This window comes from Bufo bufo, chromosome 4 (genome assembly GCF_905171765.1).
Source record: "Bufo bufo chromosome 4, aBufBuf1.1, whole genome shotgun sequence".
NCBI classification, from domain to species: domain Eukaryota; kingdom Metazoa; phylum Chordata; class Amphibia; order Anura; family Bufonidae; genus Bufo; species Bufo bufo.
The window spans coordinates 620,242,563-620,359,097 of NC_053392.1; the positions used below are offsets into that span (position 1 = coordinate 620,242,563).

The following is a 116,535-nucleotide window of genomic DNA, read 5'->3' on the forward strand; positions in this document are numbered from 1 at the left end:
GTTGCACCCTCCCCATTAAGGTGCATCCCGTCCCTACTGTAGAGCCTGTAACCGACAGAGAAGTCGTCCCAGTTCTCCATGAACCCAAACTCTTCCTTCCTGCACCAGCTTCTGAGCCACTTATTTAACTCCCTAAGCTCCCGTTGTCTCTCTTGTGATGCTCGTGGCACTCGTAGTATTTCTGAAAACACTACCTTGAAGGTCCTGGACTTGAGCTTCTCTCCCAGTTCCCTAAAATAATTTTTACGGACCTTCCATCTCCCCCTGACTTTGTCATTCGTGCCAATGTACAGATGTTCGAGAATGTGCAATGTTGAAATCCAGCAAGTTACAACATAGCGAATTAAGAGGTGTAGCCAGCATCTTACGCAGGCCACTGTACTTTTTTAAAAATCCATGCAGGGAGCATGTGTTATTTCCTCCAGGTTTTGGGCCTAAATATACTCAGTCACACAAAGTATGGAACGGTTTGCAAATCTGGTTTCTGGAAGTTAGACATGGAGGCACAGTGTGATATGTTTCCCTTTCCACAAACACACTGACAGTTGACTTTGGAAATAATGCAGTATCTGCGCCACTAACAGGCCTAATGTCTTTTTGGTGCTAAAATATGTAGAGTCAGAAAAAAACTGTCTAGTATAAAAGACAAGTTGACAAAACTACTATGCTGTTATAGGGTGATGAGGAGGTAGAGACAGCAATAATGAGCAGAGCCAATGTACAGTCAAAACATTCAAGAGAACTGCCAGGGGCAGATCTGCTTCTGCTATGGTTAGCTGAGGAGCAGATGGTGCTGCTGCTCTTGGTGCAAGCTCAAAAGCTTCAGATCTAGGGCAAGATCTAGTGGTGGTGGCTCTGTGTGGGTATGAAAAAACCATTGCAGTGTGCAAACTCTGCAGTGAAAAAAATAAGACGTGGCTGTTCAAGCACAAATTTAGAAGTACAGCTCTTCTTCAGCAGACGAGGCTTCATCACCTGCTCACATGGAAAAATTGAACTGGCCATCAATGTAAGCAAGAATGTCCACCTGCCCACATTCTAGTAGCCAGGACACCTCTATAAGTAGTACAGTGTTGTTGCCATCATCATCGCCAACATCGTCAGCTACTGGTTCTCCTGCTCTGTCTACTCCTCCTCGTCCTCTTCTTAGGGGCTCATTCTGACGGCCGTACGTTTTGTTCCGCACCTGCGGAATGGGTGCTGACCCATTCATTTCAATGGGGCCGCAAAAGATCCGGACAGCACACTGTGTGCTGTCTGCATCCATTGTTCCATCCGTGGCCCCGCAAGAAACATAGAGCATGTCCTATTCTTGTCCACAATTGCAGACAAGAATAGGCATTTTCTATGAGAGGACCTCCATGTGCGGATTGCAAATTGCGGAACTCACACGGCCCAGTATGCGTGTTATGTGGATATGCAATTTGCGGACGGCAAAACACATACAGCCGTCTGAATGAGCCCTTATTGTCAGTCCTCCATAACGGAATAAGTGGGCAGGAAAAAAAAATGCACTCCCAGTAATCCGCTTGTGTGCCAACTGAACTTCCACCTGGCCAAGCTGCTGGTGGTGCAGTTACCGTACCAGTGGTGCAGTGGATTCCACTGCTTATAAGGCAATTGATGGTGTGTGGTCAGCCTGGATGGTGGATACCTAGCCTCCATTATTTCTCAAAAAAGACAATGCCTTATACTCTCATGTGACAGAGAAGATGGCCGCTCCTTGGAATTATGTTTGAAAGGCAAGGTGCACTCCACCATCAACACGTGGAGCAGCAATTATGGCCAGGTGTCATTCATGGCCCACCCAGTTAATGCTTTGCATAGCAGTGGTGATGCTGCACCATAGCAATGAGGCCAGGTGCTATTGACACCTCCATGGTTGTGCCTATCTGGTTCCCATAGCAAGCAATTATCCTCCTCCTCAATGTCCTCTTCAATGGACATCTTCCTGTCCCCAACAGAAACAGGGCAGTGCGTTGCTTCCACTCCTCTTTCATATTTGCAAACCGTAGCGTTGCCATACTGTCTTACAACTGGTGAGCCTGGCCAAGAGAAGCCACAATGATGGACCTTCCATTCCCTCCCGCTCCAGTACAACTATTTCTTCTAGCTTGAGGCAAAAGCAGGTGTAGCTACTGGGATAATTTTTGGGGAATAAATACAGGGCTGAGAACCTCATTCAGTGTCGGAGCTTGGAGCTACATGACCTGCTGGCTGAGGAGAGTTTTATTGTGTGTTTAGCAAGTACCTAGGTGAGGTGACGATTTTGTTTAGTTAGCGCCCAGACGAGCAAGGACCTTTGTTTTGCTGTTTATGTTCTATTTCGATGCCATGGATTTACTCAAGTGACTGTATAAGGCCTCTTGCACACGACCGTATGGCCTTTTCAGTATTTTGCGGTCTGAAAAAAAAACTGATCCACAAAAAATATGGATGACGTCCGTGTGCATTCTGTTTTTGCAGAACGGAACAGGTGACCCGTGATGGAACAGTACTATCCTTGTTCGTTATGTTCTATCTTTCAACGGAACGTAAAAATGGAAATACGGAAACGGAAGGCATACGCTGCCTCTAATGCCACCAGATGTAAGGCAGCTCTCCTATAAATCAATGTTCGACCCTTTAAATAGGCCTTGAGACATAACTCGGATAATAAATAAGCCAGCACCTCAGAAATGTGAGAGAGGCCGTAGGACCTTTGATGATGTCACAGTCATGTGATTAGATACATGGGAGGGATAGAAATGTTAGTGGTTGTAGGACCTTTGATGATGTCACAGTCATGTGATTGGATACATGGGAGGGATAAAAATGTTAGTGGTTGTAGGACCTTTGATGATGTCACAGTCATGCGGATCCATTGAAATGAAGGGTTCCGTATACAGAACGGAAAAAAAAACGGAAAAAAAAACTTTTGTGTGCAAGAAGCCTTACGTGGATGCAAAATAAACAGTAGACGTTTAAAATGCTGAATCCTGAAGTCTCTCATTCCTGACACCACCTACAAGTACAGGTCCAGACATCTCGTAAAAAAAAGAAAAGCTCTACTGTGATTGGTTGCTTCAGGCAAAAAAGACAGTTTTCTTTAAGACAGTTTGATAAATCTGCCAGAAGAAAGCAAAGCAAGACCTGTAGTGTATGGAGGGTTAGGTCAAGTAATTCTCACTACAGTAGTGTCTAAACTCCATGCACTATAGGAACTTGTGATCAGTAATGGTCAGTTCGCAGTGTTCGCCAGCGAACACATGCGGGCTGCCATCTTTAGTAAGGTAGAGGTACTCACCCGTCCGGCGATGCACAGGTAAGCCCTTACCTGTGCCGGTCTGAAATCAAATGCAGTCACCGGCAGCAGGCAGTTCCGAGAACAGCCCGATGAAGGCCCCCGGCGGCTGTTCTGCATTTGATTTCAGACCGGCTCCCAGCACAGGCGCAGGTAAGGGCTTACCTGTGCATCGCCGGACGGGTGAGTCAAGATGGCAGCTGGCGAACACTGCGAACTGACCATCACTGCTTGTGATGTCAGAGGGTCACATGACATGGGAAGCCTAGATCCCAAATTTACCATGTGACTGACAGTAAACACCATGATTAGGCTTAGTCATTATTATTTTTATATTACTAATCTTTATGACCACAGCACGTGGGATGTTGATATTACCCTGCTGCTACTTCAAACCCACCTGACTTCCCATAGCACTTCAGGTGACCCTGTGACATCACAAGGTCCCTGCGGCTTGTAGGGGGAAATTTATCAAGACAGTCACTTTCTGCGCTGGTCTTGATATCGTCTGTGCCACCCAGTCCAAGCCAGTCATATAGTGCCAGTAATTTCCGGCAATATTAATTGCCAGTATTTTCCTATGAGGGCTGTTACTAATGAGTGCTTTAATCAGTCCATGGGACTGATATGCAAATGAGCTCCTAGAAAGCGCTGCCTCTAATGCCACCAGATGTAAGGCAGCTCTCCTATAAATCAATGTTCGACCCTTTAAATAGGCCTTGAGACATAACTCGGATAATAAATAAGCCAGCACCTCAGAAATATGAGAGAGGCCGTAGGACCTTTGATGATGTCACAGTCATGTGATTAGATACATGGGAGGGATAGAAATGTTAGTGGTTGTAGGACCTTTGATGATGTCACAGTCATGTGATTGGATTCATGGGAGGGATAAAAATGTTAGTGGCTGTAGGACCTTTGATGATGTCACAGTCATGTGATTAGATACATGGGAGGGATAGAAATGTTAGTGGTTGTAGGACCTTTGATGTCACAGTCATGTGATTAGTTCCATGGGAGGGATAGAAATGTTAGTGGTTGTAGGACCTTTGATGATGTCACAGTCATGTGATTAGTTCCATGGGAGGGATAGAAATGTTAGTGGCTGTAGGACCTTTGATGATGTCACAATCATGTGATTAGTTACATGGGAGGGATAGAAATGTTATTGGTTGTAGGACCTTTGATGATGTCACAGTCATGTGAGCAGTTACATGGGAGGGACAGAAATGTTAGTGGTTGTAGGACCTTTGATGATGTCACAGTCATGTGATCAGTTACATGGGAGGGATGTAAATGTTAGTGGTTGTAGGACCTTTGATGTCACAGTCATGTGATTAGTTACATGGGAGGGACAGAAATGTTAGAGGCTGTAGGACCTTTGATGATGTCACAGTCATGTGATCATTTACATCACACACGACCATTACAGGACTGTGCTTTTTGCTTGAATTCAGTGGAAGAGAGAAAAGCCAGGGTTTACACATAGGACTGTATGGTAAAGGGGCTGCAGGAATGTTTTTACATGGGACTGTTTGTCGGAAGCGGCTGTAGGGATTTTACATAGGACTGTATTTTGGATGAGAGAGTGAAGGGATGTTTTTACATGGGACTGTATGTTGGAGGGGGTGAGGCTTTTAGATCTCCCAGACTGCAGAGTCAGTGATGGGAATTCCAGCTGTAGTTAGTGAGTCGGATCATTAGATTCATCTCAGTAACAAGAGGCGACTCTTCCCGCTCCCAAACATCTATTTATTTAAAGGGGTATTCTCATATTGAACACTGGGGTATATCGCTAGTCCCATAGAAATGAATGGGAAGTGCACTGCGCAAGCGCAGCCACCGCTCCATTAACTTCTATGAGGATGATGGAAATAGCTGAGCCAGCGCTCGGCTATTTTTAGTAGTTCTATAGAAATGAATGGAGGGCAGCCGCACGTGCCCACTTTATGGGGTCAATTCTAAATATAGGTGCAGGTGCCAGAGGTTGGACCGGCACCTATCAGAGATTGGAGGCATATCCTAGCGATATGGGAATAAACCTTTAATACGAGACAGACGGCCCTTCCCTCCACCCTTGTAAGGTGTGTATTATGTATGTATTGTGTATGTATTGTGTGTATTATGTGTGTATTATGTATGTATTGTGTGTGCATTATGTATGTATTGAGTATTATGTATGTATTATGTATGTATTGTGTGTATTATGTATGTATTATGTATGTATTGTGTGTATTATGTATGTATTGTGTGTGCATTATTTATGTATTGTGTGTATTATGTATGTATTATGTGTATTATGTATGTATTGAGTATTATGTATGTATTGTGTGTGCATTATGTATGTATTGAGTATTATGTATGTATTATGTGTGTATTATGTATTGTGTGTGCATTATGTATGTATTGTGTGTATTATGTGTGTATTATGTATGTATTGAGTATTATGTATGTATTGTGTGTTGTGTGTGTATTATGTATATATTGTGTGTCAGTGCCGACTGTCTACATATAAAGAAGCCATGGTCTATTCTCCTGGATCAGCCGGTTCAGATCTGGAGAACATACAGTTTATCCACATTTAGTACATATTAGTTTTACGGTTATAACACGTGTAGTTGTTGGGCTAACAATGTGGTTTTTGCTGTGTTTTTTTTTTTTTTTACTGTGGTCAATGCAGGTTTATTTTTGTCTGCTATTCATATAGCATTACCCTAAAATATTCCATCCCCTTTGATATATTACACATTTTTATGCCTGTTTATCCCCCTTTTTCTGTTATAATATAATTAGTTTTCTTTACTTTTTTGTTACATATGGGTTATTCTTTTAAATATTGATATTAAAGGCTATGTTTTAGATGGTGGTAGTCTGTGATATTTACATCTTTTATGAGGTAATTGGGTCAGGACGAGGGTTCAGACAGTGATTGACCTAATTTATATTTTACACCCTTACAACCAAGCTCCATAAATGTAAGGCTTTAGTCCGGAGTGTCGTCCATATACAGTGTGGAATTAAAGCACCTGTTCCTGTAATCTAGCAAGAGCAAGCAGGGTCCCCAGATGTCAATGACGGCCAGGAACCCCGAAGAGAAGACAGAAGGCTTGTATTACCCCCTCTGCCTTTTCCTTTCCTCACTGCAGAGCTCAGTGAACAGATGTGGCTATGCTGCTTCCTCTGTTGGCTCCCATGTTCGCAGGGTATCTCTGTCATAAGAGAGCTGCAGGGTCTTAGCACGCCCTGGTCAGCACTGCCTGTGTGCAATGCCTCCACATGGGGTTGTTTTCCCCTTTGACTGGGGCTGGATACACTGCTTGTCATGCAGGAGCACACAGCATTGCACTGATTTATAATGCTATGTCTCTGCATGACCTTACTGCTACAGAATCATACTGACAGCTTTATGTCAGTATGATTCTGTAGAAGTCGTGGATGAAGCATGGACTATGCCATCACAGATATACCATAGACGTGTGAATGAGGCCTTATATTGGGCTGAAAGATGAGAATGGGCTGCTGCATGTGGTTCACTGCAGTGTGTGTCCTCTGTAATGTGGTATATAGCAGGGGGCGACTCAATGACTGATATATCATATTATGATCAGCGATCTTGTATATATGACACCAAAAAAGTCATCTCCATTGTACGCTCTCAGTAGTCCTCTATAATTCCCAATTCCTGAATCAGTTTTCTTCATGAAAGATGTTCTTCCGTATGCAATTTTGCTCTCAGTCCTCCTTCTTTCCCTCAGGTTTCTTAGGTTCAGGATTCTTCTTTTGAAAGACAATGGTCTTTTCCATCAATGACCCACCAAGGATAGAGAAGGACAGAGACCACATGGCTGCAAGGATATTAGACCTCACCCTGGAGATCATCTCCTTGATAACTGGAGAGGTGAGAGTCTCACATGACATCTCTCTTATCTCTAGTAATAAACCAGGGAAATGTCTGGAAAGGTGAAGGATTCTTAGAATCTCTGTAGTGATTGGCGTCTCCCCATACACAGGATTACACAGTAGTGAAGAGGTCGTCTGGTGAGTGTGTGACACCCCGTGTGTCAGGAGGATGGAGCAGGACCCAGAGCCCCATCACCGAGCCTCCACCTCATTCCCTGATACCTGAGCAGAAGATCCTAGAACTTACCACCAGGATCACTGAGCTGCTGAGCGGAGAGGTGAGCGCTGCTGGGAATGCTGGGACATTATACAATAATGCCAAGGGAGGGGTCTGGTAATGACTGTGTCCTTGTGTTGTCAGGTTCCTATAAGGTGTCAGGATGTCGCTGTCTATTTCTCCATGGAGGAGTGGGAGTATTTAGAAGAACACAAGGATCTGTACAAGGACGTCATGATGGAGAATCACCAGTCCCTCACATCACCGGGTAAGAGGAGACCTTCCATGACCGTAGAGAACAGTTCTGAGAGTCAGATTCCCCCATCATCTGATCATCACATATAGACAATGTATTCAGTCACTGTGTGTATTTCCTATTGGTTAATGAAGAGGGTCCGGCGTCCGGAGAACATAATAAAACTTCAGGCTTAATGATATATCCAAAAAATATTACACAGACACGATCACTTACTTGTTTCAGGCCAACTATGGGGCCCCCTAGTCCCATCATATCCATACACAGTGCATGTAATAGTATAAAACAAGATTGCAGAAAATTGTGATTTCCCATAGACATAGGTGCACAAAGTACAACTCAGAGGACCACATATTGTGCATAAGTTTATACAGGTACCACCCCAAGCTGTCATGTGACCTCTATGGACCAGATAACTACACTGAACAAAAATATAAACGCAACACTTTCGGTTTTGCTCCCATTTTGCATGAGCTGAACTCAAAGATCTGAAACATTTTCTACATACACAAAAGACCCTTTACTCTCAAATGTTGTTCACAAATCTGTCTAAATGTGTTAGTGAGCACTTCTCCTTTGCCGAGATTTACGGATGTGTAAATGGAGCCTCTTTTTTTTAACCGCATTAACTATGTTTCTGGCTAAACCACTCAAAGGACTCGCAGCGCCACTTTAGTGCATATGTCGGTGGGAGGAAGAAGAAGGGTTCTAACATGACCCTGAGAGGAAGTTGGGGGGGCTTGCCCTGACAGACAGCCTGGATGAGCCAATCAGTGCTGCAGCAGGCAGGGAGTTGCCCGAGCAGTACTCTAATCTGTGCTGGGCTGTGAATGAGGGTGGTTGGGTCTTACAGTGTCTGCCAGGAAAACGATCTTAGGGAGTCAAGGAGAGTGAAAAAACAATCAGGGACGGTCAGAAATCAATGAAGCTTATTGCCAGGGAGAGTGAAGGGAAAGTTTAGAATTGCAAAGAAGAATTGTGTGTTGTGTACAATAGAGAGAAGCAGGGCAGCTGAGAGACAGGGAAACAGGAGACAGGACCTATGGCTGTGCCTGCTATCAGAAGTGCAGGTGCACATCAAAAGCAACTACCTACAAGCAAATACTTTTCATTTTGTTTCCCCATCTTCACAGAAATCCTTTTTAGTTTTTTTAAGGGGGTGGTCAAAATCTAATTAAGCAGTGTGTGTATATATATATATATACACTCACCTAAAGAATTATTAGTGCCCCCATACTAATACGGTGTTGGACCCCCTTTTGCCTTCAGAACTGCCTTAATTCTACGTGGCATTGATTCAACAAGGTGCTGATAGCATTCTTTAGAAATGTTGGCCCATATTGATAGGATAGCATCTTGCAGTTGATGGAGATTTGAGGAATGCACATCCAGGGCACGAAGCTCCCGTTCCACCACATCCCAAAGATGCTCTATTGGGTTGAGATCTGGTGACTGTGGGGGCCATTTTAGTACAGTGAACTCATTGTCATGTTCAAAAAACCAATTTGACATGATTCGAGCTTTGTGACATGGTGCATTATCCTGCTGGAAGTAGCCATCAGAGGATGGATACATGTTCTCATTCTGTTTACGCCAAATTCGGACTCTACCATTTGAATGTCTCAACAGAAATCGAGACTCATCAGACCAGGCAACATTTTCCCAGTCTTCAACAGTCCAATTTTGGTGAGCTCGTGCAAATTGTAGCCTCTTTTTCCTATTTGTAGTGGAGATGAGTGGTACCCGGTGGGGTCTTCTGCTGTTGTAGCCCATCTGCCTCAAGGTTGTGCGTGTTGTGGCTTCACAAATGCTTTGCTGCATACCTCGGTTGTAACGAGTGGTTATTTCAGTCAACGTTGCTCTTCTATCAGCTTGAATCAGTCGGCCCATTCTCCTCTGACCTCTAGCATCCACAAGGCATTTTTGCCCACAGGACTGCCGCATACTGGATGTTTTTCCCTTTTCACACCATTGTTTGTAAACCCTAGAAATGGTTGTGCGTTAAAATCCCAGTAACTGAGCAGATTGTGAAATACTCAGACCGGCCCGTCTGGCACCAACAACCATGCCACGCTCAAAATTGCTTAAATCACCTTTCTTTCCCATTCTGACATTCAGTTTGGAGTTCAGGAGATTGTCTTGACCAGGACCACCCCCCTAAATGCATTGAAGCAACTGCCATGCAATTGGTTGACTAGATAATTGCATTAATGAGAAATAGAACAGGTGTTCCTAATAATTCTTTAGGTGAGTGTATATATATATATATATATATATATATATATATATACAAACACACGTGATTACTGCAGCAATCTACCTGTGTGTGTTAAGTTGAAACAGAATCATGCCTCAATTGTCCATTCTCCATTTACATATTTTCAGTTTCCACACAGTCGCAACTTAATTTTATCTTTTTTTTTTTTGGGAGACGCTTTCAATTTAATTAAGCAGCATATATATGTGATTACTGCAGCAATACCCATGGTGTGGCAGCAATCTACCTGTGTGTGTTAAGTTAAAATGGACCGTCATGCCTCAATTGTCCATTCTCCAGTTACGTATTTTCAGTTTCCACATGGTCAAAATTAATTTTTTTGGCCTTGTTAAATGTAATTAATTAACAAGAGCAAAATAAAACGTTGGCAGGCAAACACAATCATAGGCACCACTGCTGTATTAAACCACATGAAGCGGCATCACCACATCCTTTGGGCAAAGTCAGCCATGGACAGCCAGCCACTGAGGCAGGAGTTTCCTCCTTTTCCCAGGCCGCATCTACGAGCAGTACAGTGTCTTTCACATCATCATCATTCCTTTCTGATTCTTCTGCTCAGACTGCTCATCCTCCTCCTCTCCATCGCCAGCAATCGATACTGGAATGCGTGGCTAGGAAACAACTCTACGCGCCCAGCAATCCGAGTGGCCGAGATACTGGCGATGTAGTTGCTGCCGTACCACTTAGCGGATTCTGCTGACTTTAGGATCATGCCGTGCCACTTGGCAACCATCATGTTCTCTCAAGCCAATTTTATTTTATTTTTTATCTCATAGCAATGTGTGTGTTTAAACATCATCTGCCCCCGATCAGGGACAATTTTTTAAAGCTTTGGAAAATTAAAATGCATGAGACATGTGCCGGCGTGATGTGTTTTTAAACGCACTGTTCTTTAAAGCAGTGAAATATACATTTACCCACAGATATATCTGTCAGTGACATCATTTTCTATTGCTGTCATAGCGTGTCAAAGCTTGGGGAGGGAAGGAGGGGGAATCATAAAAAATAAAAGAAATGAGATAACAAGGTTTCCTACAAATCTTAAGTCCCAGGACGCTAGAGGAGCAACTTTGTTCATTGTACATAGTAGCCCATATATCACGTCACCAGGTAGAGGTTGTGGCTCCTATGTAGACTGTGCCCGGTCTTATTACAATTGTATATACCTAATGTAATGTCTGTACAGATAAGACTGACACATTATCCCAGAATGCTGACCTACTGAATTGTTAGGCCACCCAATAGCCAGTCCACCCCTGGGGGAGAGGTCCACCACTTCTAAGCAGCCCAAAATCTAAAATCCACTCCTGCCTGTAGGAATGTGTTCACTTCAGGCTACCATGCTGCATTTGCTTCAACTCAAATCTATGATTATTTTATTTTTATTTTGTTGTATGGTCTGGATAGAATCTCTATCTCTACAAATGATTATATTCTGGGACCTCTACAAAGCAAAAAAAAACTCATGAGGACTATGGGGAAAAATTACTAGGACTATTGCTTTACACGCAATGTCTGCTGGCGTAAAATCCACCAAAATTCTTAATAGGTGAATTTCTCTTAATAATTGTGGCACACCTAGGGAGGTCTGTGCACGATAAACTGAAATCTAGCTTCAATGGCTATGTACACTTTTGGGCGAATTTTTTTTAATTATTGCATTGTACTTATTTTGAGATAAAGTAATTTTTCTTATTGGTCTTTATTACAAATATAAAGCCCTTTTTTCTGTATAGAGCTGAGATGCAGTGGGATCAGATTTTTCTCTCTGCTCCATCAGCCAGCTAATCTGACGGCTCCTTATCTCTGTTCTCTGACATTATAAACACTCACAGCTCAGGTATTTAAACATTTTCACCCCTATGGTGTTTTCTGTGGGTTTAATTTTTATGAGTGAATGTGATTTACATTTGAAACCACAAGTTTACATACACTATATAAAAAGACACATGTATGTTTTTCTCAATATGGGACATGAAATCAGAATAAACCTTTCCTGTTTTTGGTCAATTAGGATTACCATAATTATTATTATTTGCCAAATCCCAGAATCATGAGAGAGAAAGAATGTTGTAAGGCATTTTTATAACTTTTTACAAAGTCAAAAGTTTACATACATTTCATTAATATTTGGTACCATTGCCCTTAAACTGTATGACTTGGGTCAAATGTTTTGGATATCCTTCCACAAGCTGCTCACAATAGTTGGTCGGAATTTGGGCCCATTCCTCCTGACAAAACTCCCTGTCCAAGGGAGAGGCAAAGATGGTGACCCCTAACTCACCTTGCGGCTGGCACCTGACTGCCCTGACGTCCCGAGACGGGTTTCTGACCCGTACGCCGATCACGTTCCTAAACCCTGGCTTTCCCTAAGATGAGCCCTACGTAGTGAATAGGGCGGTGGGAACACTAGTCCGCACCACTAACACTAAAGGGAAACACTAGGGAGAAGACAGACAATACTGACAAAACATAAGGTCCCAGGTGGGCGACAACAAACAACCAACAGGGATCCGGAGGGTAATGCTCTGGTACGACAACCAAGGATAACAGCAACTCAGCTCCAGTGGGTCAGTATAGAAGTCCAGGCAGGAAGCTCTATATCTGGCAACCAGAGAAGTGGGAGAGGAGAATATAAGGAGGTTGGGAGTGCTGGACAAAAAACAGCTGAGGAGAAGAAGCTACGGATCCCTGAGTGAGACAAAAAGGATTGCAAGGCAAACCCAGAAAGCTAGCATTAAGTAACAGCACTATCTTTAGACATAGAGCGCGCAGCCACCTGCTGCGACTTCCTGACCCCGGGTATAACGGAGTCAGACGTGGCTCTTGACACCCTCGTGACATCATTATGGCCAAAAAGTTTCGGCAGACTTCAAGACATGTCTCTAAAAATGTAGGTCTTTGTTCCTGTGTGCATTTGCAAACATTAATCTGGCTTTTTTATGTTTCTTTTGGAGTAATGGCTTCTTACTGGCAGAGTGGCCTTTTAGCCCATGTTGATACAGTACTCGTTTCACTGTGGATATTGACACAATCTTACCAGCTTCCGCCATCATCTTCACAAGGTCTTTTGCTCTTGGGTTGATATGTACATGTCGGACCAAAGCACGTTAATCTCTGGGCCACAGAAACCGTCTCCTTCCTGAGCGGTATGGTGGCCGGACATTCCCATCTTGCTTGTACTTGCGTATAATTGTTTGTACAGATGAACGAGGCACCTTCAGGTATCTTGAAATTGCACCCAAGTTTGAGCCAGACTTGTCCACAATTCTCTTCCTGATATCTTGGCTAATTTCTTTAGACTTTCCCATGATGCTACACAAAGAATCAGTGTGTTTCAGGTCTGCATTTAAATACATCCACAGGTATGTCTCTAATTAACTCAGATGTTGCCAACAAACCTAACAGAAGCTTCCAAACACATGACATCATCATATGGGCAGTCCAGAATTGTTTAAAGGCAAAGTAATCTTAGTGTATGTAAACTTTTGACATTGCAGAAAGTAATAAAATTGCCTTAAAACATTCTCTCTCTCTCTCTCTCATTATTCTATCATTTGGCAAAAAATAATAATTCTGGTAATCCTAATTGACCAAAAACAGGAAAGGTTTATTCAGATTTCATGTAAGATATTGAGAAAAACACGCATATGTGTCTTTTTATATAGTGTATGTAAACTTCTGGTTTGAACTGTAATTACTGAAGTTGTGCATTAGGTTCTCATCTGTGCTAGTTATTTCCTTCGTTATGCTTTGCTAGAGGAGCAGAACAACGAAAATAACGGAAGTGCCGGATTTGGTACATAACCGAGACGAACTAACATGACCAGACTCTATTGACTACAATGAAGTCCATTCAGTTTCTGTTCAGGATCCTGTTTCTTTTTATTTAATTTTTTATTTTACCGGACAAAAAAGTCCTGCATGCAGCATATTTTAACTTTTTTTTTTTTAAACGAAATCTGTGATGGAGCCTCCAACACAGATGTGAAAAACCCATTAATGGTTTTCTTCTATCTCCTATATACAGTGTACTTGTTTCCTGGCTTACTATTGTATCATTAAAGCTTAATTTAACTTACTCTAAATAAAGATTTTTTATAAAATATTTGTTTTATTTTTTTCCAGGTGAAGATAGGATGAGCCACTCCCATGGACATCTCCGTTTATCTCCCTATCATGAAGTAGAAGATAATAATACCACAGAAGATAATTCAATAACTCCTAATGTACCCTTAGTCCTTGACAATGGAGATCTGTCCACCGATACCGCAGGTCTCAAGAAACCTTTATCAAATCTGGTTGGCAAAACAAGAACGAAACAGAAACACGGGAAAATATTTCCATGTGAGAAACATTTAAAAAAGAAATCTAATCTTTTCTTGCATCAGAGAAATCATAAAGCTAAAAGGCCATTTTCATGCTCTGAATGTGGAAAATGTTTTACTAGGAAATTCCTTCTAGTTGCACATCAGACAAGTCACACAGGGGAGAAGCCATATTCATGTCCTGAATGTGGAAAATGTTTTAGTCGGAAATCATATCTTGTGAACCATGTAAGAATCCACTTAGGGGAGATGCTATTTTCATGTACAGAATGTGGGAAATGTTTTAGTCAGAAAGCAAATCTTGTGAACCATCTAAGAGTCCACCTCGCTGAGAAGCCATTTTCATGTTTAGATTGTTGGAAATGTTTTAGTAAGAGTTCATTTCTTTTTTACCATTGGATCACTCACAACAGAGAGAAGACCCTTCCATGTTCAGAATTTGGAACAGGTTTTGCCCATAACTTGGCTCTTCTCAATCATCCGATAAACCCCAAAAAAGAGAAGCCATTTCTGTGTTCAGAATGTGGGAAATGTTTTAGTCACAAAATGGATTTTGTTAGACATCAGAGAACTCACACAGGGGAGAAGCCATTTTTATGTCCTGAATGTGACAAGTGTTTTAGTCGGAAATCATCTCTTGTGGAACATGTAAAAATTCACACAGGAGAGAGGCCATATTTATGCTCAGAATGTGGGAAGTGTTTTAGTCAAAAATCAGACCTTGAGAGACACCAGAGAACTCACACAGGAGAGAAGCCATTTTTATGTCCTGAATGTGGGAAAGCTTTCCGTCAGAAATCAAATCTTGGGGAACATCTAAAATTTCACACGGGGGAGAAGCCATTTTCATGCTCAGAATGTGGAAAACGTTATACCCTTAAATCAAATCTAGTTTATCATCTGAGAACTCACAAAAGAGAGAAGCCATTTTTATGCTCAGAATGTGGGAAATATTTTAGTCAAAAATTGGATCTTGATAGACATCGGAGAACTCACACAGGAGAGAAACCATTTTTATGTCCTGAGTGCGGGAAATGTTTTAGTTGGAAATCATCTCTTGCAGAGCATCTAAGAATTCACACAGGAGAGAAGCCGTTTTCATGCTCAGAATGTGGGAAATGTTTTAGCCTGAGATCGGGTCTTGCTACACATCAGAAAACTCACACAGGGGAGAAGCCGTTTTCATGCTCAGAATGTGGGAAATGTTTTAGCCTGAGATCAGGTCTTGTTAGACATCAGAGAACTCACACAGGAGAGAAACCATTGTAATGATCAAAAAGAGAAACCATTGTAATGATCAGATAGAGAAACCATTGTAGTGATCAGATAGAGAAACTATTGTAATGACCAGATTGTAGGGAATATGGCAGGTGTGGAGCTTCATTGTAGGACCTGTGCCTAATGATGTATTTTGTTGTATACAAAACATTATATGACACACACCCTTTATCTGTTTTCTATCTCTTTTATACAGCGTACGTTTTACTATTGTCTCAATAAAGCTTAATTGCTGAACCCATCAGAACCCCTAATACAAATTAAGAAGGTCGGGCATCTGCACGTTCCTCTTCATTCATTACTATGGGACCTGTCAGAAATAGCCGAGTGTAATTCTCAGCTATCTCCATTATTGCAGTGTATGGTTAACCCCTAAATGACCAAACTCATTTTCATTTTCATTTTTTTTCTCTCTGTCTTCCAAGAGCCATAACTTTTTCAATTTTCCTATCACATAACCATATGAGGGCTTATTTTTTGCAGGGCAAGTTTTTATTTTTTCTTGGCACAATTTTTTTATATTACCATATTTTTCGCCCTATAAGACGCAACGGTCCATAAGACGCACCTAGGTTTTTGAGGAGGAATATAAGAAAATATATATTTTGAACCAAAAGGTGTGCTTTTGGTGGGTTTTGAACTAATTGTGGTCTGTAGATGGCGCACTGTTATGGGGGATCTGTGGATGGCGCACTGTTATGGGGGATCTGTGGGTGACGCACTGTTATGGGGGATCTGTGGGTGACGCACTGTTATGCTTCAATTACTATGCTTTCCCTTTAAGTGCAAGGATATGGTGTTTTATACAATAAATTAGGGGTGGGCGATATAGACGATATAGGTGATATGCGATATAAATTTGTGCCACGATATGGATTTTGAGCATATCGCCTATATCGCCGGACCGCGATATGATCGCGCTCTCTGCGCGCACCATCTTCTCCTGAGCTGGCACACTGGGCACAGTGGAGAAGGAGAGAGTCCCTCCCTCCCCACTGTGCGCGGCTGCCGCTGACCACCAGTGACAAAAGAGGAGGAGGGGAGGGACTGACTGTAAATCATTGAGTTTTCACGATCTCAGTGAGCGCGTGAAAACTCAAATCCGATGGTATATTCTAACCCCCAGGCGTTCCCATGGTGACAGGGACGCTTGCCTGGGGGTTAGACTATACAGGGCCACGCCGCTGACAGTAGAACATTTAAAAACTAATCAGTAACTTTAACTTTATTAATTGGTGATCTCTTTACTGTATACCTTACTAGGTCTTAGCTCCGGTAACAGCGGGCGGGCGGCGCTCACTCACTGACGTCACGCGCCTGCTCCTCCCAGTAGGCGGCGCAGGCGCGTGACGTCAGTGAGTGAGCGCCGCCCCCCGCACTGCCTGCTGTTATCGGAGCTAAGACCTAGTAAGGTATACAGTAAAGAGATCACCAATTAATAAAGTTAAAGTTACTGATTAGTTTTTAAATGTATTCCTGTGAGCGTCGGGGGGGGGGGGGGGGGGATCTGTGGATGGCACCGTTTAGGGGAGGGGGGGGATCTGTGGATGGCACCGTTTAGGGGAGGGGGGGGGATCTGTGGATGGCACCGTTTAGGGGAGGGGGGATCTGTGGATGGCACCGTTTAGGGGAGGGGGGGGATCTGTGGATGGCACCGTTTAGGGGAGGGGGGGGATCTGTGGATGGCACCGTTTAGGGGAGGGGGGGATCTGTGGATGGCACCGTTTAGGGGGGGGGGAAATCTGTGGATGGCACTGTTTAGGGGAGGGGGGATCTGTGGATGGCACCGTTTAGGGGAGGGGGGATCTGTGGATGGCACCATTTAGGGGAAGGGGGATCTGTGGATGGCACCGTTTAGGGGAGGGGGGATCTGTGGATGGCACTGTTTAGGGGAGGGGGGATCTGTGGATGGCACCGTTTAGGGGAGGGGGGGGATCTGTGGATGGCACCGTTTAGGGGAGGGGGGGGATCTGGGGATGGCACCATTTAGGGGAGGGGGATCAGCTCCCTGCTGCTGTGTGCACAAAGCACAGGGCAGCAGGGAGAGTGTAAAGTCCTATTCACCCTAATAGAGATCTATTAGGGTGAATATGACAAGGGTTCTACGTTCTAGCCCTTAAGGAGACTAATAGTTATTAAATAAAAAGTAAAAAAAAGTTTAAACACGCCCCCCCAAATATAGAAAACAATATATCGCAATATATATCGCATATCGCACATGCTTAAAATTATATCGCAATATAGATTTTAGGCCATATCGCCCACCCCTACAATAAATCATAACTACTGGTGTCCCTAGGACTATGTTACACCTATTAATCCTGCACCTACCTAATTACCTAAGACTTAACTTTTATTTATTATCCTACTAATAATACTTATATTAATAACTAAATCTTTAAAACTTCCAGTACATCGCACTGTTATGGGGGATCTGTGGGTGACGCACTGTTATGGGGGATCTTTGGGTGACACTTATGGGGGATCTGTGGGTGGCTCTTATTGGGGTCTCTGGATGGCACTGTTATGGGGATCTGTGTATGACAGTTATGGGGGGGATCTGTGGATGACACATATATAGCATCTTATGCTATGTGTCATCCACAGATCCCCTCCATAAGTGTCCCTGTAGTGAATGACCCTCAATACAGGGGGTGGGGGTCGCATCTGCTTTTATAATGACAGCGGGGCCCGTGCAGTGACTGTATAATCGTATCTCTAATACTTAATTGTTATGGGTATATAATCGCATAATCAGCGCCTGTATACTTACAACTACAAGCGCTCGGTAGGTAGCAGAGAGGAGGGAGGAGGCAGGCTGGGAGGACGGTCGCTGGCAGCGTGAGTCACTACGTCATGCGCCCACGCCGCCTGCTTCATTCATAAAGTGGGCGGCGCAGGCGCGTGACGTAGTGACTCACGCTGCCAGCGCCTGTCCTCCCGGCCTGCCTCCTCCCTCCTCTCTGCTACCTACCGAGCGCTTGTAGTTGTAAGTATACAGGCGCTGATTATGCGATTATATACCCATAACAATTAAAGAGGACCTTTCATCAGAATCAAGTATGTAAACTGAATATACATACATGGAGAGCGGCGCCCAGGGATCCCCCTGCACTTACTATTATCCCCGGGCGCCGCTCCGTTCTCCGGTTATAGGCTCCGGTAAAGTCATAGTTAGGCTCCACCCATTTGAGCCTGCCGCGGTCTCCTTCTCCTATGCTGTAGCGCTGGCCAATCGCAGCGCTCAGCTCTTAGCCATGCTATGAGCTGAGCGCTGCGATTGGCCAGCGCTACAACATAGGAGAAAGAGACGCCGGCAGGCTCAAATGGGTGGAGCCTAACTATGACTTTACCGGAGCCTATAACCGGAGAACGGAGCGGCGCCCGGGGATAATAGTAAGTGCAGGGGGATCCCTGGGCGCCGCTCTCCATGTATGTATATTCAGTTTACATACTTGATTCTGATGAAAGGTCCTCTTTAAGTATTAGAGATACGATTATACAGTGAGCGGGGCCCGTGTAGTAGAATACAGTCACTGCACGGGCCCCGCTGTCATTATAAAAGCAGATGCCGGCCCCCATCCCCTCCTCCCTCACAGCTGGTACACCCGGCGCGCTGCATTGCGGCGGGTGTATCATTGAAAATTCAGCAAAATCAGCAGCATTCGCCCCATAAGACGCACTGCTATTTTCCCCCCACTTTTGGGGGGGGGGGGAAGTGCGTCTTATAGGGCGAAAAATACGGTACCTTCTACTGGAAAGTGGGAAAATATTTTTTGTTGGGTGAAACTGAAAAAAAAAAACACAATTCAACCATGTTTTTTTTCAGGTTTTGTATTTACTATGTTCATTGTGCACTGCAAATGATATGACAAACTTAGGCCTCATGCACACAAATGTATTTTCTTTCCGTGTCCGTTCCATTTTTTTTTCTGACCGTATACGGAACAATTCATTTCAATGGGTCTGCAAAAAAAACGGAAGTTACTTCTGTGTACATTCTGTTTCCTTATGGCCTTATGGCACACAAACGTTTTTGTTTCCGTTCCGTTTTTTGAGTTCTGTATACGAAACTATTTCAATGGATCCACAAAAAAAACGGAAGGTACTCCTTCCGTATTTCCGTTCCGTTCAAAGATAGAACATGTCCTATTATTGTCTGCATAACGGACAAGGATAGTACTGTTCTATCAGGGGCCAGCTGTTCCGTTCCGCAAAAAACAGAATGCACACGAACGTCATCCGTATCTTTTGCAGATCTGTTTTTTGAGGACTGCAAAATACTGAAAAAGCTATACGGTCGTGTGCAAGAGGCCTATGTCTGTATTTCCTTTCCGCAAATGTCCTATTAGTGTCCGCATTACGGACAAGGATAGTACTGTTTTATTAGGGGCAAGCTGTTCCGTTCCGCAAAATACGGAATGCACACAGATGTCATCCATATTTTTTGCGGATCCGTTTTTTTCAGACCGCAAAATACATACGGTCATGTGCATGAGGCCTTATTCTGTTTGTCAGTATGATTAAGGCAATACCAAATTTATATCTTGTAGTTATTATTACATGTTACTACTAGTGTGGGGACATTGAGGTGCACAATGGGCACACTATTGGTGGTGGCAGCCAAATGTCTGCAAAACAGAAGATGTCAATGGACGTTATATATATCTAGTGCTGTATCTTCCTGTATGGCCAGGCAGCAGGCTGACAGTAGGACTGGCTCAGTGCTGTTGTCTGTGTCTCACCTCCTCAGTTCCATCCTTTATATCTTAATTGGAGATAACTGGTGGAGGAGGCCAAAACATTGCAGCTGGCACTGGCCACTGCAGCGGGCAGCTTCTGTGGAGATATTTTGTCTCCTGAGGCAGTATATTGTTCTCCACTTTGGTATTTGGTGCTGTTGTGGCGGTATATTGTGCTGCATTGTGATATTTGGTGCTGGTGAGGAAGTATATTGTGCTGCACTGTGGTATTAGGCAGCTGAACAAAATACCACAGTGCAGCACAATACGCTTACGCACTATGGTATTGCTGGCACTGCCTCCTTGAGCTGACCCCACCTTCTGTCAGTCTGGGTCCACCTACAACATGGGGCCACTTTTTTTCCCCAGGACAATTTTAAAATAAATTTCCGCCACTTCGGGGCCATAGGGTGGATTATTACATGGGCAGGGCACTATAGAGACATGTATTATACTGGAGGCAATATGGGGGCACTGTAGGGTGTTTTAGGGCATTACTGGTGGCAATATAAGAGAATAATGTGGATAATAGTTACAATAGGGGGCATTATTATTGTTGGAGGTGTTATTAATCCAGTGAGTTTGGACCCACTAACCAACTAATTGGTTTGGATTTGGGCTAAACCCTAAGGGCGTTTTTCCGGCACTCCCCTGGTATTCACCCTTTAACCCCTGTACAGGGATCTGGACTTCACTGCATGGGAACAACCAGACCACTACCTCCTGGGATAGTCCCAGTATAGTTGGCAGCTGACCTACTGGGGTCAGGGATCCTGGTGTAAGCACTAGGGTTGCTGCATGGGAACAACCAGACCACTACCTCCTGGGATAGTCCCAGTATTGTTTGCAGTAGATCTACTGGGGTAAGGGATCCTGGTAAAAGCACTAGGAGCTCAGGATAAGGAGAAACACACCAAAACAGGCACTGAACAGTAGACTTGATTGCTGGCAGGGTGGTAGTGCAGACAGGGCAGGATGGGTGTTTGTCAGCCCTTGTCTGTATTTCTGAAAACTGAGTTAACCCAAAATACAAACAAAACTGAAAGTACAGGATCACACATGCAGGGTGGGTCAGGACTCGAGACACGCTGGATACAGAGGCAGGCGATAACGCAGGCAAATCGCAGACAAATTGCTGAAGCACCAGATTTCAATACATCTCTGCTGGTCACCAAGAAACCAAGGTTAGGCACCCTCTGCCTGAGTAGCGCAGTATCTGCACCCACAGGGTACAGTAGGACTGTGGTGGGCAGGGACTGTGGGCCTAACAGTACCACCATTTACACCCCCTCTTCTTCAGGCTAGACGTTTGCAAAAAAGAAGAGCATCAGTATTCTCCTATAGGTTCGCAAGAGCTTTCCAGTCCACCAAAACATGAGTTTGCCCCTGACTTTCTTCTTTCCAAGAATGTCTTTGACTTAGGAATCCTCAAAACTGACTTGAGAAGTTTGAGTAGAACTTGTAGAATATTGATTAAAGACCACTGGTTTTAGAAGAGAAACATGAAAAGAATTGGGAATATGCCTGAAGCTTAACTGATAGCACACAGGGTTTATCTTTTTGATTACTTCAAATGGTCGTATGGCACTACTTACAGATTAATGTCCTTTGAGCAAAGCCATACCTTGTCACTAGGAGAAAACTGAGGAGGATTTTTGCATTTCCAATCTGCAGTCACCGGTAGTTTGGGTGGCTCCTTGGTCACAGGGCTGGTGACCCATGGTCTGTGCTTCAGCATCCCCATCTCAGCATCTTCTTCTGGTCACTCAGTAGCACTGTTCCCTAACTGCAGAACACTAGGGGCTCTGACTGCTCTCCTTATATACAATTTCTAGCTAGACTAGAACCTTCTAGTGGAAGGGGTGGAGTGGAGAAACTCAGCACAAACAATTACAAAGTTACCACTCCAGTCTGTCATGGACTTACATTAGAGCTTCAATGATACTCAATGGCAATGACACAGCAGTTTTACCAGACAAAAACAAGTTTCCAGACATAACAACATAGCTAAAACCAGACATTCAAAAGGCCAGTCTGTCTGGTTTTGGTGGTAAACAATTCTGTATTTTTCCCTCCAAAACAAGCTCTTCTTTAAACCCTATGGCAGCTGTGGAAAATTACCAGCTTCTCATTCAAAGTCCCAAAAGTCTCTCAGTACTCATTAACATTTTCTACAGAGCCTCGCAAATACAGTGATAATAAACAGGATATATATAACAACATACATATAAAATGCAGTTACACAGCATTAAAAAGTGAACGTTAACCCGTTCAACTGAAATAAAGTAAGAAGTTTATAACTTTGCATAGGGGAAACAGGGGCAAATGTCCAAACTTCACAGTACCTCTGCTCTACAAATCTGCAACCTTTTTTATCCGAATTTTTTTTTTCCCAATGCGCTTTTGTTATCCTGCAAAATTTCAGAAAAATTCTCTACTGATATGTCAGCTGCAGGCACTTCAGAGGTTGAAGAGATATGTACTGGAATATTGGGCTGGTAACCATATACAATGAGAAATTAAGTTAGCCCAGTTTTCCTGATGAACATTAGTGAAATAGCATAAAAAGTTGGTAAGAATTTGATTGACCAACTCTTTGTGCCCATTAGACTAGGGGTGGTAAGCCGAAGAGGTCTAGGGATACATCCAGGTGTTTGCGCACAACTTTTCAGAACTTTGAAGTGAATTGGACACCTCTGTCGGACACAATATACTGTGGTAAACCATGAAGGCTGTATTAGAAACATAGAATGTGTCGGCAGATAAGAACCATTTGGCCCATCTAGTCTGCCCAATATACTGAATACTATGGATAGCCCCTGGCCCTATCTTGTATGAAGGATGGCCTTATGCCTATCCCATGCATGCTTAAACTCCTTCACTGTATTTGCAGCTACCACTTCTGCAGGAAGGCTATTCCATGCATCCACTACTCTCTCAGTAAAGTAATACTTCCTGATATTACTTTTAAACCTTTGCCCCTCTAATTTAAAACGATGCCCTCTTGTAGCAGTTTTTCTTCTTTTAAATATTCTTTCCTCTTTTACCTTGTTGATTCCCTTTATGTATTTAAAAGTTTCTATCATATCCCCTCTGTCTCGTCTTTCTTCCAAGCTATACATATTAAGGTCCTTTAATCTTTCCTGGTAAGTTTTATCCTGCAATCCATGTACCAGTAGCTCTTCTCTGAACTCTCTCCAAAGTATCAATATCCTTCTGGAGATATGGTCTGCAGTACTGCGCACAATACTCCAGATGAGGTCTCACTAGTGCTCTGTAGAGCGGCATGAGCACCTCCCTCTTTCTACTGGTAATGCCTCTCCCTATACACCCAAGCATTCTGCTAGCATTTCCTGCTGCTCTATGGCATTGTCTGCCTACCTTTTAAGTCTTCTGAAATAATGACCCCTAAATCCCTTTCCTCAGATACTGAGGTTAGGACTGCATCACTGATTTTGTATTCTGCTCTTGGGTTTTTATGCCCCAGGTGCATTATCTTGCAATTATCAACATTAAATTTTAGCTGCCAGATTTTTGACCATTCCTCTAGTTTTCCTAAATCCTTTTCCATTTGGTTTATCCCTCCAGGAACATCAACCCTGTTACAAATCTTTGTGTCATCAGCAAAAAGACACACCTTACCATCGAGGCCTTCTGCAATTTCGCTGATAAAGATATTAAACAATATGGGTCCCAGAACAGATCCCTGAGGTGCCCCACTGGTAAGAAGACCTTGGTCTGAATATACTCCATTGACTACAACCCTCTGTTGTCTGTCCCTCAGCCACTGCCTAATCCATTCAACAATATGGGAATCCAAGCCCAAAGACTGCAATTTATTGATAAGCCTTCTATGTGGGACAGTATCAAAAGCCTTACTAAAGTCTAGATAAGCGACGTCTACTGCACCTCCTCCATCTATTATTTTAGTCACCCAATCAAAAAAATTAATAAGATTAGTTTGACATGATCTCCCTGAAGTAAACCCATGCTGTTTTTCATATTTCAATCCATGGGATTTTAGATGTTCCACTATCCTCTCCTTAAGTATGGTTTCCATTAATTTCCCCACTATTGATGTCAGGCTTACTGGCCTATAGTTGCCCGACTCCTCCCTACTACCCTTCTTGTGAATGGGCACAACATTTGCTAATTTCCAATCTTCTGGGACGACTCCTGTTGCCAGTGATTGGTTAAATAAATCTGCTAATGGTTTTGCTAGTTCACTGCTGAGCTCTTTTAATAGCTTTGGGTGTATCCCATCAGGCCCCTGTGACTTAGGCTACTTTCACACGAGCGTTCGGGTGTCCGCTCGTGCGCTCCGTTTGAAGGGGCTCACGAGCGGCCCCGAACGCATCTGTCTGGCCCTAATGCATTCTCAGTGGAGGCGGATCCACTGAGAATGCATCCGCCTGCCAGCGCTCAGCCTCCGCTCCGCTCAGTGAGCGGACACCTGAACGCTGCTTGCAGCGTTCGGGTGTCCGCCTGGCCATGCGGAGGCGAGCGGATCCGTCCAGACTTATAATGGAAGTCAATGGGGACGGATCCGCTTGAAGATGACACCATATGGCTCAATCTTCAAGCGGATCCGTTCCCCATTGACTTTCAATGTAAAGTCTGAACGGATCCGCTCAGGCTACTTTCTGACTTAGAAAATTTTCTAAGTAATAATGCAGACGGATCCGTTCTGAACGGATGCAAACGTCTGCATTATCGGAGCGGATCCGTCTGATGAAACATCAGACGGATCCGCTCCGAACGCTCGTGTGAAAGTAGCCTTATTTGTATTCATTTTAGACAGTTGACTTAGAACCTCTTCCTCTGTAAAGACACATGCATCAAAAGATTCATTAGTCTTCCTTCCTAACTGAGGTCCTATTCCTTCATTTTCCTTTGTAAAAACTGAACAGAAGTATTCATTGAGGCAGTCAGCTAGTTCTTTATCTTCTTCCATATACCTTCCTTCTTTTGTTTTTAATTTGGTAATTCCTTGTTTTAGTTTCTGAAGAATGCCTTATCGCCTTTTTTCCCTGACTGAGCTATTTTCTCTTCTGCCTGTGCTTTAGAAGCTCTTATAACTTGTTTGGCCTCTCTCTGCCTAATCTTATAAATTTGCCTGTAATCCTCTTTTATTTTTTTATAATTCCTAAATGCTATCTTTTTGTTTTTAATAATTTTGGCCACTTCTGCTGAGTACCACAGTGGTCTCTTCCTTTTTTTGCTTTTACTGACAAGCCTAATGCAATTTTCTGTTGCCTTCAATAGTGCCACTTTTAAGTAGTCCCATTTCTCCTGGACTCCAATGAAACTGTTCCAATCTGATAGGGACTCGTATACCACTAATCAAATTTTCGAAAAGTCAGTTTTTTTAAAATCTAAAACTTTTGTTTTTGTGTGGTGTGACTCAGTCACTGTACTTATAGTAAACCACACTGACTGGTGATCACTAGATCCCAAGCTTTCCCCTACAGTAATATCATATACCAAATTCCCAATTGTGAATACTAAATCTAAAATGGCCTCCTTCCGGGTTGGCTCCTCAACTACTCGCTGTAGAGATAAATAATCCCAGTAGGGAATTTAGAATATCTGTACTCCTGGTAGAACTTGCTATTTTGGTTTTCCAGTTTACATCTGGAAGATTGAAGTCTCCCATAATGATAACTTCCCCCTTCAATGTCATTTTAGCTATTTCTTCAACAAGTAGATCATCTAATTCTTTGACTTGGCTAGGTGGTCTATATATCACACCTACACGAGTTACCTTATGATTATCAAGCTGCAAGGTAACCCAAACTGACTCTAAATTGTTCTCGCTAACTTGTATAAAATTAGATTTTATGCTATCTTTCACATACAGGGCCACCCCTCCCCCTTCTTGCCTTCTCTGTCTTTCCTGTATAGAGAGAACCCTGGTATTGATATATCCCAGTCATTACTCCCCTTGAACCACGTCTCAGTAACAGCCACTACATCTATATTCTCAGATGCCATTATAGCCTCAAGTTCATTGATCTTATTCCCTAAACTGCGAGCATTTGTAGACAAGAATCTGTATTATCGTGAGATCTGAGGTTCAGGAAAAAATAGACTTACCAAGACTAAGGTGCAAAAAGAATTAATGAGACTATGATAAAAGATATATGTATACAAAAATCAAGTAAAGTTACAATCACCGAAAGTCATCAAAACAAATGAGCGAGCTCCATATAGAGCAGTGCCAAACATGGCACTTGGCCGACACCCATATCATACAAAGAGAGGTGATGGTAACAGGCCAATCTTACCCTGATGATGTCTTCAATGGAGATGAGCTCTTTGTTCTACAGTTAAGTGTTTTCTAGTCTCCTGGCCACCCCTGGTTCATTTCAACCCGTCTCAAAATACAAAAAAAATTAATGTATGTATGCATCGGCTATTACACCATGGTCTGGCTTAGTTTCAAAGCAAATTCCATAGAGGTATCTACAGAATAAGTGATCTATTCTACATACATCTATCAATGCTATTCATTAAATACTGTCCCTAATTGTTTAACATGAAACCAATGTGGCATTGGCCTTACTAAAAATCCAGTCTCTGTGACTTTGTCTAGCACAGTCTCTTACCCCTCCTTCCTGCATGTTGATGTATTGCAGGTGTATTCACATGCAGGTTTTAGAGCCTCTTTCCAGTGGTTGTAGGACAGTCCATAACCTTGTATGTGGGAGGGGTTTTGACAATGATAGCTCCTCCCCTCACTGGTCTGTAGGTCATTGTATAATGTAATCAGCCCTGCTGGGTGGTTGGTGTACCGCAGGAAGTCTTGGGTACAGGGGTGTAGCCAAAGGCTCATGGGCCCTGGTGCAAGAGTTCAGATCGGGCCCCCCTTCCGTCAGTGCTTTGTGGCCAGGGGCAGGGGAGCACATAGCCTTCGTGCTGCCTGAGAAAAAAAATTTAAATGGCACCCCCACCCCCATGCCAAATTCTTGACCCAACCCCTTCCCTTCAGCCAGAGGATTAACTTGACCAGCATGCACCAGTGTCTTCTTATGCAGCACAAGAGTCTATGGGGCCCCTCAGGCTCCAGGGCCCGGTAGCTACTGCTACCTCTGCACCCCCTATAGCAGTGATGGCGAACCTTTTACAGACTGAGTGCCCAAACTGTAACCCAAAACCCACATATTTATCGCAAAGTGCCAACACGGCAATTTAACCTGAATACTACAGTCCAATACAGTATATCTTCCATGTACTTTATCATTTAGCTATAATATCCCGCCTACATTCAATGCACTGTCTGTGCTGTTCATAGTGTGCCCTGCGCTGATGAATGGCAGGAAAAGTCTAAGGCATACTGGTACACCATAAACTATTTCCAGAGCGTGGGTGTCCACAGAGAGGGCTCTGAGTGCCGCCTCTGGCACCCGTGCCATAGGTTCGCCATCACTGCCCTATAGCTACGCCCCTGCTTGGGTAGATGATTGCCTTTGTGGTCCACTCCCGGACAACAGTAGTGCAGGCAGCAAGACCTTGTTTAGCATGGCAGACCGGTGGTTAAAGTCGTTTCTTGTTGGGTGGCAGGAAGGCCACCGAAAGCTGTGTCTTACCACACCTGGTGGTTTTAATTTGGGCAGCCCCTGAACACTGCTGAGGTTGTCAGTCCTCGCTCTGCTCAACTATGGGTGGCATCTTAGGCTGCTTTCACTTTCCCTTTCCGCTATTGAGATCTGTCATAGAATCAATAGGGAAAACGCTTCCGTTTTGTCCCCATTCATTGTATATGGGGACAAAACTGAATGCATTCCGTTCCGTTTGGTTTCGCTCCCATTGCGAGCAGAATAACGCTACAAGCAGAGTTTTTCTGTTCCCTATGTGGTGCAGAGCAAGATGGATCCGTCCTGACACACAATGCAAGTCAACGGGGAGGGATCCGTTTTCTCTGACACGATAGAAAACGGATCCGTCCCCCATTGACTTACAATGGTTTTAGAGACTGATCCGTCTTGGCCATGTTAAAGATAATACAACCGGATAAGTTCAGAACGGATGCAGATGGTTGTATTATCATGACGGAAGCGTTTTTGCTGATCCGGTTGCTGATGACTGATCCAGAAAAAATGCTGCTGTGAAAGTAGCCTTACACCAGTTTGGTAATTGACCCCATTAGGTATTTCTTTGTCCATAACGACCGGCCCTATACAAATATTACATGATCACGTCAGGTGAATGCTGTAAAAAAATAAATACAATACTAGAACAGCCATTTTACCATACCTCCCAACTTTTTAAAATCGCAAAGAGGGACAGTATGTGCGGCGTGAATAACGGCAGTTCTAACTTCGCTCAAAGCAGCAGCTGGGGATTGGTTAGGTGAGTGTAAGTTACTGTAATTTTTTTACAGCATGTGGAGCCCCGGGGATAATTTTTTTCCTTGCACTTCAATATCCATTTAAATATTAGCACATAAATGATCAGATTATAGATATTTTAAGGTCCAAATTGCACCAAATAATGAAGTTCTGGTCTAATAGTAGAAACCATACAGAGCAATTTAGGAAATTTATTAATGCACATTAATGCATTAATTCCCCAGGTCAAAAAGAGAGACATTTAAGGATCAAAGAGGGACTTGGGTCAAAAAGAGGGACACTTGGGAGGCGTGATTTAACATTCACCTGCCCCCAAAACATCATGATATCAAACAATAAAAAAAAATCGGTACCCCAAAATGATATCAATGAAAAATCACGTTAGTGGCTGCAGGACCTTTGATGATGTCACAGTCATGTGACCAGTTGCCTAGGAGAGATGTAAATATTAGCGGCTGTAGGACCTTTGATGATGTCACAGTCATGTGATCAGTTACATGGGGGGGGGGGAGAGAATATTTAGAGGCTGTAGGACCTTTGATGATGTCACAGTCATGTGATCAGTTACGACCATTACAGGACTGTGCTTTAGGTGTGAAGAGAGAAGCGTGAGGGTTTACACATGGGACTGTATGGTAAAGGGGCTAAAGGGATGGAAGAAAGTGTGTTACATGGGACTGTTTGTCGAGGCGGGGTAGAAGGGATGCTTTTTTACATGGGACTGTACGTTGGAGGGAGAGAGGCTTTGAGAACTGCTAGGCTGCAATTCCAGCTCTTGTTAATCAGTCGGATCGTTAGATTTATCTCAGTAGCAAGATCCGGCTCGTCCCGCTCCCAAACATCTATTTCTATAATATGAGACAGTCGGCCCTCCCCCCCCCCCCCCCCCCCTTGTAGGGTGTGTTGTGTGTTGTGTGTGTATTATGTGAGTGTAACGTGTGTGTCGGTGCTGTCTACATGTACGGGCTGTTCCACACAAACTTGTCCAGTCCGTAAATCGCCCTCCGTGTGTGAGCTTGATCCTCTGTTCTGGACTTGCAGGAGCGCATGGCATTATATTGATTTATAATGCTGTGTGTTTCAGCTTGACCTTACTGATAGAGGTTCATACTGACAGCTTTATGTCACTATAGGACATATTTATTAAGACTGGCGTTTTAGATGCTGGTCTTAAAAAAATCCCTAATCTGGCGCCTGCCTCTTCATAACTACGGCGGATCCTCCGCTAGTTCTCAATGTAACGGCTTTCTAGCTGTCTTACATTTAGACCTTTTTCTACACCGGAAACAGGCATAGCAAATGGTAAATCAGACGGGCCTCCTGGCCCATCCCCGCCCGCGCCACGCCCACAATTTTAGACCTGGAATGAGCGGTGAGAAGTCGAAGATTGCGGAGCAACTAACCGTTGCGCTACCATCTGCGCCTGAAATAGGCCTAATATAGTCGTATTTCAGTATAGAAAATGACCCCCTATGATCCTGTAGAAATTAGGTGAAGCAGAGACACACAGCATTATAAATCAGTAGAATGCTGTGCGCTCCTGCAAGTTCACAACTGAGGATCACGCTCACATACGGAGTGATTTCCATACTGTACACTTTTGTGTGAAACAGCCATAAAGGAGCGATGGTCTGTTCTCCTGGAGCAGCCGGGTCAGGTCTGGGGTATTTTGGGTTTCCGGGACCAGATACAGTTTGGCCACTTTTAGTGCTAAAATGTGTTTAGTTGTTCAACAATTTATTTATATTTTTTGGTGGTCAATGTAGGTTTCTTTTTTTTATCATTTTCTAAGCATAATTGTATTTTTTTTATTATTTAGATTTATAGTTTAAAAAAAAATTGTGAGAAATGATTTAAAAAAAAAGTTTTGGTTATTTTTTCTGATAATCATATAGCGTTACCCTAAAATATTCTATTCATTTTTATATATTGCACATCTATTGTAAGGTAATTTGCTCAGACCAAACATTGTGACAGTGATTGCTGGCCTTTTGGGGACCAGAACTTTGTGAGTATTTTTTTAACATCATTTTTACATAATTTATATTTACCACCCTTACAACCAAGCTCGATGTATGTACAGCGTGGAATTAAAGGGGTTGTCCACCTTATTTATATTGATGACCTATCCTCAGGAGAGGTCATCAGTATCACATTGGCAGGGGTCCGACACCCAGCACCCCCGCCAATCAGCTGTTTGAAAAGAAAACAGTGCTCATATTTTCATTGTTAACCTGCTCGCTGTCGCATCCGCAGTGGTGAGCAGGTGTAATAACTGTATATCTAAGCCATCCCATTCACTTCTATGAGACGTGAATACTACAGAAGTGAATGGGGACGGAGGAGCTGTAATTACGCTGCGATAGAGAACAGTTAAACAGTGAAGAGAAGGCAGCGCTCGTAGTCCCTTCAAAGTGCTGCTTTCCCTTCATACAGCTGATTGGTGGGGGTGCCGGGTGTCAGATTGCCGCCGATCTGATATTGATGACCTATCCTGAGGATAGGTCATCAATATTAAAAAAGCAGACAACCCCTTTAGGCCTCCTGCACACGACCATAGGTGTCCCGTTGCCGTATAGTGCGGACTGCATTTGCGGATCCGCAATACACGGGCACTGTTTTGTGTGCATTCCGCATCATGGATGCGGACCCATTCACTTCAATGGGTCTGCAAATCCGGAGATGCGGAATGGTGCGGAACGGAACCCAACGGAAGCACTATGGAGAGCTTCCGTGGGGTTTCGTTCCGTACTTCCGTTCCGCAAAAAGATACAGTCGTGGCCAAAAGTTTTGAGAATGACACAAATATTCGTTTTCACAAAGTTTGCTGCTAAACTGCTTTTAGATCTTTGTTTCAGTAGTTTCTGTGATGTGGTGAAATATAATTACACGCACTTCATACGTTTCAAAGGCTTTTATCGACAATTACATGACATTTATGCAAAGAGTCAGTATTTGCAGTGTTGGCCCTTCTTTTTCAGGACCTCTGCAATCCGACTGGGCATGCTCTCAATCAACTTCTGGGCCAATTCCTGACTGATACAACCCATTCTTTCATAATCACTTCTTGGAGTTTGTCAGAATTAGTGGGTTTTTGTTTGTCCACCCGCCTCTTGAGGATTGACCACAAGTTCTCAATGGGATTAAGATCTGGGGAGTTTCCAGGCCATGGACCCAAAATGTCAAAGTTTTGGTCCCCGAGCCACTTAGTTATCACTTTTGCCTTATGGCACGGTGCTCCATCGTGCTGGAAAATGCATTGTTCTTCACCAAACTGTTGTTGGATTGTTGGAAGAAGTTGCTGTTGGAGGGTGTTTTAGTACCATTCTTTATTCATGGCTGTGTTTTTGGGCAAAATTGTGAGTGAGCCCACTCCCTTGGATGAGAAGCAACCCCACACATGAATGGTCTCAGGATGCTTTACTGTTGGCATGACACAGGACTGATGGTAGCGCTCACCTTTTCTTCTCCGGACAAGCCTTTTTCCAGATGCCCCAAACAATCGGAAAGAGGCTTCATCGGAGAATATGACTTTGCCCCAGTCCTCAGCAGTCCATTAACCAAACTTTCTGCAGAAGATCAATCTGTCCCTGATGGGTTTTTTTGGAGAGAAGTGGCTTCTTTGCTGCCCTTCTTGACACCAGGCCATCTTCCAAAAGTCTTTGCCTCACTGTGCGTGCAGATGCGCTCACACTGCCTGCTGCCATTCCTGAGCAAGCTTTGCACTGGTGGCACTCTGATCCCGCAGCTGAATCCTCTTTAGGAGACGATCCTGGCGCTTGCTGGACTTTCTTGGACGCCCTGAAGCGTTCTTAACAAGAATTGAACCTCTTTCCTTGAAGTTCTTGATGATCCTATAAATTGTTGATTGAGGTGCAATCTTAGTAGCCACAATATCCTTGCCTGTGAAGCCATTTTGATGCAACGCAATGATGGCTGCACGCGTTTCTTTGCAGGTCACCATGGTTAACAATGGAAGAACAATGATTTCAAGCATCACCCTCCTTTTAACATGTCAAGTCTGCCATTTTAACCCAATCAGCCTGACATAATGATCTCCAGCCATGTGCTCGTCAACATTCTCACCTGAGTTAACAAGACGATTACTGAAATGATCTCAGCAGGTCCTTTAATGACAGCAATGAAATGCAGTGGAAAGGTTTTTTTGGGATTAAGTTAATTTTCATGGCAAAGAAGGACTATGCAATTCATCTGATCACTCTTCATAACATTCTGGAGTATATGCAAATTGCTATTATAAAAACTTAAGCAGCAACTTTTCCAATTTCCAATATTTATCTAATTCTCAAAACTTTTGGCCACGACTGTAGAACATGTCCTAGCTTTTTGCAGAACGGCCGGATCGCGGACCCATTAAAGTTAATAGGTCCGTGATCCTCTGCGGCTGCCCCACGGTCCTGTATTGGTGCATTGCGGCCCGCATTTTGCGGGCCACAGCACGGCCACTGGGCGCACACGTTCATGTGCAGGAGGCCTTAAAGCTCCTGATCCTGCAATCTAGCAGGAGCAGGTCGGGTCCCCAGATGTTGGTGACGGCCCTGGGAACCCGAGAAGAAGACAGAAGCCATGTATTACCGCCTCTGCATTTTCTTTTCTCGTGTGCTATTCAGTGACAGAGAAAAGTGGCTATGCTGCTTCCTCTGTTGGATCGGGTGATCTCCAGGTGTTTCTGGCATAGGAGAGCTGCAGGGTCTTAGCACACCCTGGTCAGCTCTGCCTGTGTGCAGTGCCTACACAGTTTTCCCCAGTAACAGGGGCTTTGGATGCACCAGTTATAGTGGAAATGGTGCAAAAAAAACAACGTATCAGTGATCAATGAATAAAAAAAAACAAAGTAAAAAAACACTCATGCTAAACTATAGACATAATATGGGAACTCATGTTAATAATTTATTTTGGTGTCAGCTTGCATATTTAAAAAAATTAAGAGCTATAGTATGAAAATAAATAGCTAAAAACATATTAATAAAAAGCACAATGTGACATCTTAAAAATGTCACAAAAATAATTTTAGTAGTGCAACAAATAAAGTTACAACTGATAAACTACTGCATGTGGTAAATCACAAAAAGTGTCCAGTCATGACGGCCTATTCAGGCCTGGTTATTAACCCCTTACTGACATTTGAGGTACAATAACATCACAGCGGGAAGTGACTTCATGCAAATTGACATAATAGTACGTCATGGACGGGCACGGAAGCTGTGCTTGCTCGATCAGTACAGGGGCCCGGCCGTATCCGCCGGCATCTCTGAAAATGCAATGCTGGCGGATTAACCCCTTATATGCCACTGTCAATGCTGATGCTGTATGGTACTGAATTGAACTGTCAGTATTACATAGACAGTTGCCTATGAGACCTATGCATGGCAGATCTCGAGGCCTTTGCAAGGCCTGGGGTGCCCTGTAATCGTAGCGGGGGCAATGGGAGAGACAGAGGGAGCTTCCTCCCCGCTACAATGACAGGGCACCCCAGGCCTTGCAAAGGCCTCGAGATCTGCCATGCATAGGTCTCATAGGAAACTGTCAGTGTAATACTGACAGTTTAATTGAGTACAGTGCCATACAGCATCTGTTCTAATGCATTGTAAAAGGGATCAGATGCTCATAAGTTGAAGCCCCATTGTGGGACAAAATAAAAAGTTAATTTTTTTTTTATTATAATAAAAACTTAAAGTTTCCAGTAAAATAAGTGCCCCTTTCCCCTCACAAGCCATTTATTAACATTTTTTTTTTTTAAATAGACATATTAGGTATTGCCGTGTCTGTGTTCTATAAATTTATCACATGAGCTACCTTATCAGGTTAAGGCCTCATGCACACGACCGTATTTTTTCACGGTCCGCAAAACGGGGTTCCGTTGGTCCGTGATCCGTGACCGTTTTTTCATCCGTGGGTCTTCCTTGATTTTTGGAGGATCCACGGACATGAAAAAAAAGACATTTTGGTGTCCGCCTGGCCGTGCGGAGCCAAACGGATCCGTCCTGAATTACAATGCAAGTCAATGGGGACGGATCCGTTTGACGTTGACACAATATGGTGCAATTTCAAAGTGATCCGTCCCCCATTGACTTTCAATGTAAAGTCAGGAGTTAATATACCATAGGATCGGAGTTTTCTCCAATCCGATGGTATATTTTAACTTGAAGCGTCCCCATCACCATGGGAACGCCTCTATGTTAGAATATACCATCGGATTTGAGTTACATCGTGAAACTCAGATCCGACAGTATATTCTAACACAGAGGCGTCCCCATAGTGATGGGGACGCTTCTAGTTAGAATATACTGAGAACTGTGTACATGACTGCCCCCTGGCAGCACCCGATCTTTTACAGGGGGCTGTGATCAGCACAATTAACCCTTCAGGTGCCGCACCTGAAGGGGTTAATTGTGCGTATCATAGCCCCCTGTAAGAGATCAGGGGCTGCCAGGCAGCAGGGGCAGACCCCCCTCCCTCCCCAGTTTGAATATCATTGGTGGCCAGTGTGCGGCCCCCCCTGCCCCCCCCTCTATTGTAATATCATTGGTGGCCAGTGTGCGGCCTCCGTCGGCCCCCCTCCCCCCTCTATTGTAATTTCATTGGTGGCCAGTGTGCGGCCTCCCCTCTCCCCCCCCCGCCCGATCATTGGTGGCAGCGGAGAGTTCTGATCGGAGTCCTAGTTTAATCGCTGGGGCTCCGATCGGTAACCATGGCAACCAGGACGCTACTGCAGGCCTGGTTGCCATGGTTACTTAGCAATATTACAATACTAGAAGCATCATACTTACCTGCTGCGCTGTCTGTGTCCGGCCGGGAGCTCCTCCTACTGGTAAGTGACAGGTCTGTGCGGCGCATTGCTTAATGATCTGTCACTTACCAGTAGGAGGAGCTCCCATGGTTACCGATCGGAGCCCCAGAGCGATTAAACTGCTGCCTTGCTGCCCCTGATCTCTTATAGGGGGCTATGATATGCACAATTAACCCCTCAGGTGCAGCACCTGAGGGGTTAATTGTGCGGATCACAGCCCCCTGTAAGAGATCGGGTGCTGCCAGGCAGCAGGGGGCAGTCATGTACACAGTTCGTAGTATATTGAAAGTCAATGGGTCCGCGAAAAAAACGGAAAACAGCACAACGGCCACGGATGCACACAACGGTCGTGTGCATGAGGCCTAACGCTGTAAAAAAAAACTGCCAAAACAGACATTTTTGGTCACCTTACCTCAAAAAAGCATTACATCGAGAGATCAAAAAGTACTACGTACCCCAAAATGGTACGAACGAAAGCATCAACTCATCAAGCGAAAACAAGTCCTAACACAAGACAATCACCAGGAAAATAAATAAAATATGGCTGTCAGAAAATGGCAACACAAAAACATTACTTAAAAAAAATATATATATCATATTATTGTGTAAAACTGAAACAAATAAAAATAAAATAGGCATATTGGGTATTGCTGCGTCGGTAAAGACCTGATCTGTAAAAATATCACATGATATATCCCATCAGTTAAACGTCGTAAAAAAAACTAAGAATGAAAATTGCACCAGAGCAGCCATCTTTGGTCACATTCCCTCACAAAATGAGTAATATTGAGCAATCAAAATTGTACGTACCCCAAAATAGTATAAAAAAAAAATCCCACAAAAAATTAGCCCTCTCAAAAATCTGGCTTTCAGAAAATGGCGACGCAAAAACAATTGCAGAATAAAGATAACGTCATTTGTCCTGAACCGTCTACGCCGCAATAACAAAATCTTAAAAGCAGTGACAAAGTTGCTGCCGTTTCTTCATCCTGCTTCTCAAAAAGAAAAAGAAAAAGCAATCAAAAAGTTGTATATACCCCAAAATAGAACCAATGATGATAGCAGCTCATCCCACAAAAAAAAGGCCCCCGCACAATTCTATCGAAAGAAAAATAAACGTATGGTTGTCAGAAGATGGCTGCACTGGTGCCTAGAGGCTGTTCAATACCAACGTGGTGACGGTAAAAGAGTCCATCAAAATCTGCGCTGCAAAGCCCTCTACATCCACATTTATGGCAATTTAGTACCCAGTAGAATCAGCCTAACAATTTAAAGGGTGCGTCATGTCTCAGATGGCCCAAGCTGGGCACTGAAATGCCACATCTCTGGAAAACTTGCTCAAATAATTTCGGCAAAACACCTATGGTTCAAAATACTCAGTCCACCCCTTGATAAATACCATGAGGGGGTCACTTCTCGGGGGTTCCTTTCACCCCAGAGCCTCTACAGTTGTCAGCAGGAGATATGTAAATCGTGGCGATTAGGCCTCAAATGTGCATGGAGTCCTTTTACTCCCAAACCATGTGGTATGTCTAGGCAAAAGATTAGGGCCACGTGTAGGGTGTGTAGAAAGCCAGGAACTACAGCATAATATTACAAGGCCTGACTTTTCACACTGGCACACAATGGGCACAACCAATTGGGCACTGAAGTGGCATATCCGTGTAAAAATTGCAATTTTCACTGTGCACCATCTGCTGTGAACCTCTCATGCAGGTTATAATTAGGGAAGAGCGAATTGAAACATCCGAAGTCGATTCGCATAAAACTTCGTTTCAATTACTTCATAGTGGTACCTTGGAACTGAACCCGAGTTCGGGAAAATGTTTTTTTACAGTAGAAATCAATTTATGAAGTTATTACGGGAAGTTATTCGGATCACCGGAGCCAATACATTCTAATAGTCTTATGGGAATCGACTTCGGATGTTTCATCCGAAGTCAATTCGCTTCCCCCTAGTTATATACTATCGGTTCGTGAAAACCATGGACACAATGGATGGCATCTGTGTTTGGTCCGTGGTTTTTCACTCATTGTTTCTAGAAGATGGTTTTGTAGCCAATTTGTAGCTTAGAAGTGTCTGTGAAACACAGAAGACACATGGACTGAAAATCACAGAACCACAGATCAAAAGTGGATGGATCACGGACAGTGTCACGGATGAAGCATGGACTGTGTGGACTGTGCCACTGACGACTGACTTGTTTACTTCATGTAAGATGTTCTTCCAGATGTGATTTTGCTCTCAGTCCTCCTTGTTTCCCTCAGGTTTCTTAGGTACAGGACTCTTCTTATGATAGACAATAGACCATTCCATCAATGACCCACCAAGGATGGAGAAGGACAGAGACCACATGGCTGCGAGGATATTAGACCTCACCCTGGAGATCATCTCCTTGATAACTGGAGAGGTGAGAGTCTCACATGACATCACTCTTATGTCTAGTAATAAACCAGGGAAATGTCTGGAAAGGTGAAAGATTCTTAGAATCTCTGTAGTGATCGGCGTCTCCCCATACACAGGATTACACTGTAGTGAAGAAGTCGTCTGGTGAGTGTGTGACACCCCGTGTGTCAGGAGGATGGAGCAGGACCCAGAGCCCCATCACCGAGCCTCCACCTCATTCCCTGATACCTGAGCAGAAGATCCTAGAACTTACCACCAGGATCACTGAGCTGCTGAGCGGAGAGGTGAGCGCTGCTGGGAATGCTGGGACATTATACAATAACGCCAAGGGAGGGGTCTGGTAATGACTGTGTCCTTGTGTTGTCAGGTTCCTATAAGGTGTCAGAATGTTGCTGTCTATTTCTCCATGGAGGAGTGGGAGTATTTAGAAGAACACAAGGATCTGTACAAGGACGTCATGATGGAGAATCACCAGTCCCTTACATCACCGGGTAAGAGGAGCCCTTCCATAATTGTAGAGGAGAGAACAGGTTTGAGAGTCAGATTCCCCACCATCTGATCATCACATATAGACAATGTATTCAGTCACTGTGTGTATTTCCTATAGATTAATGAAGAGGGTCCGGCGTCCGGAGAACATAATGAAACTTCAGGCTTTATGATATATCCAAATAAGATCTAAACAAAGACATGATCACTTACTTGTTTCAGGCCAACAATGGGCCCTTAGTCACAGCAGATCCATACATGTAATAGTATAAAACAAGATTGTAGCCAATTGCGATTTCCCAACAAAGTCATGTGGTAGACATAGATTAACAAAGTAGAACTCAAAGGACCATATATTAGGCATAATTATATCCAGGTACCACCCTGAGCTGTCATGTGACTTGATACTCTATGGATCAGATAACAATATATTCACAAATGGAAAGTTAGATATTGATATTGAACATACATCATACAAATACGTTCCTCGGCATTGAAATTGTAACACCATAAAGGAAAAGATGTGACATCATAGGATTAATAGACATGTTAATGATATGCAAGTGATAAAAAATGGAAACAAAACATCTTAAATTAAGTCCGTATCGAAGAGGAGCACTACATGCAGAAATAAACTTACACGCCCTGGTATGCTATCAATGAGGTAGTCTGATGAATGTTCTGCCATGCTGAATGCACTTGGGCACACAAATCATCAAGATCCACTACTAGCAGCTCCCTCTGCAACTGCCGACCAATGATGTCCCAAATATGCTCAATGGGAGACAAGTCCGGAGAGGCTGCAGGCCATGGTAGCACGTTTAGGCTACTTTCATACATGCGTCAGAGCAGGGGCGGACACAGACAGCAGAGGGCCCCTGTGCAAAGAATGTGCCTGGGCCCCCCCTCCTTTCAAGCCAAATTCTCAACATAACCTATTTCGTCCTAACATTACTTATAGCAATACAAAACATACAGGTTAAGGCTACTTTCACACCTGCAGCACTACGCTCCGGACACCTGAACCCGCAGAGAATGCATGGAATTGGCCGGACACAAACTCAGGCATGCAGTGATTCTGGCAGGCTGTTCTCTGCTGGAAGAGCCTGCCAGAATCACTAACTCAGATGTGAAGGTAGCCCAATACAGGTCCACATACCTCTTACATCCAGGGACATCTTCGTTGATGTAGATGTTCTCTGTCCTCATCTTCTCGTTTCAGACCAGACCGCCATGATGATTTCTTTCAGTCATCTCTTCTCTCTGCAGAGTTTGACAGACAGACATCTTAGTTTCCTAGTTTTCCATCATCCTCCCACCTAATCAACACCCCTCTAATACTGTGCCCGCTGTGCTCCCTATAGAAGTTACACTCAGATAGTTCCCCTTAAATAATTACTGGCACACAGTGTCCTAAAAAATAACTGCGCCCAGGAAACATTGTCCCTGGCACTAATAGTGTAAACATAATGTTCCCCAAAAATAAGTGTGCTAAGCTGATACCGTGCCAGGGTGCCCATCAAAGTAACAGTGCTCCCCAAAATCCCACCAATAGAAATAATTATTTACCAGACAACATGTAGTAGTAATAGTGCCCCTACAGTAATAATGACCCCACTGTGTCCCAGAAGTAATAATGCTCCCATAGTGTTCATACTAATATTCAAGTTCCTCATAGTCCCTCAACTGTAATAAAGCCCACCATAATGTCCCCAGTGGTAATAATTCTCTTTATAATGTGTAACAGTAGAAAAATGCCCCCTTATAATGTGCGCCAGTACATAAAAGTGCTCTGTTGTGTGGCAGTATAAAAAAAATACCTCCTCTTAGTGCCCCCTGTAGAGTCAATATCCCCATAGTACCCTCATACTGTGTGCCAATGCCCCCTACTGTTTGCCCAAAAAACCCTCTTAGTGCCCCCAGTTAAGCCAAGGTCCCCATAGTGCCCTATAATGTGTGCCAGTATAAAATACTGCTATATCGTGTGCCTCCCCTTGTCCCCATGGTGCCTGACAATGTGCCAGTATAAAATGCCCCCATAATGTGTGCCAGTATATAAAATAGGGTCACCAGTAGATGCTCCCATACTGCTCCCCCCTTCTCCATAGTGCCCATGTGTGCTAGCATATAAGATAGGGCCCCCATAGTGCTACTCCCCCTCCATAGTGCCCCCATGTCTGCCAATATATAAGATAGAGCCCCAGAAGATGCCCCCATAGTGCTTCTCTCCCCCCTTCTCCACAGTGCCCCCATGTGTGCCAGTATATAACATAAGGTCCCCATAGTGCTCCTCCCCCTCCATAGTGCCCCCCTTGTGTGCCAGTATATAAAATAGGGCCCCAATAGTACTCCCCCCTCCACAGTGCCCCCCATGTGTGTTAGTATTTAAAATAGGGCCCCCCATAGTTCTCCTCCCCCTCCATAGTGCCCCCTTGTGTGGCAGTATATAAAATAGGGCCCCAATCGTACTCTCCCCCCTCCACAGTGCCCCCCATGTGTGTTAGTATTTAAAATAGGGCCCCCCATAGTTCTCCTCCCCCTCCATAGTGCCCCCCATGTGTGGCAGTATATAAAATAGGGCCCCAATCGTACTCCCCCCTCCACAGTGCCCCCCATGTGTGTTAGTATTTAAAATAGGGCCCCCCATAGTTCTCCTCCCCCTCCATAGTGCCCCCCATGTGTGGCAGTATATAAAATAGGGCCCCAATCGTACTCCCCCCTCCACAGTGCCCCCCATGTGTGTTAGTATTTAAAATAGGGCCCCCCATAGTTCTCCTCCCCCTCCACAGTGCCCCCCATGTGTGTTAGTATTTAAAATAGGGCCCCCATAGTGCTCCTCCTCCATAGTGCCCCCCATGTGTGCCAGTACATGAGATAGGGCCCCCAGTAGATGCCCCCATGAGTGCCATATAGTGCCCCTAGTAAAGTGTAAATAAAAATAAAAAATAAACTCACATACTTACCTCCTTGCCGCTTTCAGCGATGCGATGCAGGCATCTTCCGGCCTGTGTCCCACGCTGTATGGCTCAGGTGGCGTGATGATGTCATCGAGCCACCTGCGCCGCCCTCTGATTGGTTGCAGGCCTAGTGCCTGTAGCCTATTAGAGGACTGGGGAAGGGAGACGCCCCTGCCCCGTCGCAGCATCCATCCGTATCGCTGTCCTAAGGACAGCGAAACAGATGATTAGAGATGAGCGCTTCCACAATGGAAGCGCTCATCTCCCTCTGCTGCCGGTAGGAAGGGGCCCCCTCCTGCTCTGGGCCCCTGTGCAGCCGCATCGGCTGCACATGCGGTATGTCCGCCCCTGCGTCAGAGGATTTAGGCAATCCGGACACAAACGGATGGATTTGTCAGACGGGTCCGGATGCGGATCCGTCTGACAAATTTATTGAAATACCGGATCTGTCTCTCCGGTGTTATCCGGAAAAACGGATCCGGTTTTTATTTTTTCACAGATTTAAAGGTCTGCGCGTGCCTCAATGCAGCAGTTTTAAATTTTAATGGAAATTAATGCAGAATCCGGCATTTCGGCAAGTGTTCAGGATTTTTGGCCAGAGAGAAAAATGCAGCATGCTGCGGTATTTTCTCCGGCCAAAAAATGTAAGAGGGACTGAACTGATGCATACTAAACGGAATGCTCTCCATTCAGAATGCATTAGGATAAAACTGATCAGTTCTTTTCCGGTATTGAGTTCCGTCCTAGGGGCGAAGAACGCTAGTGTGAAAGTACCCTAAGGCCCCTTGAAGACGAGTGTGTCCGGATTAGGTCCAGATGCCTTGCGTCTGAGATCAAGGAAAATTGTGCGACTGTGTATGCAATTTCAGTCAGTTTTGATTGCGATTGCGTTGCTCTGTTTTTTCTGCGCGAGTGCAATGCGTTTTGCACGCACGTGAGAAAAAACTGATTGTGGTACCCAGACCCGAACCCGGACTTCTTCACTGAAGTTCGGGTTTGGGTTAGGTCTTTTATTCATTTTATTATTATATGGTTATAAAGGAAAATAATAGCATTCTTATTACAGAATGCTTACTAAAATGTGGCATGAGGGGTTAAAAAATAATAATAATTAACTCACCTCATCAACTTGTTCACGCCGCCGGCATCTTCTAGCTTTATTCAGCAGGACCTGCGCTGACGTCACCATGGGGTGAGCGCGATTACGTCATCATCAAAGGTCCTTTGGCAGGTCCTAAAAGAAGAAGAAAAAAGACGATGCCGGCTGCGCGAACAAGTGGATGACGTGAGTTATTTTTATTTTTTACCCGCTCAAGCCACATTCTACTAAGCATTCTGTATTCAGAATGCTATTATTTCCGCTTATAACCATGTTATAAGGGAAAATAATACAGTAAATTGACTTTAATGGGGTTGCTCATCCCTATCATCTCCTAGCAACCATGAGTGGAAATCACAGCGCATTCGCACTTGCTTGTGATTTTTACGCATCCTTATTCACTTCTATGGGGCCTGTGTTGCGTGAAAAACGCTGAATATAGAACATGCTGCGATTTTCACACAACGCACAAGTGATGCGTGAAAATCACCGCTCATCTGAAGTGAATAGGTCCAGATTCAGTGCGGGTGCAATGCGTTCACCTCACGCATTGCACCTGCATGGAATTCCGCCCTTAGGCCACATAGGCTGCTGACAGTAGCACGAGCAACATGCAGCCTGGCATTGACTTTAGACAAATGAACAACTCAGTGTATTGATTTTATGTATAATACTGTCGGTACGATGCCATGCTGTCTGGACCTGTAGGGAAGAATACAAAACACCTTTTGGCAGGATTCAAATGAGCATCCTCCTACTAACAAAGTAGTGGTAACGACGAGGTTTCCTGGACGGGACACTAGGGCCTCATGGTAATGCCTGACACGTCAGACGTATCGGCACCGGTGCACAGCAGACGTCTAGGTGCTTTTCAACTGGAGAACCAGAAGATGAACAAAATATATAATCTCACATATTAATTATTGTAATAATTGCTTTCCGTATAATGTAGGCATCGTAGAGAGTTTAAATATCCCCCCCCCCCCGACAGCCAGCATTCCCGTGTAATGCGAATCTGTCATTCCTGGACCCCTACATCGGTCATATGGGGTATCCATTAGTGTGGACGGGAAGCCATGTTTTATTAATATTTTATGCTTGCCAACCAAGGGATAGAGGTGGAGCACACCCCCATAATGAAAGCCTTCCCAGAAGACTGGGCTGAGAATGGGTGGGGGAGAGTGGGATCATTGACACAATATGGGGATCCGATCAGTATTGGGTTGTGTTCCACATCCTCCTGTCCCTGGAACCAGAGTGGACTCTTATCACACAATGTGTTAAGTAGTGAGAACCTTTCTGTTTTTATGCCTTTATTTTTATAACAGTTTTGCGCACGTTTTGTATGTCTCATTTCTTTTAATTTTTGTAACTAAGTACTGTACCTTTTTAGTATAGTAAAGCACATCTTTAATGGTTTTGCCTCGTGCCCTGAACAAGCCCAGTAACCTCCATATTTAAGTATATGAGGGTGGCGTGTGCTACTGTGAGCCTGCTTGCGAGTGGGCGCTGTGGGATTTTGTATGAGCCACTAATTAATTGGTATATTAATTTAAATGTAATAGATGGTGGCAGCGTGTTGGGTTGCATAAAAGGCCGATGTCGGGGTGGCATCGATGTTCAATCTGAGGCCTGTGTGTAGGGGGCGTGAGAGGTTGAGTGCGGGAATTAGATCGACCCTTGGCAGTCGCACCCGGATCACACGACAGGGGGTTACACAGCGCCGGCTGTAAGCAGCCTTCTTTCTTCCAGTAAGCAGCAGCATCGGCCATGAACAGCCTCCTCCTCGTCTGTAGCGGCTTCACTTAATGTTGGAGTTCTGTCTGATTTGCCTGCAGGGCAGACAGTATCAGTAGATGGCACACTATGGCTATTGTAGAAAGTCACCATACATGGATATCCGTCACAGATATATACACAAGATGCGTTTTGGAGTTAGCGTCACTCCTTCCTCAGTGGCCATCATTAATTACACTTGTCTTGTTCATTTTATACATTTTCAAAAGTATCTCATAAAATGTGGAATGGATTGCCAGAAAGAATGTAGCCAAACCTTGGAATGGATTGCCAGTATGGTTAATCACGCAGTAAATGTAGGTATAAGGATATACAGGGTCTAATTGTAATATTTGTAATAAATGCCTAGGCAATTTATACCTAAAGCTTACTCCTGATATCTTCTATATCATATTTGTCAGGAATTTCAGTGTATAGCAGTATACTAGCGCATCTCAATAAATTAGTATATCATCCAAATGTTAATTTCTTTCAGTATCTCAATTCAAAAAGTTTAACTCATATGTTCTATAGATTGATTCCACACAGAGTGATCTATTTCAAGCGTTTATTTCTTTTAATGTTGATGATTATGATTTGCAGCTAATGAAAACCCAAAAGTCAGGATCTCAGAAAATTAGAATATTGTGAAAAAGTTCCTTATTGTCGACTCATGGGGTCACACTCTAATCAGCTAATCAACACAAAACACCTGCAAAGGTTTCCTAAGCCTTTAAATGGTCCCTCGGTCTGTTTCAGTAGGCTACACAATCATGGGGCAGACTGCTACATTGACAGTTGTCCAGAAGACAGTCATTGACACCCTCCACAAGGAGGATAAGCTAGAAAAGGTCATTACTAAAGAAGCTGGCTGTTCACAGAGTGCTGTATCCAAACATATGATGGAAAGTGGAAGGAAAAAGTGTGGTAGAAAAAGGTGCACAAGCATTAGGGATAACCACAGTGTCAACTAGTATATATACCTACATTTACTGTGTGATTCTGGCAATCCATTCCAAGTTTTAGCTTTCTGGCAATCCATTCCAAGGTTTGGCTACATTCTCTCTGGCAATCCATTCCACATTTTATGAGATACTTTTGAAAATGTATAAAATCCACAAGACAAGTGTAATTAATGATGATTCATTTCCAGGTGGATCCTGCAGACCAGGAGAGGGTAAGGCGCAGGGCGCAATAAACATATGGAATTATACTCCTATTATATGTATTTATATGGAAAGAGATGACACAAGACATGCAGTACAGATGGCGATTACTAGTGTGGTGACGTTCAGACTGAACTACAGAGGTGGATACAGCACAGATCGCTAAACATCAGTTGGGACCTGTATACTACTAATGACTTTCATCAATTAACCACTATTTTTTAAGTCCCTACTTGGATTGCGCTGATATATCATTTTTAGATCATTATTTTAACCACAAGGGCCCCGCGGCAGAATTCCAATTATATATATTTATTTGTTAGTGTGCACACACGCCCTATACAAAGGAGGATTGCCGGACTGAGCATTAATTATACAGCATTTTTTCATCTATTTATTTTATTTTAAATTGTATTTGTTGATATACTTTGTGTTTTTAAATTTATGTGTTTGTTTCCATTAAGCTTAATAAAATTTATGTCAATCTGAATAAATTAGCTATAGTTAAATAGATTTCCACGGCTATTTGTATAAACTGTTTGAGAGAGTGTGAGTGCCAATAGTTAACACTATATTTGCTAAATAAAAACATAATTTTTTTGGGGTGGAAAATATGAACATTTGTTTCGTTTTCCAGGGGAAGATGGGATGAGTGACTCCCATGGATATCTCCATTCTTCACCCTATCATGAAGCAGAAGATAACAATACCACACAAGCTAATTCAATAACTCCTAATTTACCCTCAGTCCTTCACAGTGGACATCTATCCACCGATACCGCTGGTCACAAGAAAACTTCATCTAGTCAATCACTGGTTGTCAAAACAAGAACTAAACAGAAACGTGGAAAAATATTTCTGTGTGAGAAACGTATGAAAAATAAATCAAATCTTTCTTTGCATGAGAGAAATTGCAGAGATAAAAAGCCATTTTCATGCTCAGAATGTGGAAAATCTTTTGCCAGGAAATTTATTCTAGTCGGACATCAGAGAATCCACACAGGGGAGAAGCCGTATGCATGTTCAGAATGTGGGAAATGTTTTAGTCAGAAATCATATCTTGTGAACCATCTAAGAATCCACCTAGGGGAGAGGCCATTTTCATGTACAGAATGCAGCAAAAGTTTTAGTCAAAAAGCAAATCTTGCGAGCCATCTAAGAATCCACCTAGGGGAGAAGCCATTTTCATGTACAGAATGTGGGAAATGTTTTAGTCGGAAATCATCTCTTCTTTATCATTGGAGCACTCACAAAAGAGAGAGTCCATTTCCATATTCAGAATTTGGAACAGAATTTGCCCATAACTTAGCTCTTCTTAGTCATCGAAGAACTCTCAAAAAAGAGAAGCCATATTCATGCTCAGAATGTGGGAAATGTTTTACTCAAAAATCAGATCTTGATAGACATCAGAGAACTCACACAGGGGAAAAACCATTTTTATGTCCTGAATGTGACAAGTGTTTTAGTCGGAAATCATCTCTTGTGGAGCATCTAAGAATTCACACAGGAGAGAAACCATTTTCATGCTCAGAATGTGTCAAAAGTTTTTGTCAAAAATCTGATCTTGATAGACATCAGAGAACTCACACTGGAGAGAAACCATTTTTATGTCCTGAATGTGGTAAATGTTTCCGGCAGAAATCAAATCTTGGGGAACACCTAAAAATTCACACAGGGGAGAAGTCATTTTCCTGTCCTCAATGTAGGAAGTGTTTTTGTCAGAAAACAAATCTTGAGGAACATCTAAGACTTCACACAGGAGAGAAGCCATTTTCATGTTCAGAATGTGGGAAATGTTTTAACCGTCAATCAAGTTTCATTCGGCATCAAAGAACTCACACAGGGGAGAAGCAGTTTTCATGCTTAGAATGTGGAACTAGTTTTACCCTTAAATCAGCTCTGCTTTATCATCAAAGAACTCACAAACGAGAGAAGCCATTTTCATGCTCAGAATGTGGGAAATGTTTTAGTCAAAAATCAGATCTTGATAGACATCAGAGAACTCACACAAGGGAGAAACCATTTTTATGTCCTGAATGTGGTAAATGTTTCCGTCAGATATCAAATCTTGAGGAACACCTAAAAATTCACACAGGGGAGAAGCTATTTTCCTGTTCTCAATGTGGGAAGTGTTTTAGTCAGAAATCAAATCTTGAGGAACATCTAAGACTTCACACAGGAGAGAAGCAGTTTTCATGCTTAGAATGTGGAACCAGTTTTACTCTTAAATCAGCTCTGCTTTATCATCAGAGAACTCACAAACGAGAGAAGCCATTTTCATGCTCAGAATGTGGGAGATGTTTTAGTCAAAAGTCAGATCTTGATAGACATCAAAAAACTCACACAGGAGAGAAGCCATTTTTTTGTCCTGAATGTAAGAAGTGTTTTAGTCGGAAATCTTCTCTTGCGGAGCATCTAAGAATTCACACAGGGGAGAAGCCGTTTTCATGCTCAGAATGTGGGAAGTGTTTTAGCCTGAGATCAGGTCTTGTTAGACATGAAGGATCGCACACAGGAGAGAAACCATTGTAATGTTCAGATTTGTAGGAAATATGGCAGGTGTGGAGCTTCATTGTAGGACCTGCTGCCTAATGATACCTGCTGCCTAATGATGTCTTTTGATGTATACATAATGTTATATTACACAAACCACTTATTTGTTTTGTTAAATACAGTGTATTTTGTTTCCTGGTTTACTATTGTCTCAATAAAGTTTAACCCCTTAGTGACCACCCATACGCCTTTTTATGGCGGTCACTAAGCGGCCTAGTCTAAGCGCTGCGCGGGTCTCGCGTGCAGCGGGGAGTAGAAACCCCGCTATCACATGAGAGCCGCGGCCCTGCTCTAACAGTCCGGACTGGCAAAAGTGCCGATCCGGGCTTTTTAACACTTTACATGCTGCGGGCAATGGTACCCGCCGCATGTAAAGTGCTCTCTCCCATCAGCAATCTGCAAATGCGATCGCGGGGTGCTGATGTGTGTGAAGGCTGCCTGGGGTCTGATGTAGGCCCTAGACCAGACTTGTGTAATTTCTAGCAGTTATGGGTCTTGGGAAGTGGCAATGCAAAAACTTTTTTTTTCTTTAAAAAAGGGGTTTTATTGCAAAAAAGTAGTAAAACGTAAAAAAAAACTATATGTATTCGGTATCACTGTAATTGTACTGACCCAGAGAATAAAGATATTATGTTATTTATACCAAAAAATTAACGCCGCAAAATTTATAATGTAAAAACGCAGTGGCAGTATTGCTGTTTTTCCCATCTCCCTCCCAGAAAGAGTTAATAAAAGTTAATCATAAAGTTATGTGTACCCCAATATGGCGCCATTAAAAACTACAACTTGTCCCGCAAAATACAAGCCCTCATAAAGCTATATAGATGGGGAAAAAAAAAAGTTATAGCTCTTGGAACGCGACAATGAAAAAAGGAAGAAAAACGCTTGGTCAGTAAGGTCCAAAACAGGCTGGTCACTAAGAGGTTAATACAAATGAAGCTGCAAATCAGACGTGTGCGCTTTTCACTCCATTCATTTCTATGAGACCTGCCAAAAATAGCCAAGTGCAATTCTCAGATATCTTCAGTATTGAAGTGTATGGTTAACCTCCCAATGACTGAACCAATTTTAATTTTTTTTCTCTCCGCCTCCCAAAAGCCATCAGGTTTTAAATTTTCCATTCACAGTCACATGATGACTTATTTTTTGCAGGACAAGTTGTATTTATAATGGCGCCATTTAATTTAAGCTATTTGGATAACAGTCTTTCCAAGTCTCTTTTCAGATCAAACTAAAAGACATTCTGAAGTGGAACAATGTGTCTCCAGCCTAGAGAACGGCCTACAGGAGCGTTCTGCACAAGTGGAGGACCGAGACCACCAAATCAAAGATCTCACTGTTGAACTTGATGACTTGGAAAATCGCAGCCTTCAAAATAAATTGGAGATCAGAGGTGTGTCTGAGGAGGTTAATGATTTGCTTCACTTCACCACTCTCTACAGCGGTATCCCTGCCAGATCTTTCCTCTGTGCTAAAAATGGATCAGGTGCACAGATTCCAACTCCAGACCACGTCCAGTCATCTTCAAACTCCTGAACTTTCATGAAAAGTTGAAAATACTGGAGGCATATAGAAAACTGTCATCCTTGGAATACAAGGCTGCACTCTTAATTTTTCAAGGCTGCAAACGTTGCCGCAAAACATGTGTTTCCAGCTGCAGTACTCGGCTTATCTCCGGGTCCTTATCAACAACAAGGCCCAGATTTCTGATGACTCTGAGTAGGATATGGCAGAGCTACAGTATTCCTCCAGAGCTTCCTCTTCATGTATCTGAACTGCCTGAGTGTCCTTAAATATGACTGTACTTATGTTTTGACTTTTGCTCTTTGCCTTTAACATTGTTTGCAGGTTATAGGTGTCGAAGGCTGAATAAGTATCCATTGTATAATTGTCCCTTTTGAAAATTATTTGCCTGGTTTCTCTAGTTCAAGACCAAACTACAAACACCACACATGTAGTACAAAAATCATCTTTATTGTGTCGTATCCAAAAGGACATACAATACATAAATATAGAGAATAATAAGTAAAAAGCAGTGCAGATCAATGCTGTGAGCATGATAGCCCCGCCGAGCTCTAGGCCCGCATGGATTAGTCTCACTTAAAAATATATGGTTAGTAGTATTGAATATTAAATTAGTAATACAAAGATATGAGTTGAGTCACTCACCAACACCAGTGCCATGTTAACTAAGGCTACTTTCACACTAGCCTTTTTTTGCTGATCCGTCATGGATCTTCAAAAACGCTTCCGTTACAATAATACAACTGCATGCATCCGTCATGAACGGATCCGGTTGTGTTATGTCTTCTATAGCCATGACAGATCCGTCTTGAGCACAATTGAAAGTCAATGGAGGACGGATCAGTTTTCTATTGTGCCAGATTGTGTCAGAGATCCGTTTGGCTCCGCTTACGTCAGGTGTACAGCAAAACGCTGCAGGCAGCCTCCAGTGCGGAATGGCGACTGAACGGAGGGAAACTGATGCATTCTGAGCGGATCCTTTTCCATTCAGAATGCATTAGGGCAAAACTGATCCGTTTTGGACCGTTTGTGAGAGCCCTGAACGGATCTCACAAACGGAAAGCCCAAACGCCAGTGTGAAAGTAGCGTAACAAACAAAAACAACCATAAAGCAAAAAATCATATTCCAAACCACAGACACAATTTGCTTCATAAATGATCCCCTTGGAACGACAATTGATAAAACCTTTTATGGGGTATCTTTTAGATGTCACATTACTGGTGAATGTGCGACCCTGAATAATGTATGCACAGGCTATGCAGCCACTACAATGATAACAACCACATATCGGGTGAAGCCGACCATTACTCTTTTTCGGTGTACTATAGTGACTGTGGACAAAACGGTCCCGTATGTTACGTCCCTTGCGATATGTGATCTGTGGGGCTTCTGAGATGGCACTCCTAATGTCTGGGTCAAGTTTCAAAATACCCCAGTGTTTGGAAATAATCTTTTTAACTTCGTCTGTTCCGCCATCAAAGGTGGCTATCAAGCGGATTGACTCCTTCTCTTTTTGATCCTTATTAGGATGCAGGAGTTCCATGCGGCCACTTTTTTAATCCTCAAGATATAATCTGGGTACCCTTTCTCCCGGAATCTTACACGAAGATCCCCTACTTGTTCTTTAAAGTACCCAAGTGTGGAACTATTTATTTTCATCCTCAAATATTGGCCCGTGGGGATCCCCTGTTTTAGTGGTCTAGAATGGTAGCTTTCCCAATTAAGTAAAGATTGGTAGCTGTGGGTTTCCTAAAAGTTTTTGTTTGGATCTCCCCCTAGGGCCCCTTTCAATCAATACATCCAGAAAGTGAAGTAGGTTACTCGCAATTTCGGAGGTGAATCTCGGGCCTATATTGTTCTTATTTAGGGCTGTCGTCTATGAATCTTGCCCACATACCAATATCTATTGTATGTGGGCCGGGGAGATCGGTAAACACTATACTCTTCTCCCACCAGCCCAGGAACAAATTTGCATACGATAGAGCACATGGACTCCCCATCGCGGTGCCCCTGAGCTGGTGGTAGAAGGTACCGTCAAAAAGGAAGTAGTTACATGTGAGAGTAAATTCCAATAGTCTTAGGATAAAAGAGCTGTGCGCCTGAAACTGACAGCCTCTAGTCACCAGAAATGATTCGACTGCTTTTATCCCAGGGTGATGCAGGATTGAAGAATAAATAGCCTCAACATCGATGGACCCAAGCATTGAGTCTTCTTCAAGATAAACACCCTCCAATCTACCCAATAGGTCACCCGTATCCCTAATATAGAAGGGTAATGATTTAACGAAAGGTGCCAGAATGGTGTCAATGTAGATCCCAATGTTCTGACTGAGGCTGTTGACTCCCGACACTATAGGACGCCCCTTCAGGGGTGTAACCCCTTTATGGATTTTTGGTAGGCTGTAGAAAGTAGCCACTGTGGGGTGTTTACAGTTCAAGAAGTCAAATTCCTCCTCGGAAATCAAATCATTAAGTCTAGCTTCACGTAGAATTTTAACTAATTGCGATTGGTATAGTCCTGTGAGATTAGATTGAAGCCTTTCATAGGTTTCTTTGTCTCGTAGGAGACTCATGAACATCGTTCTATATTGTGCGGTGTCCATTATCACGATGTTGCCTCCTTTATCTGAGGGCTTAATTGTTATCTCCCTGTCCTTTTCTAAATTTAGCAGGGCCCTAAATTCTGCTTTTGTGCAGTTGAATCTCTTTTTCTTCAGTGTTAGCTCCTTTATTTCACATGTAACCTGGTTCACAAACACATCAATGCACGAAGGATCTCCTGTAGGTGGCATTTTGGAGCTTTTGTTTTTAAGCGTTGCGAAAAGGGCCCCTACCCTCCTGCGGGGTACTATCCTCTAAGTTATTGCTGCTGTCTTAAAGTGAGCTGTTCAAAAGGACACGCCCCTAATCTGGTTAGGCCACGCCCACTCCCAGTCCTCAGCCGACTGAGATTAAAAAAACTAAGTTAAAAATCAACTTCTTGGTTGTGCTAAGTCACTCCCTGATCTGATTAGGCCACGCCCCCAACTCAACTTCTGTCAGCTGCAGAGGTGGGAGGGAGGGTGAGTTTCTCCCTGCAGCTCACACTCAGACAGTACAGTGCTGCTGTCTTAGAGTGACCTGTTAAAAAGGACCCGGCCTCGATCCAGTAAAGGCCATTGTTAAGGAGGTGGGCCCCTGTGGAGGTCACTGTCAAGGGGGTGGTATGCTGGGAAAGTCATTGTTAAAGGGGAAGGCTGCTTTAAAGGTCAAAGTTAAGGGGGTGGGCTGCTGTGGAGGTCCAATTTTAAGGTATGGGGCACTGTGGGGGGGGGGGGGGGGGGTCAGTGTTAAGGGACGTGGTGCTGTAGATGTCACTGTTATAGTGGATAGTGTTGATATATCCTTCAGCTACTTATATATAATATAAAAGGATCCATAAATGAGAGGGTTGGGGACATCGGGTAGGAAATTACCCACTAGAGTGATCTAGAAGGGAGGATCCTGAGTCACTAATGAATGTTGATATGGAGACATCCTGGATACCACATTTTGTCCATTTAATTGAGATAAGAACCCCTCTGATGGTGGTGTTTTGACTCCTGGGTCCCCTTCTGTGGCTTATATTGCTGCCCTCCACTTCCAGGCACTCCTAATATCGTTATAAAATGACCTATCGAAAAGGCACACCATTTTCCATTCGAGGTGGCCAGTGGATTTCGGCACAGTATTGTCCGTGTAGCCTAGCTAATTCTAGGTCCCTTGAAAAAACAGTATTCTAGGCACTGGAGAAACGCGTCGGGACTTCTATCTAAGTTGGGGATCCAAGTAAGGTTAGGCACAATTGATAGGGCTAGAGAGAGGGGCATTGAGGGCTTAGCCACCGAGAAGTGGGGTCGCCCCTTTCGGTAGGTAGGGGTAGTGAAGGGACAAGCAGGGAAAGGAGACCTGACTTCACCATGGACCCCACTTCTCTTCAAAAAGCCTGAAAGCCCCTGAAGAAAATTGAATGTATGCCTACTATGCTCCATTCAGTGGTGAATTAACTTGATTAGTACAACCGTGAGTAAAGAAAGGCCGGACATATGTTCTAGCTACACCGTGACTTTATTTATCTAAATAACATATATAGAGCATGACAAGTGCCAGAATTAAGAGTGTAACTATAGTGCTATTGATGTGGTGATTTACGGTTTATTTTAGAAAGAATTTAATAAAAGGTATATTTTAATGAGGGGTGACTTTTGTTCTGTGATAGTATTTGAAACCTCTAACCATCCTACACAGTCCAGCAGCACGATGTGTGACAGTATCGTTCCGGTTGGGGAGCACTGGCCGCTGAGCTGAATGATGGAGCGGGGAGCGGACGGCTTCCTGCTCCACCATTACAGTCAGCTGAGGGCGGGACATACCTCAGCCGTAGTGATGGACGAACCTCTGCCGGGACGGTTCGCAAACGCGCTCGTGCGATCAAATGTTCGCAAACCGCAAGTTCGCGGCGGGTCCCATTAATTTTAAAGGCAGGCGAACCTGAAAAACCTTCAGCTGATATTTGCAGCCAAGAAATAATTACTAGAAGTGCACAAATAGTCCCACAACATGGACAGTGACATACCAGATGTATTTTTAGAATTTGCGATCTCCATTCATTATTTTTTTCAATGCGAAATATCGGCAATATAATTTTCGCGCACGCGCAGGCGCACACCAGTTAGAATTATTTTTTCCAATACTGTTTGACACTGTGTGTAGCGGAGGGAACGCAGCAGAACCGCAAACAAATGCTGCAGTACCCAAATGCACTATATAGAAAGTATATTGGTATATAACGCCCCGCTTCTATCAGTTTTTTTGGGGGGGCGACTGGTATATCACACCAGTTATAATTATTTTTTCTAATTGCGTTTGTCCCTCTGTGTAGCTGCGGTATCGCAGCAGAACCGCTCACAACTGCTGCACAATACAAATGCACTATAATATGCTTTCTATGTTAGAAAGTATATTATAAGTGTATCACACCCCTCTGTACTGCACATCTACCAATAGTACACCTATACCAGTCCTTAAAAGGACTTTTGTGGCCCTATTAGCTAGCGTTTGGTGTCCCTAACAGCCTGTCCCTGCTCCACACAGCAACCTCTCCCTACACTGACATAAGACTGAATGTAAAATAGCGGCCAGATCGGGTCTATTTATAAGGTAGGGGGTGTGTCCATGTGCTGAAACGTCTCAATTGGCTGTCCTGTACCACCTGATGGATGTGTCACGGGTCAAAGTTCTTCACAATGTAAAAGAATATGGCCGGCGCGAATATCGCCATATGTTCGCATGTTCAGCAAATCGCGAACGAGCAAAGTTTGCCGCGAACCGACCGCCGGGTGAACCGCAAGGCCATCACTACTCAGCCGTTCTGGCACCACAGGACAGCCAGCGAAATCTGGGACTGTCCCGCCGAATCCAGGAGGGTTGGGATGTTTGCAAACATTCCTAATCTGTCAAAATAAGCATAATCCAAGAACACAGCAACTTTTTGGACGGTCAAGGAGGGACACTTATGGTTCATTTTGTGAAAGATCAATTTTTCCTGCATATCTATGCGCCTCAATAGTTTTTTCTTACAAAATGGCACAAAAATAATCTGTATATAGAAATTTCTAAAATCCCAGCTGCAACAAATAATTAAATAATATACAAAGAGGAACCAGACAAACACTTTCTGGGTAAATATTGCAAATGTAATAATGCAAATCTATACCTCAGATCAAAAAGAGCGACAGAGGGACTTCGGTCAAAAAGAGGGACACTTGGGAGGTCTGCAGCAATAGAGACAGATGATGGTAGAGACAGATGATGGGGGTAGGAAAGGGGGGCGCTGAGTTTTAAGTACCAAACTAGACCACATCCTTAAAGAGTTAAAATGGGAGAGGCTCCTATTAAATAAATAGATGTTTGAGACCAGGAAGAGCCGGATCTTGTTACTGAGATGAACCAAATGATCGTGCTCACTAAAAAGGGAGTGTAAAAGCCTCACTCCCTCCGACATACAGTCCCATGAAAAAAACACCCCTTCAGCCCCCTCCAGTTGTCCCAAGTAAAACACTTTCCTCGAAATCCATCCCTGATCACATGACTGTGACATCATGAAAGGTCCTACAGCCACTAGCATGTAAATGATCACGTGACTGTGACATCATCAAAGGTCCTATAGCTACTAACATGTAACTGATCACATGAATGTGATGTCATCAAAGGTCCTACAGCCTCTAGGCTTTATAGGTGTGGTGCGTGTCGCTTCCAGTAAGGTTGACGGAGGGTTAACATCATATTCCTTACCTGGCTGACAAAGAAAGAGAGGACATGGCTGCGAGGATATTAGACCTCACCCTGGAGATCATCTCCTTGATAACTGGAGAGGTGAGAGTTTCACATGACATCACTCTTATCTCTAGTAATAAAACAGGGAAATGTCTGGAAAGGTGAAGGATTCTTAGAATATATATAGTGATCGGCGTCTCCCCATACACAGGATTACACAGTAGTGAAGAAGTCGTCTGGTGAGTGTGTGACACCCCGTGTGTCAGGAGGATGGAGCAGGACCCAGAGCCCCATCACCGAGCCTCCACCTCATTCCCTGATACATGAGCAGAAGATCCTAGAACTTACCACCAGGATCACTGAGCTGCTGAGCGGAGAGGTGAGCGCTGCTGGGAATGCTGGGACATTATACAATAACGCCAAGGGAGGGGTCTGGTAACGACTGTGTCCTTGTGTTGTCAGGTTCCTATAAGGTGTCAGGATGTCGCTGTCTATATTTCCATGGAGGAGTGGGAGTATTTAGAAGAACACAAGGATCTGTACAAGGACGTCATGATGGAGAATCACCAGTCCCTCATATCACCAGGTAAGAGGAGACCTTCCATGACTGTAGAGGAGAGAACAGTATTGAGAGTCCCCTTGATTCACCTTGTGGTAGGCATAAGGTACCACCTAAAGAGCACACATATTGTGTATAAACATATACAAGTACCGTCCCGAGCTGTCACGTGACCTCTACAAACAATAAACTGAAAGCAAGTTTGCACTTTATGGATACAATAATTATGTAGATTTTAGCTCTGGTGCCCAGACAACAGAATATGTGTGCACCCGGGTGGTTCCTACTAAGACTGGCATGTGAGACAATGGTCTTTAGTTTATGACCTCTATAGTGTATCGGTAAGGAATAAATAGATGTCAATAGATAATTTTGGATAGAACCTAGTCTTCGATTGAGACCATGTGGATTGGGAATAGTTGAAACGACCATCCAGAATTTCTCATAATTAATTTTTGTCTGTAGACCCTTCACATGTCGAGGAGCTCATTCTTTCAGTACCCTTAATGGAGAAAGACAAAATGTCCTCATCATGAATTTGTGTAAAATGTGCAGACATTTTTCTCCTTCCATATTTAGGACATCAGAGAGATGTCATCTTTTATACGTATTTTTAAACTCCCCATCGTGTATCCTACATGTTGCAGGTTGCGTGCTGAGCTGGTGATTAGCTCCATGACCACAGGATGTTGTAGTTATTGTATTGTTTTCTGTCATTAGACATAGATTTAACCCCTTAAGGACCCTGGGATTTTCCATTTTTGCGTTTTCGTTTTTCACTCCCCGTCTTCCCATAGTCTTAACTTTTTTAATTTTCCGTTCACAAAGCCTTATGAGGGCTTATTTTTTGCGGGACAAGTTGTACTTTCTAATGGCACCATTTACAGTTGCATACCATGTAGTAGGGAGCGGGAAAAATATTCCAAATAGGGTAGAATTGGGAAAAAATGCAATTCTGATAAAGGCTTTAATTTTTTTACACTGTACACTATGCGGTAAAATTGACCTGGTATCTTCATTCTCCAGGTCAGTACGGTTCCAATGATACCTAGACTTGTGAAATTTTTCTTGCTTTTTAATACTGAAAAAAAAATGTAAACTGAGGAAATCTTTTTTTTTTCATAACCATATTCTGACCCTTATAACTTTTTTGTAGCTATGTGTACGGGGCTGTATGAGGGCTCAATTTTTTGTGGGATGATCTGTTCTTTTCATTGATACCAATTTTAAGTGTGTGCGACTTTTTGATCACTTTTTATAAAAAAATTATTGGGCAGTTGAAGTGACAAAAAATGGCAAATTGGCATTTTTATTTTTTTTCCCGCTACGCCATTTGCCGTATGCCATTAATATTGTTATATTTTAATAGTATGGGCATTTTTGCACGCGGCGATGCCCATGATGTTTTTTTTTTATTGGTTAAGTATTTTTATTTTAAGGAAAGGGGGGTGATTTTAACTTTTTTTTTTTGTAAAAACTTTTTTTTTTACTTTTTTAAGTCACCTTGGGTGACAATACCTGGCAATCATTCGATTGCCCATAGTATTCAGTGATGGCTAAATAGCCATCATTGAAGACTTAATTTGCACTATATCAATACAAGGCTGCCACCTAGTGGCCTGTATTGATATATACATCTAATTGACTCTAAAGCCTGCTTGAGGCTTTGGTCAATTAGCACAAGGTAACAAGTCCCCCGATCTCAGCCGGGGAACGCTGTTACCGGACCGGAAGTGTACGACTTCCAGTTCCGGTCTGCGCAGATGCGGTGGTCACATTTGACCGCGGCATCTGAAAGGTATGATGTATGCAATCAGCCTTATGACTGATCGCATACATGTGCCGCGGGTCTCCGCTATTTAATATAGCAGAGACCCTGCGGTAAGGCGCCCGCTGCACGCGCGAGCGGGCGCCATGTTTAGGGATCGGACCCATGACATACAGCTACGTCATATGTTCTTAAAGGGTTAAAGGGAATGTATCCTCAAAAACGTAATGTTATATTAAAGGGAACCTGTCACCATGAAGTGGGATTCATCATAACCTTTAGTTTATTAATTAAAATCTCTGCTCTTTCTGAGCTCAGCGGCCAAGCGGGAGGGCAGCCTCCCCTGTATAAGTATGTATATATAGATGGCTGTCAATCATTGATAGGACTGCCCACTTGACTATTCAGCTAAGAAAGAGCAGAAATTTGAATTATTAAAATTCAAGTTACATTGAAACGTTTCCCATCGTATGACACTAGTGGAACATGAAGAGAGAACACCAGGAAAACTAATATTGACAAAGAGTAAACTGCTGGTGGTGCTTGATATCACAATCTAAAGGGCCCATTGGGTTTTTTCCTTGTAGAGTCAATGGTCAGCCCACCCCTGGGAGGGATGTCCACCAGCCTAGACTCTAAAATCCACCCCCGGCTTTAAGAATAGGTTTGATGATTGGTCTCTCTCTGTATTCAGGCTACCATGCAGCATTTGCTCCCACTCCTATCTATTATATACTGTGCAATTTTTGTGGACTTTCTTGAATGTTTTTAAACTTTAAACTGTTGTATGGTCTGGATAGAATCTCTATCTCTATAAGGGTTTATTTTCTGGGACTTCTACAGAGAAAGATCTCATGAACAGTATGGGAAAAAAATACTAAGACTAGCGCTTCATACACTGGTCTAAGGAAAGTCTGCTAGCATAAAACCAACCATAATTCTTAAATTTTGCCCAAAATGGGTCTTGGAAAAATTGACCCCCCCCCCCCCCCCCCCCCCCCATGGTGTTTTCTATGGTCTTTCTTCCTTTTATTTATTTTTACCAGTATATATGAAATTGTACAATATCTGGTTTTCTTACATTTCCTACATCCTCTGTTTCCTGGCTTGATATTGTCTCAATAAAGCTTCAATGCTTAAAGCTTCAATGCTTAATAAAAAAAGGTGTATTAGGTTATCTGGGAAAAATAGGAATTTTTGTTTTGTTTTCCAGGTGAAGACGGGATGAGCGACTCCCATCAACATCTCCATTTATCTCCTTATCATGAAGCAGAAGATAACAATAACACACAAGCTAATTCAATTACTCCTAATGTACCCTCAGTCCTTTATAGCGGAGATCTATCCACTGATACCACTGCTCACACTAAACCTTCATCTAATCAATCACTGATTGGCAAACAAATAACTGGACATAAATGGGAGGAAATATTTTCATATGGGAAACAGTTTAAAAAGAAATCTAATCTTTCTTTGCATGAGAGAAATCACAGAGATAAAGGGTCATTTTCATGCTCAGAATGTGGAAAATCATTTACAAGGAAATTCAATCTACTTGGACATCAAATAATTCACACAGGAGAGAAGCCGTATTCATGTTCGGAATGTGGGAAATGTTTTAGTCGGAAAGCAGATTTCGATAGACATCATAGAACTCACACTGGAGAGAAACCTTTTCTATGTTCAGAATGTGGGAAAAGTTTTATTCAAAAATCTGATTTTGATAGACATCAGAGAACTCACACAGGGGAAAAGCCATATTCATGCTCAGAATGTGGGAAATGTTTTAGTCAGAACTCGCATCTTGTGGAACATCTACGAGTCCACACAAGAGAGAAGCCATTTTCATGTTCTGAATGTGGAACACGTTTTAGCCATAAATCAGCTATGATGCATCATCAGCGAACTCACAAAAGAGAGAAGACATTTCTATGCTCAGAATGTGGAGCATGTTTTGCAGATAACATAGCTCTTCACGATCATCAGATTTCACAGTATGGAAAATGTTTTAGTCAAAAATCAGATCTTGATAGGCATCAGAGAACTCACACAGGGGATAAACCATTTTCCTGTTCTGAATGTGAGAAGTGTTTTAGTCGGAAATCATCTCTTGTGGAACATCTAAGAATTCACACAGGAGAGAAGCCATTTTCATGCTCAGAATGTGGGAAATGTTTTAGTCAAAAACTGTATTTTGATATACACCAGAGAACTCACACAGGGGAGAAACCGTTTTCATGCTCAGAATGTGGCAAATGTTTTAGTCTAAAATTATATCTTGTTCGACATCAGAGAACTCACACAGGGGAGAAGCCATTTTCATGTTCTGAATGTGAGAAGTGTTTTAGTCGGAAATCATCTCTTGTGGAACATCTAAGAGTTCACACAGGAGTGAAGCCGTTTATATGTTCAGAGTGTGGGAAGTGTTTTAGTCAAAAATTATATCTTCATAGACATCAGAAAACTCACACAAAGGAGAAGCCATTTTCATGCTCAGAATGTGGAAAATGTTTCATTCAAAAGTCCGATCTTGATAGACATCAGAGAACTCACACAGGAGATAACCCATTTTTATGTCCTGAATGTGGGAAAAGTTTTAGCCAGAAATCAAATCTTGTGGAACATCTAAGAATTCACACGGGAGAGAAGCCGTTTTCATGCTCAGATTGTGGAACATGTTTTACCCATAAATCAGCTCTGCTTCATCATCGGAGAACTCACACAGGAGAGAAGCCATTTCTATGTTCAGAATGTGGGAAATGTTTTAGTAAAAAATCCGGTCTTGATAGACATCAGAAAACTCACAAAGGTGAGAAACCATTGTAATGTTCGGATTGTAAGAAATGTGGCAGGTGTGGAGCTTCAGGTCCCTTTCCCACGCATGATCTGGATTGTATCCGGATCTGTTCAGGAAAAAACTGATGGTTTTGACCGCACATTCAGTCAGTTTTGTCTATGATTGTGTTGAGTGTTTCAGTTTTATTTCACGCGGATCAGTTTTTAATGCGTTTTTTACGCACATAAAAAAAAACCCTGAAGAATAATGATCTATATCTCCTAGCAATCATCAGTGAAAAATGCATTGCATCTGGATGCAATGCGTTTTTCACGGAAGCCCCCTTCACTTCTACGGGGCTAGGGCTGCATGAAAAAAATGCTGAATATAGAACATGCTGCGATTTTCAGGTATCGCAGAGATGATGTGTGAAAAACAACGCTCACGTACACAGACCTATAGAAATGAATGGGTCAGGATTCATGCATTGCACCTGCACGGAAAACTCGCTCGTTTGGCGTTATTGTGGGAACAGCTGCCTAAAGGGGGCTGCACACGATACGGATTATGTGCATATCTTTGCTTGGATTTCGTGCAGAAAAACCGCAGTGTAATGCAGTACCAGCAAAGTGAAGGAGATTTGACCAATCTCATGGTTGCTTTTTTTTTTCTTAGTAGCAGAAATTGACTTGTTGAGCGGATTTTTAAACCTGCAGCATGCCATTCCGCACCTTCTGTAGAGTGGGATTTCCCCCTAGACTCTGATGGAGACTCCGCACCAAAAACTGCATTCCAAGCTGCACAAAGAATGCACCAAAGCCGCGATAAATAGGGCGGACTTATGTGCGGTTTTTGGTGCAGATTTCTTGTGGATTTTCTGATGTATGCATTACACTTTATTACACAAACCTTATACACTATACTATACTATGCAATATAACAAATAATACGAGTCACACGTCCTCTGATCATCAACTCATCTGTACCAGCCGCATCTTATTTCTAAAGGATCCTTGTTGATGACACTCAGACCAACAGTAGACATTTTGGCGGTCATTTATTAAGACTGGTCTTGATCCCCTTGCGCTGGCGGTGGATGTGCTAAAGTTATGTAGAGGCGCAGGCCTCTACATAGCTTTGGGGCTTGGTGCTGCTGGCCGTGTCACATGCTTTAAACTACGCCAGATCCCTTGCTGGTGTAGGTTAAGATAATTTTCGATGCCATAAACTGGCGTGGTAAATGGTGAATGAGGCAGACCGGCCGGCCCTCTTCCCTGTCCCCTCGGAAAAGTTGCAAATTCGGCCGCAAAACCCCTTTACCCTAAAATGTGGTGTGATACAAATAATAAATGCCCCTCCTATGTATGCATCATAGTAGGAACATATCCAGAACATAGGGGGTAACTAGTACATCAGTTGGGGTCCCCATTGATCAAGAGAACGGGAGCCTCATACACTGCAGGGCCCCCAAAATGAACAAGGCTGCAGAATGGGTCGGGGCGTGCCAGAAATAGCCGACAACAGTTCTTAGCTACCTCCAGTATTGCAGTGTATGGTTAACTCTTTAATCACCAAGCCAATTCCCATGTTTTGGAAAATATACTCTTTTTGGGGGGGAAGGAGGGATTGAAAAATGAAAAAGAAAATGCAATATTTTTGTGTTTATGGCATTGATTGTGCACTAGAAATGACATGACTACCGGCTTATTTATTGGTATGATTATGCCGACACCAAAGGTGTTTAGTTTTTATGTTTTACTACTTTAAAAAAATAAATCCTTTAAAAGATATGATTTGCTTCGTCACTTACTAACAACCATAACTTTTTATATTTCAGTCTACAGAGCTGTTTGAGAGCATGATATTTGTGGGGCGAGCTGTAGTTTTTATTGGTACCATTTTGGGGCACACGTGGCCTTTTGATCACTTTTTATTAAACTTTTTGGGGGATTGAGGTGACCAAAGATCTACATTTACAGTGGTCAGCTCGGGAGGAGGTGATGCTGCTGCTGCTCTTGGAGCAGTCTCAAAAGCTGTGAGACCAAGGGCCAACTTGGGTGGTTGTAATGGAGGCGGCAGTAATATTGTGACTGTCGCTGGTGGTGGCTCTGTGTGGGTAACTCCCATGTGAGAATTTTTCTCTAGGGGGCCAGCTGGCAAAACCATCACAGTGTGCAAGCTCTGCAGGCAGAAAATAAGATGTCTATTCAAGTACAAATGTACTCAGAATTGAGAAAGCTCGTTGGAAGAACGATTGAAACGTTTTCAAGAAATCTACAGTAAGTCCAGTTGCCTTCATTTATTCTTAACAGATATACCATGACCTGGATAAATGAGAACCTTCACAGACAAGTACAAATGTAGAAACTACAGTTTTCCTTCTGCACATGAGGTGGAATCACCTGTTCACGTGGAAAAATTGAACTGTCCACCTTATTCCTGTCATCATTCTAGTAGCCAGGCCACCTCCACAAGTGGTACAGTGTTGTGGCCCTCTTCATTGTCAACATCATCAGCTAATGCTTCTTCTGCTCCATCTATTTCTCCTCATCTTCTACTCCATCGAAAGTCATCCATAACAGAATGTGTGTGCAGGAAACAACAATACTCGCCCAGTAATCCACTTGTGTGCCACTGGACTCCTCCCAGCTGGACAAATTTGTGCCAATGCAGTCGCTACTGCACCTCTTAGTTGACTCCACTACTTTTAAGCACCCGATGGCGTGGGATCCTTGTCATGTACTCTCACAGGGCAGGGAAGTGGACCGCTCATTGGAATTGTTGCTGTATGACAATGGGACACTACGTCTTTCAATGCAGACTGGGACAATGTTTTGCAAGGTAAGGGCAATGCTGCAGTGACCTGGCCACTTTGTGTCACATGACAGGTAGGGGGGGGGGGGGGGGGAGTCATTGCTGCGGCTAGTCATTGGCTGCAGTGACGTCAATGCGAATATTGACACAGCAGTGGCTGGGTATATGTGATACAGTGGTCTGGCTTTAATAAGAGCCTGCTTCAGTGAGCCAGACATACAGGAGTATGCTGAATATCAGGATCCAAAGTTGCCCTACTGCTGACACTGAGGCAGGCGAATTGAAAGGAAGGCCAATCATTATGGCTGTACAGTTTTTTATGTGAACATCACTCGTCAAGGATGGTAGTGGACTGCTGCATGCAGCTGGCTGGACTGTTTGACTTCACCCTAAAGTGTACCTCCAATTACATTTTTTTTTGCTATTTAATTACTATTCTCAGGCTGAACAACTTTCCCTATTACCTATCTACCTGTTACCAGCTGTTCCCCCATTGTACCATCAACCAGAAGGTTTCTATTTGTTCAATCAGTACTCATCGTCAAGTACACCTAAAAGTTTAGATACCAGCCTAAAAGTTAGGGCTCGTTCACACGACCGTGCCATTTTTTGCGGTCCGCAAAAAATGGATACCCCCCGTGTACCTTCCGCAATTTGCAGAACGGAACAGGAGGTCCATTATAGAAATGCCTATTCTTGTCCGCGGACAAGAATAGGGCAGGACTCATAATTTTTACAGGGCCACGGAACAGAGAAACGGATGCGGACAGCACACAGAGTGCTAGACATGTTTGAGTGTGTGTCTGTGCAGTCCATGCTCTTATGTTACTACCTCAGCCACATGACGAGGGCATCAACATGAATATTAAGAATAAAAAACCTTATTGTCCAGAGTCCACTGTTTTTTGGCGCTGCAGGATCTATAGCAGTAGGCCACCTTCACCACAAACAAGTTCAAATATTTAGATCTGCGCTGCCGATATCCCGAACCAGAAATCCAAAGCAGCTGGGAAGACCAAGTTCCTCATCTCCACACGAGCACACAGACGATCACTGCAAGCTGGCCACGTTGCCTCTCTCTCCTGGTTTCCTCCTCCTGTAATCCCTCTCAGAAACAAACCAGACAAGATCCCTTGAAAATTTGCCGGGACTGACTCAAAATATTAGGGATAGTCCACGCAAATTGATGACTGTTGGGAACTCTGCCATTCTATTGGGCAGACAGGCTACCTCACTGTCTCGCAGACATTTTAATTACATAAACATGCTTACCAACATTGCAGTTGGTAAATTACAGACAAGTAGGTCTTATCCCAAAACCTACTTGGACTGTCCATTTACAGGCAGACCTTACCCCAACCTGTTTTCAGGCCCGAGACAAGCCAAATTTGCAGGGACTGTTTCTGAAAATTCAGGACTGATGGCAACTATGCATAAATCTTACAAAACCGTATGATTTTTCTTTTTTATAAACAAATAATAAAACAAATAAAACATACATCCCCTTTAAGGTGTAAGAGGTGTATTTCACACTTGGACATTCATGGCCTATCCATAGCATGTAAATTGTTAATACCCCTTTAAGTGCAACCATGTACTAAAACTCCCTTTAGTGTCATATTATCTTCACAGATTGATATGAGGACATCGCCATACAGATCTTGACAATGTTATGTAGCGTGGGTTTATTTCAAGTGTTCATCAGTACAATGTTTAATCCTCATTTGGATTTTCCAGTACAGCAGTCTTGTATTGAAGTCACGATTTCATGCAATATGTCTTCTCTATTTTCTCTTGTAACCTAAAATACAAGCGTACAAACAGTAAATCAATAAACTTCAAACTAAATCTCAATATAATATATAAATTATAATACAATAATTACATAACCAATTAAACGCCAAACATACAGTGGTGCTTGAAAGTTTGTGAACCCTTCAAAATGTTCTGTATTTCTGCATAAAGTTGACCTAAGGGTACTTTCACACTTGCGTTGTTGGATTCCGGCAGGCAGTTCCGTCGCTGGAACACTTGGGGCCGGATCCGGCATTAATGCATTTCAATAGAAAATAATGCTGGATTCGGCAGTCCGGCAAGTGTTCCGGAATTTTGGACGGAGAAAATACTGCAGCATGCTGCGGTATTTTCTCCGTCCAAAAACCGTACAGTGACTGAACTGAAGACATCCTGATTGCTCTCCATTCAGAATGCATGGGGATAAGACTGATCAGTTTTTTTTTCGGTATTGAGCCCCTAGGACGGAACTCAATACCGGAAAAGTTTAACGCAAGTGTGAAAGTACCCTAAAACGACATCAGATTTTCACACGTCCTACAGATAGATAGAGATAACCACATCAAAAACAAATAGTCAGACCTTAGATTTGCCCATTTATTTATTGAGGAACATGATCCAATATCACACGTCTGTGAGAGTCAAAAGTATGTGAACCTCTAGGATTATGTCACATCTGTGACAGGTCTCAGAAGGTCTGAAAGATTATCTACCCATTAGTGATCTGACAGCCTCTTTCGGTTTCACTTTGTCTGTGTGTTGCTGGTATGTCCACAACTCCTGTTCAGGTGTGGATCATGTGACCTTTAACTCGCCCTATTTAGTCTGACTTTTCCCATCACTCCTTGCTTGGGATAGCTTCATTTGGTCTTGGAAGAGCTGGAGTGTGGTTCGTGTTGAAGTCCTGTTCATCCTTCATCCTCTGAAGTTAAGTGTTCCGCTTGTCGTGTTTTGTATTCCCCCCTCCCCCGGTTGTTTACTAGGCCTCAGTGAGACGCTAGTTCCTTCACCAGGGAAGGAACAGGTGGTCTCTGCCCTGTCATTATCTTTAGGGCATCTGAGGGTCACCAGGGTTTTCTAGGTTCCCGTGTATGGGTATCTCTTCCATCGAGAGGTGCCAATACGGATAGGAGTTAGGGCCAGGAGCAGGGTTTTATAGGTGGTGACCCTTTTCCTTCCCTAGCGGTGAGGCCTAGTGTCTTTCCCCTTCCTTCTTGATTGTCTTTTGGTGTTCTCCCCTACTACATCCATGACAGATTAGCAGATAATTTGAAGGTGAAATTAGAGTCAGGTGTTTTCAATCAATGGGATGATCATCAGGTGTGAGCAGGCGACCTGTGGTATGTGAAGAACAGGGATCTATCAACGTCTGATCTTCACAATACATGTTTGTGGAAATGTATAATGGCACAAACAAAGAAGATCTCTCAGATCTACCTCAGAAGAGAAGTTGTTGATGCTCATCAGGCTGGAAAAGATTTCAAAGCCATCTCTGGACTGCACCAATCCATAGTCAGACAGGTTGTGTACAATTAAAGACCATTATTAACCTCCCCAAGAGTGGTCGACCATCAAAGATCATGCCAACAGCAAGGCGTTTAAGGCCTCTTTCACACGAGCGTGTCCGGATAAGGTCCGGATGCGTTGCGGCAAACCCGTGCGAGTAGGTACCCAATTGCAGTCAGTTTTGATTGCGTTTCGTTGTTCATTTTTTATCGCGCAGGTGCAATGTGTTTTGCACACGCGTGATAAAAAACTGAATGTGGTACCCAGACCCGAACTTCTTCACAGAAGTTCAGGTTTGGGTTCAAGGTTGTGTAGATTGTATTATTTCCCCTTATAACATGGTTATAAGGGAAAATAATAGCATTCTGAATACAGAATGCATAGTACAATAGGGCTGGAGGGGTTAAAAAATAAATAAAAACTTATTTAACTCCCCTTAATCCACTTGTTCGCGCAGCCGGCATCTCTTCTGTCTTCTTTTTTTTATGAATAGGACCTTTGATGACGTCACTGCGCTCATCACATGGTCCACCACATGGTCTTTTACCATGGTGATGGATCATGTGACGGACCATGTGATGAGCGTAGTGACGTCATCAAAGGTCCTATTTCTCAAAGAAGACAGAAGAGATGCCGGCTGCGCGAACAAGTAGATTAAGGTGAGTTAAATATTATTATTATTTTTTTAACCTCTTCAGCCCTATTGTTCTATGCATTCTGTATTCAGAATGCTATTATTTCCCCTTATAACCATGTTATAAGGGAAAATAATAAAGATCGGATCCCCATCCCGATCGTCTCCTAGCAACCGTGCGTGAAAATCGCACCGCATCCGCACTTGCTTGCGGATGCTTGCGATTTTCACGGAGCCCCATTCACTTCTATGGGGCCTGCGTTGCGTGAAAAACGCACAATATAGAACATGCTGCAATTTTTACGTAACACAAAAGTGATGCGTGAAAATCACCGCTCATGTGCACAGCCCCATAGAAATGAATGCATTGCACCCACGCGGAAATCTCGCCCGTGTGAAAGAGGCCTAATAGTCCTCAAAGGAACCTAAGGTAACCTCTAAGAAACTAAAGGCCTTTCTCACATTAGCTAATGGTAACTTTCATGAGTCCACCATCAGGAGGACACTGAACAACGATGGTGTGCATGACAGGATTGCAAGAACGCTGCTGATCTCCAAAAAGAACAATACTGCCCATCTGCAGTTTGTAAAGATCACTTGGACAAGCCACAAAGCTATTGGAACAAAGTTTTGTGAGCAGATGGGTCCAAAATAGAACTTTTTGGATTAAATGAGAAGCATTATGTTTGGAGAAAGGAAAACACTGTGTTCCAGGATAAAAACCTCATTCCATCTGTGACAAACGGTGGTAGAAATGGATTGCCATCATTGATGGAACAATGGATTCTGAATTATACCAGCAAATTCTAAAGGGAAATGTAGGGACATGGGTCCGTGAGCCGAGTCTCAAGAGAACGTAGGTCATGCAGCAAGATAATGACCCTAAGCATGGTTTAAGAATAGTGTTGAGCGAACTTCTGTTTTAAGTTCGGCGTCTAAAGTTCGGCCCGGTTAGCGGAGAATCCCGATATGGATTCCGAATTCCGTTGTGGTCCGTGGTAGCGGAATCAATAATCGGCATTATTGATTCTGCTACCACGGACCACAACGGAATTCGGAATCCATATCGGGATTCTCCGCTAACCGGAAGCCGAACTTTAGACGCCGAACTTAAAACAGAAGTTCGCTCAACACTATTCAAGAAGAATAATGTTAACGTTTTGGAATGGCCAAGTCACAGTCCTGACCATAATCCAATAGATATGTTGTGGAAGGACCTGAAGCAAGCAGTTAACAGGAGGAAACCACCAACATAGCAGAGCTGAAGGTCTTTAATTAGGTGGAATGGGATATTCCAAGCCAATGTGCAGGACTAATCAACAATCACATGAAGCATTTAGTTTATTGCTGCACAAGGGGGTCACACCAGATACAGTACTGAAAGCAAAGGTTCTAATATTTTTGACTCATTTGTTCCATTTGGTTCTACTTTTAGGATCTGTGTGAAAATCTGATGTAATTTTAGGTCAAATTTATAGAGAAATATGGAAAATTCTGAAGGGTTCACAAATCACCACTTTAAATGGCAGATGACTCTTGTTTCAGATCAGAGCCAGACTTCTTCACCATCTTTCTCTTGGATTAGAGGCTTCTTTGCACGTTTCCTACTTAAGCTACTTTCACTTCTGCGTTTTACCTTTCCACTTTAGATCCGTCATAGGATTTAAATAGCGGAGGAAAACGCTTCCGTTTTGTCCCCGTTCATTGTCAATGGGGACAAAACTGAACTGAAGGGAACGGAGTCACCAGAATGCATTCTGTTCCGTTTGGTTGCGTTCCCATGACGCACACAAAAGCGATACAAGTAGCGTTTCTGAGTGCGTTCTGGGATGCGGGACGGATCTGTTTTCTCTGACACAAAAGAAAACGGATCCATCCCCATTGACTCACAATAGTTTTAAAGGTGGATGACTATTTTAGAGATAGTACAACCGGATCTGTTCAGAACGGATGCAGATGTATTATTGAGACGGAAGCGTTTTTGATGATCCATGCGAAAATAGCCTTATTTCTATTTCCTTAATTTCTTTACTATCTCTGTAAAACTTTTTTCCTCATTCTTAGGGCTCGTTTTGCGTTCCGTATACGGGCCGTTTATTCCGTATACGGAACCATTCATTTTAATGGTTCCGTAAAAAAATGGAATGTACTCCGTATGCATTCCGTTTCCGCATTTCCATTTAAAGACCGAACATGTCCTATTATTGCCCGCAAATCACGTTCCGTGGCTCCATTCAAGCCAATGGGTCCGCAAAAAAAAACGGAACACATACGGAATGTACGCCTCATGTCTTCCGTATCCGTTCCATTTTTACGGAACCATCTATTGAAAATTTTATGAACAGCCCAATTTTTTCTATGTAATTACTGTATATGCCATACGGAAAAACGGAACGGAACCGGAAACACTACTGAAAAAAAATAATAATGAAAAACGGATCCGGGAAAAATGGCCCGCAAAACACTGAAAAAAAACTAAAACCATACGGTGAGACAAAAGTCCATTATATGCAGAGGTACCAGAAGTACTACAATTCAGTGACGTCAGTCTATAAATAAGGGTTGTTTGGACCCCTACACATGTGCAATTCATGCACGTCACCCTAGAGGCCCCCATTGATTGGCCATCAGTGGTCACATGAGTGTATATGGCACATCAAAACTTGTAGTCCAGTGGGGACTGGAAGCAGCAGGGATGGAACTGCAAGGTGTGCGCTAAACGCCGTCCAGCGACCCTGTATATCTTATTTAATGTTGGCCAACCCTCCGATTGCACAAACTCTTTTTGATATAAGTGCAAAAAAACGAACAAAAGAGATTACTAAATAGACTACTTGAGCCAAAGTGAAATCTTTTAGGTCGGTTTCACATGTGACGGATTAGAAAGGGATTTGCCATGGTAGATTTTTATGCGACAAATCCGCTGCGTTGTACAGTACCAGCAAAGTGGATGAGAATTTCTGAATTCTCATCCCCACGCTGTGTACAAAAAATGCAGTCTAAATTGACCTGCGGTGTGGACTTGAAGTCTGCAGCATGTCAATTTTTTGCTGCGGATCTCTCCTGCGGTTTTCACCCTTTGCAATGGAGGGGGTGAAGTCCTCTGTGGAAACGCAGCAAAAAGCGCAGCCGATTTTTTCTACTCGACTTTCAGTCACATGTGAACCCAGCCTTCCAGTACTGTGCAAAGGTTTAAGATTCTAAACAGCAAGCCAATATCATTAAGAAATATCTGCAGTGTAAAGAACAAGAAGAAGGAATCCTGGAAGTGATGATATGGCCCCTGCCGAGTCCTGATCTAAACATCTTCCAGTCTGTCTGGGATTACATGACGAGAAAGAAGGATTTCAGCAAGCCTACATCCACAGAAGATCTGGGCTTAGTTCACCAAGATGTTTTAAACAACCTCCAAAAAATGATTACAAGCATTACATAAAATATGTTTAAAAAAAAAGTCACTTACAGTGAACAGTTTAACATCCTGTCGATGTCTTACTTCCTCAACTAGCGGCAGAGTTCTCCCTCTGGATACTGGCAATGTTCCGAACACCACAACAGAGGAGTTATCCAAAACTTTCTTCACACCCGAAATAAATGGTTGGCTAAATAGCTCCATTTTCCCAATTTCATCAATAACACACACAGGTCTGCGTGGTGAGCTTCTGGGTGACCTCTGATTATTAAAAAAATAAAATTAAAATAAACTGCTGAAAATTGTTTACAGAAATAAATATCTAAGATGTGAATAATAAGCCCCGTAAACCTTTTTAAAAGGCTTGGACCATCTCGCTAGAATACACCAATATCCAACAGATGCGGGTCCTACCTCTGGGACCTGCATCTATCTCCAGAATGGGGCCCCTAAAGCGAAGGAGAGTGGACCGTGCATGTGTGGTGTGCTCTCCGTTCACTTCTATGGGAGTTTCAAAAACAGCCAAGGATGCATGCTCAGCTATTTCCGGAACTCCCATAGTAGTGAATGGAGAGTGCACCAGGAAAGTGTGGCCGCCTCTACAGCTGGTGCTTGGCAATTTTCGGCACTCCCACACAAGTGAATGGAATGTGGCCTTCCTTGACTGGGGTGCCCTTGTTCACTTTGGGGGCCCTGTTATAGAGATAGATGTGGGTCCCAGAGGTGGGACCTGTACCCATTGGAAAAACCGCAATTAGACTTACCGGTAATTCCGTTTCCTTGAATCCACCATGACGGCCACAATGAGATTGACCCTTGACCTCTGTAGGGGCAGGAACACATGAAGAGAGTTTAAATTCCCCCCAACCCTCCACCTCTTCAGTGCTTTCCAAATTACCCGAAAAGGTGAAACAACATAATAAAGAATATTGATTCATATCCCCTAATATATTATCAACTATATCTTCCCCCGTATATTATATATATATATATATATATATATATATATATAATTATTATTATTTTTTATTATTATTTATTTTTTTGGGACGGGAATAGTACGGGCCGTCATGGTGAATTCAAGGAAACGGAATTACCGGTAAGTCTAATTGCGGTTTTTCCATTTCATCCACCATGACGGCCATAATGAGAGGTAACAAATGACTAAGTGGGTGGGGATATCGCCTGGAGAACCCTCCGGCCAAAAAGAGTCTCATTAGAGTCCGGAAGACTAAGACGATAGTGTCTCACAAAGGTATTTACACTTGACCAGGTTGCAGCCTTACAGATCTGGTCAAGTGAGATACCTCCTTTCTCAGCCCAAGAGGAGGCAGTGGCCCTAGTGGAATGGGCTTTAATGACCCCAGGGCTGGATTTGCCCTGAATCAAATAGCAACACTCAATAGTGGATCTAATCCACCTAGCTATGGAGGATTTAGAGAGCTTTTTTCCCCTATTTCTCCCTGAGAACTGTATTAGAAGATTATTATCCTTCCTAAATTCCTGGGTAGTCTCAAGATATTGAATGACTGTATCTCTGACATCTAATAGGCGTTTTTTATCGTCTGTCCCTCTATCCTGGGACCTGGTAATGGAGGGTATAAATATCTCCTGGTCACGGTGGAAGGAGGAGACTACTTTAGGGAGGAACCCGGGATCGAGCTTTAAACAAATGTGATCCTCTTTGATCTGGAGATACGGTTCCTTGTAGGAAAGGGCCTGAAGTTCTCTGATACGTCTGGCTGAGGTTATTGCTATCAGGAAAGCTGTTTTTAGGGAAAGGTGCTTTAAAGAAATATCAGACAGCGGCACGAAGGGAGGTTTTGTTAAACCTTCTAGGACGGTGTTTAGGTCCCAAGTGGGAGCCCTAGATTTAAGAGTAGGTCTTAGTCTGATTGCTGCTCTTATGAATCTCCTGATCCACCTGTGATCGGCTAGGCTGGAGTCGTAGAAGGTGCTAAGAGCCGATATTTGTACCTTCAGGGTACTGGGTCTCAACCCTAATTCCAAACCGTTCTAAAGGAAATCTAAGATTTTATTGATGGGAGGAGAGGAGGTGTCAGGGTGAGCCACCCCTAACCAGGAACAGTATATTTTCCAGATTTTAAGATAGATGGAAGATGTAACTTTCTTCCTACTGGCTTTGAGGGTGAAGGCCTCTACTTCTTAAGGTCTCGCTCTCAGGATCCAAACAGATAGTCTGAATATTCTTGAGTCTGGATGTAGAAGAGGGCCCTGGACTAGCATGTCTCTCTGAAAGGGGATCTCCCAAGGACCCTCCAACGACAGCTGTTTCAGTGTGGGAAAACCAGCTCCTTTTTGGCCATAGAGGAGCTATCAGGATTAGAGTGGTTGGTTCTCCTAGGAACTTCTGGATGACTCGAGGGATTAGAGGTATTGGAGGGAACGCGTACGCTAGTCTCCATTTCCAGCGTATTGATTGAGCGTCTATCGCCCAAGGTCCGTGCCTTGGATTTAGGGAGCAAAAGAGATCTACCTGAGTGTTTCGTTTGGAAGCAAATAAATCTATTTCGGGATGACCCCATTTTTTGGATATCCTTTGAAAGATCCTCCTATTCAGGGACCATTCTCCCGGATCTATTCTCTCTCTGCTCAGGTAGTCTGCCACTGTATTTTCGCATCCTTTCAAGTGGCAGCGGAGAGCGATAAAGTGTTTCTTTCTGCCCAAGAGAAGATTCTTTTTGCCACTTCTCCTAGCAGGCTGGACTTTGTCCCTCCCTGGTGTCTCAGATATGCCACCGTTGTGGTGTTGTCGGACAGGATCTTTAGATGCTGATCTTTTAACAAACCTTCTCCTTTTGTTATGGCTTTGAGTCTCCTATTTTGGCTCCCCAGCCCTCGAGACTTGCGTCTATTATTACTTGAACCTCTGGATGGTTCCGCCAATCCAGTCCCTTGAGTAGTCTTTTCCTTTGTTTCCACCAGTTGAGATCTGATTTCACAGACTGTGGTATCCAGATCCGTCTGTCCAGGTCTCCCTGTCTTCCATTCCATCAGGATCCAGCCCTGGGTTATTCTCGTGTGGCTCTGGCACCAAGGTACTGAAGGTAGGCAGGCGGTTAGGCTTCCCTGATGGAGCATTTGTGAGATCTCTGAAACTCCACGACCTTCTTTATCAGAATCTCCTTTTTGTCCTGAGGAAGAAAGGTTTTTAGTAAGGTTGAGTCCAGTTCTACCGCTAGGAACCTTATTCTCCTGGATGGAGTGAGTGTGGACTTCTTTTTGTTTATAATCCAACCGAGATGCGTTAGAGTTTCCGAAAACCTGTGAGTTGCCAATAGGTTTTCTTCTTCTGTCCTGCCGAGAATCAGAAAGTCGTCAAGGTATGGAATGATCGTTATGCCCTCTCGGCGAAGATAGGCCACCATCTCTACCATTAAAATTCTGGGTGCAGAGGAGATGCCAAATGGAAGAACAATGTACTGGAAATGGTGGATCGAACCGTCTGAACCTTTTAGTGCGAACCGTAGGTACTTCTGAGAGAGCTGGTGAATAGGGATATGATAATAGAAATCCTTGAGGTCGATTGACGACATAAATGCCACCCTTTTGGATGAGAGGAATTGTGGATGAGATGGTCCCCATCTTGAACTTCCTGTACAGAATGGACCTGTTTAATGGCTTTAGATTTATTATAGTCCGGAAGGTCTGGTCTGGTTTCTTTACCAGAAAGAGGTTGGAGTAGAATCCCTTTCTCTTCTGGTTTTGGAACTCTTTGGATTACACCCAGACTCAGAAGATCTCGGACACCCTGCCATATCTTTGGTAATTCTGCCCTGTTTTGGGAAGAGATATGGAATCTCTTTGGGGGGACTGATGTGAATTCTATCTTGTAACCCTGGGAGATGATATTTAGTGCCCAGGGGTTTGAGGTGATCTGTTCCCAAGAAGATAGGAAGCGCATCAGTCTGCCCCCTACCTCGGCGTCATTGCTGTTTGGCCTGTCTGTTTTGAGGATGAAGGATGAAGCCTTGCCCTTCTCCTCCTTTAGGGTAGCTCCATCTTCCGGATTTTCCTTTACCCCTATAGGATCTCTGTTGGGGTTGAAACTGACGAAAGAGCTTTCTTTTAGTCTCTTTATCCTCAGGAAAACCCTTTTTCTTATCTGCAGCTCTTTCTAGAATTTTGTCTAGAGTGGGTCCAAATTCAAATTCTCCCGAGAATGGGATAGAACAGAGTTTGGCTTTGGAGGCTTTGTCCCCGACCAGGCTTTCATCCATAGCGCCCGGCATTGGAAAAAGCTGCTTCTTTTGCGAAGAAGCGGATCGATTCCGCGGAGGCATCAGCTAGAAATGCTGTGGTGGATCGAAGAAGCGGGATAGAATCACGAATCCCCTCTCTAGAGGTTTTATTTTTTAGATGTTCATCGAGCTCTCCTAGTCAGATATACATAGCCCTGGCCACGGATGTTGCTGCTATGTTTGTTTTGATCCCAAACATCGCAGATTCCCAGGACTTTTTTAGCAGCCCGTCCGCTTTTCGATCCATCGGATCGCCAAGCTGAGAGGAGTCCTCGAAAGGTAAAGCTGTTCTCTTTACCACCTTGGCGACTTGTAGGTCAACCTTAGGGGTTTCATTAAATATCTTGCATTCCGTCTGGTCAAAGCAAAGTCTGTTTCTAACTCCTTAGGGACCCCTAGCCTCTTTTCTGGATCAAACCACTCTTCCATAATCATTTCCCGTATATTTTCGTTTATTGGGAAAACGATGGATGTCTTTGATCTAAGACCCCCGAACATCTCATCCTGGACAGTAGGGGGTCTAGGGGTGTCCTCAATCCCCATTGTAGACCTGAGAGCCCTTAGCAGTTCCTCCATTTCATCCGAAGAGAAAAAATATTTTTTATCCTCATCCAAAATCTCCCTCTCTGATAGGGGGTCCTCATTATGAATTTGTCTGGATGAGACGGAGGCTTCTTCCGCATCCTCAGCATCTGAGGAGGATATAACGGAGAGCTTGCGTTTCTTGGGAGGATTAGGAGTACTGCCGGCAGTCGACATAGAAGCCAAGGAAGAGACTTAATCTTGTCCATAATAAAGGATTTCATCTCTGTAAGAATATTTGGTTGTTCTTCCTTCCAGATTTCAGCTGTGCAAGACTTGCAAAGTCTTTTCTTATAATTCCCTGGTAGCCTTTTTGAGCAAGCATTACACTTTAGTAACTTCACTTTTGCTTTAGACTCTTTAGTACCCTGGAAGGGAGGGAACAACCAAATATACAGCAGTTAGCAATTAAGGGCAAGTGCTGTTTTAACAACACAACTCCCTGGGGGGGGAACTCACAGTACTGACGGCAGAGGGATCAGGACCTTCCTGGCGGGGAGAAGGTGTCTCTGACATAGTGGTGATTGCAGGCAAATGCTGGCTGGAACCGCGATCTCTTCAGCAGCCCCGGCGTTTGACTTCATCAAGCTGCGCCCCGGGCTGTCGGCGTGTGCCTGTGTCGCACCAACCTCTGTATAGGTGCGTGCGTCTGCGCGGCCCGCCTCCTAATGCTTGCGCTCCATGCGCCACACCTACTCCCCTGGCCGGTCACGTGGATGTAAGGAGGACGCCGAACACAGCGCGCGAACCTCTGTGTGAAGCCGGCACCCCAGACTGCTTCCTGATGCGAGGAAGGAGGTCTCGAGGTAAGGGAGGACCGCAGGCCCCAGCATAGGCCGGGACGAGGGTCCTTGTTGCTCCATGCTGTCCAGCCTTAGCCCCTGCCACGGGAGGACAGCAAGAGATTCCTGTAGGAAACAATCTTGAATAGGATACTTCAACCCTCCCGACAGGAGGGCTCTCTCCACATGTTGGCCCCAGTAGGGGCAGGAAAGCACCGAGGAGGTGGAGGGGTGGGGGGAATTTAAACCCTCTTCAGGTGTTCCTGCCCCTACAAGGTCAAGGGTCAATCTCATTGTGGCCATCATGGTGGATGAAATGGAAAATGGTGATCTTGGCTGAGACCCTCGTCTTATGACCGAAAATTACCCTATAGCAGTGCAGCTACTGAACAGAATAGGGTCACAACGCAGCTCGCAAGCCGCCACCACTAGGCTTGAAGGAAATGACCTTCGGATCACAGATCCAAATTCGATTTGTTCAAAAACTTTGCTAATGGGGTTTCCGTAAATGTATTGTTTCCGTGGAGCCACACTTCATCTCGCCCGAAGTCGCTCAAGACTTCGGTGAATTCCTACTGTATTGATATCTGCGTAATTAAAAATATTTTAAAATAGGAATCCAAAGTGGGCTTTTGGTACTGGTTGATACCTCGGTACCAAACCACACTTCGGATTCCTATTTTAAAAACTGTTTTAAACACGCAGATAAGAAAACACAGTAGGAATTCACTGAAGTCGGGCAAGACGAAGTTTGGCTCCATGGAGCCAATACATTTTAATGATGTACGGAAAAAGCATTAACATCAAAGTTTTTGAACGAGTCGACTTCAGATCTATGATCTGAAGGTCGAGTCGCTCAAGCCTAGCCAGGACCACAACCTCAGAATAGCAGAAAATCCTGCAGTGTTGGTGAAAAAAGTTTTCAGCCCCCCCACTGCCACAAGTACCTTACAGTTTTTGTGATCAAGTGTCAATTCATATTAATTGTAAATTACCCTGTTTTTTTTTCTTTTTTTGTTGTAGAAAAACTTATTTATACACCCCTGAGTGAAGTATGCAAATTAAGCCTCTGAAGTCAAGAGGTTGGTGGAGCTCACGGTGCAAGCCAAGCTTGCCGCGTCCCCAGACAACCTCTTCACTTCACTGCACGTTAGCTATCCTTCTTAGTGCCAGGCTCCACATTCCAGGGTGCGTGTGATCCTGAGATATGGCACAGTGAGCCTCTGAAGTCAAAGAGACTGCACGTACAGCTCAGGCACCAAGAAAAATAGCTAACAACGCTTGCGCAGGGTTGCACCGCATCTGACGTCTGCTGGTTTACAGACATCCGCCACCAGTGAAGAGGCTGTATGGGGGGCGTGGCAAGCTTGACTTGAAGCGAGAGCTCTGCAGACCCCTTGACTTCAGAGGCATAATTTGCATACATCGCTCAGGAAATATAAAAATGATTTTTTTTTTTGTTTTTTTTTTTACAAAAATAAAAAATAAAAAAAGAGAAATTTACAATTAACATGAATAGGGACTTGGTCAAGAAAACTATAAGGTACTTGTGGTGGGTGGGATGATACAGCGGTGACAGGTTCCCTTTAGACTCTCACTACATATGGAGGCACGGCATGACGTCACAGGAGACAAACTTTAATCACACATTGTACATACACTAGGGAGATTTATTAAAGGGGTTGTCCTCAGGACAGTTCATCAATATCAGATTGTCAGGGGTCCGACTCCCAGCACCCCTGCGGGATCAGTTGTTTGAAGCGGTCACAGCTAATCGGTGGGGATGCTGGAAGTTGGACCCCTGGCCATCTGATATTGATGACTTGTCCTCAGGATTAGGTTAGCAATATTAAACCCAGAAATCCCTTTAATTAGACTATAAAAACTGTAATCAGAGCTTCTGCTTTTACCTTCCTTTCAGCAAAAGAATTCAAAATTACAATCTAAAATAAGACTCTTAAATAGAAAAAAAACCTACAAGGTTGTCCAAAAGCGGAATCACCAATTGCTCAAATGAAGCGATGTCCACGGCATACTGGCCAACTCTGTATTTACTGCTCTCATTGCTCCCACTAGAAGAGGAGAACACGAATCATAATCTGCCGTACAAAGCAAATGTCAGAACTCTTCCACGGATCATTTTAAAGAGGACCTTTTATGGGTTTTTTTTTTGTTAGATAAACACCTTTCATTTGCGGGGTCCCCTCCCCGCTGATGCTGCCACCCTGCCAGTTTTTTTTCAAATATCGCTCCTACGCCCCGCCGTGCCCCCCTGCAGTTTTCCCGCTCAGTATGTTAATACTGAGCATCGGTACAGGGAGGAGGAGACACCAGGGTTTCTCAATGGGGATCTCCTTCTCCCTGGCTGTGCCGCTAGGGAGAAGGAGACGCTCATTGAGAAACCCTGGCGTCTCCTCCTCCCTGTACCGATGCTCAGTATTAACATACTGAGCGGGAAAACTGCAGGGGGGCACGGCGGGGCGTAGGAGCGATATTTGAAAAAAAACAGGCAGGGTGGCAGCATCAGCGGGGAGGGGGGGGACCCCGCAAATGAAAGGTGTTTATCTAACCAAAAAAACAAACAAACATAAAAGGTCCTCTTTAAACGGCTTGTAAAGGGCAAATTTACTTTTTTCTTGACATATAAAATAAATATGACAAGTACTGGTGGGACAACAGTCCCCTTTAAGACCCTCTCAAAAGCTTAAAGGGTTTATCCTGGAAAAGATAATGATGAGTTATCCTCAGGATAGGTCATCATTATCACATAGGCGGGGATCCCAGTACAGCCATCCCGGCAGCTTTCCAAGGACAGCGCCGTACTTTGTATAGTGGCAGTGCTTGGCATTGCAGCTCCACCCTATTGACTTGAACGGGTTGAGCTGCACCTAGGCCATGTGACAGATGTACAGTGATGTCACAGGCCCAGGAAGAGGCTGCAGCGCTTAAGGCCTCTTCTAACGGCGGGGATCCTGGGTGTCGCACCCTCGCAGATCTGATACCGATGACCTGTCCTGAGGATAAGTCATAAATATCTTTTCCTGAATAACTCCTTTAAAAGGGTTTTCCAAGATGTCTATACCTAATCACAGGCTAGGTCATCAGTATCTGATCTGTGGGGGTAGCTCGGAGTTGCGCCAAGGCCTTCTCCCTGCTCACCAAGCACAGTGCCGTACATTGTATAGCCGTTCTGCTTGGTATTCACTTCAATGGGGCTTAGCTGCGCCTAGGTCAAGCAACCGATGAACGTGAGGTCACATGGCTTAGGGAATGCTGAGAGAAGGCTGCAGCGCTACTTCTCAAACAGCTGATTGACGGGGGTCCCAGGTATCAGACCTCCACCGATCAGATACCGATGACCTATCCTGAAGATAAAAAGTAAAAAGATCTGGGAAAACCCAGACTGTTCGACTGAATGGCCGCCATGTAATACCACCTTTTCTGTGCGGCGGCTGCTGCAGGGTGAATGCCTGGCAGGCAGTCGATTACCCCTGTGGAGATCAGCTGATCGATGTGGTGACAGCAATCTGAAAGGGTTTGTGCCTGGATAAAATGAGCACCATATGGACCTGTGGCAAGCAATTATTTTTTTAACCTGCGCTATCTAATTTGCCATTTTGAAATTGTCTTGATCCAATTGGTAGATTTAAAAAAATAAAAAATCTGTAAATTGGAACACAGAAAGGTTCCTCTGTCTATAGTTATCGTACCTAATTCTTGCCAGTTTTCCTCGATTTCCGGACATGGTAACAACATCGAATCCGACTCTTCTAGGCCCCTGCCTGACTTCTTCTGTGTAAAATCCATCCACAGGAACGCCTGAGGACGTCAGCACTTCAGAGACTTTTTGAATTAAAGTTGTCTTTCCAATACCTTTACAAAAACAAAAGTCAAAATATACACATCGCTCCATCTCGAAGAAAAGCAACCCGAGTAATCATCTGCAGTATCCGCTGCACCTAAGTGGGAAAAACACGCATTTTCATATACATGTATGTGGGTGAATTGTGGTCTCTTGCCGCATCCCCACGTGCATGTACGTGATCTAATCGGGCGGGAGCAGTTGGCTCCCTCTCTGACCCCATCCGCCCCCGGCACTCCTCTGACAGGGGGCCGATGGTTGCTATGGCAGCCCCAATGCCTTGCACAGGCACTGGAGCCTGCCAGCTACGGAAGCCTAGGGGATCCAGCCCCGCAGGCTGGGTGTCCTAGGCAACTGTCAATGTCTTACACTGATAGTTAAAGGATAACTGTCATATTTTCATCAAAAATCTATTTTAGCATATGTTACTGCTGCAGCAGCATTATGCATAAAGCAATCTTTAGTTTCTTCACTTACCACTGTTTTTCTTGAGTTTTCCCCTTAGTTACGGCTGTTTTGAATCCTACATTATGAGGATCTTCTCAAGATGGCTTCTCTGCCAGTTCTCTGAGGCCAAAACAGCATGTATTGTACTGCACTGACACAGGGATCAAACCCTGAAAAGTCGAAGTCCCACAGTGGGACAATGATAGACAGTAAAAAAAAATTGAAAAAAGTATTTTTCAATAATAAAAAAATTCAAGTTTCAAGTAAAAAAACAAAACACTCATCATGTACAACAATAATAATAAAAAAAACATATTAGGTATTGCCGCGTCCGTAACGACATGATCTACTCCGTCAGGTGAATGCCGTTAGAAAAATAAATAAAAACTGTGCCCAAATAGCCATTGTCACCTTGCCTCACGAAAAGCGTAATAGCGAGCGATCAAAAAGTCATATACACCCCAAAATACCAGTGGAACCATCACATCCCGCAAAAAATTATCCCACATAAGACAATTGCCATAAAAAAAAGGCTTTCAGAAAATGGCAACACAAAGACAAATTTTTTCTTTTCAAAAATGCTAATATGTAAGCCTCACAAAGTGACTTCACACCTGAACTGGTCCTGAAAAAGTGGGTTTTAGAAATTTTCTGAAAAATGTACAGATTTGCGTCTAAAACTTCTAAGCCTTCTAACGTCCCCAAAAAATAAAATGGCATTCACAAAATGAAAAATGATCCAAACATTAAGTAGACATATGGGGAATGTATTGGTAAATTTTGCATTTTTTCTATAAATAAAAAATACATTTTTTTAATTTAATTTTACCACTGTCATGAAGTACAATACGTGACGAGAAAACAATCTCAGAATGGCTTGGATAAGTAGAAGAGTTTTAAAGTTGCCACCACATAAAGTGACATGTCAGATTTGCAAAAAAATGGCCTGATCCTTAAGGTTAAAAATGGCAGGGTCCTGAAGGCGTTAATGGCATAGCCACATGTAGCATGAATGCTGTGGAACTGCGTGTGGATAATCAGCAGCTTTTACATTAGCATCGAAGTAGACAAGACCTACAAATGTTCTTCCACGCACTGCGGACAAGATTGTAAGTAAAATCCGCACATAACGTGGCATGCAGGATGGACTTTATATGTATAATATCAATTGATGTCTGGGGGGGGGGGGGGGGGAGTCTACAGCATGAGCGATAATATTAGCTGCAAATCCCAGTATTTTTGCACCTCAAATCGCGGCAATATTCGTACTATTTGGTTTGGATTTTTTCACTGTGGATTTTACACTGGACCCGACACAGATGGCCGTACCCCAACAGCTATCAGAAGCAGAGTATGGAAGCTGGAGTCGTTTTTTCGCCAAGCGTCCGGACTGCCATAAATGTGTCTAACTGATGACGAGGCACACGTCTCCTCATAAATTAGACGAATCTTACGACAGCGCAAGGAGGAAAAGCCGGTCTTAGAAATTGTGTCCCACTGTTTTAAAAGGAAAACCAGTGCATTCACGAGACCGTATTTTCAGACTGTGTCCGATCCGTGCGGATTGCACGTGGACCCGTTCATTTGTATGGGGCCTCAAAAAACACAGCCAGCACATGATTATCATCCGTGTGCTGCGTGCATCAAGTTATCGGACAGGTCCTATTCTTCTCCATTTTGAGGACAAGAATAGGCATTTTTCAACAGGGCCCACGAAAAGCACATCCGTAGTACTTTGTAGATCTGCAAAAACTACAAAACGGATACGCTCGTGTGAATGTGCCCTTTGGGTACATTCGAACGAACGCATTTATGGCTCCACATCAATTTCACAATTTTGCCAAACAGATGCAGACCCATTTACAGTCAGGTCCATAAATATTGGGACATCGACACAATTGTAACATTTTTGGCTCTATACACCACCACAATGGATTTGAAATGAAACTAACAAGATGTGCTTTATCTGCAGACTGTGAGCTTTAATTTGAGGGTATTTACATCCAAATCAGGTGAACGGTGCAGGAATTACAACACTTTGCATATGTGCCTCCCACTTGTTAAAAAACCAAAAGTAATGGGACAATTGGCTTCTCGGCTGTTCCATGGCCAGGTGTGTGTTATTCCCTCATTATCCCAATTACAATGAGCAGATAAAAGGTCCAGAGGTCATTTCCAGTCTGCTATTTGCATTTAGAATCTGTTGCCGTCAACTCTCAAGATGAGATCCAAAGAGCTGTCACTATCAGTGAAGCAAGCCATCATTAGGCTGAAAAAACACAACAAACCCATCAGAAAGATAGCAAAAACATTAGGCGCGGCCAAAACAACTGTTTGGAACATTCTTAAAAAGAAGGAACGCACCGGTGAGATCAGCAACACCGGAAGACCACGGAAAACAACTGCGGTGGATGACCGAAGAATTCTTTCCCCGGTGAAGAAAAACACCCCTCACAACAGTTGGCCAGATCAAGAACACTCTCCGGGAGGTAGGTGTATGTGTGTCAAAGCCAACAATCAAGAGAAGACTTCACCAGAGTGAATACAGAGGGTTCACCACAAGATGTAAACCATTGGTGAGCCTCAAAAACAGGAAGGCCAGATTAGAGTTTGCCAAACGACATCTAAAAAAGCCTTCACAGTTCTGGAACAACATCCTATGGACAGATGAGACCAAGATCAACTTGTACCAGAGTGATGGGAGGAGAAGAGTATGGAGAAGGAAAGGAACTGCTCATGAACCTAAGCATACCACCTCATCAGTGAAGCATGGTGGTGGTAGTGTCATGGCGTGGGCATGTATGGCTGCCAATGGAACTGGTTCTCTTGTATTTATTGATGATGTGACTGTTGACAAAAGCAGCTGTAACGGGGTTCCGAGGGTGCACTCGGTCCCCCATTGCCCGCAGACCTGTTGCTTAGCTTTGGGAAAGAGGATCTGTGTTTGACCTCATTCCCAGGGCGGCTTTACTAGCTGGGTGGCTCCCTGCTCCTAGTCTGCCTTGAGCGCCGAGCTGATCACTCGGTGCTCGACTGGTTGGTCTGTCGGTCATGTGACGCTGGCCACGTCACATGACCCTCACTCCCCACTATAAATACAGGGAGCCTGCTGGCCACAGGTTGCCTGTTAATTTAGGTTCCACCTGTGATTTGGTCTTTCCTGGCGTACTTACCTCCTGCTGAATTCCTGACGATCCTCTGCCTGCTCCTTGTGTACTTTGCTGCTATCCTGGTATTCTGACCCCGGCCTCCTCCTGACTCCTTTGGTACTTCACGTCTCTCCTGGTATTTATTACCCCGGCTTCTCCTGACAATTCTCTGCTTGCTCCATTTGTACTTTGTAGCTTTCCTGGTATTGACTCGGTCCGTTCACGTCCTGTTGTTTGTCTGTCTGTCATCCCTGCACTTATTCCAAGTTAGGGATTGCCGTCCAGTTGTCCCCTGTCATTAGGACTCGCGAGGCAAGTAGGCAGGGCCAGGGGTAAGGGTGGAGAGCAGTGGTCACTTCCCTCCCCGCTGTGTGTGTGTGTACGCGACCGTTACAGCAGCAGGATGAATTCTGAAGTGTTTCGGGCAATATTATCTGCTCATATTCAGCCAAATGCTTCAGAACTCATTGGACGGCGCTTCACAGTGCAGATGGACAATGACCCAAAGCATACTGCAAAAGCAACCAAAGAGTTTTATAAGGGAAAGAAGTGGAATGTTATGCAATGGCCAAGTCAATCACCGGACCTGAATCCGATTGAGCTGCATTTCACTTGCTGAAGACAAAACTGAAGGGAAAATGCCCCAAGAACAAGCAGGAACTGAAGACAGTTTCCGTAGAGGCCTAGCAGAGCATCACCAGGGATGAAACCCAGCGTCTGGTGATGTCTATGCGTTCCAGACTTCAGGCTGTAATTGAGTGCAAAGGATTTGCAACCAAGTATTAAAAAGTAAAAGTTTGATTTATGATTATTATTCTGTCCCATTACTTTTGGTCCCTTAACAAGTGGGAGGCACAAATGCAAACTGTTGTAATTCCTACACCGTTCACCTGATTTGGATGTAAATACCCTCAAATTACAGCTGACAGTCTGCAGGTAAAGCACATCTTGTTCGCTTCATTTCACATCCATTGTGGTGGTGTATAGAGCCAACAATTTCAGAATTGTGTCTATGTCCCAATATTTATGGACCTGACTGTATTTCAGTAGGGCCGCAAAAGATGGTCCGCATCGGTACTTCCTTTCCTCGGCCCCGCAAAAAAGATGTCCTATTCTTGTCGCCTAAAGAATAGGAATTTTTATCACACGCACACAGTAGGTGTCCGTGTTTTTCAGACCGCAAAACACATACGGTGTTGTGAACGATACCTTACACCAAGGATTCCAATGATGTGCAATCCTGATTCTGCAGGTCTTTCTGTTTCGAAAAGAGCCCAGAGAGGATCTCAACTGTAAGTAGGCCAACCATGACAAATGTGTTGTCCAGCAAGGCATTTAACCCCTTAGTGACCAGCCTGTTTTGTGCCTTACTGACCAAGCGTTTTTCTTCCTTTTTTCATCGTCGCGTTCCAAGAGCTATAACATTTTTATTTTTCCGTCTATATAGCTTTATAAAGGCTTGTTTCTCGCGGGACCAGTTGTAGTTTTTAATGGCGCCATTTTGGGTGTACATAACTTTCTGATTAACTTTTATTAACTCTTTCTGGGAGGGAGATGGAAAAAACAGCAATACTGCCATGCGTGTTTAAGTTATACATTTTACGCCGTTCATTTTTCGGTATAAATAACATAATATCTTTATTCTCTGGGTCAGTACGATTATAGCGATACCAAATACGTATAGTTTTTTTTTAGGTTTTACTACTTTTTTGCAATTTTTTTTTTTTTACATTGCCGCTTCCCAAGACCCATAACTTTTTTTATTTTTCTTTCTATGGAGTTGCGTGAGGGCTTGATTTTTGCGGGACAACTTGCATCTTTCATTGGTATAATTTTGGAGTAAATGGCACTTTTTGATCACTTGTTATTATGTTTTTTTTTTTTTACGGCGTTCACCATAGGGGATAATTTATGTGATATTTATGTATTCCGGGTCGTTACGGACATAGCAATACCAAATCTACGGAGGAGATTTTTTTTTTTGCTATTTTTTTCATTGAAAAGCGTATTTTTTTTTAATGGATTTTTTTTATTTAATAAATGTTTTTTTTGTTTTTTTTCTTACCACTTAATAGTCCCACAAGGGGACTATAACAGACAGTATTTTGATTGCTTTTAAAATGCAATGCATTATCCCTATAATGCTTTGCATTTTAATAGCAATGCTATTTTCACATTGACCAGCAGGCGTCGCCAGAGAGGCGCAGCCTGCTGGAAATTGCTACAGCCGGGACCAGGGCCTACAACAGATGCCAGGTAGCCTTCAAACACATCGGCACCCCGCAATCGCATTTGCGGGCGCCATTGCCCACGGCATTTAAAGTGTTAAACAGCCCGAATCAGCACCCCTGCCAGTCCGGGCTGTTAGAGTAGGGCCGCGGCTCTCATGTGAGAGCCGGGTCCCCGCTCCCCATGGTAACCGTGCAGCGCTTAGACTGGGCCGCCGTAGAAAAGCGGTGGCCCAGCCTAAGGCCCCTTAGTGACCGCCGTAAAAACACGTATTGGTGGTCACTAAGGGGTTAAAGGCTATGGACACCTTTGGGGCAGTTTCTTTTATATTGCATTGTCCTCATTTTGAGCTAAAATCATTTTTTCAATTGGTCTTTATTAAAAATGTTAAATCCCTTTCTCTGTATAGCCCTGAGATTCTCTAGTAGAAGGCTCAGTATTTTTGCTGTTTCCGTCAGGCAGCTCAGCTGATGGCTCCAGATCCTGAGAACGGTCGTCTGCCCCATTTATTCTCTAGGGAACTGCCGGAGAGGGAGCAGAGGACACCCCCTATTAGAATTAGTTAAAAACTGTGCACCTCAATGCGTGAAGGGGTAAAGAGGATGTCACATAACTGCAATGCCACAATCAAGATTTACGCCCCTCTGTGACTTTTTTCTTCCTTTTTAAATAACTTAATTTTTCCAATCCCTTCTCTATATGGAAAAATGCATTTCACACTCGTGAAGAAAAAAATACCACATAAAAATCGCATTTTTAAAAGAACTTGTAGGAAGTATATAAACCCCACCACACTGCCCACACCCCGGCAAATGTAAACTATATATCCTCTATACAGTGGTGTATCTTGGTTTTGTGCTGCCCTAGGCGAGACTAAACTCGGGCACCCCCTAATATAAATTTGAGCCACCCCTAATATAAATGTGACATCCACAGATCCCCCTCCCCTAAACAGTGCCATCCACAGATCCCCCTCCCCTAAACAGTGCCATCCACAGATCCCCCCTCCCCTAAACAGTGTCATCCACAGATCCCCCTCCCCTAAACAGTGCCATCCACAGATCCCCCTCCCCTAAACAGTGCCATCCACAGATCCCCCCTCCCCTAAACAGTGCCATCCACAGATCCCCCTCCCCTAAACAGTGCCATCCACAGATCCCCCTCCCCTAAACAGTGCCATCCACAGATCCCCCTCCCCTAAACAGTGCCATCCACAGATCCTCCCTCCCCTAAACAGTGTCATCCACAGATCCCCCTCCCCTAAACAGTGCCATCCACAGATCCCCCTCCCCTAAACAGTGCCATCCACAGATCCCCCTCCCCTAAACAGTGCCATCCACAGATCCCCCTCCCCTAAACAGTGCCATCCACAGATCCCCCTCCCCTAAACAGTGCCATCCACAGATCCCCCTCCCCTAAACAGTGCCATCCACAGATCCCCCTCCCCTAAACAGTGCCATCCACAGATCCTCCCTCCCCTAAACAGTGTCATCCACAGATCCCCCTCCCCTAAACAGTGCCATCCACAGATCCCCCTCCCCTAAACAGTGCCATCCACAGATCCCCCTCCCCTAAACAGTGCCATCCACAGATCCCCCTCCCCTAAACAGTGCCATCCACAGATCCCCCTCCCCTAAACAGTGCCATCCACAGATCCCCCTCCCCTAAACAGTGCCATCCACAGATCCCCCTCCCCGCCGTTCACAGGAGTACATTTATAAACTGTTATCGGTAACTTTAACTTTAATCATTACTGATCTCTTTACTTGGATACCTTACTCTGTCTTTGCCCCGGTAACAGCAGGCAGTGCGGGCGGGCGCGCCTGCGCCGCCTAGTGGGAGGAGCAGGCGCGTGACGTCAGTGAATGAGCGCCGCCCGCCCACACTCCCTGCTGTTACCGGAGCTAAGACAGAGTAAGGTATCCAGGTAAAGAGATCAGTAATGATTAAAGTTAAAGTTACCGATAACAGTTTATAAATGTACTCCTGTGAGCAGTGTGGCCCTGTATATTCTAACCCCCAGGCAAGCGTCCCCGTCACCATGGGAACTCCTGGGGGTTAGAATATACCATCGGATCTTCTGAGTATACCGGCATATAAGACGGATGGGACAAGGGGCAAACAAGGCATTTTGCCGCCCCATTGGCAAGTGCCGCCCTAGGCAAATGCCTTGTTTGCCTCGTGATAGATACGCCACTGCCTCTGGATCAAAATGACCATAACAAAAAGTGGACATTATTCTAAAATAGTTGTATTTTGTGCTATTAAAAAGTGAAAAAAAAATTGCTTAGATTTTTTTACACTTTCACCATGTATCACTAAAAGCCACTTTAAAATTAAAAGTGTTGTCTGAGATAAATACAAATTCTTACAATGCTCCCGAAATGTTGCAACATTTAAAATAAATTATCGCTGTATTCTGTGTTTTTTTGCTGAGAACTGTGATTGCCTGCAGCAGTATAGTACTGAGGACAGTGATCGCCTGCAGCAGTATAGTACTGAGGACAGTGATCGCCTGCAGCAGTATAATACTGAGGACAGTGATCGCCTGCAGCAGTATAGTACTGAGGACAGTGATTGCCTGCAGCAGTATAGTACTGAGGACAGTGATCGCCTGCAGCAGTATAGTACTGAGGACAGTGATTGCCTGCAGTAGTATAGTACTGAGGACAGTGATCGCCTGCAGTAGTATAGTACTGAGGACAGTGATCGCCTGCAGCAGTATAGTACTGAGGACAGTGATTGCCTGCAGCAGTATAGTACTGAGGACAGTTATTGCCTGCAGCAGTATAGTACTGAGGACAGTGATCGCCTGCAGCAGTATAGTACTGAGGACAGTGATTGCCTGCAGCAGTATAGTACTGAGGACAGTAATCACCTGCAGCAGTATAGTACTGAGGACAGTGATCGCCTGCAGCAGTATAGTACTGAGGACAGTGATTGCCTGCAGCAGTATAGTACTGAGGACAGTGATCGCCTGCAGCAGTATAGTACTGAGGACAGTGATCGCCTGCAGCAGTATAGTACTGAGGACAGTGATTGCCTGCAGTAGTATAGTACTGAGAACTGTGTGATAGTCTGCAGCAGTATAGTACTGAGAACTGTGTGATAACCTGCAGCAGTATAGTATTGAGAACTGTGTGATAACCTGCAGCAGTATAGTATTGAGAACTGTGTGATAGTCTGCAGCAGTATAGTACTGAGAACTGTGTGATAACCTGCAGCAGTATAGTACTGAGAACTGTGTGATAACCTGCAGCAGTATAGTACTGAGAACTGTGTGATAACCTGCAGCAGTATAGTACTGAGAACTGTGTGATAGTCTGCAGCAGTATAGTACTGAGAACTGTGTGATAACCTGCAGCAGTATAGTACTGAGAACTGTGTGATAACCTGCAGCAGTATAGTACTGAGAACTGTGTGATAACCTGCAGCAGTATAGTACTGAGAACTGTGTGATCGCCTGCAGCAGTATAGTGAAGGCCAGCTGTGAAGGGTGGGGGGTGTTTCTGTGAATAAGGCCTCATGCACACGACCGTATTTTTTCACGGTCCGCAAAACGGGGTTCCGTTGGTCCGTGATCCGTGACCGTTTTTTCGTCCGTGGGTCTACCTTGATTTTTGGAGGATCCACGGACATGAAAAAAAAGTCGTTTTGGTGTCCGCCTGGCCGTGCGGAGCCAAACGGATCCGTCCTGAATTACAATGCAAGTCAATGGGGACGGATCCGTTTGACGTTGACACAATATGGTGCAATTTCAAACGGATCCGTCCCCCATTGACTTTCAATGTAAAGTCAGGAGTTAATATACCATAGGATCTGAGTTTTCTCCAATCCGATGGTATATTTTAACTTGAAGCGTCCCCATCACCATGGGAACACCTCTGTGTTAGAATATACCATCGGATTTGAGTTAGATCGTGAAACTCAGATCCGACAGTATATTCTAACACAGAGGCGTTCCCATGGTAATGGGGACGCTTCAAGTTAGAATATACTGACAACTGTGTACATGACTGCCCCCTGCTAGCACCCGATCTCTTACAGGGGGCTGTGATCCGCACAATTAACCCCTGCACCTCAAGGGGTTAATTGTGCATATCATAGCCCCCTATAAGAGATCAGGGGCTGCCAGGCAGCAGGGGGCAGACCCCCCTCCCTCCCCAGTTTTAATTTCATTGGTGGCCAGTGCGCCCCCTCCGGCCCCCCCTCTATTGTATTAATATCATTGGTGGCCAGTGTGCATTCTGAATGGAGAGAAATCCGTTCAGGATGCATCAGGATGTCTTCAGTTCCGGACCGGAACGTTTTTTGGCCGGAGAAAATACCACAGCATGCTGCGCTTTTTGCTCCGGCCAAAAATCCTGAACACTTGCCGCAAGGCCGGATCCGGAATTAATGCCCATTGAAAGGCATTGATCCGGATCCGGCCTTAAGCTAAACGTCGTTTCGGCGCATTAACGGATCCGACGTTTAGCTTTTTCTGAATGGTTACCATGGCTGCCGGGACGCTAAAGTCCTGTTTGCCATGGTAAAGTGTAGTGGGGAGCGGGGGAGCAGTGTACTTACCGTCCGTGCGGCTCCCGGGGCGCTTCAGAGTGACGTCAGGGCGCCCCAAGCGCATGGATCACGTGATCGCATGGCACGTAATCCATGCGCATGGGGCGCTCTGACGTCATTCTGGAGCGCCCCGGGAGCCGCACAGACGGTAAGTATACCGCTCCCCCGCTCCTACTATGGCAACCAGGACTTTAATAGCATCCTGGCTGCCATAGTAACACTGAACGCATTTTGAAGACGGATCCGTCTTTAAAATGCTTTCTGTACACTTGCGTTTTTCCGGATCCGGCGTGTAATTCCGGCAAGTGGAGTACACGCCGGATCCGGACAACGCAAGTGTGAAAGAGGCCTAAATTCTGTTAGTATAGTGCGGAAGTATTGCCTTTTATGAATAACGAATGAAATCATTAGTTTCGATTTGCACCCCCTTGGTGGTGGATTTGTCTGTGATTATCTGTAGTGTTCTATAGATGTAGACGTATGTGGAATAAAGGAGAGGATCTCATTCAGCAGTGTGTCGGTGTCAGCTCTCCGAGCGCTCATAAAGAAAACTACAATTGGGACCCCGACAATCATGGAGGTGGGGGTTTTGCCCCAACACCTGCAGCGGCGTCATGCTGTATATACCTGCATCGTGTACAGAGCAGGAGAGAGGGGAGGATTTGTATTTTGTACAGCGTTTACACGCATTGTGAGCAGTATTTTGGTGGCCGTGGCCAGTGTGTGATGTAATAAACTACAGAGCCGTGTCACTGCTGGGAAATGTCGTCATGGTGGTCGGGGCGAGAAGGGAAAATCTGGAGGCAGAGAATAAGTCACCTGGAATTACAGGATAGATCACCTGACCAGCAGGTGTGTGGACGGCGGTGACTATTCGTCATGTCAGGGCAGTATTATAATTGGAGGTAGGTGCGCCATATGTACTTATTATGGGGCAGATTATTTGGGGGAGGGGGGGACTATCTCCAAGGTGATTGAGTATCCTGCCCTTATATTACCAGCAGCATTATCACTCCCATCCTCCTTCTGACTGATGCCCGAAAGGACTACAGCAGGTATGACGTCATCACATCACCTGGAGGTCCGGTCAGAAACACGTGCCTGTGCATGGCTTCACACAGGCCAGGTACTGGACGAGTGACGTCACAGCCGCGGGCACCGCCTGTTCACACGCTCCTGTCTGGCCTGGAGCTGCTGCTTCATGACCGTGATGATGACGCCACGGGAAGGGGCGGGGCCTGTCAGACGGTTGGGACGTGTCTCTCGGGTGAAGGGGGCGGGGGCCTGATAGGCGATTGGGGCGTGCCTCTCTGGTGAAGGGGCGGGGTCTCCTAGGATAAGGAAAGAGCTGCTCGCGTGTGTGCCAGGGGAGAGAGAAGAGCGGTATAAGGTAATGTGTAAGCGCCATGCGCCGTAAGGACCTGCTGACGTCACAACAGGGTAGGTGGAGGAGTGACTGGATGCTGGAAGGAGTGTGTGACTTTTTTTTTTTTTTTATCACTTTTTAGTCCATTTTTTGGAGGTGAAGCAATGGAAAAAAGGCGAATCAGCCGTTTTGATGTATTTTTCCGTTACGTCGTATGGGATAAATATTTTAATGAGCATTTCACGGTGTTCCTATGGAGCCCTGCCATAGGGTCCTTATAGGAACATAGCTGCGGCAGCCCCGTTCCACCTGAATGGTCCGAGGTAATGAATGGCTCCTCCGATCGCCTGTTTTCCTTTTTACGTTCATATAGTCATGTGATCGGTTACATGGGAGGGATGTACATGTTAGTGGCTGTAGGACCTTTGATGATGTCACAGTCATGTGATCAGTAACATGGGAGGGCTGTAAATGTTAGTGGCTGTAGGACCTTTGATGATGTCACAGTCATGTGATCAGTAACATGGGAGGGATGTAAATGTTAGTGGCTGTAGGACCTTTGATGATGTCACCAGAGGCGGCTCTTGACTTTGTGAGGCCTTAGGCAAAAGTCGAACATGAGGCCCCCACGAACACAAGATATGCAAGCGATAATAAAGATTAACCCTGGCTGTACTGTGTGTGACATCACTGTGCATATTAACCCTGTACTGTGACTAACAGTACAAGGTTAGCATGCACAGTGAGTGACATCACAGTACAGGCAGAGGCGTATCTAGTGAAAATGGCGCCTATGGCAAGCACTGAAACTGCGCCCCTGTCAAAATATTTTAAACCCATCTTTCAGATAACCTTAACAAAAAAAAAAACAGCTGACAAATCTTCAAGTCAAACTCTTTAATCTTCCAATTAAAGTTTTTGTTGCCTAAAATTAATGTTTGTAAGGTAGAAAAACAGAATAGTGTAATGATTCTGTTAAAAAACGAGTAAATACTTATTAAATTCCTTCATCTATATCACCTCCGGCGTTCTAGTTTCTGTTCTCTCATTCACTTCCTGGCTTGCGGCGCTCGTTCATGTAAGAACTACATTTCCCAGTATGCATTGCAGCACGCATAGTAATTCACATCTCCTTGATGTCTCTAACACGTAGAGAGCGTCCTGCCACACAGATGTAGTTCCCAGGAGGGGGTAGGAACAGTGTACACACTGATTCGAAAGCGCCACTGCCCATTGAAATCAATGGGCAGCGCCGCCGAACCGCCAGCAATGCACCGCTGCAAGCTGCATTTTGCGGGCGGTTTTAACCCTTTTTGGGCAGCTAGTGGAAGCTCAAAGTCCTGCGAGCCGCATATTTGAGGCGCCCTGCTAGCGGCTGAATAGCGCCGCAAAAACTACAGTAAAGCGCCGCTCAAATAGCGACGCTTTACCGCCAATAGCGCAACGCCCCAGTGTGACAATAGCCTAAGCCTGGCATCATGACAGTCTCAAACAGAAGCAAGCAGCCCATCCAATATAGTGCTTGCACAATATGGATTAAATTAATTATAATTATGCATAGCCATAGATATAAATAAAGTGATTTGTGCAACAGCAGGTACAACTTGCACAAATCACTTTATTTAGGATATCTATGCATAATTCTAATTTATTTATTCCATATATTTAGCAGCACTATATTAGGTATTTAGCAAGGTTACATTTATTAGGTTGCCTGCAGTGCTTGGCAGATTGCAGAATGTCAGTACATCATTATACAGTGTGATCATGATGTGTGTGTGTACCGTAGCAGACTAGCAGTGCTGCCTGGCTGGGGGTCCAATCGTCCAACTTCTCACAGTTCTTCTCCTCACTTCACCTCAGTGCAGTCAGTCACCTCACGAGTGACACGCTTGGATAAATGAAGCTACGATACGCAGAGGAGGGTAGGCGGAGCTGGAGGCGGAGCCTCTGCAAGTTAGCAGATACACGGACGGACTGGGCGATCCCATTCATAGAAAATCATGGGGGCGCCTGTCTTTCTCCTACATGCCAGCCCTCAGTCCAGACTGTCCAGCCAAGGTAAAAGTACTTTCCAAGTTAATTTGCGTGCCGCCGCCAGCGCTGGGGCTAAAGGAGGTGGCTGCAGAATGGGTGGGAATTTTTTTTTCATGATATTTTTTTTTTTTGTCGCCCCCCCCGCTTGGCGCCTATGGCACTAGCCATGGCTGCCATAGCTTGGATACGCCACTGAGTACAGGGTCTACACAGTGATGTCACAGTCAGGGTTAAGCAGCTGCATGCTTGCAGCACATAGTACAGGGCAGGGACGTGCACAGACATTTTGAAGGGCAGCGGCTTAAGTAAAAAAAAAAAAAAGGGCACTTGTCATAATTTCAAAAAATGACTGCCCACATACATGATACAACACTGTCTGCCCGCATACATGATGCCACATGGAGGGACAATTCCAGATTGTTTTGTGGTGGCGGACAGAAAATTATGTGGTGCTTATAGAGCAGACTACACAGTGTAGCGGTATACTGTATATTGTGTGGCACAGTGTAGAGGTATACTGTATATTGTGTGGCACAGTGTAGCGGTATACTGTATATTGTGGGGCACAGTGTAGGCTGTATGTGTATTACAAACATATTTCACATGAACACTTACAGTTACTTGGCCCTTGGGGATCTCGGACGCCACTTCCACACTTTGGCCGGGGGCTCGGCGGAGCTGATGTTGTGTTTTATCCTAATGAGAAAGATTTCATAATAAGGATTTGGAGAAGGGACAGAGGGGTCACAGAGCAGGGAGAGGCTGGGGCTGCTACTAGGGGGTCATACCATGGGGGAGTAATAAAGCCCACCATAATGCCCCCCCCCCCCCCCAGTAGTAATAATTCTCCTTACAGTGCAAAAAATACCCCCTTGTAATGCCCCCAGTTGAGCTAATGTTCCCATAGTGTCCCCAATAATGTGCCAGTATAAAATACCCCTATATAGTGGCCCCAGTAAATGCCCCCATAGTGCTTCTCTCCTCCCTTCCTCCTAGAGCCCCCCATAATGTACCAGTATAAAATACCCCTTCTTAGTGCCCCCCGGAGATGACCCCATAGTACCCACCATAATGTGTCCCAGTATAAAATGCCACTGTACAGAGCCCTCCATATAACATACCCCTTCTTTGCAGCCTCAGTAGATGCCCCTATAGTGCCACCTAATAATGTGCCAGTAAAAAGTGCCCCCAATGATGCCCCCGACCTTAATGTCACATTACTCCCACTCCATCCATGTCACATTTCTCCCCCTCTGTCACATCACCCCCTTCGTGTCACATCCCCCCCCCCTCCATGGCAGCACTCCTTCTTCCCTTCCCCCTCAATGGCACATTTCTCCCTCTCCATGGGCCTGGCAGCAGCACATCTTACCCCCCCCCATGGCATATTTCTCCCTCTCCATGGGCCTGGCAGCAGCACATCTTACCCCCCCCCCATGGCACATTTCTCCCCCTCCATAGGCCTGGCAGCAGCACATCTTAATCCCTCCCCCCAATGGCACATTACTGGCACCAGTAACAGTAAGTTATAATATTTTAGTTATTATCACCAGGCCCTAAGGTAAGAGGTTCATAGTATAGCCAGCTGGGGGGGGGGGGGGACGGACACACCTGACCTTCGGCTACTTTTTGCACCACTGTCTGTCTTCGGGCACCGGCGGCAGCCAGACACGGACACTGAGGTGAGGTGAGGCAGGGCACTGGCTCCTTCTTTCCTGTGGCTGCGCAGCGCTCTGACGTTGCATTCAGTCAGAAGACGTGCCTGTGCGGCGGCACGCTTTGAGCCCCAGCAGCCACTGCTCTCTTAAAGAGGTAGAGGGACTCCGAGCGGCCGAGCCACGGCAGCTCTTATTAGTCCACTTAGCACTGCGCAGGCCACCCGGAAGCCAATAAAATTGCGGTTGCATCGGTGTCGGGTGCAGGTGGGAGCCAGAGCGAGGCCCCCACCAGCGCGAGGCCTTAGGCGGCGGCCTAAGTGGCCTAATGGAAGAGCCGCCTCTGGATGTCACAGTCATGTGATCAGTTACATGGGAGAGATGTACATGTTAGTGGCTGTAGGACCTTTGATGATGTCACAGTCATGTGATCAGTTACATGGGAGGGATGTGAATGTTAGTGGCTGTAGGACCTTTGATGTCACAGTCATGTGATCGGTTACATGGGAGGGATGTAAATGTTACTGTCTATAGGACCTTTGATGATGTCACAGTCATGTGATCAGAAATATAAATGTTGGTAGCTGTAGGACCTTTGATGTCAGTCATGTGATCAGTTATATCACACACGACCATTACAGGACTGTGCTTTACGTGTGCATCCAGGAGGAGAGAAGACTGAGGGTTTACACGAGGACTGTATGGTAAAGAATATTTTAGTTTATAGTTTGAAAAAAAAAAATACAAAAGTCTATTTTTTATTTTTATTTATTCAAATTAATTTTGTAATCTTACAGCGTTCCCCTAAAATTCCATTCTATTCGATATATTGCACGTCTATCAGAGCAAGCCTTGTGACAGTGATGGCTGGTCTTTCAAAAGGGAACATTTTCTATGTTTTTTACATGATTTGTATACAATTTTTACTCATGTTTTTAGTTTATAGGTCGTTCCCTCAAAAAATAAAAAAAGACCAGGGGGGGAGGGTGTCTTCATTTATTTTTACGCACTTCTCCCAGCCCCGAGTTACAGGGAAAATCGGCCCAGTTACAGTGATTGTCACTCTTAGGCCTGTATTACCCCAACAGATTATCTAGTTGGTGGGTGTAAACGGCCATCTGACCAATGATTGGTCAGTTAATTGGTGTACAGGCCTTAGGGTTGTGTTGGGCCTCGGTAGAATCAGCAACTACAGTCTCGCAAAATATTATTTTGGAGGACGTGGGGGAGAAGAGGAAGGAAAGAGCTGATGTGTGGAGAAAGAGGCATTTTTCTCTGATAACATATATTACAAAGTTTCTTACATTCAGCTCTACTATTGACTTAAGTGTAGTTGTGTGAAAAGTTAGTGACCATTTAAAGTGTAACAGTCATTCATTTTATTTATTTTTGTAATGTGTAGGGGCAGTGATACTGACCATTTTTGTAATATGCTTTAATTACTGAAATCGTACATTTCTATTAGAAAAATTGCTCTAAAGTGACGCCGACCCCCCCCCCCCTCTTCTGTTTACTCAAATGTGGAGACACGCTCACCATTGGCTGAAGATAGGGGCGTTGCCAAGGCGCAAAATAGGCCACTTCAGAGCTATTTTTCTAATAGAAATGTACAATTTTAGTAATTATAAAATTTTAATAATTATATTACAAAAATGGTCGGTATCACTGCCCCTACTACTGGAGCTCTGTCTTCTAATTTAGAAATACACAAGGTGAAGGTAAATGGTAGAGAGTGGTAAGGAGCTTCCTGAAGGGCAGATCAGGGCTGGAAACATTTCCACTAATGTCTTTGGAGGATTATGCTAATACTTCAGGGTAAAGGGATATGAGAGAGATCATCTTCCAGGCCGCTATGTCTGCTGTATGTGGGACGCTGCCATGTGTCCTGTGTCACAGTATTTACACATATAGCAGGGGTGGCCGACTGGCTGATGTATCATATCATGATCAACAGTCTGATATATGTAGGACACCTCAATAGCTAAGTCATCTCCATTGTGCTCTATCTTTGGCCCTTAATAATTCCCAATTCCTGAAACTCTTTACTTCATGAGATGTTCTTCCAATGTGATTTTGCTCTCAATCCTCCCTATTTCCTTCACGTTCCTTAGCTACAGGACTCTTTCCATCAATGACCCACCAAGGATGGACAAGGACAGAGACCACATGGCTGGAAGGATATTAGACCTCACCCTGGAGATCATCTCCTTGATAACTGGAGAGGTGAGAGTCTCACGTGACATCACTCTTATCTCTAGTAATAAACCAGGGAAATGTCTGGAAAGGTGAAGGATTCTTAGAATCTCTGTAGTGATCGGCGTCTCCCCATACACAGGATTACACCGTAGTGAAGAAGTCGTCTGGTGAGTGTGTGACACCCCGTGTGTCAGGAGGACGGAGCAGGACCCAGAGCCCCATCACCGAGCCTCCACCTCATTCCCTGATACATGACCAGAGGATCCTAGAACTTACCACCAGGATCACTGAGCTGCTGAGCGGAGAGGTGAGCGCTGCTGAGAATGCTGGGACATTATACAATAACGCCAAGGGAGGGGTCTGGTAATGACTGTTGTGGTGATAGAGGTATCCAAATATCCAAACTATTGTTAGGAGTAGGCAACCCCTCCCTTTACATTGGGTCATAACCTCGTCCATGTTCCCTCTCCAAAGCCAGGTCAGGAGATTGTAGCCATAAAATCAGTAAGATGGAACAACTTCAGAGACCCCTAAATATGAAGATGGCATGAGGTTCATATACAAAACTTTACACCGACCAGAACCGATAGAGGGGTCAGGAAAAGGCTAGTGTCCGCTCCAGCCGAGGTCACACATGAAACCCCTATCTTGAAATATACATCAAAGAAATACGTGGCCTAATCCATATTTGGTCCACCTGCTTCCTCTTAAGAACTCAGGCCATGGATATGCTTTCATGGTATCAAAATCAAATAGATCCCAGCTCAGTAACGGGGAGAAATTGGATAACTCCAGCCATCCTGCCATTACCTCCGCCATGTTTGTTACGCACTTGTGCGGGACATTAGGACAGAGTGGATGGAGGTAATCCGAAAAGATATTGCAATACAAAGATTTCCCTTACGCCCATGACAGCACCCTTGAGAGACCGCCTCCATCCAGGACAGGAAACAGGAACTTTCGTGGAGAGCTCTTAAGGAGGGGCCCTGCCCCTATACCACCAGTTCCTGTTTCCTGTCCTATGGATAGGACGATATTTTGTGGAGAGCAAGATTTAGGCTGCAGGAGCCCCTGAAGACCCTCTTGATAGGGGTTACCTGGTTCGGCGTAAGTCTCCACTAGGAGCCGCCTGCAAAGTCTGGGGTCCTCCTTCTGGGTCCTAGATACATCATCGGGCCGGTGTTCCTGGGCAGTCCCAGCATTACCGTGAGGTGATGCTGACATGCCGGATCTTCCTGGCGGTGTTTAGGAAGTCTGGGGCCTTTCTCTGCCTGCCTCCCTGCCTGGGAAACTTACAGAGGCGGGGGGAGAGTTTTGTTCCGCGTGACCTGTGCATGTACCGGAAGTTGCGCAGCTTATGGTATTTGGAACGCACGCGGTGAGCGTTCCGGAAGTGGGGGAGGGACTTCTCCTACTGAGGCCGCATTGGAGCATCGGCAGGGACCCGACCTAGGGTATTTAAAACCCTTTAGCGCGTGGTCAGAAAGAACCCAGCCAGCCTATAAGCATTGGTGGATCTCTTATGGAAGACGATCTATCCCTGTCTGCTATAATGGAGGAGGAGAGTAGTCAGCGCGCCGACGTCCAGAAGGGTCATGACGCCAGACCCATACTACTGGTGGGGTATGGGGGTCAATCCCCTACTTCTATTTTCCTCAGTCAGGTTCTAATATTTTTTTAATTTTAGAGTGTCAAAGAGGGCCCTAGGAAAGCTACCACAAGGACCAGAGGGAAAGTGTGTTCTGTATGCAAGAAAAAGCTTGCCCCTTCCTGGTCTAAGTTATTATGTCTGCATTGTGTGGATAAGGTGGTAGAAGAGGAATCCCCATCTATGCTTCAGAGTATTAAGGATATTGTCAAATCCGAAGTTTCTGATTCAATAAAAATGTTTAGGAGCCTCCCTTCTTCAGCCTCAGGCAAACTGAGTCACTCTGCCATGGTATCTGAATCAGGTTCTTCAGACGAGAACGAGCATGGAGAAATCTTAGAAGTTTCAAACCCTTCTTCGGATGAAGAAACCACGGGTAGACCTTTATTTTTTCCCTGAGGATACGAAATCTCTGCTGAAGGCTATTGTGAAAGTGGATGAATGTAGAGAACAAAAGTCTGTCCAAGATATAATGTTTGGTGATCTGGGGCACAAAAGATCAAGAATGTTTCCATTAAATGAAAACATAAAAAAATGTATTCAGAAAGGATGGAAAAAACCTGGCGACATTTCTTTATTCCCAAAAATGTGAAAAGAAAATACCCCTTTGAGGAGGCTGAGTCCTCCTGCTGGGACAGGCCTCCTAAATTTGCCATTTGAAGATCTTGGCACCTTTAAAAGATCCTGTGGATAGACGAGCAGAAGTTTACCTTAAAAAAGTATGGGAGGCCTCTACCCAGGCATTTAAACCGAATATTGCCACCACTTCTACTGCCAGATTGTTTAAGTTATGGCTAAAAGAACTGGAGTCCCATTACCAGAGTAAAACCTCCAGAGACCAATTACTAGCAGTGTTCCCCACCATCCTTAAAGCAGTAGACTTAATCTCGGATGCTTCTGCGGATGCATTAAAATTAAATGCGAGGTCAGCAGCTCTATCTAATTCTGCCAGGAGAGCTATTTGGCTTAAGGGATGGTCTGGTGACACGGGTTCAAAGAATAAACTTTGCTCTATTCCGTGCCAGGGAGATTATCTCTTTGGACCGGTCTTGGATGACCTTCTAGAGAAGGCCTCTGATAACAAAAAGGGGTTTCCATTTCGTCCACCATGACGGCTCTACTATGAGATTGACCCTTGACCTCTGTAGGGGCAGGAACACACAGAGTTTAAAAGGCCACCACCCACACTCACCCTCAGTGTTTCCTGTCCCTACGGGGTCAACCACACAGAGAGCCCTCCTGGTGGAGGTGAAGAAAAAGTTTATTATTTTATAAAATACCTGAGGATTCCATCCTCGTCCCCTGCCCTCCTGCGGTCTGGTCCAAAGCTGGGCAGGGGATTCATATGGAGCCGATCTCTCTTCTGTACCAGGAGCCTGTATCCCTCCCCACAGTGCGGTCCCCCTTCCCTATGTTGAGGAAGCTGACCGCAGGGAAGCAGCATGCTGAACGCCGAGTCTGGGGCGGTGACGTCAGAGAAGCCTCAGCATTACTCTCTGCTCCCGGCGGCTGGAGGCGGAAGGGGCGGAGCTTGGATCGGGAGCACGGCGGTGACGTCAGACACCGGACTGACTACTTGTGGCGGCAGATTCAAACAGGCAGTGGCACCGATCTTCCTCCTGGCGCATACAGCACTAATGTCTGCTCCCTAAGCCCCGGACGCCTCTACAGCCCAGATGGACTCTGAAACTCCCTCGGCTACTCCAACAGTGAGTTCCCCTGTGGGGAAAGACAAAATGATGTATCCTTTTTTGACTTACTTGCTGTTTTGTCTATTGATGCCTGGCTGCTCCTCTCTTTTATAGGGAGTTAAAGAGCCCAGAACAAGGTCTAAAGTTCAAAGATGTGCAACTTGTAATAAGAAGCTTCCCGAGAATTATAAAAAGAAGCTCTGCCAGAGCTGCATAAAAGACCTTATAAAAGAGGAGCAGCCATCAATTTTGTCCGAGGTCAAAACGCTTATTCAGAACGAAATTAAGTCCTCTTTGGCCTCCCTCAGATCAGCCCCGTCTCCTGCTGCAAAAAAACCTAAATTATCCGCCCCATCCTCCTCTGTTTCGGAGATTATGGACGAGGGGGCCTCCACCTCTGGACAGAATGTGGACTTTGACGTTCTATCAGAGGGCGAGATAATGGAAGATAATAAAAAATATTTCTTTTCTTCCGAGGATATGGAGGAGCTATTGGGAGCTGTCAGAGCAACCATGGGGATCGAGGAGGTGAAAAAACCAAGGTCCGTCTTAGACGAGATGTTCGGGGGACTCAGAGCAAAAAAGTTAAAAGTTTTCCCAATGAATGAAAATTTTAAGGACATGATCTTAGACGAGTGGACTGACCCCGAGAGGAGACTAGGGGTATCTCGGGAATTCAGAAACCGGTTGTTGTTTGATCCAGCGGACGTCAAATTATTTAACGAGACCCCCAAAATTGACATCCAAGTGGCGAAAGTAGTTAAGAAGACTTCCCTCCCATTTGAGGACTCTTCACAACTACAGGACCCAATGGAAAGGAAAGCCGACTCTCTCCTAAAGAAATCCTGGGAGACAGCTATGTTTGGGGTCAAAACCAACATAGCCGCAACATCGGTCGCAAGATCTATGTGTTTTTGGCTTAACGAACTAGAAGAACATATCAAAAACAAGACTCCTAGGGAGGAAATATTGAGCTCTATCCCACTCCTCAAATCTGCCACGGCCTTCTTGGCGGATGCCTCGGCGGAATCGGTGAGGTTCGCCGCTAAGGATGCGGCCCTCACCAATTCCGCAAGGAGAGCTTTGTGGATGAAAGCCTGGGGAGGGGATAGAGCATCAAAAGCAAAACTATGCTCCATAGCGTTTTCTGGGGAATACGTTTTTGGACCCGTATTAGACTCTATCCTGGAAAAGGCTGCAGACAAAAAAAAGGGGTTCCCGGAAGAGACCAAAAAGAAGCGCTTTCGTTCCTCCAACTCCCAAACTAGACCCTATAGGGGCAAAGGAAAGGGGGGTAGGTGGAGTTACCAGAAGGGGGGAAAAGGCAGAGGTTTCCTTTTTAACCCCCAAAATAAAGATAAACAATGACGCCAGAGTAGGGGGAAGACTGCGGAATTTTCGGTCCCAGTGGGAGTCCATTACAAAAAATCCATGGGCCCTAAATATAATTCGGGATGGCTACCGGATAGAATGTTCCTCAGTCCCTCCAAAGAGGTTCAAAATAACCTCTCACAGCCCAAAAATAATAGAAAAAATCTGGCAGGGTATCCTGCAACTTATAGACTCAGGCGTTGTGACAGAAGTCCCAAGTACAGAAAGAGGAAGGGGTTATTATTCCAGTCTATTTCTGGTACAAAAACCAGATGGTACCTTCCGCACTATTATAAATCTAAAAGGATTAAACAAAGCGGTCGCATACAGGAAATTCAGGATGGAATCTGTAACATCCATCATTCCCCTGATCAGAACAGGAGACTTCATGACGTCCATAGATTTAAAAGACGCGTACTATCACGTCCCCATAAACAGATCATCGCAAAAATTCCTCAGGTTTGCCCTAGTGGACAGCTCAGGAGTTGTAAGACACTTCCAGTTCACCGTATTACCCTTTGGAATCTCATCTGCACCAAGGGTATTCACAAAACTAGTAGTAGAAATGATATCCCCTCTGAGAGCAGAAGGGATAAAAATTTTCCCATACTTGTACGACTTTCTGGTCCTGGGACCCTCGGAGCAGGAGACAACCAGCATTACCAGAGACCTGATGCACAGGTTTTCAGACCTGGGGTGGGTAATAAACCTGAAAAAATCAAGTTTAGTCCCCTCAACCAAAATGAAATTTCTGGGGGTAATACTGGACTCGGTCTCCCAGGTGACATCCCTCCCTCGGGAAAAAGTTACGTCGTTTATGGAAAAAACACAAAAATTCCGAAGTCAATCCCAGTGCTCCATTCACAATGCATGAGCCTCCTAGGCACAATGACCTCCTGCATAACAGCAGTGTCTTGGTCTCAGGCCCACACCAGGATTCTCCAATCTTGGATCCTGAGAATTTGGGACAAGTGACAGTGCTTTCTAGAGAAAAAAATCCCCATCCCGAGTCAGGTAAAATCAGATTTAAAATGGTGGATGAAAGAGGAAAACCTGCAAAAGGGTGTACCCTGGGTAAAAGATCCGGAGATTCAAATAAACACGGATGCAAGTGGTACAGGATGGGGAGCAAAAATAGGCTCGATAAATTACCAGGGCACTTGGTCGGACGCCATGAGAAAATGTTCCTCAAATCACAGAGAATTGAGGGCAATCTGGGAGGTGCTGAAGGTGTCACAGGACAGGGTCTCCGGAAAACACCTAAAAATCCTCTCGGACAACGTAACAGCCGTAGCATACCTGAAACATCAGGGGGGCACACGATCATCAGGCTTAAAGGAATTGGCAGAAAAAATATTCTCCTGGGCGGAAAAGAACGTTCTATCCATCACTGCTATCCATCTAAAGGGTACAGAAAACATACAGGCGGATTTTCTCAGCAGAGTAACCATAGATCCGGGGGAATGGGCCCTAAACTCAATCGTATTTGAGCAGATTACCAGGAGGTGGGGGACCCCCAAGATAGACCTGTTTGCATCAAAAAAGAACGCAAAGGTCCATCCCTTTTGCTCCCTTATTCCAAGAGACAACCCTTGGGCGACAGACGCATTTTCAGTCAGGTGGTCTTGGGATCTAGCCTATGCCTTCCCCCCTTGGCCATTAATACCCAGGGTGCTGCAGAAAATAAATCGGACCCAGTAACAGTAATACTGGTTGTCCCGTACTGGACAAAAAGGAATTGGTTCCCAGTGTTAAAAGAACTAGCTCTGGAAGAACCCTGGATAATCCCCCCACGGGAGGACATTATCTCTCAGGGTCCAATTCTTCACCAGAATCCAGGTCTTTTCAGACTATCGGTCTGGATCCTGAACGCGAAATCCTAAAAAGCAGAGGGATATCAGAGAAAGTCATAAACACCCTTAAGTCCAGCAGGAAAGAAGTTACTTCGCAATATATCTTAAGATATGGAAAAAATATTGTAGTTGGCTTGGCCAGACTCCTCCCGTAAACTCTTCTCCCAATATTAAAAAAGTGCTAGACTTCCTCCAACGAGGGTTAGATCTGGGCCTTAGACCAAGTACTCTCAAAGTACAGATCTCTGCTTTGGGGGCTTGTTATGATACGGACCTGGCCAGTCACAGGTGGATAAGGAGGTTCATAAAAGCTGCCTCAAGATTGAGACCTTCCCTAACCCCTAGGACGCCTCAATGGGATCTAAACTTGGTCCTAAAAAACCTTACGAATTCGCCTTTTTCTCCTACGCAGGATATATCTCTCAAACACCTATCTTTAAAAGCAGCCTTCCTAGTGGCAATCACTTCAGCCAGACGTCTGGGTGAAATCCAAGCGCTGTCCTGCAGGGAACCATACCTCACGATCTTCCCGGACAGAATAGTTTTACGTTTAGATCCAGGTTTTCTCCCAAAAGTGGTGTCGGACTTTCACAGAGACCAAGAGATCATCCTTCCATCTTTTCCCAAGGACGACCCATCACAAGATCAGTTCCAGCTCCTGGACGTCCGGGATACTATCATACAATACCTGGACTTAACAAAAGAATTTAGGAAAGATGATAACCTTTTCGTTCAGTATGGGGGTCCAAACAGGGGGAAAAAGGCATCCAAAGCCACGATCGGAAGATGGATCAGATCTACTATTATTTGCTGCTACCAGAAGTTGGGTCTAGATAGCCCCACGAATATAAAAGCTCACTCTACAAGAGCTATGGCGTCTTCATGGGCAGAAAGAGGAGGTGTCTCCCTTGATAGGATTTGTAAAGCAGCCACCTGGTCGAATATAAGTACTTTTATCAAACATTACCGGATTAATGTGTCAGCTTCTGCGGATTTAACCTTCGGTCAGAAGGTTCTACAAGCAGTTACCCACCCTGTTTAATAATCTGGTAGTTCTCATAGTAGAGCCGTCATGGTGGACGAAATGGAAAGACCGTAATTGGACTTACCGGTAATTCTGTTTCCTTGAGTCCACCATGACGGCCCAGATTTCCCCCCCTGAGATTTAAGGAGGGGTTGAGTATGAATTAATACTCAAAAAAAAAAAATTAAAAAAAAAAGTATATATTCATATACTTGCCTAGGTTAAGGCTACACCCACTTGGTAATTTGGAAAGCACTGAGGGTGAGTGTGGGTGGTGGCCTTTTAAACTCTGTGTGTTCCTGCCCCTACAGAGGTCAAGGGTCAATCTCATAGTAGAGCCGTCATGGTGGACTCAAGGAAACAGAATTACCGGTAAGTCTAATTACAGTCTTTTCTGTCTCCAGACCTCCCAAAAGACAACAGTTTTTTCGTAGATATATATTTTTTTTTCAATAGAGACAAAAGACAGAATTTTCAACAAGAAAACAGAAATAGGAAGGATAAAAGGATTTCTCTTTAATTCACAGTCCACTCCAGGGTCCAAGGTTGGTTAACAATGACTGTTTCTGTCCTGTGGGGGGGAAGACTCTTTTTTTTATTTTATTTATTTATTTATTTTTCTTGGGCTTGGGAAAAAATCTCATCAAGCCTGTGGATTCTTGGTATTATAAAATACTGGTTCCGTCTAGAGTTTCTCTCCCCCACCGGAAAGATTAAAGAGTACAAATCTTATGTAAAATTCTACAAGAAACCTAGCACTAAAACAATAAGTTTTTTTTTTTCCCTTCTAGAGAAAAAGGTTCTAGAGGGGTTTTTATTCGTCCCTTTTTCTTGTACCCAGACCAGAAGGAGCATTCAGAATGATCATAAACCTGAGCGACTTAAATCCGTTCCTAAGATACAAAAAATTCTGAATGGAATCTATACAGTCTGCAATAAAACATCTATTCAAAGACTGTGTCATGGCCACCATAGATATAAAAGGTGCCTATTACCCCATCCCAATTTATGCAGATTTCCAAAAATATCTCAGAGTGGCAGTTTCCATGGAAGGCTAAGTCCATCATCTACAATACAGAGCACTTCCGTTTGGAATATCTCAGGCCCCCAGACTCTTTACAAAGTTGATGGCAGAGGTTATGACCCACATAAGGGAAAGAGACATTTTGGTTATTCCTTATTTGGATGATCTTCTAGTGGTGGCAGAATCAGAAAACCTTTTAACCGCTCATCTCCAAGAAGTATTGCAAATTTTGACAAAACTAGGATGGCAGATAAACTGGGCAAAGTCAAAACTGACCCCTTCCCAAAGTTGTGTATTTTTAGGACGGATTCTGGACTCGGTAAACCTACGTTGTATCCTTCCTCAGCACAAGATATCCCGATTTAAGAGAAGATGTGCGGTCCCTGGTAGCCTCAAAAGATCGAACCATCAGACAGGGAATGGCAGTATTAGGCAGAATGACCTCCATATTTCCCGCAGTCAATTTGGCCCAGTTTCACTCCAGAACACTTCAATGGCAGATTCTAGGGATGTGGCAGGAATCACTATCCCCATTGAATGCCCCACTTCCTCTCACCCCTTAGGTGATACAATCATTAATCGGGTGGCTGGATCCTTCAAATCTGTCTCAGGGCCTCCCTTGGGATCTACAGGAGCAGATAACCATCACCACAGACGCCAGTCCGACCGGGTGGGGCGCCTGTAGTCAGTGGGGCGTTCGACAGGGGGTATGGAGCTCAATAGAGAGTCAGGACTCCCAGAACATGAGAGCTCAGAGAAGTTTTATTTGCCTTAAGAGAATTCCTACCCATAATACAAGGAAAGGGAATAAAAATCTTCTCAGACAATGCCACGGTGGTATCCTACCTAAACCGTCAAAGAGGGACCAGATCAAAAAATCTTATGTCCTTAGCCGCAGAAATTTTTTCCCTGATTATTCCTTATGTTCCTTTTATCAAAGCAGTACACTTAAATGGAACAGAAAACAAGCTGGAAGACTATCTAAGCAGACCAGGGAGAATGGTGTTAAAACCAAGAGGTCTTCAACCAGATAATTCAGCTCTGGGGCCATCCTCAAGTAGACCTATTCGCAACCAAAGAAAACAAAAAATGCAACCTATTCTTTTCCCTAAAATCTGAATATTCTCCCTTCTGTGGCCGAATCAGCTTCTGTACGACTTCCATCCGCTGAGGCTTCTTCTGAGAGTCTTACAAAAGCTGAGGCAGGAACAGATGAGGATCATTTTGATCGCCCCCCTCTGGCCAAGGAGAACATGGTTCACCTGGTTGAGAAAGCTTTCTTAACAGATCCTTAGATTCTTCCGGACAGGCAGGATCTGTTGTTTCAGGGTCCTGTCTTCCATCTAGAAGTGAGACACCTTCATCTAACAGCCTGGTATTTGAAAGGGAAATCCTAGAGCGCAGAGGTCTGTCTAAGGAAGTTGTATCTACCCTATTATCATGTAGAAAAAACCTCTACCATTTACCTCAGAATATGGAAGACCTTTATTAAACTTCTCTAAAAACCCAGTAGATCCCTTCAGTTCTCCTCCTATGTCTAAAATATTTAGATTATTTTTTTATTTTTTTTACAAAGGGGTCTCGATAAGAACCTAAGACCTAGCACTCTAAAGGTACAAGTTTCTGCCCTTAGTGCTTTTTTTGATTTCCCTATTGCCAATCCTTGGATTAGGAGATTCTTTAAAGCAATTAGTAGGATTAAACCTGTGATCAGACCCTCAGTTCGCCAGTGGGATCTTAATCTAGTTTTGTCTAGAATGATGGAGCCCCCTTTTTGAACCACTACAGGACTTGTCTATTAAAAATTTGTCGTTTAAAACCGTGTTTCTAGTGGCAATTACCTCTGCCAGGCGCGTGGGAGAGATTTCTACCGTTTCAGCCTCTCCTCCTTATACTAACCTCCTTGGAGGATAGAGTGCTCATTAAACCAGATCCTTCCTTTCTTTTTACCTAATGTGGTCTCACTGTTTCATAGAACCCAAGACATTGTTCTTCCATCCTTGTGTCAGCCCCCAAAGAATGAGAAAGAGAGGAGGCTCCATTGTCTAGACGTGAAAAGATGCCTGTCTGAATACTTGAAAGTCACTCACTAGTCAATGGAGAAAATCCTCCAGACTTTTTGTACAATTTGGTCTCAATGCTTCTTCTAGAACACTTACTAGATGGATAGTTGGTGCTATTACCTTAGCCTATTCCTCAGCAGGGGAAACTCCTCCTTTGGGATTTGGTGCTCGCTCAACCAGATCCATTTCTACCTCTTGGGCAGAGAGGTCTAATGCATCTCTAGAACAAATTTGTAGGGTTGCTACCTGGAAGTCTCCATGTACTTTTTTTCATCACTACAGATTAGATTTAGACTCTAAGGACCGGCTATCTTTTGGCAGGAAAGTCCTGCAGGCTGTAGCCCCCCCAAGCTATTACTATTCTAGTCGTCTCTCAAGGGTGCTGTCATGGGTGTAAGGGAAATTTAAGATTACACTTACCGGGGGAGGGGGGGATGTTATGGGGGAATCTACAGACTCTTTTTAACACGGGCATGGAGAAAAGCAAACTGTCATTTCATTGGGGATCACAAGTTTGATGGCTGACCAATATTTATGCTTCTCGAGGCAACCGGACTTAACCGTTTTTTAACGTATTAAGTTCTGTTTTTATCCCTTTTATTTTCCAAACTGTTATTTTGCACTGTGTTTATATGTCTGTATATTTTATGTTGTATTTTCTATGATGACCCCATTGTTTATATGCAATGTCCTTTTTTAATATTAAAACTTCACTTTAAAGGGCTTCTGTCACCCCACTAAAGTGATATATATTTTTTTTTTTTGGGCTAGTTAAATTAGTTATATTGCGATATATGAAAATATAATTGTGTTACTTACCTTGCTCCAGCAGTTTCTTCAAAAAACGAAGTTTTATAATATGTAAATTCGGTCTCTACCAGCAAGTAGGGCGGCTACTTGCTGGTAGCTGCTGCAGAAATCCGCCCCCTCGTCGTGTTGATTGACAGGGCCAGCCGGGATCTCCTCCTCCGGCCAGCCCTGTCAGTAATTCAAAAATCGCGCGCCTGTGTTGATTCGGCGCAGGCGCTCTGAGATGAGGAGGCTCGTCTCCTCAGAACTCCCTCAGTGCGCCTGCGCCGATGACATCACCGAAATAGAAGACGTCATCGGCATGCCGAATCAACACAGGCGCGCGATTTTTGAAATGCCGACAGGGCTGGCCGGAGGAGGAGATCCCGGCTGGCCCTGTCAATCAACACGACGAGGGGGTGGATTTCTGCAGCAGCTACCAGCAAGTAGCCGCCCTACTTGCTGGTAGAGACCCAATTTACATATTATAAAACTTTGTTTTTTGAAGAAACTGCTGGATCAAAGCCCATTTTTTGGGCTAGTTAAATTAGTTATATTGCGATATATGAAAATATAATTATATTTTCATATATCGCAATATAACTAATTTAACTAGCCCAAAAAAAAAAAATCACTTTAGTGGGGTGACAGAAGCCCTTTAATAAGAACCTTCTTGTGTTCTAACGATTCCATGACCTTAGAAGAAGCGCTACCTATAGTGTGGTATTAACCTGTGAATGCTAGCAGTTGTAGAGTATGTAGGTATTATTTAATGCAAGGTGTCTCGTCAGCCTGATGTGACGAGTGGTGGAAGCTAAGATTGATTAGTTTCGGATGACGGAGTGCTGATAGAGGTAGGTCCAGCGTGACTCTGCAGGCAACCATCCTGAATCTAAGTCCGTGATCCAGATAACTGTATTCTTGTGTTGTCAGGTTCCTATAAGGTGTCAGGATATCGCTCTCTATTTCTCCATGGAGGAGTGGGAGTATTTAGAAGGATGCAAGGATCTGTACAAGGACAGAAACCACATGGCTGCAAGGATACTAGACCTCACCCTGGAGATCATCTCCTTGATAACTGGAGAGGTGAGAGTCTCACATGACGTCACTCTTATCTCTAGTAATAAAACAGGGAAATGTCTGGAAAGGTGAAGGATTCTTAGAATCTCTGTAGTGATCGGCATCTCCCCATACACAGGATTACACAGTAGTGAAGAAGTCGTCTGGTGAGTGTGTGACACCCCGTGTGTCAGGAGGATGGAGCAGGACCCAGAGCCCCATCACCGAGCCTCCACCTCATTCCCTGATACATGAGCAGGAGATCCTAGAACTTACCACCAGGATCACTGAGCTGCTGAGCGGAGAGGTGAGCGCTGCTGGGAATGCTGGGACATTATACGATAACGACAAGGGAGGGGTCTGGTAATGACTGTGTCCTTGTGTTGTCAGGTTCCTATAAGGTGTCAGGATGTCGCTGTCTATTTCTCCATGGAGGAGTGGGAATATTTAGAAGGACACAAGGATCTGTACAAGGACGTCATGATGGAGAATCACCAGTCCCTCACATCACCGGGTAAGAGGAGACCTTCCATGACTGTAGAGGAGAGAACAGGTTTAAGAGTCAGATTCCCCCATCATCTGATCATCACATATAGACAATGTATTCAGTCACTGTGTGTGTTTCCTATTGGTTAATGAAGAGGGTCCAGCATCCAAAGAACGATAAAACTTCAGGCTTTATGATGCACATCAGTGGTGTAATTAGAAATGACTTGGCCCCACAGCAAATTTTTAAATGCCCCTCCCATCCAGCAACTTCTACACCCCCCTTCCTCCTCCTCCCATGCTACCTCCACTCCCGTGGCCCAGCAGCCAGTCCATCCTTTTTCCACACTTATACAGTGTATATACTGTATAGTGTCACTGTATAATGCTGTTGCGGAGGCTTTGACAATACAATCTTTCAGCCCTCCTCCTGGATGGGCACCTTCTGAGTTTGGGCCCCGTAGCAGCTGCTTCCACTAGATCTACGCCCCTGACACACATTAAGCACAACATTGAAATTGCAGCCCCAAAAAGGAAAACCCATGGAATTATGGAAATCACAGGATCGATAGACATGTTAATGATATGCAAATGCTAAAAAATGGAAACTAAATATTCAAAACATCTCAAATTATTCAGTATTAATTAATGAGCACTATGCACAGAAATACGCACTTGCTAACATTTTTTTGGGGAATGTTCTGCCATGCTAAATGGATTTGAGCCTGCAAATCCTCAAAATCCACTGCTGGCAGCTCCCTTTGTAATTGTTGATCAATAACATCTCAGCTGTGCTCTGAGAGACAAGTCAGGAGACATGTCTGGAGATGATGCAGGCCGTGGTAGCACATTTAGGCCACACACGCTGCTCACAGTAGCACAAGGATCATGTGGCTCCTGGGACACTTTGGAGAAATGGCCGTATCTCCGGTTCCATAACCAAATCAATGTAAGGCTGAGATGTTAGTGTACCTAAAATGAAGACTAGAGGGGTCTGGCTACCGAACATTATGCCACCCCACATCATAGTCCTAAGAGTAGGACCAGTGTGCTGTTCCCATGTGAAGATGTCTTCATGGTTTTGCACACATGGTCTCAAGGCCAATCTCCGGCTATCTGTGTCTGAGACAAAAGTGGGACTCCTCACCGAAGAGGATAGACCTCCATTTCCATCATGCCATGCTAGCCTTTGTGAGCGTTGGCATGATGTCAGTGGAAATGTCTTCAGGTGGTTTGTGTAGACACTCTTTGCTGCCCTGGGTTTGAGATGTGACCGTTTCACTTGCAGGTCAGAAAAGATCTCTACGCGCCATTCTTCTAATCAGACGATCAGTCTGTGCGGAGGTTCTCCTCTCAGCAACTCTTACTGTCATTCCAGTTAGTTGTTGTTCTCCCAACCACCAAGACACGCAGCGTTTTACATCTCGGCCTAGATATGTAGCGATCTGCCACAGTGATAAACCAAGGCCTCTCAGTTTGAGGACTCTGTCACTCTCAGTTTGCATTGTACATTGTATTTTGCTTTCAATCTGGGTTTAATGCCCCTTGAACATACCACAGATTGGAGCTAGGTGCTACTTCCTCGATTTGTACACTTTGCGGCTTGTCCTTTTCGGTGCTGCAATTTCCATGTTGAGGAACGGATATCCAAATAAGACACAACAAAGACCCAATCACTTACTTGTTTCAGGCCGACCATTGGGCCATTTTTCACAGCGTATCCATACACAGGGCATGTAATGGTATAAAACAAGATTGTAGCCAGTTTTTATTTCCCAAAAAACTCATGTGGTAGACATACTGTAGGTGCACAAGGTAGCACACTAAGGACCATATATTATCCATAAGTATATACAGGTACAGGATTCATACATTTTCAGAAGGAAAAAGAGGAACAGCATAACGCCAAATTCTAAAAAAAAGTTGCTCAATCTTTGTTATTATTTCCATAGCATCACCACGACGGCAACACAAGGAGATTGACCCCTGACCTCTGTAGGGGCAGGAAGCAGAGAAAGGTTTAAATACCCCCCTCCCACCACCAACACCAGTGTTTCCTGTCCCTACAGAGGACAGGGGCGGAGAAAGGTCTCCTTGTGTGCCTTGCGCCAGGGAGATGAAGATGATGCGCACCTTAAACACCATTTCCACATGGTGACTCCCTGCCCTCCCGCGGTCCCTGTACTAACGCTGGGCAGGGAGTGGATTGGGAGGCCTCGCTCTGGTCTTATCTGGGGCCTGCTACCGGGGCTGCTGTCTCCCGCCTGGTTTCCGGTAGTTCCAGCTCGGTTACGCGCCCAGCCGGCAGGCGCTATATAAATTACGTCACTTCCGACGCCGGAATGACCTCACCGGAAGTGATGAAGGCAGCGCATATTCGGCGGGACCGGAAGAAAATTTTAAATCTTCTCCTTCCCCCCCTGCGTTCCTGGCTGCGGTGAGTTGTTGTCTCTCTATCCCTCCAGGATGTCTGCACCAGAGCACTCAGAAGCCACTGCGCCGCCTTGCGTAAGTCCCCCTGTGGGGGAGATTTAATCCAATGTAGTTTTTCCGGTTTTCTGGCCATATGTGGGATACATTGAGCTTCTCTATATTTCTAATGGGGCTTTATTCTTCTGCCCTTAGATTTCTAAAGAAGCGCAAAGGGAACCAAAGAAATCCTCAAAATGCATTTCTTGCTTTAAACGTTTGCCTGACGACTACCTAAAAAAGTTATGCGGTGATTGTATCACCAAGATTATACGAGATGAACAACCATCTTTAATGGATGAGTTCAGAACCATGATGCAGGAGGAAATTAAATCTTCTTTGGCATCTCTGTCTGGACTACACAAAGATACCCCTTCTCAGGCTGAGCCCCCACACAAGCGCCCGAGAACAGGGGATTCTTTTTCATCTGAGTCAGATGAATTTGACGGTGCCTCTTCCTCCAAAGCATGGAAGGAGGATGACAGACAATCCGAATGGGATATCCATGAGGGTAGACATTTTTTTTTTTTCAGAGGATATGCCAGAATTACTCAAGGCAGTCAGGGCAACGATGGATGTATGGCTGTAGAGGAAATTCTACCAACCCCTTCTGTTCAGGAGGAAATTTTCGGTGGACTGCGTGGGGAAAACATTAAGGGTTTGATATTAGACGAATGGTCTGATCCAGAAAAGCGTCTAGGAATCTCCAGAGCATATCAGAGCCGTCTATTTGATCAGGAGGAAGCCAAAATATTTAATGATTCCTAAAATAGATGCTCAGGTAGCGAAAGTCAATAAAAAAACTTCTCTACCCTTGGAAGACGCATCACAACTAAGAGACCCTATGGACAGGAATGCTGATGGTCTATTACGCAGGTCCTGGGAGGCTGCCATGTACAATTTAAAATCCAACATAGCTGCTACCTCTGTAGCCAGATCCATGTTTGTATGGCTTTCAGAGTTAGAAAATCGTGTTTCTGAGAACGAGGAAATCCTAAGTGCGCTCCCACTCTTAAAATCTTCCACGGCATTTCTTGCTGATGCCTCTGCAAAGTCCGTTCGGTTTGTGGCTAAGGACGCAGGACTCTCAAATGCAGCTCGGAGAGCCCTATGGGTCAAATGTTGGTCTGGAGACAAGGTCTCTAAATCGAGACTTTGTTCCATACCTTTCTCTGGGGAGTATATATTCGGGCCCGAATTAGATAAAATACTTGAAAAAGCTTCGGATAAAAAGAAGGGTTTCCCAGAGGAAAAGTCCTACAAAAGGAAATATCCCTTTCGTGTCCCCTCTAATCATAGCAGACCTTGCAGTGGTAAAGGGAAAACAGGGCGTTATACTTACCCCAAAAGAGGAAGGGGAAGGGGTTTCCTCGCCCCATCCCAAAAAGGAAACGAAAATCTGTGACGCCAGAGTGGGGGGAAGATTGAAGAAATTTTTCCCTTCTGGGAGGAAATCTCTTCAAACCCATGGGCGCTAAAGATTATCAAGTCAGGCTACAGGATTCATTTTTCTACCCTTCCCCCAAGAAGATTTATAGTTTCAAAACTCCCTACTCCAACATATCAAAGCCCAATTTGGAAGGGGGTTCAGGAATTAATATCCAAACACATAATAACAGAGGTGCCCCCATTGGAAAGAGGGAAAGGGTTCTACTCGACTCTTTCTGGTGAAAAAGAAGGAAGGTTCCTTTCGAACCATTATAAACTTGAAGCTCCTAAACAGATTTATTTCTTATCAGAAGTTTTGCATGGAGACATTAAATTCAATCATTCCCCTCTTACAGATGGAGTCAGTGATGTGCATGGTGGATTGAAGTGACGCTTACTACAATGTTCCAATACACCACAATTCCCAGCAATTTCTGAGCTTTGCAATAAAGGATCACAGGGAGGTTGTTCTTCACTACCAATTTACCTCTCTCCCTTTCGGCATATCCTCAGCGCCTCGGGTGTTCACAAAAACTGATAATAGAAGTTGTAGCATATCTGAGGAAAAAGGATAACAATCTTCCCATATCTGGACGATTTCTTAATAAGCATCAATTCTCCTTCCCAACTACAGAAAGACCTGGAAGTGTTTCTTCTAACATTGGACAGACTGGGATGGATGGTCAACAGAACAAAATCGAACCTTGTACCATCAACCAAGATCAGGTTCCTAGGAGTTATCCTGGACTCTCAAAAACAGCTAACCAGTTTACCTCGGGATAAGATATCAGACATCCAACGGAAGATCAAGGTATTTTCATCCAAAAGAACCTATTCCATCAGAGACTCAATGAGTCTTCTAGGTGTCCTCACTTCCTGCATACCATCAGTACAATGGTGTCAAATTCACTTCAGACCTCTTCAGATGTGGATACTCAGAGTATGGGACAAAAAAGTTTTCTCTAGATCACAGGGTTTCCATACCTCAGAGGATAAAATCCTCACTTTAGTGGTGGAGGATCCAGGAGAACTTGACCAGAGGAATAACGTGGAAGAAGATACCTCACACCCAGATCACCACAGATGCAAGCCAGTGGGGCTGGGGGTCGAAGATCGGAAGAGTTTATTATCAGGGACCATGGTCCAGTTCAATCAGTGGTCACTAATCTAACTACAGAGAACTGAGAGCGGTTTGGGAAACTCTGAAAATTGCAGAATCACAGCTCCGGAGTCGTCATTTAAAAATACTATCAGGCAACACGACGACAATAAAATACCTAAACCATCAAGGAGGTACAAAGTCTACTAAAACGATCCTCGAAAATTTTCAGTTGGGCAGAAATAAACATAGAATCCATTTCAGCGGTTCACCTAATAGTATCCCTGAATATAGAAGCCGACTACCTAAGCAGGAAAAAGATAGTCCAATCGGAATGGTCCTTGAACAAAGAAATCTTCCAGATGATAACAGACAAATGGGGCATACCGGAAGTGGACCTGTTCGCCTCTTGGGAAAATTCAAAGGTCCCA

At 44.2% G+C, this 116,535-nt stretch overlaps 2 protein-coding genes and 3 long non-coding RNA genes across 5 annotated transcripts; 4 read left to right on the top strand and 1 right to left on the bottom strand.

The window, feature by feature from the left end:
- Positions 1-4,697: 4,697 nt before the first annotated feature.
- LOC120999772 lies at positions 4,698-7,353 on the top strand. Its single transcript, XR_005778636.1, has 3 exons — positions 4,698-4,781; positions 7,039-7,181; positions 7,294-7,353. It is a non-coding gene; the product is annotated as an uncharacterized LOC120999772 (long non-coding RNA).
- Positions 7,354-7,433: 80 nt separating this feature from the next.
- On the top strand, positions 7,434-61,120 carry LOC120999680 (gastrula zinc finger protein XlCGF26.1-like). The gene is made up of 3 exons (XM_040430698.1): positions 7,434-7,461; positions 7,545-7,668; positions 59,251-61,120. Exons 2-3 carry the CDS (start codon positions 7,584-7,586, stop codon positions 60,861-60,863), a joined length of 1,698 nt encoding a protein of 565 aa, XP_040286632.1. The 5' UTR covers positions 7,434-7,461; positions 7,545-7,583; the 3' UTR covers positions 60,864-61,120.
- Positions 29,219-55,982, top strand: LOC120999745. Its single transcript, XR_005778605.1, has 3 exons — positions 29,219-29,268; positions 37,713-37,855; positions 55,922-55,982. It is a non-coding gene; the product is annotated as an uncharacterized LOC120999745 (long non-coding RNA).
- A 4,113-nt stretch (positions 61,121-65,233) lies between the features above and the next one.
- Positions 65,234-92,060, bottom strand: LOC120999722 (cancer-related nucleoside-triphosphatase homolog). Its single transcript, XM_040430745.1, has 5 exons — positions 91,922-92,060; positions 80,310-80,472; positions 78,578-78,671; positions 71,025-71,234; positions 65,234-65,428 (listed from the first exon to the last, which is right to left on the bottom strand). Exons 1-5 carry the CDS (start codon positions 91,953-91,955, stop codon positions 65,348-65,350), a joined length of 582 nt encoding a protein of 193 aa, XP_040286679.1. The 5' UTR covers positions 91,956-92,060; the 3' UTR covers positions 65,234-65,347.
- Positions 92,061-98,364: 6,304 nt separating this feature from the next.
- On the top strand, positions 98,365-110,818 carry LOC120999761. Its single transcript, XR_005778623.1, has 3 exons — positions 98,365-98,407; positions 110,497-110,649; positions 110,762-110,818. It is a non-coding gene; the product is annotated as an uncharacterized LOC120999761 (long non-coding RNA).
- The last annotated feature ends 5,717 nt before the right edge of the window (positions 110,819-116,535 follow it).

What these genes read in the sequence shown, in the direction of transcription:
- LOC120999722 (XM_040430745.1), bottom strand. Translation starts at nt 91,955, where the DNA reads ATGCACAGGCACGTGTTTCTGACCGGACCTCCAG. An exon ending in GGAAAACTGGCAAGAATTAG is followed by an intron (nt 78,672 to 80,309) that starts GTACGATAACTA and finishes CTCCTCTTCTAG; the next exon opens with TGGGAGCAATGAGAGCAGTA. An exon ending in AGGATGTTAAACTGTTCACT is followed by an intron (nt 65,429 to 71,024) that starts GTAAGTGACTTT and finishes CTTGTATTTTAG; the next exon opens with GTTACAAGAGAAAATAGAGA.
- LOC120999680 (XM_040430698.1), top strand. Translation starts at nt 7,584, where the DNA reads ATGGAGGAGTGGGAGTATTTAGAAGAACACAAGGATCTGTACAAGGAC. An exon ending in CCAGTCCCTCACATCACCGG is followed by an intron (nt 7,669 to 59,250) that starts GTAAGAGGAGAC and finishes TTTGTTTTCCAG; the next exon opens with GTGAAGACGGGATGAGCGAC.